This window comes from Leucopleurus acutus (genome assembly GCF_964270905.1).
Source record: "Leucopleurus acutus genome assembly, chromosome: 3".
Classification (NCBI taxonomy): domain Eukaryota; kingdom Metazoa; phylum Chordata; class Mammalia; order Artiodactyla; family Delphinidae; genus Leucopleurus; species Leucopleurus acutus.
Window position 1 is genome coordinate 74,722,564 of NC_139145.1, and position 144,179 is coordinate 74,866,742.

At 41.3% G+C, this 144,179-nt stretch overlaps 1 protein-coding gene across 1 annotated transcript; it reads right to left on the bottom strand.

Moving 5' to 3' along the window:
- Positions 1-12,462: 12,462 nt before the first annotated feature.
- PRDM6 (PR/SET domain 6) lies at positions 12,463-111,384 on the bottom strand (the record flags this gene model as incomplete). The annotated part of the gene is made up of 7 exons (XM_082835658.1): positions 12,463-12,577; positions 19,237-19,413; positions 27,900-28,242; positions 39,497-39,621; positions 43,144-43,271; positions 101,503-101,810; positions 110,775-111,384. The coding sequence occupies 7 exons, from the start codon at positions 111,382-111,384 to the stop codon at positions 12,463-12,465; spliced, it is 1,806 nt and encodes a 601-aa protein (XP_082691784.1).
- Positions 111,385-144,179: the final 32,795 nt, after the last annotated feature.

Below are 144,179 nucleotides of genomic sequence, written 5' to 3' on the forward strand. Positions count from 1 at the left end.
AATTTTACCTAAAATCGGTGGGCTGTGTCTATGAACTGCTCACAATGTGCTCTACAGTTTGAGAGCACGCTGATTCTACAATCAGCCCTAAGATATCATGATTTTAAGTTAAAATTGTACTTTCTTATAAGACCAAACTGGAATACAAATGTCTAACTGCTAAGGGCTTTTTGATACTTGATTATTTTTATTATTTGTTGGAAAGACATCAGTGATTTTGGACACTTTTTAAAACCATAAACAAATACTACAACAGAACTGGAAGAAATACTTTCCACAGCCATATACAACCACAGTGGATTAGGAAACCATTTGCCTTTAACTCTCAGGTTGAAATTTCAAATTTCCAGCTTTGAAACAGTGCATGTTCTTCAGGGTAGACTCTGACACACAGCTGAAAGTAATTTTCAGTGATAAAATTCTCCTTAATTCCTGGGCTTGTGGCTAACCTGAATGTTGATGACTCTGAATGAACCATCAAATACCTGCTGCCATTGCCAATGATGTAATTGGGAATTAAGTGTTTCTAAATTAAAAGAAATAAAGAAAAAGAAAAACTGCCAAGCCATGGAAACAGACCTATGGCTCAAGCTGTCCTTCATGGAACCAGACCAGATTACCTTTCAGGAAGACAAACTGGGGAAAGATAACAGACACTATCATTCTTACTGTTTACATGGAAAAAAATATGATTTATTTTTAAATGTTTTATTATTTAAAAATTTATGACAACTCTTTATACCTAAAATTGGTAGACTACATATATGCTCTTTGCCATTATATGTTCTGTAGACGATAGAAGTTTGAAAAACAAACAATGGTCAGCAAATTATAAAAAAGAGCTTGCCAACCCTGAGAATCAGCAGAATAGATTCTGTATAGATCCAGGCACTTGGAGTTAGATTCAAGAATACTTATCATTAGATAATGTTGTCATTCTGCATTGCAAAAGTGACACGGTAAGTCTCACTGACCAATGAGGAAAAGCGCAAATGAAATTACCTTAATGGAGAAAATTTCCCAGAAGTGAATTTGATTGCCACTCACTAGTTGCAAGATGTTGGGTTATGAACTACAACGGTGCATTAGTTTCCTATAGCTTCTATAACAAATTACCACAAACTTGGAGGTTTAAAACAACAGAAGTTTGTTCTCTCGCAAATCTGGAGTCTCTAGCGGTCTGAAATCACGCTGTCAGCAGGGCCATGTTCCCTCCAACGGCTCTAGGGGAAAGTCGTTTCCTCTTTCCATTTCTGGTGGCTCCAGGCATTCCTTGACTTGTGGCTGTAGCACTCCAATCTCTGTCTCCATCTCCACATGGCCTTCTCCTCTGTGTGTCTTCTCTTCTTTTGTCTCTTATAAAGATGCATCACTGGATTTAGGACCCACCTGGATAATCCAGGATCATCTCAAGATCCTTAGCTTAATTATATCTGCAATGACCGTTTCGCAAAATAAGACATATCTACCCAGATATGCAAAATATTCTTGCATATCTGGGTGGATATGTCTACCCAGAAAGATATGTTCTGGGTAGACATATCTTTGTGTGTGTGTGGTGGGGGGGTACCATTCAACCTGCTACAAATAGGAAAGAGGACGGTAAAACTCAGAAGAGAATACAAATGGAAGCTTGAAAGTCTTGTTAAGGATGTTAAAGATAAAATGGATTGTTCTCTCTTATAAAATGTGTGTGTATGTGTGTTTGCATACTAGTTACCTGAAAGCAAGGAAAATTGACAGAAACGCCCTGTAAGGTCACTCCCCATTTTATTATATGGTGAGTTTGGGACTAAAAGTTCCATTTTACCTGCCCTGATAGGTACTAAAGAATTGATTTTGGTTGTGACTGGGATTCTAAATAATTAGTATTTCCTCACAATTGTATGCATGTCATGCATAATTTCTGTACACTCAGATTTGCTTTCAATTTGGGGATCAGAAAGGGGAATAATCTGGGATAACAGGTGGGAAAAATCTCTGCCTGGCTGTGAGTTCCCCTTTTAATGAATAAGAAAATGACCTCTCTGACTTGTTGATCTGGCCTGGCTTCCTTTCTGGGTCTCTGTGGGCCTCATACTGCATCATAAACAGGGAGAGAAGTTCTTGGTCTCAGAAGCAGGCACCCAGGCCTCTTGTCTCTCTTACTAGAAGAGGGAGCCAATCCACCTTGCTTGTTCTTCCTCATTACTTAGAATCTTCATGTAGAGAATGAAGAAATGCACATCTCTTGGTTAACTACTATATCTACTATTACCTATTATGTCCATTCAAACTTTTGAAGCTCTAACTGACAACTGAAGGGCGCCATTCGAAATGCAAGACCTTAGAGTCAGGGTTCCTTTTTTTTTTTTTTTTAACATCTTTATTGGAGTACAATTGCTTTACAATGGTGTGTTAGTTTCTGCTGTATAACAAAGTAAATCAGCTATACGTATACATATATCCTCATATCCCCTCCCTCTTGCATCTCCCTCCCACCCTCCCTATCCTACCCCTCTAGGTGTTCGCAAAGCACCGAGCTGATCTCCCCGTGCTATGTGGCTGCTTCCCACTAGCTATCTATTTTACATTTGGTAGTGTATATATGTCAATGCTACTCTCTCACTTCGTCCAGCTTATCCTTCCCCCTCCCTGTGTCAAGTCCATTCTCTGTGTCTGTGTCTTTATTCCTGTCCTGCCTCTAGGTTCTTCAGAACCATGTTTTTTTTTTCTTAGATTCCATATATATGTGTTAGCATACGGTATTTGTTTTTCTCTTTCTGACCTACTTCACTCTGTATGACAGGCTCTAGGTCCATCCACCTCACTAGGAATAACTCAATTTCATTTCTTTTTATGGCTGAGTAATATTCCATTGTATATATGTGCCACATCTTCTTTATCCATTCATCTGTCGATGGACACTTAGGTTGCTTCCATGTCCTGGCTATTGTAAATAGAGCTGCAATGAACATTGTGGTACATGACTCTTGAATCAGGGGTTCTTAAGTTGAGATCCAGGATCGCTCCCTGAAGTTCAATGTAAAGTTGGGTGTGTTTGTAAATTTTTCTGTGGAGCAGTCACATTCTCAAAGAAGTCCATCACCCCCAAAAGGTAAGAATATCCACAGGCTGACTCAATGCTATGAACCATCAGTTGGTTATTGACCTTTGGCAAGTTCTTTAGTTTCCATGTGCAAACTTATTATCCACATGGGGATGACAGCAATGATACAATTTCAATAAAACAAAAAAACTTTGATTCAAATATAATACAGATGTCCTAGGGAAGGGCACACTGGGTGGCCTTCAACATAGGTGGCAAATTCTTCCAAAAGAGCCCACATGGACAGTTCATTGTGGTAGCTATTTAGTAGGGAATACAAACACTTGTCTCTGTTCATTTCAACTCACATCTCAGAAGGCAACTCTGTGGACTTGCCTGAACTCTGCCTGCAGGGAGAACTGACTATTCTCTCAAATCTGTCCCCACTGCTTCTTGTACAGTCTCCTACAACCTCTATATTTTACTTGATTACATGTCTTTCTCTCTCTTCCAAATTTCATCACCCACCATGTCCTAGTGATTTTGGTATTAAGAAAAATGGAATCTTAGCACATAAATTTAAAAAAATATTTGTTAAGTGCATGTATGAATGAATGGATGAATGACAAACATGAGTTGTCTAAGGACTAGAAGTCTCATTGAACCTGCTTAGAAGTGTACCAACCAGGAGGCTGAAAACCACAAACACCCTTCTGGCTGGCCCTGCCTTCCCTCCACCAAGCATGGAGCCTGACCAGAGAAACAAGCTATGTAGGAAAACAGTCTCATGTGTATTCCCAGAGCACCCTTTCCTTAAAGAATCTCCAGAATGAAACGCAGGTGCCTGGTGGCTGCTGAGTACTACTCTTTTGAAAGTAGATCCTCACTTCTGATGTAATCTTTTACTTGAGAAATTTTTGCATGTTGTTCCTGGACAATGGGATATCCATTTGGTATGACAGAAGAAGCAACCTGAAAACTCCTTGTTTCCAGGTTGGGGTTCGCTGCTGAGCGTGGCCACTCAGGAGAGTCAACAACCTTGTCAGGCAGCTGCCTGTTGGCAGGATCGTTTTCACATTTATTATACTGGAATCATCCTGGTGCTTATGGAAAGGACAAGCAACTGAAAAATGGAGTGTAGACTGCCAAACAGAAACAGTGCATCTTCCAGTTGCTTAGACTAAAATACCTTGGAGTCATCCTCGACTCCTCCCTTTATCTAACAGCCTGCATCCGACCCATTAGCAAATCCTGACAATCTTCAAACTATGCCCAGAAGTTAACCACTTCGGGCCACCTTGACCACTTCCACCCTAGCAGAAGACATTATCATCTCCATCTGTATTGAGATACCCTCCTAACCATCTCCCATCTTCAGCCCACATTCTCCTACAGTCTATTCTCAACAAATCAGCCAGAATGATCCTTTTCAATCAGCCCATGCCCCATCTCTGCCCCATCAGAGCCAGTTTTTCCCCACCTCACTCAGAGGAAACAGCCAAGTTCTCACAATGGCCACCCAGGCTCTAAATGGTCCACCCCACTTTACCTCTCCAACCTCACCTCCTACAATCTCTGGCTCTTTCCATCCACTCCAGCCTCAGTGTCCTTGCTAATCCTTGAAGCTCATATATTTCTTTCTCAGATACAAGTGGAATTTTATTTCCTAACAGAATAAGAGAAAAACAGCTGACTTTAGCTTTCTGACTGAGAGCCCCACGGCCTTGGACATTGAGAAGAGTCACAGATCCAGGTTACTCACAGAGCAAGTAAACTTCTTGAAGTTTTATGAAGGCCAGAGATCAAATATCAAATCCATCCTGCCACAGAATTGTGGCTGGGCCTCTGTGTATGAGTTTCGTTGAGAGGGGACCCAACTTGGTTTAGCAAATGGGCATGAGAGCACAGGAGTGAGGAAAAGAGCAATCTTGAATATATCTAATAAACCACAGCCATGAATTTTAACAACGTTTCTGCTAGCAAGTTCTACAAGCTTTCTCATTCCATTTTCTAGCTAATACTTTCCCCCAAAGAGTTTGTTGACTGCCTACTAGGTCCCTAAGCTGCATGCTAGAATTGAACAGTTTGCACTTGGGAAAAGGACCAATGTGGGACTAGAAAGAAACCAAGGGCAGATCAAGTCATCATAGGGATGTTTTATTAATCAAATATATTTACACTTCTTGGCCAATTATCTCTAAATGTGTGCCTGTTTTTCATTTAAACACAATCGAATCCTGGTAGATCCTATCATAAGAGTACAGCTGCATGCATCATCGCATTGGTTCTTTGTGGTTTTTTTTAAGATGTGAGTTTAATAAGTTAAAAAAACATAAGCCAAAAAAAAAAAAAAACATAAGCCAGTTGTTTACCATTCTAACTGCAGAATACTTGTTCTTGTCACATCAGTAGTCTTTACAGCAAGGGATCCTCACTACCCACGGTGAGCTTCCCCTCAACCTCTTGACTGACTTATTTAAACTTTCCAAACCTCAAAAATCAAGAACAGAAACTGAGCCCTAACTCTAGCCATTTTCTTTGCGGGGAAGTTGAAGAGAGACATATTTCTATTTCAATGGGGAACATTTACAGTAAATTTTAAATTAGCATATGAGGGAAATTTATACAGTGCCTTGATAGCATCTAAATATCACATTTCTATTAGCATATTACAAAGCTGGATGCCCTCCCCTTGATATAACAAAATAAATTAAGGGGACATCAGGTTTCCAAACTAATTTTGCTGATCTAGGCCAAAGTTTTCCTCGATATCTGAGTCACCAACTTGGCATTTGCATTCGTACCAGGGGAAACCTCTTTCACAGAGTACTTAGAACTTCCCAGGAGAGAAATTTTGCCTGTTTTTTGCTATTTTATTCTCTCCAAGTTGGGAGAAGATTGAGTATGTGTACTAAATTGTTCAGAGAAAGTGAGTCTACCAGGGTTGATTTTTAGCATTAGACAACGCTTGAATGGGGATCAACAGGGACAGTAAGCTGGTGGACACTTGGTCTAAAATGGCCGCTCTCCCCAACATGCGGTGATCACCTATCATCTGTGGTGATAGGAGCTTTTAAAAACATGAATGAGTCATGCTATATAAAAATATCTCCAAGTTGTTGAAGTCTATATCAAGATTGTTTTCAGTCAGGAGTGATGTGCCAAGCTTTGGGGAGAAAAGCAGCAACAGGGATGTTTTGCAAGGCAGGAAACAGGAAATACCAACTGGAGCCCACCGTGTTTGACTGACGGGGAAAACACGTTCATCGTTTTGACAACCATTGCGCCTGTTAGAATCCATATTTGGAAAAAAGTAACACAGATTGTAATTTCAAGACCATGGTAAAGAACTGCCCTGTAATTAAGTCAGTTCCTGAAGAAGTTTTGTAAACTTTCTTCTTGAATACCTTTCACAAATAGTCTCATCTAGATTGTTTCTAAGAACTTGAACTGGTTCCTTGAGTACCCCATGCACAGAACTACATTATCTGTGCCTTTGACAAATCAAACCTGTAATGACTCCAGTCTTTCTACCTCAGTGCTTTAAATCAACAGCCTAACCACAGAAGCTCATATTCTTAATGGACACAACTGCATAATTACTCCATTGATGCCTGAAAAGTAACTCACTTAGCATTCAGTCAGAACAAAGAAAGAAAACTAGATTTCACTTAGCCCCATTCAGGATGTGTTTTCACTTGTCAATAGCGTTCAAGCCTAGTTCTTTTTTGGCCAGTGTCCAACGTAACCTGCCTTCCTGCCTGTTGCCATTTGTCCTAATGTGTATCACACACTTGAGAGGATTTTTTTTTCTTTTACTGTGGAATTTTAGTTGCATGTTTAGAAAAATAAAACAATACCTGCCAGCAGTGGGATATTTGAAATTCTGCTGTCCAGAAGCACAGATTTAGAGATACAAAATCAGCAACTATAATAACGCATATTTTGAGAATATTTTAGTATTGTTTCCACAAATTCATTTGATCAATAAACTATACTTGTGTTTGTTTATTTTAAAAAGCTCATATGCTTAAAAAGAGTTTGAATAAAGAGATATTTTCCCTTTTAAAAAATTACTGTCGTGTGGTTTTGGAGGGTGAAAATGTAAAGCTGCTAAGATAAGATTAAGTATATAGGAGAAAAGGATAATGATAGTATCTATGTTACAAGGATTAAATTAGATAATCCATGTTGAGCAGTTAGAACAGTGCCTGACAGTGATGGCACAATATAAATTGCTATCATTATTATTATTCCCGACATCTGAGGGAATAAGCTCAGATTTTATTTTTCCATTAAAATATACTCAGCAGATTCTTTTGTAATCCTAAGTACAATGGTAGCATCTCAGTATACAGGGCAGACAATTCAATGGTTTTATGCCTTTGCCCTGTTTTATGGCATATTTTTGTGTTTTTTATCATTTTTCATATTGATTTGATGAAACATCTGACATACATTACTTAAAAGAATAAATCAAATAAATATTTTAAATGTTAAACACAACTGTGGATTACAGGCTAAACATCTGTGGCAAGGCTTCCATAGATAAAGCAATATTCTTTTCAGTTTGGCTCTCTTTGGCCAGTTGTATGTGACAGGTGATTGTTGGGTTTGTAGAATTTAATCTTGAGAAGGCTTGAAATATGTGGCTTTTCCTGGGACTCTGTTGTTATTTTGTGGTAGTTCAGATAAGTGCTAGTGATGGGGAAAGCCTCAAACTCTTGGGTGGATAAGGACCTAAACATCTTGTCACTTCCAAACCTCTTCACCTTGAAAGGAACTTGACAAATGAGTGACATTTCTGAAACCTCCTGTTATCACTTTAAGAAGCATATCTCTTAGTATCTTTCAGGATTTGGTGTCAGGAATTGGTAAAGGCTATGGGGAATAAAATTAAATTCACGTCAAGGAAGGAAAATTGAAACCAACTTTTTTGAAAATGTGTTTATTTAGTTTATTTGTTGTTCCTGGCCTGGTTTCTGTAGACATATGTAGCCTTAATATGAGGATGATGGATTTGCTTCTCAACACAGGCTCCTGGGCCTGCTCGGAGGACCCATGACCCCATGCTGCTCTGGAAATGCCCTGCTTTGTGAGATGTGCCACGTTTCCCATTTTAAACGACTCAACAGCCACTTGCATTTGATTTTTAAAATTGGTGCAAAACAAATAACAGTAATGATGCTACTTCTACTATGAAAAGCAACGAAACATCAGTTTCTTAAATGCACAACTCAGAGCCAATTATTAGCAATTAGTTCTGCAATGATGTGCCAGGCACCTGGGGCCTTGGAGGCGGTGCCACTGAAGAGGAAGATCCTCCAGCTTGAGCGCATAAAGAGCTTGACAGTGAGGTTCAAAAACAAACTTAACCAAACAACTGCTACCTTTCAACCAGCAGTGAATATCTACCCTGATGGTGCTCTCTGAAACCTCTCAGAGCACCACAGCCCACACACTGGGGACGAGGGCTGCATTGCCAAGGCTTGACACTCACAAGGCCACTCAGACCCACACAGGGTCTGCAGAGCTCCTGCCCTGAGTAACTCCGGCCCTGTCCCCATTTGTTACCTTATCACTGGAATAGGGTCATAAAAATCTTAAGACCCAGACCCCAATCCTGGTATCTTGAGATTGTTGCTAAGAACCAACAGTGGGGCTGATCAGCCACAGACGTCCAAGTTGTGTATCTTAATTTGTTTTGAAATTTGCTACCTTCTGGTCCCCAGCTGAGTTTACATCTCTCTGATTCTCCCAGTTGTAGCAATCTCTGTAACTTCACTGAGACAATGGTCTAAAGGCCTAAAAGGCCCATGCTATTAGCCAGAAGCTTAGGAGGAGAATATTATTTTCTCGCCAATTAAGTAAAACTCCTTACGGTGAACACCTAAAATGGGGTCTTTATACAAAATAAGAGTTCAATAAATACTTGATGAATAAATGAAACAATGAACCAATCAACTGACAAAAAAAATTTGATGAGTTGGTAAATGTTAGTAAATCTTTGTTTATCTCGACTAGAATGAACTTTTCCCAAAGTACGATCCAATAAATTGTAAGCCCTGTGAGGACACTAGTGTACCATAAACCTTCTCTATTATACACAGTTTTCCCCCATAAGGCTATACTTGAATGGACGTTCAATAAATATTTACTAATTGAATCAAATTATATAAATTACACAAGATTGAGTTTTATAGTTTTAACTATCCACACAACTCTATAAAAGCATATCTCTTCCAAAAAAAAATCATTTTTAAAGACAAAGACAACCAAAACGCAAAGCTTATCTTAAAATAATTTACGCACATTTCCTGGGAAAAATATTCAGCTTTACCTAAAGTTACTGAGATTTTTCTAGAGATGTGATGTCTGCACACCCACCTGGAATCACCCCCATTAGCTTAGGCTCTTAGCTAGACAAACTGGCATGTGTTAGGATGCATGTCTTATTGTGGGGGAAAAAAAAAAAATTCAGTCCCCATTGATAGAAAGGGGCAAAAAACGATTGCTCCGAAAGCCAAACACGGATTCAGCTCTTACAGTCTCCCTTTCTCATCTTAGATATCCTCCCCTCTCCTCAGTGACTCAGAGTTTTTCTTTTTTTCTTTTTATACCATGATTAATTAGGAAGTTGCTAATAAAGATATCTGACAGATCTTGATGACTGCAGTGTTTACCACCCATTTGCAGTGTCCCTAGGAAATATCTGTCAATTTTAAATAGAAAAGGCTAAAGCAATTGTTGGGAGGTTTTAAGGAGAACTGTCCCCCACCCCCAGCTTCAATTAAGAGCATTTGGGACCCAAGCGATGGCGGTACCCGCTTCAGGGCTCCAAGTCAATTGGCAGGTATAGGCCTATCTTACCCGTAGACTGATGGCCAAGGCCAGTCTGCTAGAAGTCAGCAATGGCTCAGCAATGTGAAAATTTTGAATGTCCCCAATTTTCTATTTGTTCAGTAGCAAATATTTTCAGACCAAATTTGGTAGAAAGACATGCTAAAAGTTGCCCTTACTAATAAAGGAGAAAAAGAGACTTAAATGAGCAGAAGGCTAGAAGAACCTTTCAGTATACAGGTTACCGCCATATTAAGTGGGACTTAGGGATCAGCTGGCAAAGCCACTAGAGTGGTAGAGACCATTGTTATGGAGACTCTGCCCAGGCGGGGTGTCAAGGTTGGAGTGAAGGCTTCTCATACTCGCATGGGAGCTCATGAGCACAGGGTGGGATGCACTGTGTAAAACTGTGAAATGAGGCAAAAGGCAGAACTGGGTTTTCTCACTGAAAACAGTATTAGAAACATACAGATGAGTCCCTTATCATTTTGAAAAAAGTACAACCAAATGTTTCAACTTGAATAAATGGAGCAGTTTGCTCATCTGTATAGCCGGTCGGTCACTTTCTTGCAGATTTTGGGTTAATATGGCTACATAGTCTCTCCACCCTTCCCAATGGCTCACACTTTTGTCAAACGTCTCTATCACTTAGGGCAAGAAACCATAAAAGCACAACACATTCCAATCTACCGAAGAAAATATTTTCCATCAGAAACAGTTACAGAGCAGCACAGATTGCTTACTACTTCCATGACAAGGAGACAGCAAGAAATGGGGGAAAATCGGAACGACTTCAGATTGGGCAACGGAGGTCAGAATTAGCCAAATTCCTCGGTGAGACATTATTTTGAGACATATATCAATAAGTTACAAACACAATTAGTGAGGCCCTGTTTCACTCCATTTTAAATGTGGCAGATGGGTGCTGAGGGATGAGGGAGTGAAATGGAAAGAAGAGGAAGATTTCTGAGGACAAAATACGTGATGGCAGATTAAACCAAACCACAGCTATCCTTGCCTTTCAGTGGCCAGTTCTGTTATGTGTCTCACATTTTTGCTAAGAGAAGACAATGGCAAGGCTAAAAAGACAAGGAGTTCCTTAACGGGCTGTGTCCTGCTATCAGGTGACCAAGAGATCTACAAACAAGAGATGGCTGCTGGTAAGTACTCTAAACTGTTCAGATTTACACCGGCCATCAAGGTAGACTCGGTCTTCGTGATGCTGCTGGGAGTTAATGGCTAATATGCAAGAGCCGTCAGTTCTTCCTGATGTGGGATTATTGTGTGGAATGCGACACAATTTGATTGAGCACCATTGCTAAATTGCCCAAAGGGTAGCTGAAGTGACACCCATTTTCCTGGCACTCAATCAAAGATCAGTGAAACTGTGTACATACTCCTTTCTCTTTCAGTGGATCAGTGTTGAAAGAAGAATATTATCAAGGGCCGGAGGGGATGAGAAGGGAACTCCTCTTGAAAAAATTAGCTGTTCAGGGCGGTCTTTTCTAACCACAACCCTCTCCGTGGCTCCTCCTCTCAAGGTTTCCTTGTCTGGGCTATTTTCACCTATTTTTTGCAGAAATGCCCCACACTCAGGAGGGCCTCCCAGGCTTCCCCTGGAGGTACGAGGAAGGAAGGTGAAAGTGCCTAGAATGGTCTTGACAGTGGGGCTTGGCACTGTTTTTGCTCACATATTCAATACTTTCAGAGACACAACAAAAAATTACTGGAAGCCTAATACCTTATATTCAGCCTCATACTGAAGAACTTTATTTTCGTGGTTTTTTTTAAGCTAAAATGTTATTGAAAACAAAATTTTCTCACTAGCCGCTTCAGAACAATATACTGTATTATGAAGCTCCGTACATTTTAAATGTTTTTGAAATCTTGACAGGACACTGTTAAGTCCCCATTTCTTTTTCCCCTTGAATTTTGAATTTTAAACCATCTTCTTCCACTTCCAGGTTCTTCTGCATCAAGACCGGGCTGCTGGATGGAAGGAGCCGTGAGAAAAGTGCACGAGAAATCATAAGTGTGGAAAACACAGAAATGGAGCACCCGTGGGGCTGAAGATGGCCTGGACTCAGCGAAGGCTCTGGCTCCCGAATCTGTGGTCCCTGCTGGGCAGCCTGAGGCAGGCCAGGCCAAACTGAAACAGCAGGAAGAGGGCTGTACAATGGGTCCCCTTGAATCATGCTACTAAAAAAGGTGCAACGAGAAACGAGTCCCTGTGCATTCTTAGTCACAACTGTGGGCAGAAGAACCCATCCGATTCCTCCCTTTGGTATTAAATAACAGTTTAAAAAAGCTTTTTAGAAACAAAGCAAATACACGGTGGGACTGGAAATGTGAGCCATCCCAGGTTAGTCGTCCACTGAAATGAGTCTCATCCCTAGTCATAAATAAATAATCTCTCTCCTGGTCTGACTTCCACGCCAGGATCAATATCTCTTAACATCTTACTTATTTTATTACTGCTTGTGGTTTTCCGGGACTGATTGAAAGTTGCTCAGAGGAAATCTTTGGTTTTGCTTAAGTGTCCGTGACATTTAATCATGACTTTCCTTGAAGTTTAATTCCAACCAGTCAATCAGTTAATCCACTTCGATTGATTCTGGGCTCTCGGTTATTGGCTTGCACTCATTGGGCATCCGCTGGTGTCGGCTCAGCTGGGTGGCCTGCGTGAAGCTCCTCTCACACCTCTCGCACCTGGTGGAGGCAAGAGAGAAAATTGAGACCAGGGAGCAGGGCCTGCAGGTTGATGGACTTCCTCTCATCCTGCCTAATCAGAACAGACACTCCAAAGTGGCTTCAGATTTCACTGGCTCAAGAGGTTTAATTGGTGGCTCCTTCCAAGGCCTGGATGCCTGTGATGGGACAAAGCCCGGCTGATGCAGAACAGAGGGATCTGTCAATAGGCAGAGGGAAGGTGATTTCTCCAGAGAGCCCTGTCCTGCTGCAGCTCTGATCACTGTCAGTTCAAATAGATAAAGAACAAAAAGAGATTTTTAGGAGTGAGCCATCAAAGCAGCAGCTTGTCTGCAGTTTTCTGCTCCATAACCCCAAAGAGAAATTGATGACAAATAGAATTTCACCTGCTGCTAATTTAAAGTTGGGACTTCTACTCCCCTCAGCACAGCAGCCAGAGAGCCATCATCTTTGAATTCGGAAACTGGAAGAAGCAGTGCATTAGTTTTCAGTGACTGTGGTGGGTGGGTGTGGGTGACCACTTTGGGGCAAAAGCTAGAGTATCACAGCCCCACCGAAGTTAGGGTTAAAAAATGTTTGCATTGGGATAGGGGACTCAGAAAAACCCGAAATCAGCCAATGTTTGTGTGCTTCAAATTCACCTCTACAAGGCACAGCAGGAAGAATGTACACGTGGGCCGTAATTAAGGGTTGGTGTGTCTGATAAGGAGAACACTGGCATCGCACTTCAGGAATAGCTCCTCCTCTCCTTAACTTAAAAAAAATGCTAACCTAGAGACCCTGGGCCTAAGCCATCTTCCCTGCAACACACACTGACTAGCTTGATGGCTACACAACCTTCAAAACACACACACGCACACTGCTGCAGCAAGCTGGGCACGGACAGTGGCTTCCCTGTCACTATTCCACTTGTCTGGGCTGCCTGGAGCACTGGCCGAGCACCCATTGGGGCACAGCAGCCCCCTCAGCACTCCCCCTAATGTCCTCTCCTGAAACCTTAAAAGGAAAAGATACTCAGGAGAGCTGCAGACAGTTGTTCTTCTTTTAAATAATGCAACCTTCGGTCTCAGGTCCCTGCACTAGTAGGGCTGTGGTAAAGCCATCAGAAGAAAATCCACACACGCCCAATCACTTGCCACGTGCCCCGCTACCCGGTAGGCAGCCCTGTCTTTTTCCTTTTGAGTAAATTATACAAAGTGCCTTGCCAGGGAAATAATTACCTATAAAAATAAAACACATCTATCCCTACTAGGGAGTCTTGCATATGTTTTATCGTTGGGAGGCTGGAGCTTGACTATCACGCTTGGATTTTTCAGGGCTCCTGCACCAGCTGAATGTGTCAGCATGAGGAAGTTGTGTTTCTTCAATTGTCTTTCGGGGGATATTTTTAGCAGCCTGTTCCACTGTTAAAAACTGCACTGTGATCTTGACAAATGTATAATGTCAGCTTTAATGTATCAGACCTATCAGCTCAATGAAAATAACTCAGAAGTATTGATCAGCTAATGATTTTTGGTGTATTCATTAACATCCATGGGCAGCTCATCCCCTCTCCAGAGCTCCTGAAGTGCTGATGACATGCTAGTGAATTGCTGATTGTTTATTAGAAAACTGATTAGTTACTAAATTAGTGTGTCAAAATATACTACCTTTCACTGCTTGACAAACTTTCAAATTATTCTATTCCTTTTTTAAAATTGTGAAGCTCTAGAATCAATTTCAAGGAGAGAATAGTTTCAAAAATTATAAGTTATGACTAGTTACCTAGGTCATGTTTTTGCACCTTTGATCTTGTGTATCAGAATATAAAGAATTCAGAAGTGGGAGGTGTAGTGCTTCACATAAGGCAAATGTGTATGGCTATATGTAATATTAAACACCCAGATTGGGCAGAGACAGTAAGAGGGGAGTTAACATTTTTCTCCTGTGTTTGCCTAACTGCCTCACAGATATTTACACTCATGGAACCATTTGTTGTCATAGTCAGGAAGTTTACTAAGTCTATAGGGCTCTCCTGAGATCATCACTGAAAAATCATCTCTAGGGCCATCTGCTCACCAAGTGTGAGTAAAAACACATGCAGATGTGTAGAAAATTACCTTAACTTAGATCCTTTTCCTAGGAATTTCCCCTTCTTGAGGAAAGTGGGCTACTAGAAATAATACCTACGTGTGTTGGTAATGATAAGAATGTAATTTGTATAATTAAGGATATAAAGAGAACTTGATGTAAAAATATTTTTAAATAAGGGGAGAGCCTCAGTTTTATGTTCATCATCTTTAATTTCAGAACAAAAATCCCTTCACAAATTATTTTCATGGCTTAATGGAACACATCAGAAGGACAGACTCAATGCAAATGCTTAGGTTCTGGCGGGTCAGAGTTGGACTTCAGCTGTGTTGGCACGGAATTAACCCTGAACTACAATCCCAGCCAAGTGACTGGTCGCGGGCACCTCCAAGCCTGGATTTCATGCGGTTTAGCAGAATAAGAAAGAGAGAAAGATGCGGGTAATGATCCAGGAGACTAAAACGGCTCTGGCACACAGGGTCTTCCTCTCAGTGCTGACGTCACAGCCTTTAAGGAAACATTGCAGGAACAGTGAAGTGGAAAGCCATCCAAATATTTCAGCAAAGAGAAATTCCCCAACTTTCTGCCAGTGTGGGCATCTTAATGAGGCTTGAGTTCCTTTTAGATTTGAGATCATCCTTTACTTAATGTGATAGTCGACTGGCTTATAGGTACAGAGGGAGCTTAACAATCGTCATCTGAAACTGACAGATGTGCAAAACGATGTCAAGTTCTGTTCACAGAAAACCTACAGGAAGCTTTCTTTCTGGTCCTCTATGGCCTGTCACCAAATATTTCCTGAATGAAACCAAATTGCTTCGTACGTATGATGTGCTTAATGCATTTTACTGATGTGTGTTTTTGGTTTGCTTTGATTTTGCCTAGATCTTGCTAAAATATCAGATGCTCTTTGGAATATTCTTTGATTATGTTTATACTGAGCCAAACTGTCTTCACTTAAGGCACAAACTTAGTGGTATTTCCCCTGCTTCTAATGAAGACGAAGAAAAGAAACTCTCCTATGGAAAGTCCTGGTCTTCCCAGGCGCAAAGGCCAGGCATCAAGCAGCTCACATGGATCCTGGGCAGAGCAGCCTCTCTGAGATGTTGAGAGATTATGTTTAGTAACAGAGAAGGAGAAAGGGTTCTCACTGTAAAGAGTAAGTTTGAGACTGACAACCTCCTTCCTTCCCTCCTTCCTTCTTTTCTCTTTTCGATAAAGTGCTTGGCCATTGCTGTGAGATGAAATGATGTCTTGATTTTGTTCCTTGTTCTCCACGACTTCCAGCCTCACAGTACAAACGGAAAGTACAAACTTCAATATGATCCTTTGATATGTGCTTTTCCTATGATCTCCTTCACCTTATAAATTCTGCATCCACAGCCTAGGTTAGCTGCTGACAAGCCCATGATCTACCTAGAGCATGGGGGATGGAGTCTTTCAGTGGCATTTCAGCCAATCAGATTGTGAGACAAAGCCTGGAGTGAAACTCTCATCTCTTACTGCCAAATCTTCTCCAGGCTTCTTGTATGGCAATAATCTTGATCTGCCCTGAAAAATCACTTTTCAGCAGAAGATTTTAGAAGCTAGAAAAGGCTTTCCCCTGTTGTGGCCTGGCCCCTAACAATCTTGCAAAGGCCTCCCAGGCCCTGGGTGGGTAGGACAATTTGGGGACTGAGCCATTTGGGGCATGGGTTGTGTATCTTTACAAGATTCTTTTCTTTCTTTGCAACATTGTTTCAGCCAATACCCATTAGTTGAAGTAGTAAAATTAACCATTGTGGCAAAATCCATTTTATTGACTAATCTGCAATAAACTTATTTTGAATGTTTGTTTTATAGGCTTGTAAAAGGATATCCTCATAATATTTACAAATGTCCATGGGATGGATATCCATGAGCTATGGTTGGAAGATTCCCAAAATTCCCTTGGGGTAGTTCAATCCTGAATGATCTGGTTGTATACACTGAAGGATTTAGCTTTCCATTTCCTAGAAGACGTTTAAATCTTGCACTTATAAAATACACGTACACTCAGTTCTCCCCTGGCAATATGTTTAACATTTGATAAATTTAAAAAAACAAACTCTACAGCATATGGCTATCCTAATATGAGAAGAAGCAAGAGGAACTAAAACAGGCACAGTGAATCTAATCCAACCAAGTCTGGTGTTTCCTTTTTTGTTTTTCCAGATGAAATCAGGTTATGGTCCCCAAAAATACTTTGAGAAAGGAAAAACGTACAAGTACTAAAGCCCTTCAAATATTAATCTGATGAATTAAAATTAAGTTAAAATGGCACCTCTATTGGAAACAGGACAAAAACAGGATGTTAAAGAAAAAAAAACTGACTGGAGTCAACGAGGTTATACTTAAGTAACACCTTAACATTAATAGAAATCTATTTCCCATGCTGACCCTGAAACCTCTTCAATTAATTACTAAAATCTATTTACACAGCAACAAGATAAAAATCAATCTGATTCCTGGCACTGTATCCATCTGGCTACCCTCTCTAATGTAAGGGGCCAGGAGGATTGTCAGTCCTCCCGCGTCTCTGCTTTTGAAGAGCTCTCTTGCTCAAAGGCACAGGGAATGTGCCATTGTCATCTTCTACATCTAGAACAGTGGTGAAACCAGAATCTGTGAACCCCCGAGGGCCTAGGGGAAATGACAAAGCCCACTGTGCAGACACAGACACCTGCCACAGGGAACTCCAGGACTGTGCTAACCTACCCGGCCCTTAAGGGTATATTTTAAAAAAGGGCCCCTTAGGGCTATGGCAGCCCCAGAGGGCACAGCTTGGCTGGCGTAGTACAGGCTGGATTTTTAGACCCCATCCAGTGCCCTCAGCCAGATGCCTTTATGCAGTAAATAAGCCCCACCTGTGTACACAGACAAAAATTAAAACTTTTCACTATTAATTAATATCATAAATTAAACCTCAATGGAAAACAGTTAAGAATAATGAATAAAGGTAACTAATTCATGGGGAGGTGGGTAAAGATGACAGCCTTTTATGAGCCTCTCCCTCTCCTGGCAGACACCGAGGCAGGCAGGACCCAGACCAGCAGGACTCTGCCCCCCCAAGCTGAGCCCGGTCTCAGGCCGAGCACCATGGCAACTGCATGCTACGCCAGCAGGTCCAGAGGGAAAAGCATGGGTAATGAGACTCTGGGAAGACTCCTTGGCTGAGACCAAGAAAGGGGATTCACCTCCTACTGCCTGAATCATTTCCTTTCTCGCTTGATCTTGTCCTACAGAAGGTAAATAGGCTGTTCATCCATGCCCTTTTCATGTTCCTCCTTCATCAAGGAAAGTCATTATGGCAAATGAGGAAAGAGAGATATAAGAGAGTTGAACAAAAAAGAGTCTATCACACAGACAGTAAAATCTGCTCTGAGATGACCAACCACTCACCCAAGCTGGCTCACCCTCCCAAGCCTTTCCATGTCCCACATGGGCTACCAGAAAGCCTCCTTTCCTTTGTATGTCTGGAAAACTCCTACTCATCATTCAAAACACATCTTAAACATCATCTTCTCCAGATAACACTGATTACTCCACTTTCGTGCTACCCCGAAACACTGTATATACATGCCTTATTGTTTTTCACTTTTGCACCCTTCACCCTAGGTGCTAATACTTGCTTATTAATTGGGCTTCCCCATAAACTATGAGGTCTTCAAAGACTAGGGGGCTGAGTTTCATTCACCTTTATATCTCTTGTGCCTAGCAGGGTGCCTAGTACAAAAGAAGGTGTTCAATAAATATCTGCTGAATGAATGAACACATATATACATGAATGAATGAATGAGTGAGCAAGTGAATGAAGAGACCATCTTGCAGGATTCAGATGTCCACCGTTTTCATGACTGTGCTATATCTAGAAACATAGTCTCTCGCTCAGGTGCCCTTACCTTGCCAAAGCCCTTGGAATTCCGTTCTCTTTCCACATTCCCTGAATCCTCAAGGACTCAGACATGCCCTGTGTTTGGTTTGGTTTTTCTTTTTTGCATTAACATGATAAGTCTGAGATCCAAAGGGCACGCTGAAAAGCTACCAATTGGCTGCTATAATAGATTCAAACCCCCTTAACAAATATAAAAGAGGAGGAAATCGTTCATCAGAATCCTAAAGGGTTCAGATTTCCCAAGAGACGATTCATTCAGCTGTCCTCGATTGTGGCCACCTCGCTGATGGTCAGGGGACTTGCTTGCTGATGGCCAGAGATGGTATTCTGCATGCCTCCTAGCTCAAATTCTAGAAGCACAGACCCTCAGAAACCAGAAAGAATCTTAAAGTTACTTACTCCTACTTCCTGATTTTACTGGTGAGAAAACAGACCACGAAGAACGTCTCACGTCCAAGGTTGCACAGCTCAACCCAGGAGCAGTGTATAAATTTCCTGACTTCATTTCCCCAGTATCGACCACTAAACAAGCGGGGCCTTTTGCAGCCTGGACGCTGACTTTCTAAAACAGCATCCTCCACCAGTTGGCTGAGCCAGGCAGTGCTGGGCCACCTTGTCTGCCGGCTCTCAGGAAAGGCTCAGAGAAAGAAGGGATACGGTGCGAGCCGCTACTTACTTGAAGGGCTTTTCTCCAGTGTGGGTTCGGATGTGGTTGTTGAGCGTGGTGGCCCCAGCAAAGGCACGACCACAGTAGCCACATTTGAAAGGCCGGTCACTGGAGTGAGTGACCACGTGGTTCCTCAGTTCTGAAGGCTGGGAAAAGGACTGGGAGCAGTGGCCGCACTGGTATGGTCTGAAACAAATGAAGACACTGCCTGGTCATTACGTTCTATGTCAGTCAGCAGACGTTAGCATCACGAGGCAAGGGCCAAAACGTTCTGGGGACGTTCTCTCAGTTTCTGTAACAAAGCATAGCACTGGGGCTGCTAGGTTCTCATGGCTATACTTGTTGCCACACGAACAAAATTAACAGAGCTGATGAGAGCCGTTCATTCCCCAAAGAATATGCCTTTCCAGTATTAGCCATACCATTTCAAGAACTCCTATTTCTTGTTTTGAGCCCCACCCCCAGGCAAATATTGGAGCGTTGAGAGTACAGACTTGATGAAGCACAACAGTACAAGAGAAGATATGTAATTGTCTCTCGTAATTCTGGGGCACTTTAACTTTTCAAAGTGCTTTAACATCAATGATCTAGTTTAATCTTTACAATAATCCTCTCAGGGAAAGCGGATGTTATGATCTCTGTCAGTTCAGAAAAGTGAGGATAAACTGTCCTCAAAGGAAATAAGCTCTTGATGCCAAGGTCACTCTAGGGTGACTCTGGACCTTATTCTAAGTCACAGGTAAAGATGCAGGCAAGTCAGCAAGCTGCATGTGTGTTTTAATAGATACTAGACTGTCCTGGGGTCTGTCTATAGCACATCCCCAACTTGGGGTTGTGTGATAGTGCACAGGCCAACACAGGCGTGCACCCAGATTTGTTTCTTTGTAAAAGAAATCCTGACTTCTACTTACTCTCTCCCCGCCCCGACCTAAACTCATATTTATCCACTGGGTCTTTTTTCGTGAACTTCGGCTCCCCAGTTTAATCTGGTAGCAAGCAATGATTTATAGCAGCACAGAAATGACAGGATGTCACTATGCTTGCAGGAGGACTGGGATGCAAAAGCAAATGGAAGGAAGTTGTGACAAATACCTGATAATTAGCAAGATTATCAGAGCGCATTCTTTTCAGCTCATGAGAAAGAAATCAATTTTTGGTTTTCATAAAATAAATTAAAATTCTGTCTTCTCTACAGAAGTTCTTCTGCTTACTTAAGCAGAATCTGGTGAGTGATATAAAACCTGGGGAGTTTTCCCTATTCGAGGCTATTTCATATCATTCCTTGACAGGGCTCTAATTTGTTTATCAAAATTTTTCTTGAGAAAATTAATAATCTGTCATGAGCGATATTAACAGAGCTCAGGAAGCCTTGGTTTGTGGCTCAGAAATTTCTGGCTGCGTTTAGAAAGCCAATGGCAAAAGCAGACTTAATTGCTCTACCTTTAGCAAATGCATAAGCTCCAATGACCAGGAACCAAAATGAAGGGCTAGGAAACAATGGTGACCGAGCATGTACAACAATTCAATTACATGCAAAATAAAGTGTACCCTCTCATTTGTCAAGTGAAGTGCTTAATTGTGGCTACTTGCCTCACTGAACACAAATACGATTATTTTACCAGGCTTCAGCGCACTGAGCACTGATTGTAGAATTTTTTAGCTTGATTAATAGTCTGGGATTGGTCAATAACTCAATACTATACAATTTTAATTACTTACATTTAGAAATCTATCTAACTGCTCTCAAACAAGTTTCAAAGAAATATATATAAGAGTCCTTGGTAAGGAGTTTCTCAAACTTGAAAAATTGCACATGCATTTTATTACAATCATGAAATAAAGCTTTGAAGCCATTAAAATCATATGTAGATGAAAATATCCTTTTGTCAAAATTATTCTTTGTAGTAACCATTAACCTTAAAGGAGTCCTCAAGAAATCATTCTCTCAGGGGTGAATTTTTTAAATGTATTGAAGATTATAAACAAAATAATATACGAATATATGCTATATCCACTGACAATTGATTTTTCTAATAGTGAAGGACCATTAACATTTATTAGCCTCTGGTTATCTATTTTTAATAGCTATCACAATAAACAATTAGCCACTAAATAAAACCAATTAATCTTTTTTTTCTGACTCTGCTGTCAAAAGTTGGGGTGATTTATTTCCTATAGTCAGAAGTCATTCCATCCTTTTTATGCTAATAGTCAAGGTGGCAAAGATTTACACACAGAAGAGATGACCACAGAGAGGCTTATGCTGAATTCTTATATCAAGGTAACACCAATGAAAGGCAAATCAGATTATAAAACATCACCTTGGCCAGTACCAGCCTGAGCGGTATTTGCTAGGTATCCCGTGACAGCTTTTAAAACTTTGCAGAATTCAGCTGACTGAATGGAACAACCTCGAATGGGCGAGATGGGAGAAGTGAGTCCTGCTTTAGCCTCTGGCCCCAATTAGCTGTGGGACTTGACAAGTCGCCCAACATCCCTGACTCTCCATCTCCTCATCTCTCTGGTAAGCAGGATGGACTGAACTAGATGCCCTCTCACATCCCATCATGTTCTGCTCCTGCTTTCAGATAATCAACAAGCACGTGCCACCTAAGGATCTGTCCAAGACATGGCCTCACAGTAGACAGCATCGACGATGTGACCTCCATCCTCCATCGTGTGTACCAGCCAGTGCCCTGCAGGGAGAGCTCTCCACGGTTTTGTGTGTCTAGTCATTCTAACTAGAATACAGACCATTTAAACTTACTTGGTAAACAGTTGAGAATTCAGAGCAAGAAGAAAATCTAGTACCAAAATACAAGACCCAACTTTAGTTGATCTCAAAAAACAAAGTGATATCCCTTTAATCCTGGTACCTTAAAGAGTTAAGATTTTGGAGCATATGGTCATATTCACCATCACAGAAACTGATTCCATGTAGAATTTAGAACTAAAATGTGTACTCTATTTGCCACTGTGTTAACAGATTCTCTCTCTCAGCCTAGAAATATATGCAAAGTTAGGCCTCAGAAAATACAGACAAGATACTTCTTTCCCTAGATTTTCAATATTTCCTAAAAATGAATAAAAGGAAATGCTCAAAAAGTAATTTTAACATTAATTGTATCCTAGAGTTCACCTAAGGGCATAGGAATACATTCAAGACAGAATGAAATCTTCAAACCCAAGAGCAGGGCTTACTTAGAAAACATCATCATCACCATAGAATCTCAGACATCACAACTTCTTTTGGGACAACTGACCACAGGATTTAAGACTCTGTATGGATGTTTTTAGTAGCACACCCTGACTCCTCACCTCTCAGGTTACAGCTAAAGGGCTTTGGGGGCACAGAATCAGTTGCCATTACTCAGCTTTTTATTGTGATGACTAACATTCTCATTAACTTTTCAAGGTCTGGTCAAAGGGTCAATACTGTGGTGGGGGAGTGGCAGGTACAAACTACTGGGTGTGAGATAGGCTCCAGGATGCATTGTACAACATGGGGAATAGAGCCAATATTTTGTAATAACTGTAAATGGAGTGTAACCTTTAAAAATTGGATATTATAAAAAAAGACTCATAGAATAAAGGGTGGGGTTTGAAAAGTTCTACAAATACTAAAGGGATAAAAAAGTGAAAAAATAAAAGAAAATATCATCATCAACCAAAAAAAATTAAAAAGTAAGCCTTAATTTATTAAACTTTTGGATACAATCAATTTCAAATCCCAAGTTCTGCTCCCTTTGATGTGTCATACCAGAGGCAGCCCAGGAGGACTGGCATAGTCAAGTGCTGTGTTCAGCTTCACTCTTTGTAGGATCTCATGTCATTCAGCAGCTAAATGCGACTCTCCTTTCTAAAGCACCTTGATTCTTTCCAAGTCATCATACACATACAGCATTTTATTATTCTCAAAACAAATGCAATGAGCATTCTTCACAAAGAGATAACATTTCATAACCAGTAAAAGCTTTTGGCGGTGTTTTTTTGTTTTTTTTTTTAACACTACTTGAGATATCTAGCAGTGCTGTCAATGACGGAAGTGTTCTATAACTACACTATCCAATATGGGAACCCCTAGCCACAAGCAGCTACTGAGCACTGGAAATGCGGCTAGGGTGACTGAGAAACTGAAGTATTATTTTACTTAACTTTGATTAATTTAAATTTAAATAGCCTCGTGTGGCTTGTTCCAACACAGAAATATCAAGCTTCACGAAAAACTAGAATGTGCTCTGTCCTCAACAATGAAATATCTAAAAAACAGACAAAGCCTGGGTCGATTTAGTTAGCGTATATCAATGCCAGTAGATTTTTAAGCAAAAAGAAAGCAGCAAGACAATTTTGTATGTCCCCTGGCATTCTCTGTAACTGGTGGCTCCTCTGCTAAAGATGACTCCAGTAAAATGTGCAATTCATTTACTTTGAGTCTGTAATTGGTTTGTTGTACACATAGGAAAAGGATGAAACATTTAACAAAATTAAGTGTGGTTTGGTTTAATATATTATTAATCCTTCTTTGATTTTTCTTTCATGGCATGAAAGCCTCCAGGACAAAAGTTGTTCAGTTGGGCCCACAGTTGAGCAAGTTGGGCCTTTCTCCCCGTCAGTCAAGCCCAAGTGCACATCTCCCGAGACTTCATACGGGGCGTTACTTAGGTCCACTGCTAGCTGTGTGGAGTGAGAAAAGAACTAAGCTCTATGTAAGGAGAAAAAGATTTCAGGAAAGTGGCTCAAGTATGCAGCCGAAACACTGGGAGAACATGGAAAGAAGGTAACCTTCACACTTGGGGGAGGGGGAAACAATGGAACACGAGAACACTGACACATTCCAAAGAAACTATTATGGTGATGGATTATCTCCAGGCTCCTCCCACCAAACGGCTCCTTCTAGAGTTATCTTCCCCTCTGGTACCACCACACCCAATTATAAACAAGGATACTCAAAACATAAATGTGAATGGCTGACAGTATGCCCAGGAGGCTAAAGGCAAACTTTCCCCAGGTAGCACAATCAGAAAGGAAAGGAAAAGGATGCAAAATAAAGATAAGCACTAAAAAGACATTCTGCAGAAAATAAAAAGAACATATTCATCAGAAAATAATCCACTATGATTGAAGGCATTGCTTACCCCTTTCTCGACTGCCCCTGCCCCCAAATGGGACTGTTGAGAGTTTCTGTAGCAGAAAAACAGAAGAGAAAAGGGATTTCTAATTCCTGTTTCAGGCACAAGTCAGTCAAGCTGCCCTGGCCCAGGTAATAAGCTTATGCCAAACCTCAAATGTTTATGAGGTCCCTAAGTCCCTAGTCCTTAGTCTAGATCTAGGTTAATCTAGATTCCGACAGCTTCTTCCCTTTGAATTCACTCAGGAAAGAAAAAGTCAGTAGCTTGAGAAAAAAGAAGAAGAGACTTTTGGTTTTGTATGTTTAATATTAACAGAATAAAATCAAGAAATAACGATTCTGTGCCTCCTGGGCTCTCATACGGGTGTATTTTTATCTTTAATGCTAATTCCTACTTTGAAAGGTCAAATGGAATTTTTTTCTGCGTTCAATGTAAATAACACGGTAGTGAAAAATGGTAATGCCGACAACCCAGGGTATCCTCGGATCTCCTTCCTTTATATCAAGGCATAGACTTACTGATGGTCCCTCACATGAAAAAGCTCACAAATAAAGACACACACAGTCTCTTTCATGAAGGTTCAAATGTCTTGGGTTTCATGGCCAAATATTCAGTGTGCTGAGTGAAAAATCTTTTGGACCTAAGATTCGGGGGCCTGTTTCAAATTTGGACGTGTTTGAAACTCTAACCTGTTTACTTTCTGACTTTGTCTTCTGTGTCTCCCTTTCTTGCCTCTAGTTCTAGCAAGATTTTCCTAGCAAAATAAAACGTTTGAGTTTTTCAAATAGAAGGGAAATGGTTTCTGACTGGCAGGTTCTAAGCTTTTTCACTGTATATGGCTGAATGGGCACAAACCGCCAAAGACTAAAAGCCACCGAATATATGGAGTCAATCGCTAAAGAAAATATGTATATTCAGCAGTTGTAAGTCTCCACATGGATAATAAGAGGAATGACTCCAAATTTCACAACCGTGCACAAATTGATGTTCCATTTTAGTTCTGCATGTTTCTCCTCTTTAGCAATTCACCTGTGTGGTCAAGAATTAGGGAAAGTATCTTGTACTTCAAAACTTGCCGGTACCAGGAGAGCATGCTAGGTTCTAGAACACCATACAGAACCTATATGCTAAAAGCAAATTGCGTAACTCAATGAAATTATGTATCTCAGTGAAACTAGTGGGTCAAAGAGACTGGGCATCTCTATTTCCCTTATCTCCAGTAATCAACTCAGATGTGATGGAGTAATTCAAGCATCTCCCCATTACTAGTAAGAAACATTGTACTTTCTTACTCTGCCTATAAAGGGACTAATTCTTTGAACTCATAATTCTTAGTTTTAACTTATTCATGAATGACGGTGAATCATACCGCCTCTCAAGTCTTCACCAACAAAGCACAGGGAAGAGAGAAGTAGGAATCCACTGCTTTAATAATTTGATTCCACCCTGGTGATCTACCTGAATATCAAGCACATTACTTCACCTCATCTGGGAACCTGGCCAAACGACACCTGGGCATCTGCATCAAATAAGCCCACCAGGGTCTCGCACTGGATGGGAGTCTCAAGCCACTTGGATTTTTGCCAGTAACTCTAGATTAGCTTGGAATCAGCGATGACCTAACAGTCCCTCGTGGAAGTCTATTTTGTACATGTAAGTTTTCTAATTTGTAGGGTACTTTTCTGACAAGATTACATAGATGCTTTATAAATTCTGACATTATTATTTGACAGAACAGACATCATAGGGACTTAAAGCATAATCCACATACGGTTTTCGAAGTGTAACTGGGGTCAGACAAAACAGTCTGTTTTGCTAACTTTCTGTTTACCAAGACATATTTTCATTGTTTTATATGACATTCAGCATGAAACTGTATCATACCCAAAGCTAAGCTTTCAGTTCCTGTATCCAGAAACTTTCAACTATCATTTCATCTTACCTTGTATGTTCAGTTACTATGACCACAATGAACCTGTGCAAATAACAGATCCATACACCTAAACTCATTCAATTCAAAAAGCAAGTTTATAACAAGATTTTAATGCATTTCTATATTAAAAAAATAAAATGCTTTGCAAACTCTGAATAGATGTATCTTGAGGCTATCTGTATACTTGCAAGGAAGGCAGACTTTAAAAAAAAAAAAACCCTGTTGGAGTAAGGAAAACATTTTCAAAACTTTTGTGTCCCCTCTAAAGCCAGTAGTACTAAGATATGCAGAAGTCCGTGGATATTTTCACCAGGGGACTCTCCTATCGAAGGTAAAAGATTATAAAGACACAACCGCCTTAACAGCTGTAATACAAATGCTTCAACATCAATCGGTCACAGCAATGCTTGATGCCAAGCAAGTAGTTTCTAGAATGGCACAAATAAAAATATATACACATGTAAATGTGCACATGTACCCTAAAATGGATCATTATTATTTCTGAAAAGATTCACCCCCTCTCCACCACACTTCTATCCTCCCTGCCTGCTTGGGTTCGAGTACACTGTCATATCCTGCAGAGCTGGGAGGGGAGAGTTGGATGTATATCATAAGGCAAGGAGAGCTGAGTGGCTTAAGGTTAATCAGTGGCCAAATTAAGAAAATAATTCTGGAGTCCTGCTTTCAAGTCTCCTATCCTACTTCCAAAATTTACGTTCTGCTTTTATATTCAAAATATTCTTAGATATTTGGTGTTTAATCAAATTTTCATAGGATGTGAAGGGGAGATAAAACACTGTCCTTTCTTATTGAATTAATTTGATTTTTGTCTTTTGCACTCCCAGCTATCAAGACTGTCGAATAAACCAGTTTTGACTCATAAATAATAGTTCCATTATATCTACTGTGCCACTCGTCAGAGTACCTGAAATTTTAATTCACTTGTTCAGCTAAATTTCATCCTCAGTTCATGGCCATAAAATTCTTTATTGACAAACTTTCAAAGCAACTTTGACTCTGAGGTATCTAGTCAACATTTTTCTTCTGTGTGGATATTAGTTTATTGAATAAGTGGCATCTGTTTTCCTCCACATCACTAGCAGAGTAGGTATTTCCTTTTGACAGCTTTGCAGGATTTATGGGTTTGCATGCTCTGAAGAAAAATAGTACTAAGCAAAAAATTCCAATTCATTACCTCTTAGTACTTAATTAAGTTCATACTCACGGCACACTGGAGGTGAACCCTGAGACGACTGAACAGCAGCAGAGCAGCCAGCTATATTATCTTTGGAAGACAGAGAGGATTCTAATTATCCTGACCTCATTTTTCCATCTATGATATTCATCAATGTGCCTTCTATTTTGCCTCCCGTTAGACCTGGGCAGAGCTGTTTGGAAAGCGACAGCAGATTCCTTTCTGCAGCCACTGTTCATGCAGCCCTTCTACACAATAAAGCCAAAGAGGGGCCCAACATTACTCTATGACCTTCCAGAATGCAGACCTCTGATCACAGAGTTCTCCCCGAGGTGTGACTGGAGGAGGCGACAGGAAGGCAAGCAGTGAGTCTCAGAAGCAAACACAGCTGGCGAGCAATGAGAGGTGGGGTTACCTGTCGGGGTTCTGCGTGCACACGTGCATCTGTAACAGGATCCTCTGTGTGAAAGTCTTAAAGCACTGCCCGCACTTCCAAAGATGCCAGTCACTGAACTCCGAGTGGAGCTGGCTGGTGGAGGTTGGGCTTGCAAGGACTCGCTGGTTTTTCACGTTGATTTGATTAAATCCTGATTCCATGGGCCCAGACTTATCCAGGAGGGAGAAGTTCCTGCCGCACGGAGTCTGTGGGAAGACGACGGAGCGCTGCTGGGCGGCGGTGGAGAGTTTGCTGCTCTTGTTGAAGGGCTGCAGGGGGTCCTGTCTGCACATGGCTTCCATGACCGTCGAGGGGACATTTACTGGGAGAATAGCAAGGGGTTGAGAAGATCAGTTTTATTAGCCCTTCAAATAAGCATGATAACACACACTTCTAAAAAATTCCTATAAGTCAACAGTTTAAAAATTGGTTTTTCTGGACTCAGAATGGACATAGAGCAGACAATTTGATTTAAGGGGACAAGCACAATTACCACAAATGAACTCATTCAATGTCTATATTTATTAAGCACCTATTTTCTGCTTGAGATTTTTCATACATGGTCTTTGCCCTCACAGAGCTCACTTATGACTTGAGATAAAAAGACTCCATAACGAGGCTCCACAATGCAGCCTAGATTTGGGGGTTCTCAGATAGGAGGTACAGCAAGAGACAGGGAGAGAAAGGTGGGGCTCCCCAGAGAGGGTGGCCTTGAGCAGAGAAGGTAGATTCAAGCCTTCAGGATTTCAGGCCTTCCATCCAACCCTGCCAGCACAAAACAGGTTTTCAAGAAAAACTGGCTGAAGAGATGAAGGCAACCCTATGAAAGACGCCTGGAGACAGAAGTCTGGCACGCTGGTGGGATGGCACGGGAATTGAGCTGACCGATCACAGCGTGGGCTTTCGGGGGGCAGATCTCAGAGGGCCTTTAATGTCCAAATAAATAAACAGAAGACTTCAGGCCTAAGAAATAGACACTGACTGTTTCTGACCAGAGGAACAGCAAGAAAAGAGTCAGTGTTCAGGAAGGGCCTGAGTGAGGCACGATGCACAGACAGGGTGCGGTGTGTAAGGTAAGAGTGGGAGGTGACAGAGTATGCAATCTTGGAGCTCGGTGCTTGACCCTCGGGGTTTGGAATCAGAAAGATCTATGGAGTTACGCAATCTCCCTGTGCCTCTCTTTCATCATCTGTAAAATGAGGACAATGGAAGTAATCATCCTAACAGTAATAGCATTATGGCTTAGAGGTCGAGACGGCCTAAACTTAAACTCCACTATTCACAGTTGTCCCTTCGTATCCAATGGGGGTTGGTTCCAGAGCCCTCGCAGATACCAAAATCTGTAGATGCTCGAGTCCCGTATATAAAATGGCACGGTATTTGCATATAATCTACTCATATCCTGCCGGATACTTTAAATCACCTCTGGATTAGTTATAATATCTAATACCAGGTAAATGCTATGTAAATAGTTGCCAGCATGCAACAAATTCAAGTTTTGCTTTGTGGCACTTTCTGGAAATTTTTTCCCAAATATTTTCCATCTGTGGTTGGTTGAATCTGCGGATGCAGACCCTTGGATATAGAAGGCTGACTGTAATACCTCTGTGACTGTGGGAAAACATAGAACATCTGAATCCACAGTTTAGTCCTTGGTAAAATGTAAAGTGGTTACTGGAAGGACTGGGTGCGATAATGCATAGACAGCAGCCAGTAAATGCTATCGTTGCCACTCGGTAGATGTTGAGCTCTAGGAGCCCTGGCTTCCTTATCTTTAAACCCCCTTTTATGCAGTTTAAATGAGATACTGAAAGTGCTCATCACAGGGCCTACCATCAACAACAGCCACCATTCTTATTCTAGAAGAAGAGACTGGAATGAAGGGAGATGGATTCAAGCATGGGTGGTGGCAGTGGGAGTGGGGAAAGAATTAAAAGAAACATTTTTGAGGAGGGAACCCTAATATACATGAAATTTTTCTTTCTTTTTTTTTTTAAGTTGCCATTGTGTTAATAATATATATCATGTATTCACTGGTCAACCCACAGGTTCAGAGGTAATTAGAACCTAATATGCTTAAAAACTGTTATTTTTTTAAGTAACCACTCTGTCAATAAAATGTATTTCTTGGTATTTCAGAGATCATAGAGATTAAAGGTTACAGGGTGGTCAAGAGAGGGAAATTAGAGACCAAAAAGTTTAAAAAGGATGACTGGCAAAAAGGTTAGTGATGGGAAGTAAACTATGGCTGTTGGTCACTAGTTCAAGGCCACGTGGAGGAAATACATGAACTGGGAGCTCTCATTCTTTCCTGACATGGACCATCTCTGAGAGTCCTACGAAGCACGAAGACTCAGGCGTCCTCAACTACAAAAAGAGAGTGATAGGGGACCGTGACCGCCAGGAGGCTCCACGCCTGAGTGGACAGGTAGACACCACGTGTGGAGGTTAATGGGCTGCCACAAGGACTCTTCAACTCTGAGTGTTCTACACAATCACATGTATTTGATGAATCCAACAAAAGGAATAGCTCATCCTACAGGGTTCTGTTGGCCTGGCCCATCCTGTCTTAGGAAGGAGAAATAAAACAAGAGACTCACAGACCAGGGGAGAGCCTAGGTTGTCTAGTTGGCAGTTCTTTTCCCTGAATGCATATTAGACTCACAGGGGAGATTTTTTTTTTAAATACCAGAATCTCTTGGTAGGGCCTAGGCATCTGCATTTTTTGAAATTCCCCAAGTACTTCTAATATACAATCAGAGATGAGAACCACTGATCTAATCCTACCCTCTCTTATTACCAAAAAAAGAAAGAAGGAAAAGAAAATGCTAAAGACCAAGCAGGTCTAATAATTTGCCCATGGTCATACATTCGGTCAGGGATACAGCTAAGCTGGAAGCTTTAGCTTTCTGATTTCCAAGGCACTTTTTTCTGACCACACTCCCATTCTGTGTCTGCTCAATAGCTGTGTTGCAAAAATAAAAAGGGCATTTTACAGCTAGTACAGAGTTCTGTGTGTGTGTATATATATACCCATGCATAAACATATGTTACATATGCACCTATATACACATGTACAGACATATTTATGTATATATTTCACATATAAAATTTATGTATAATTTCAACTTCTGGGGCAAAGTGTATAACCAATATGAAATGTGTGCACACATTTCAGACTCTCAAAAAATCTTTGATTGTACACAGACTGTGACTTTTGAAATACATATTGAAAGAAAAGGAGAAATGTTTTATGTTTTGGCTCTTTCTTAATTAAAAAAAAAAAAAAAACAGCAGCATTGTCAGAGATTAGGGTAAAATTCATCTTATTTAGCCTGTTTATAACTAATCCGGAAGAGACAAAGCACAGGGAAACCCGCAAGTCTTCAGGCAACACTAAGCTCTTGCGGGTTGGGAAGGCCAGACTAGCAGGAAGGAAGGCGGGGTGGGGAGACTGTGGAATGAAGATGTCATCAACATGCAAGAGAGCAGGAAAGCCAGCCAGAAGCTCACTGCTGGAAAGAGGAATATGATGCCTCTGGGGGAAATCATACAAATAATACTCTAAGTATAGATTATAAATGCTGACTTCTCACTTAAGCTCCTGGAAAGTAACCCAATAAATTCATTTTCAAAAATTGTTAAGGTCACACCACCTTTCTATTAAACAAAAGAACGTATGGGTCAATGGATTTTTCTAAGTTTAATAATCAATGTCAAAATAGTAATAAAGAAAAGTGTATACCAGTTTGTATAATGATGTGGGATAAACGGGATCTGAGTTAATGATAATGATAGCATTTAGGTAATAAGAGTTGGGATGGTTATTCTCTGTCTTCTTTCCTCCTGTGGAACACTTCAAAACAAACATACTATGTTTTCAAGATATAGCAGCGACACCTGCACTCTATATTCTGCTTTTGGCATGATCTTTTCTTGTACTTGTGAATAAATTCAATCCTGCTGAATGAAATGAGCATATAATTTAGAGAGAGAAAAAAAAAGTAAGGCTAGGAATGGATAAGTTTCATGAAAGCAACCATATTTGCTCTTGAAGCTGTCCTGCAGAGCGCCTGCATACTTCCACAGGACCCTAGAGGTCTAGATACAAAGCACAATTTTTTAAGCAGGACTTAAAAGGACACAGAGGATCATTCTTCCTAATACCAGTCTGACTGGCCCAACAAACAAAAGTATTAACAAAACACAGGGAATTATAAGAGGACAAGAAATGAATCGGAAAACACTATGTTATCCCAAGCCATGACAGTCCAGACCACTGCAAAAGGCCCAGAAACGACTAAGGCAATTCCCCAAAAGGATGAAGGGGTTTCTACATGAAGACATAATGAGCAAGTAAAATCTCTTCAGTCTATAAGACAAAGGTTAAGGGAAAGAGGGCAAACTTTCAAAGCCCTAAAGGATTTAGTCAGGAAAGAACATAAACTCATCAAATCCTGCAAAATTAAACCCCTGAGAGAATGCAATGCAGGATCTATACAACAAAGTCCTACTTTACACCCTCATCCATTCATTGAGTCCACAAATGCGTACAGAGCATCAGTGACAAGCCTGACATTGCTGGCACTGAGGATACAGGGGAACAAGAGAGCCACAGCCCCGGCTTTCAGGCCACGTAAACTGTAGTGACAGAGACAGATATTATACAAATGTCCTTACGGGTAAATATTTACTCAGTTTCATCAAATCTAAACTTCCATTAACTGCAAGCCACACCGTTAATTGTAAGTCACTGATCATTATAACATACTTAGCAGGTTCAGAAAGATTAAAATGTGAAAAATATATGAATTTTAGAATTGACGATATACAGTTGCTACAAGTGTAATAAGTGGTATGACAGAGAAGAAAGGAGGCCAAGAAAATGTCTAACAGGGATGGCTAAACTTCGGGTGGGAATGATGGCTTCCCTGAGGCAGTGACCTTGAACGTGAGTCCTGAAGGGTACACAGCATCAGACAGGTGCAAAGGGAGGAAAAAGGGGATGAGAGGAGATGACACGTTGGCAGCTGTGTCACTAAGTCTGAATGGCATGCTGAGGTGAGGAGCTCAGGGCATGGAAGGAATGGAAAGCAGACTCATGTGGCCAGAGAACGAGGCAGAGATGGGCTGTAGCTGAGGCTGGAGAAGAAGGCAGCACAATTCCCAATGCCCGTGGCGGCAGGGCACATAGCAGAAATCAGTGCTGGGAAGCAGGTTAATACAACAGAGGACGGTGGGGTCTTCAGCAAACTAAATAGGGCATGGCCAGCGTAAAGATGTTTGAATTCAATTTTTTGCAAAACACTATGTGAGCCATACAAAACATTTCTGGAAACTATATGTAGCCCATGGGCTATCATACTAAAGAACTAGGGATTGATTATAAGAGTAATGGCTAGCCAAAGAAGGGTTTTAAGCTAGGGTATAAGGTTATTAGATTTATGCTTTAAATGCATCATCACTCTGTATCATTAAATGAAAAAGCGAGGTACAGAACAAACAATATATAGTATGCTGCCATTTGCATACAAGGGGAGGGGTAGAGTGAGAGCGCCAGAGAAAGAGAGGGAGAATATGCTCAAATGAGAGAATGGGCAAAAAAATACATCTGGAAGGACACCTAAGAGTGTTTCAACTGATTGCCTTTTGGAAGAATTAATATGCCCATATTACTTTCTGTATTTTGATCTATGGAACCGAACTACCTATTAACAAAACAAGTGAGGGCTTCCCTGGTGGTGCAGTGGTTGAGAGTCCGCCTGCTGATGCAGGGGACACGGGTTCGTGCCCCGGTCCGGGAGGATCCCACATGCCGCGGAGCGGCTGGGCCCGTGAGCCATGGCCGCTGAGCCTGCGCGTCCGGAGCCTGTGCTCCGGAACGGGAGAGGCCACAACAGTGAGAGGCCCGCGTACCGCAAAAACAAAAACAAAAACAAAAAAACAAAACAAGTGAATAAGCTGAAACAATAAAATCAACAAATCAGTGAATTTTCACTTTGGCTGCTGTGATACTAAAAGGGAAAATGTGACAAGCAGGTGGCTACCGCAGGGGTCCAGGCCAAAGCTGATGGTGAGGCTGATCGGGAGGTGGCAGCAGAAATGAAAAGAAACTCATTTAAGAATACACAATCAACAGGGATTTATGAATGATTGGATAGAAGGGGTGAGAAAGAACAAGCGGTCAAGGTTTCTAGAAAGAACAATTGGATGAATGGGAGTGAGAGGTACTGAACTGGGGGAGAGGCAGCTTGCAGGACAGAGTAGGATGGTTTCACTTTACCATGTTTAGTTTGAGACACCTCTGAGACAGGCAAGTGCAGGTGGGAATTCGACAGGTAGACAAGATCCTGGGGCTCCAGTGAGAGGTCTGGGTTGGCAGTATAAATCTGGGAGCACCTTTCAGCCCTCTACACCCCCAGATATGGGGGAATGAGGGCCTCAATCCTAAAGCATGGCTGGGATCAAGGAGCCCAAGCGGTCAAATCGCTCATGACAACGGGTTTCCTTGTGTCTTTTGCCACTTCCTTCTGTGAAGGTGTTTTCAGTGGCTGTTGCTTTCTGTTAGAGTCCTGTGCAGATACCAAGACATCCCTCTGGGGTGACTTCTCCTCTGTTTGTTCTAGGACCCTACAGGTTCCTTCAGTTCTGAGCCAAGTTTTATATTACTTCTTGGCCCAGGGTTTCCACAACTGGCAGGTAAGGCAAAATCCAACCCTGTATCCTCCCATAGCTGGGGCTGGTTTTTTGGAGCATGACATACTGTTTTTTTCACCAATGGCCTATTGGCTTGAGGGTAGCACTTTTCTAGTCCCGTTAAGGGACAAAACAGTGACTTCTGGTTCTTGGATTTATGTGAGGATCCAGTCCCAGCTGCTCACTGTGCACAAGGAGCCTAGAACCGGGCCCCTCCCAACTGCAGTAAGACTGAGCCTAACACCCACCTAGCCCAGGCTCGCTGCTACGGCCATCTCACATGGCACCTGCGTTAGGTTTGCTGTTGTAGTTATTGCTATGTGCCTTCTCCTACACGGAGTTCCTTGAGGACGGGGTCTGAGGTTTTGTACCCCATCACAATGCTTCCCACAGGGTCTTGCACACAGATGTTCTCATTGGACTGAACTATACTGTAATCGCCTCAATGTTCATAGGTAGAAGGCTTGAGCGGGGCCTTTCTATCCGGGGCCTAGTTCCTTATTGTTGGTGGGATGGTGGGGTCAGTGCGAAGTGCAGAGGTGCCAATTTTTATTTTCTGCTCATTAAAATCAAAGGAAAAAGGCAGGCCTCTTGCGGGCAGAGTTTACTCCAGTGCAGCGAACCTCTGCGCTGCCATCAAGTGTCACATTCTGCTACCTCAGCTTCACATGCCAAGACAGAAAAAGCAGCAGGAAGACGTGTTTAACATTTACTCCCAGGTTTCTTTTTTCAATTTCCTCTGAAATGAATATGAATACACTATGGTCTTTACACTCTGCAGGAGCTAATCCCCCACTGGAAGCTTTGGGGAACCTCATTCCTTCTTGCGGATACAATCTGTCGACACAGGCGTTCCTTCAGGCTCTTCTGAAAGGCCCATAGTGGACAGAGCTGCGCTCTCTTTGGAGCTCTATTACACTTATAACTATGGGTTGTTTTTTTTTTTTTTAAGAAAATAACATAGGAATTGCTTCCAGAACCCAAGTGCCTGTGTGAAACGCTGCCTTCTCTTTGAGGCAAGGCTGCTTTCAATGGCTCCTCCAGGCAGTGAGCGTGTCCCACTGCCAGAGGGGCCAGTGACTGAAGCCTGAACCCGCCCACATGCTCAATAGGAAATGTGTACTTTCGCCGTTGAAAGAACCATGAGAAGAAAATGATATTTTTATAAATGAAAGCGCTTAATAAGTATTATTCACTAAGTAAAATCATATTTTACTTGAATGTCTTGGACCATGTATCAATTTCATTAACCAAGAAAAAAATCTAGCTGAACTATGTACCCCTTCTAGTAATGGCAACAAAATTCTCAATATGTATCCAGTGAGCATGTATTAATTGTTTACTGTGTGCATAGCACTATAAGGAGGCTCTGTGGAAGCCTTTTGTCAAATAAGTCTTTGATCTCAAGAAGCTTCTTTTTAGGGTACCTCATTTATTTTGTGGCTAACTCGGTAGGATAAAAATTGTCTTCAAACTGCTAATCCCATTGAGATGATTTCAATTACTCAGGGCTGCAGAAGGCTATCTGTTAAATTATCTGTCCATGCCCTTTCACACATCTGTGCTTTTAAATCACACAGAGTATTTTCTCAGTACAGAATAAGGATCCCTCATTATAAAGCATCCCTAGGTCTCTCCGTGAATCATATGGAATGACAATCCATCTTCGAGTTAGAGTCAAAGTCATATATCTCCCCCCACGCCATCTGATGAAGCTTTCTGCTGGTTTCCTGGGTGGCCAATCGCATGACAGATATATGACTTTGAGACAAGAACTGAAATAAAATTCCTGTAATACCCTTAGGGGGGAGGGAGATGGTCACTGCTGAGCATTTTAGTCAATGACTTAATTCCCTTTAAACTTCCCTCCACCCTTGCTTAGAGCTCTGAACTCAACCTAAAAGAGCTGCATAGTTTACCTACTGAATCCACAATACTTCCAGGTGCGTTAGCTTTGTGAATTTTCTTCCAAGGATTTCAGGTGCTAAATGATACATAACATGTGCCCCGGGAGAGTTTATTCAATCCTCTAATCAGCAACCTCAAGAATGCTTCACGCAGGTTGGACAATGGGAGAAAGAAGGCCTCAGAAGCAAAGCACTTGGTGTTGCCAGAAAGTACATTTTTGATGGCACTATCACACTGAAACTGGAGACCAGCTGGTACGCTCTTAGACACCATCGTCAGGTGGCTGTGAATGGCACATACAACCCCCAATCCTCCAGCTCAGCCCCTAAATCCCTCTCGTCCATGTAACAGCATCACGAGGTGGAAGCAATGTCGTAGATGTGAGACTTCCACCCCAGAGATCCACGTCAAGGGGAAGAAACACATTCCCTGAGCAGTCATTCCACAGTTCCCATGTCTGACTCATAACTCAGTAAATGGCCATTCCATCCATCCAGCTCCTCAGACCAAAGCCCTGGAGTTATCTTTGACTCCTTTCTCTCACTCAGCATCCAATGTGTCAGCAAATGCTGTTGACTTTACTTTCAAAATATATCAAGAATCCAACCACTTCTCACCACCTCCACCACTTTTACACTGGTCCAAACCACCATTACCTCCCCTCACTGGATTCCAGCAACAGCCTCTAACTGGGTCCTGCTCCATCCTCACCCTCACTGTCAGGTCCCCACTCAGTAGCCAGAGTAATCCTGTTACAACTTCAGTCAGATCATATCACTCTTCTGCTCAAAACTCTGCAATACCCCCTTTGTCCAAGGCACACAGAGTAAAAGCCAGGGTCCTGACAGTGACCTCCTGGGCCCTACAAGATCCCTTCCCCCAAATCTAAGGTAACCCCTCCCCACTTCAACCAATACACTCCAACTGACACACCTATGTCAAGCTTTGTGGTGCTCTTCTGACAGGCCAGTAGCATTTCCATCTTGGGTCTTTACACGTGGAGTCCAGCTGCCTGCAACACTCTGCTCCCAAAGAACACATGGCTTGTTCCTTCATCTCCTTAAGTCTTTGCCCAAAGGCCACCTTCCTAGTAGGGCCCACCCCGATCATCTCTAAAATTGCAACTCCCAACTCCTGGCACTCCTCACCCCTTCTCTGCTTTGTTAACTCTATGACACTTATCATTACCTGACAAACTATTTATTTACTCATATACAGGTTGATAATCTGTCTCCCTCTACTAGACTCTATGCTCTAGGAGGGCAGGAATTCTTGTCTGTTTTGTTCACTGCTATGTTTGTAGCACCCAGCAATGATGCTGGTCCTTAGTAAGTATTCAACAAATATCAATGAATGAATGAATGAATGAATGAATGAATGAATTTATTTTTGGACTGTGTGCCATGTACTTTACAACTCTAGACTTTGATATGGTTACTCCCAGACGTCCCTTGACACACATACCACAATATTTTCAGAGTCTGGAGCAGGCTGTACTAAAGGAGGAAACAGAAGGCCTTATAAGATTTCTGGAATCTTTTTGGATCAGATTCCATCCTTTAGAAGGCGAAGTTACAGCAAGGTTCTAATGTATAGACAGGCCCATGTCAGCAGATCAGGGGAGTTGATCCTGGTGCTTTTCCGTGTGGGATCTACATCTAGTTTTAGGGGAGCTGGGCATGGAGCCATTGTGGGAAGACAAAGCACACTGGCCGCCACGGCCATTTCTGCCCGTAATACCAACCACACACTCATGTCCAACACTGAGATTTTCTCCTATGAAACAGACACTCCCTCAAACAGGAGTAGGACTGCAGAAGAGAAACTTTCCAATGGAAACTTGGGAAGTAAGAAGAATGTACTTACATGTCCAGAGATTCATTTTTTGATTTGAGATTGGTTTGGGGTTAGGGTAAAGTGGAAAAGGAAAGTTGAGAGTAATATGCTTTTTTGAGGATTCTATTTTTCACAAAGAAAATAAAGATAACATGGAAAAGAAATACCTGATCAGCATTTCAATCAGTAGTATTATAAACATTTTTTTGGAGTTTATATGTGTGTGAGAGAAAGTAAGTAGAGAAGGAAAAATTAAAATAACACATTTTTTTTCCAAAATGAAGTTTCTTAAATACATCTGTTCTCTCTGCGTCTTTTTCTACTGTATAATCCCAAATTATCAGTTCACAGATTAGTCAATTTGATGACAAGAAAAAACAGTGTCATTAAAACCAGTGTTTCTCACTGAAGCACATCAGAATCACTTAATTCTGTTCCAAATACTGGAAATCACTTCATACCATTTTCCCAAAGAATTGATAAAAACAAATATATAAAGTTTAGGTGAAAATTGCTGCAAAAGTTTGCATCTGCCTAGACATTAGATTATTTTTTAAACATAATGATTGCCATGGTAAGAAAGATAGAAGAAAATTACATGGTTCACTTTAGACTAAGTTGCTTAGAGAGAGACAAATTCCTCAACCATACATTTCTCATTTCAATGACTACTTAAGAGGAAGCAAAACCAATCGACTGGAGGGGTGTTACTCCTGATTAAACAACAGTGTTTTCTCATTATTTCATTTTTGCAAATAATGCGACTCCAGCAAGACTGTGCATCCCTTCAGAGGAGAAGTTGTATCTTATGCTGCTCTTGTAAACAGACACATAGTAGGTGCTCAGTAAATACCAACTGCCTTAACATTTCTGCTGGCAATGATTTAAAACCAGGACAAAGGACAAAGGTTTTAAAATCATAAGCAGGCGAAGAAAAATTGGCCTGTACAAGTCAAGACTCCCTGTGAAAAAGCAAAGGACATACAAGGAAAAGAAAATGATGGAACAGACGTGCACATTTGTGTTACACAGCAGAGTGAACCGCATTTCAGGAGTTTCAAACAACACTCTTAAAAAAAGTTAGCTTTGAAATAGGTATTTGGAAATGTGAATTCAGAGCTAAAATAAATTCTTACAGTTTTCATCCTGGGCAATGCATTGTAAAGGGATCCCAAAGAAAGACGTATAGCTGTCATTGTACCACACCAGAAGCTCGGTACCCCTGGGAATATCTATACAGGCTCGGTAGAATATATTCGACCTATTCAAAACAAAAGAAAACCCAGCTTAGTAATCGGTAGGACTCATGTGCCCCATCCACACTTTTATTGCCCCGAAAAAGTTCTGCCCAGCTTTCCACCTAAACAGTTTCTGTTTGTAATAAAATCTGCACCCACCTTATCGTTCCCAACAACCAATTAGAGCCTGTAACCTGGTATGATAAATAGCTCACAGTTTATTTCCACAGTGTCCCTCCACAGAACCTCTTGGCTGAAGAGACAAGATATTTGGCCCGGGAGACAGCAGAAAGGAAGAGTTCATTAAAAAAATTCCATCTCATACTAATGAGAAGATTCTCTCTATTGGCAAATTGCAGACTCTGGTGCCTCAACCTCACATATAAATTAATACTATTGATTTCTTATTTGAAGGGAAAGTGTTGCGTATATTCTTACAACTTGGCATTGGGAGTTCTCTAATTTGTAATAAAATTAAGCAGCTTTGTGATATAAGGACTGAAAGAAATAAAAGTCTTCCCCATTGCCTTTTTTCTAAAGTTTGATACAGGAGAAGAGAAAAACCCTCTTATATGAAATGGATGGAAATTCAGTAAATACAAGAGGAGCACTTTACTCTGGCTGCAAGATTATACTCTGAAATGATGGAGTGAAGGTACCAAGGAATAACCACTTTTTTATAACAGCTGTGGCACTGTAAAGAAAAATCTACAGATTAAAAGAAAGAGGAGCCTGCGACGGGTTTTCTCAATGAAGAATTGCTACAAATATTAGCCTCAAGTTCAAGATAAAAGTGTTTAGGGTTGGTGGACCTTAAGTTTAGCCTTTCTGTAAGGAATTGGCCGTAGCAGGGCAATTTGTTCCTTGTATAACACTGCAGACATAATGCGAAGCCTTCACCACATTTTTCATGGCAGTGAGATATGCACTTGTCAACATATTTTGTCACCACAAAGTGGCTCTTGGCAATAGGATCATAAAGATCAATAAAAAAAAGTGCAGATTCTCAATATTTTACTTGCAGCTGCAAAAATTTCATTTATCTTGTTATTTTCCTTACTTGCTGCCATTCTGTCTCACGAGGGCACTGCTAGCTAAGCAGAGTGTTTTCTCCCAACATTCTATGAATATCTGACAAAAACTCCAGCCAGCTGTCCGGACCTCACTCCCCTTCCTCCCTCCGCACCTCCAAGAGCTGTGCATTTTATTAATTCTTTCCACTGCTACATAAAAAAATCAAAATTGGAGCCGGGCTATAAATCACTGGCATCTCCTAACTTGAGAAAAATTGAGTCGACTTTGTACTTCACCCTTGTAACATTTCATCTCTCGGTTTGGCTTCCCTTAATATAAACACAGCGCCCGGCAAATGAATGTGCTAAAACCAAATGACACACTTTGCCGCTGAAAGAGCAGAACTGTTTTCGAGCAATGGGTGGTCTTTTGAGGCACAGAGTAGGCCGAAAGGGGGAAAAAAATGTGTAAGCGTACACCGTTCTTTACAAGCGGGCAGAGCTTCCAAAACTCGCAGAAATCTCTGCATGTTGAAGCACATCAAAGGGATTTTTCCCTTTTCAGATAATATTTCCTTTGCTGACATGTATTTAGTATTGTGGTTGGATGACTCATAAAGATAGCTTCATGGCGTCCCAACGCAGCTGAAGCAGAACACACGCCAACAAACATTATTGTCAGCCTCAAAATAAAAACAAAACGTTCAGCTAAGGGTCAATCAATCAAGGGTTCTTTGAAGAAAATTCCATTTAGATATTACAAATCATAACAGAATGAATCTAAACCAGCTGACTTTTTGTGAAGAGGACATTCATGTACAATAAAAATTAGGCTAGCTCTTCGGGGTCCAACTTTTCTATTTTCTTACTCTTGGACGTGGTCACTGGTGACGGATGCCAGTTTTTAAATTGTGTTTTTGTAGTTCATTTTATAAAGATCTGAAGTAATCGAAAACAGATCGGCAGAGAGAACTTGATGTGTAAGTGCCATCAGGAAAGGGAGCAATAAAACCCACTTAACATCGACAGAAAGGTAATGACTTGCTCATACCCACCTTCCTCGTAGGGGTTTCTTATTTTCCCAAAGTCAGAATTTGCCTCAAGAGCTCCCTGGGTGCCCATGACAGAACCAGCCAATCTATCTCTTGCCAAATGGAGAAGCACAACCTTTACTAATTTTCTAGCTCCGAGTTTTATAAAAACTTCATGACAGAGATGCAGCTGCAGGGAAGGTGGGTGAAGCCCATATACAGACTGTAACCAGATCCCGTCGTACACAAGTTCGTTTAAACCCTTATGTAATGAAAGATAACTGCCTAGGAAACCAAGGCAGTGAGTCACATGCTGCCCAAATATGTTCCTTTTGAATTTGGAGGCCTTTGGAGAGCAAGCCAGATTTGTGCAGCCTTTAACCTATAAGGGGAATAAAGCTTTTTTTTTTTTAAGTCTTCATTTAAAAAAAAAAAAATGAGAATGAAAATAAATCGTCATAGGCAGGACTCCAAGTTGCCGAGCAAGGGCTCTTCTGCTTTGATGTGTCTGTGGTGCCTGGTAAAGCTAAACAGTTGCTTCTGATCCGAAAGGGAACACGGTTGTTTATAACTGAGGTCATATATTTACAGGGCACATGTTTTCGAGGGATTCTGAGAAAAGAAGGCTTAGTGGCAGGGCTTTTTTCCTATGGGATCTGTCTTTGCCTTTTTGTCTCCACTCCAGCTTTTCACATTAAATGGAAATGCCTGACCAACAGGTGCACTGGGCAGGTGTGGCTTAGGCTCTGGGAATCCACCCTGCTTCTATGCCCCTACCCCACCCCAGGCCTCCCTATGCGACTCTGGACAATGGGGGTGGCTCACCTCATCTTTGTTACCCTTTGGGCTTTGCCCAAACATCTCAGGAGACCAGGGCCTTCTCTATGCTCCGTAACTACCTCATCCCCTGAAACGTACTCTGAATTGTCGCAGGACCAAAGCCAAACGCTTTGGCACCTTTCAAGGGATCAGAAGAGGTTGCTCTGACTCAGCCAAGGCTGCCGAGCATAACGGTTTTAGAAAAGCAGCTTTGGGAGTGTTGAGAGTTCTTGATTTCCCATGCCTTTGTACAAATCAAACTGTTCTCCCTAGGAGACAGCCAGACCGCAGGGGACTGAAGGCAAGCGACCTGGGGCTGAATCTCTAAACTCCTGTTTACGTGTGGACACGTCTGCTGCGGGGGAAATCACTCCGAGTCAGTGAGTTCGCTGGGCTCACTCAGGCCATTATGAAAGTTCAGGTGATGATGTGGAAGTAACTTTATCACAGGCAGTGAGTGAAAAAAGGCCTTCTCCTAGCATCTTTCTTCCCGAATTCTCAAGAAATTACTGTTAGAAGAACTAAGGAGATATCACAAACCTAGCAAAAAAAACTCCTGCCAGTCCTTGCAGAGTTCTTCAGGACTCTGCAGGATTTTTTCAAAACTAGCAGCAAGCCTGAATTTATATATGCAAGGCAAAGGGCTTCGGCTTTGTAAGCGGTAAATCAAGGTATACTTTACCTGTACTGAACTACTGTTAGATTCTGTTCTCCGCAGTGCCTTGCACATCGGATATACCTCATCCAGCTCGACTTACTAGGTTCCCCACCATCAATAAAGTGCTGTAGTGTCCCATCTTGGTCATATATCTAGAGAAGAGGTCAGAAGGTCAAGTAGTTAGAACGAATCATCAGCAATCATTTTCCCTGCTTCCCTTGGTGTCTTTATGTGTCGGCTGCAGCAATTTATTGCCCGTAGGTTTGCTAGTGCTTATGAATGCTTGTGGAAACTCAACTGGAATAACAGAAGAAAAACATTTTCTGGTGATGCAAGTTAATCACGTTTTTCTTATCGAGCCAATCTTCCCTTTATTAATACATTTGTGGCATCTCAAGGATGTGAGTGACCATGTTTCCCAAAGAATATTTAACCTCTTTTGACAGGCTACTCTTAAGTAATGAGCTGCTGGGTAAACAAAGCAAGCTGAGAGGCGAGGCCACGCTGACATGGCTGGAACATCCACACGAGAGGCCCTCCTCTCAAACACATAACTGCTCGAAGGCATTCGGGAGGCAGGGACCATCTGCTTAACAAGCTGGGTGACACCTAGCAGAGGTTGGAGCATTATGGAGCTGTATCACACTGATAAAGCAGACTCTGATTCAGATGAAATAAACGGACTCTCACCTCGCAGAAGATGTAGGACTTCAGCTGTCAGGACCTGAAACTATTAGGAGAGGACTCATGAAAAAAGAGAGACCCTCACAAAGGGAAAGAAAAAATAATAATAACTGTTTCCTATGGATTTTTAATGTCTTAACTAAGGTTGGTCTAATAATTATTGCCTTAGGCCACCTCAAGCAGATTTTCTTTCAAGCACATTCAAGGAAATGAAATCTGCTTCAAACCAGGCAATAAGCGTGGGACAAAAAGTCTTCTGCGAAACAACTGGCCAGCCTAGGACATGCGGAGTCAGTGCTGACAGCAGAGACAATCGGCTCTCACTTCCAGAAACCAGGTCAGCCCTGGGTACCTTGAAGGCTGTGGTATCTAGAGGAGTGGGAGATCCGGGGTTATATATGTACAGCAATTCTCAAAGGTCATCCTCAGCCCTAGGGGCAGCCAGGAAGCAAGGGGTACAGTTCTCAGAAGGACCATGGCAAAACTGGACCTTTTCAAGTAAAATCAGCAGTAAGATTCTGTTCCCCAGAGCATCCTGAGAAAATATTTTTTACCTTTGCTAATCAGCCTTTCCACTTTTCCTTTCCAAATAGACACAGAGATAAGTCTCACAGAGAGCCTCACTGGTTACATTTCGGCCCTAAAATTAGTAGGGTCATTCATATTAATTTAGCTCAGTATTTCTATTCTGGAGGCCAAAGGGCTTAGTGATGACAGTTCTTTTTATCATCACCAGTCATTTTAAAATAGCTGATTTTTTTCTTTTTTTGGCTTTTCTTGAACTCATTTGTCTTCACCCCCAATCTTTCCACTAACCCCCAGAAACAGAAGAGAGACACCAATCTAACCAATACAATTGTTGGAGAAGTTATAACTGGGTAGCAGGCCAGAGTGATTACAGCTGATAATCAATGTAGCCTGAGAAGAATGAAGAGATTCCTGGATTATATTATATTTAAGATTAATGATTTTAAATTCCTAGCTCGGGGATGATGGCAGAGAACGGAAACATTTCATGCAGTGGATACATCTGCTCTTCGAGCAACCTAATGACAGATTTCATATTTAGGTTAGGTTATTACACTGTACTTATTTTGTTGTTGTTGTCTTTGTTTTCGTTTTAGGAAACTGGTTCAAAGGCTCAAAGTCTCAACCCTGAGTCTGCTGTTGACAACCCGTGCAACACTGAACACAGCCATCAGTTCTCTGAATGCCACTGTTTATCTATAACGGAGCCCAAAATGTTGATGATCCAGCCCCCTGCCCTGTCCTTCCCCCATGAACAAACCACCCATGACAGCTGCTAGTGAAAATAACGACACATTTGGAGAAGCGCAGTTCTCCTTTGTGCTTGTAGCTAATGTCCTCAACAGCAAGTAAAACTCTCTAACGTTTATATGTAGTTGTGGGTGTTGCCTTGAGCGTGAGCTCATTTGAACACCAGACACTAGCCAGTCAGTCTTGAAAATGAGTATAAAAAAGTGTTTCCTTCCTTATCCATTCATGTATATGTATAGCTGATTCACTTTGTTATGAAGCAGAAACTGACACACCATTGTAAACAATTATACTCCAATAAAGATGTTAAAAAAAAAAAGTGTTTCCTCCCACACTGTTTCAACAATAGTCTCCTTAAACTAAGTATATTGTGATTACAGGAATCCTACAATTTTTGCCTACCTGGTGAAACTCCTCTCGCCTTGAGGAAAGTAGATGGCTATTTGTCAGGCTTTCCCCAAATATCACACAATGAGCGCACAGCACGAGGTTGAGCCTCCCTGGCTTCAGCCTGATACCGACATCATACGATTTCACATGAAACTGATGAAAATCCCATGTACCTAGTTGGATCGCACAAGTGTGCATCCAGTCAGAGTTGAGGAAGCTCATTCAACCTTGACACTGTTCTTTCCCTCAACCCCCCAGAGCCCAGCTATCACCAGATCCAGCTGAATCTGCCTCCTAAACATCTCTCCTTCTCCACCATCACCATCCTGCCCAAACCAGTTTCCTCTCTTGCCTGAAGGAAGACAAAAGTCCCTTAACTGATCTTCCTGCACCTTCTTCAGGCCCTTCCAACCTAGTCTCTAAAGTACAGCCAGAGTGATCTTTCAAAACAGGAATCTGATGATATGCTTTTCAACCCCCCCCAAAATAAAAACTTCATAAATGTCATAAAATGTCCAGTCATAACAACATATATTCACAGCATGTGAAATTTCGTCATGGGGGCCCATCACACTAATACGGGCAGCACCTCCAACCTACGTTATTTAGGGAGGTGGGTGGAAAACACGTGCCTTTGCAGTTGGCTCAAGACCATCCTGGAGCACTTTCTGGCTTCTGCTGTTAGGAGTTAACATTTAAACTGTGTTTCTTGAAAGTGAAACAATGGGCCAGAAGGCAGTGATGCCTATTTCTGTTCATTTTCCTAATGGAAGTAGAATAAAATTGGGAAAACCAAGATACCCACATGTGCACGCCAAAGAGGAACTAAAGACGACTTCTCAGAAAAGCTCTGGGTCCTAATTTGAGTATTATTATTACTCTCCATCATTAGCTCAAGTTTGCTTCCATCTAAGAGCTTAGTTAAAAAAAATTTTTTTTAAAGAGGGCAATAAAATTCTGCGTGTATCTGAACTATACAAGGACACTGTCCCTGTATCCAGAAGGGCTGACATTATTCCTTCTAGGAGAGAAGGAACCACGAGTGGGGAAATGTTTCAGCAGATTTCGGTCTAGAGCAGCTGCAACAATTTCAAGGTCGGGAAGTTGTTCTTGGAAGCCACATTAACATCTACATTTGTGTGACGCTAAAATGTAATTTTAAGCTAGATACCTAATAGGTCTAAAAAATTTAAGGAATCTAAGGAGATGTATTAATGCCAAGACCAAGAGTTATTTTGTTTTCATTACCTTTCAAAAGATTTAAAATAAGCAGAAAAATATCAAAAATCATGCATAAAGTGTTTAGACAATCTCCTCAGGACTGATGAAAATGTCAAAAAGGTCAGAAATTGTATTCATTCAAATGGTGAGAATGAAGGTAAGAGTTAAATTTAGATTAGGAAAAAAATTCCTTGAAAGAACCCTTGAATCAAGCATAGTTTTTCTGGAAACTGTGCACTTTATTCTGAAAGAATATGAACCACCAAAGTTTTAATATTTGCTCTGCTTTTTCTAAAGAAGCTGAACAAATGACCCTCTGGAGGTAGGGGAAACACATGTAAAGAAACACACAGGACACTTGGTAGGAAAAGGGTTAAATTTTGTAATGGAAACCCCTCAAAGCTGTAGAAAGTATATTCATTTTACAAAGCTAGTCCTAGCATTGCTGAAAGGGAATATAAAATGGCACAGTCACACTGGAGAACATTTTGGCAACATTTTGGCAACATTTTGGCAACAAAGTAAAGTTGACAATGCATATTTCCTGTGACTCAGCAATTTCACTTCTAGGAAATTATTCCAGTGAAACTCTGATACATGTGCCTAAGGAGATGAGTTCAAGGCCGTTCACTGTAGCACAGCTTATAACAGTAAATAATTATAAATAAGAGAAATATCCATCATCAGAAGAATAAATTCATTGTGGTTTATTTATTCAACAAAAAAGTACAAAACACTTAAAATGAATGAACTAGATCTGTTTGCATTAAGATCTAGTTGATATAAACATCAAAAACATAATGTTGATTGAGAAAATCAGGTTGCAGATTAAAGTATATGATATCATTTGTCAACATTTCAAAATATACAAAATAACACCCAATAGTATCTTTTATGAGTGTATATTGTAATATACATATAGCAATATGCCTATCTATATGTATCTATACATATAGTACAATTCTGAACAGACACACAGGAAGGATTCACGATAACTTCATCAGAGTCATGGCTTTGGAAAGAAGGGGATGGAAGGAAAACAAAGGGAACTCACATGTATCTGAAATGCTTCATTTATCTTAAAAAAAAAAAAAGATTCTGAAGCAAATATGGCAAAGTGTTAACACTCACTTTTTTGGTGGCTTGTATATGGCATTTATATATTATACTTTGGACTTTTCTGATTTTTTTTTTAAAATCAAAGAGAGAAAAATAAATGAAAAGAAAGCCTAGCCATTTCTTTCTCTGTACTTCAATTTTTGCATGTGTTGTTAAAATAGAGAAGCCTACTATCTTACCCAAGGTTAAAAACTGTATCTGTGTTATCTTCCTGGGAAACTCTTGGTAATATGTATCACTACATTATCAGCCACTGATTTCCTTCCTGATTGTTTTGTTGCTATTTTAAAACCACTGGTTTTGGTCTGTACTTTTTCTTTTATCCTGTATCAGTGGGAGTAGAAAGATAAGTAAGGGGGAGAGCTCATTCTTACCTTTTTAAGGAACTTTTTATAGTTTTCAACCCAATATTTACTGAAATACCACACATGTGGTTGAGATAATGATCACACAAATTGTCGCTCATTATAAACCACGCATAGATTAACTGAAAACCACCATGTGAAAGGTATTTCATGCAATCCTGAAGATCAGGAAACTGCATTCTCTCCTACGATCTTATTTTCCTAGAACAAGAATCTATTTTACATGAGAACAACATGAGTAAAAACTGCACCAGTGTTGTGTCCTAAAAACACTGGTCGTGAGTGGCTTGTCCACAACTTTGTCATTTATGAATGCTGCCAATTAACATTAACAATAATAATAATCATAGAAACAATGTAAGCCAGTGACTGACTTGGGCCCATTTTAACATAATAGCAAGAAAACCATCTTCTGAATGATAAGAATTTGTGTATATTGGTGGCTCTGAGCAATCTGTTTCTCTAAAGCAAGATTTGCAAACTGGTGGCCCTCCGGCTGAATTCACGTAATTGACCAATTTTGTTTTCTCTCCGGTATTTTAAAATTTTGGAAATTTTATCTAATTTCTAATTTTTCTTGAGAAAAAAAATCAGAAGATGGGTCCCCAATCTCTGGCACTAATCCACGGAAACATCCAAGGCCCCTTCGATGTGGCCTCTTTAGATTAGCCATGGGCTTTTCTCATTCCCCATACTCCCTACTACTCCCTATCCTTAAGTGTTCCTTACTTCACTCATTTACTTAGCTGCTTGGCCTCATAAAGCATTTAAGTTGGAATTCCAGCTGTAAAGGAATTATTGCTACCCCGTGAAAATCAGTCTGCTACCGCTGGGGGCACTTTCAAGAAAACCTGTTTGAACTGATAGCCTGGAAACACTGCAAACATTGATCACTTGGGTGCTGCACAGAAGCCATCACCTGACCAAGATCCAAGCATCTGTGCTGTAGTTTTCCAGGGAGTGGGAGTGCAGAGAAGAGAGTTCATTTCTTTTATTTTTACCAGAAGAGGGTTTCAATAATCTTTTTAAGCAAGGGGTCCGTTTTAATTCAAAGAAGTCATAAATGTAATTACACTATAAAAACAGATAAAAGTTGCTGTGGTCTACTATAATAACAGATAAAAAGCAAGTCCACCAGGAAGCATCCCACCAGCTCAGCGAACCTCACCTTTGCTGTCTGCCGCAGTCACTGGGACATCACCAAGGGCCCACAGTGAAGCAGGGACCCTGTTTGAAAAATCACAGGCAGAGCACTTCCTCCACTAGATAGGCTTCAGTCAACAACTCTGCTAGACAGCTGAGTACCTTGGCTAAGTTTAGAGGCCAGGGAAATGAGATTTGGAAGAAATCTCAGAGATGGCCTGTTCTAACCTGATCAGTTTGCAGTCAGCCCTTGGTTCTCGCGCAAGTTCCGCATCCGCGTATTCAGCCAATCGCGGAGGGCGCACAGACACGAGGGCAGAGGGCCGAATGCACCATGCTGGCTTATACAGGGCAGCGGTCCCCAACCTTTCTGGCACCGGGACCAGTTTCCTAGAAGACAATTTTTCCACGGACCGGGGTAGGGGGTGGGAATGGTTTCGGGATGATTCAAGAGCATTACGTTTATTGTGCACTTTATTTCTATTATCATTACACTGTAATATCTAATGAAGTAATTATACAACTCACCATAACTACTCAGTCACATGCAGAATCAGTGGGAGCCCTGAGCTTGTTTTCACTGATAAAGTTTTGATATGAGTCTGCAAGCAATTGATTTATAATGGTCTCTGTGCAGTCAAACCTCTCTGCTAATGATAATCTATATTTGCAGCCGCTCCCCAGCGCCCAGCCTCAGCTCCACCTCAGATCATCAGGCATTAGATTCTCATGAGGAGCACACAACCTAGATTCCTCACATATGCGCAGTTCACAGTAGGGTTTGCGCTCCTGTGAGAATCTAATGCCAACACTGATCTGACAGGAGGCGGAGCTCACGCGGTAATGCGAGCGATGGGGAGCAGCTGTAAATACAGATGAAGCTTCGCTCGCTCACCCGCCACTCGCCTCCTGCTGTGCGGCCCGGTTCCTAACAGGCCACAGACCAGTGCCGGTCCGTGGCCCAGGGGTTGGGGACCCCTGATATAGGGGACTTGAGCATCCACAGAATGGGGTATCCATGGTGGGTCCTGGAACTGATCCCCTACAGATACCAAGGGACGACTATATACATAAGGAAAAGGGGTCTCCAAAAGTTAGTGACTTAGACAAACTAAGACTCTAGTCAATGGCAGAATGAGGCCTCCTCACACCTCATTTAATCCTACAGATATTCTAAAGAGAGCCACAGACCTTAAACAAAAGGAACTTGAATTATAACTTAAACATTAATCTGCTCCTCCCAGAACTGGGATCTCTGAATTTTGGCATGGAAAAAAGGAAAAAGAAAATGTCCAAAGGTTTTATTTGAAAGTATTAGCCAATTTTCAGAGAGTAGGGAGACATCTCAGGCTCCCTCTCCTACGATTCCACACCGTGGCATGTCCCCGTGCCTAGGCCCAAGCAGCAGCATTTGGTCATGTGCTGAAACACCAGTCTCCTTCAGTTTTCCCCCACATTTGAGGTGAGGGTGCATATTTTACATCCAAACATCTAACACAAGGCCTAACACGTTGGCAAAATTCAAAACATGCTGAAGTGAACTGAATTGAATTCTCACAATAATTCTATAGCTTCTTAAAGATCTCAGATTTTATTCAAAGCTTGAGAAGAAATCGCCACTAAATGCAATTAAAACTTCATTCTAAGCACTAACAACCAGGGCTTTTTAAAGAAAATATTACATCCTTTTTGAACCTAACTTCTTTCAATTCTATGAAATGCGAAGGTGGTTTTCATATGATGATTAAAATGTAATAAACAATTACCATAGAAAAGGGTCAAGAAGAGTTCTTGGGGAGTTTTCCAGTTTAAACCTAAGAGCCCAGCACTGTTTTAAGTCCCTTCACAGCACATGGAAGATCCAGGGAAGAACAGATACAAAGAGGGTTTCTCAGATCTCCTCCACCTATTCTCTACACACTACCTTTAGACGACCCCATCTTTCTGTAAAATTCAGAAAACAAGGGCTTCAGTAATCAAGTGTATTAGTAATTTGAGAAACTGAATTGAAAACTATACTGTTTGGCAAGATGGATAAAAATGTTTTACTGTGAGATTCCTTTGTATCAGAAGATAGAGGTGCAATATTTTGTTATACAACTATTTACACAAAAGAATAATTCTTGACTGTTTAGACTGAAAAGTTTAAAAAACACAATACCTTTGTTGCTCAATAAAAGATTTTACTTTTAATAGTATGGTTGGGGCTTCCCTGGTGGCGCAGTGGTTGGGAGTCCGCCTGCCGATGCAGGGGCGCGGGTTCGTGCCCCGATCCGGGAGGATCCCACATGCCGCGGAGCGGCTGGGCCCGTGAGCCATGACCGCTGGGCCTGCGCGTCCAGAGCCTGTGCTCCGCAACAGGAGAGGCCGCAGCAGTGAGAGGCCCGCGTACCACAAAAAAAAAAAAAAAAAAAAATAGTATGGTTGTTAGAGGAGACTTTCTAAAGTATTACCAATGAAAACATGCAATAGGAGCCACCCCAGTCAGGAGGAACTGGAGAGGGTAGAGGGCAGAGGTTAAGAGCACGTGCGTGGGTGTCAGCTCCAATGTGTGTGAGTTACAATCATAGCTTCACCTCGGATAGCCAAGTGACTTTGGGCAGTTACTTAACCTCTTGAGGAAGCTGAGACCTTCTTGGAAAAAAAGGGTGCTAATGACAGTCCCAGTCAAAGGGCTGATATGAAAATCAAATGAGCTAGTATATGTAAAGGACTTAAATCAGCGCTGGGCACATGGTAAGAGTCCAGAAAGCATTAGCTATCCTTAGGCCATCACTATAATTAGATGGGAAATGTCAGCCTGGACTTCATCTACTAACCTGCTCATGGACACTGACCACAAGATAATACATGTGGCATTTGCAAACTCATTATTGCTAAGATTACAAGACCGGAACATTACAAGCTCATTGAGGGCAGGAATGCATTTTAAATATTTTAAGATTTTAACCATCGGTACCTTACACAAAGCTTTGTACATAACAGGAAATCAACTTTTGTTCAAAGAGAGAGAAGGAAAAATTGGGAATAACATAAAGGGGGTGTAGGAATAAACCAGTCGTTCTCGTTTATGTTTTGCCCCCCCAATGAGTCTATCCAAAAATAAAACAAAATATAAAAAATGCTGGATGAATGTGAATACTATCTAGAAAACAGTAAGGAAGCATTTCGTCAGTTCTACATTTTCCATTTCTTAAAGTTAACACAGTGTTACAAACATGTAATCCAAAAGACACAGACACCCACCACACCTTTAAGAGCATTCCTGGAGTATCTCTGTAACTAACAGGTTGTTACAAGCATTTTAATTAATTGTGGCTTCAGCCCTCTTACTGAATATTCCCTACCATGCAGCTGCTTGACCTCTGAAGACACTGACATTTCTGGCCAGAGGAGGCTCCAACTCACAGTGCCTCATGTCTACATGAGCACTGAGCATGGCCAAGGTAGGTGAGCTGTCTGTGCAGTCAAATGTACCTGGAGGAGGAGCAGGGGACATTTGTGGATGGCAGCCTTGAGCATCAGATCAACAGGGAGCACTGTCAGCCATGGCTTCCGGGCACTGCTTCCCAATCTAGAGAGGAAGACAGCAAGAACCACACCACTGTGGTCTCCTAAAAGCTCTACTTGTAAACTTTCAACTCAAGCTAAGTCAAACCTTGAGAAGAGAGACCACAAAACAATACTTTAGAAATGAGTTAAGCAGGAATTCCCTGGCGGTCCAGTGGTTAGGACTCTGTGTTTTCACTGCTGAGGGTACGGGTCTGATCCCTGGTCAGGGAACTAAGATCCTGCAAGCTGTGTGGCTCCACCAAAAAAAAAAAAAAAAAAAAAATGAGTGAAGCATCTGCCTCCACCTTAACACAAAGAAAGAACAGCAGCTAATAACCAGGTCATACACATTTGAGAGGGATTTTAGTTTATAAAATACTTTCCCAAGCCTAATTGATCCTTACAACTGACCTAGAAGGTAGGCTGGAACACTTATTCCATTTTACAGATCAGAAACTTTGGGCTGAGAAGGGTGAAATGACTTGCCCACAGTCATAGAGTGGGTCTGTGAGTGTGACAAGGATGAAACCCTCCTGAATCATGGGCCCCATGTGACTGTTGTTTTTATCACATCCCATTTGTCTTATCAGGGAGAACTAGCCGAGCTTTTTCATTAAAAGCACCTGAAACTCTTCAAAGGAAGGAATGAGGGCCATGAAAATGTCCATAATGGTTAATAATGTCATTATCAAATTCCTATTTTCAGAGCAAACGTCAATTTAGTGAGAATTACTTAACCTGTCAGTCAAATTTACACAAAGCAACCATGCAATGGACAAAGCCACCACTCCCCCACTCTGTAAAACCCACTCTCCTTCCACTGGCCATGTGTCATAATGACCAGGACCACCAAAAAAATGGCCAAAGCATAAGTCTGTGGACGAAGATGCATATTCTAAAATGAAAGTTTCTTCATGAAAGCAAATACTTGTTACTGTGGCCAGATTTATTTGTGTTCAGTTTTTCCACTTTTTTCTCAAATATATAATACTATACATGTTTTTTCATTTCAAAAATTTCTCCATTAGAATTAACTTATTTTGTTGTTATTTTTCATAAGAAAACTCTTCCCTCTCATTTTGGTTTGGAGTATTTTGGAATATCTGGAATGCCAAGGTTTTGAGTTGAGGTTTCAAAGGTCAAGAAGTGAGTAATGGTTATATACACCGTTGCCGTATTTTCAGTAATGCTGATATAAAGCTATATACTGTACTTTGTCAATTCACATTCATCAAGTTCCAGAAATATTAGAAAATCATTAGAGGTTTATGTTGACTTTGCAGATAATACTAACACATAAGTCAAGACTGAAATATGGTAATCAGAAAAACAGTTGAAAAGTGTCAATAAACTGTAAAACACCGGTGGGGGTATCCGTGAAGCCTGCCTCAGAGAGCCAGGCGTGGGAAGAGATGAGATGGGTGTTTTGGTCACACTGTGGGGTAGCAGCTGTTAGGCTGCAGGCTGGCAGAGGAGAGTGGGTGACTGAGGATTCCAGCATGGAGATCAGGAGCTCCCGAGAGCCTCTGAGCGTTTGGTGAATCCCTTTATCTCCGAGGATGGCAGTGGTCACCCATAAAGCCTGCCATCCATCAATCCAGATTCTTCTTCAGACATCCTCTGTCTGTTGATCAGAGGGAAGACTTTGGGGATCAGGCTTGCATTATCAGGACTTTGTCTGTGATCCAAACAAGCCACTGAACCTTTAACTTTTCACTTGGCAGAAGCATATATGCTGGAAAAGTCCTGACAGTTCATTCATTTTGCTCCATCCTGGAGCCCGCTGATGTCTGACTGGGGAGACCCACCCTCTTTGATGTTGTCCTCTTTTGAGAGTGCCCTGCTGTGAAAAAAGTTTTATCCATCCAAATTAAAGAGAAATATTTCTGCATCCAGCTGTTAGCTGTGACACGTTTGCCATTTTTCAGGGCACTGGCTTGGTGCCATCCGCAGGCTCGGCTGCAAACCTTTCTTTTCCCCTCTCCTCTGTCACAGCAGTAATACCCACAGTGCACAACTGTCTCCAGTATCCATACAACACCTACACTGAAAAGGAAAATACTGCTAATCCTATATTGCTAAGAACAGCCTTGGAAATATTTTCATGCAGTAATTTATCTTTTATTTCTTTCCTTTTTTTCTTTTTTTTTTGTATCAGCACTAATGTTTTTCACAAACTGTAAAATCTTTGATGTAAGCCACCCATTTAAAGACTGCTTTTACTCTTTTTTTAAAAAATCCAGTTTTAATTAAAGTAACCAGCAAGAAGTCCTGACCAAATGAAATGAATTTGAATCCTGTGAAAACTTGTTTCATATGTACTGGGTCCACACTTAAAAATGGACATTTGCTCAGTGGAGAGAGCTCTGGGTAAATGAAGAAAAACTCTCATGAAAGTTTGAATAAACATTCAGATCTAAGTAATCAAGAAAGCCTGTATCTTCTCATATTTGTTAAATGCCACTGGGGCTTATATAGACTGCTGCCATGAACTGTATGTATTATAAGCAAAGGGCAGCTCACAGTATTACCACGTTTTTCCGTATCTACTGAGATGAACGAGCGAAACACCACAGCTTCCAGCTACCCTCCCATTCTGGCCCTTCTTGATCTTCTCTCTCATTTTCACTTTTGCTGAGGTGGAAAGGGATCCGTGGAACCAGATCTCAGCACTGAGCATCAGAGAATCCTGCCTTATGACTAATCTCAGACTCTGACTAGTGAACACGCACAGCTACTCTCCATCCTTTCTCACATAAGTGAGAGGTGGGTTTTGAAAAAAATAAACAACAACGTGCTCCTTGTGAGAAAGCATCAATTTTGGAAAATTAAACCACAGGGAAATTTGAATGAACATACTCCTACAGTTGGAAAAACAAAGCCCTAGTTTTCTACCAAATAGGAAAGGGGACCATTATTTTGTTAAAATAATCCTAGAAATATTACCAGTGTGAACTGCTGGGATTTGCACATTATCTATGATAGTGTACCAAATAGTTCTACACTTGAAAGCCACAAAAGAACACAGTAAAGTGAGTGCATTGTGGTAAGCACTTGAATTCTCCATATGGTTCATGCACTGTATCTTATGGGGTATTATTTAACCCTTACTGTAGTGGAAATTACTGGTTTATAAATTCCACAGGGTATGATACTATACAGACCTTTAGATCTTGATAAAAATGATAAGTGATTTTATACTTCAGCATGGTAGCTATGATTTCCAAGAAGCAGCCTGGACCAAAGCCTAGGTGCAAACTGCTATGTTAGTGATAATATTAAAAAACTTACAAGGTACTAAGTGGGGAATGTTTGCAAAGAGAATGTCCCTAAAAAATCAGAGCGAGGCTACTTCCATATATGTGTAGACACACACACACCATGCCCTAGAGGTCACCCTTCTTTTTTTAGTAAGAACTTTCTGAAGACACAGAACGTTTGTTCCAATGAAATCATGGTTTCCTATGGTTTTACTTCTTTTCAAAGTAGTCTACAGCTTTATTTCTTCACTGCAATGTGTCACTCTCTAAATTATTATGTTTTCTCAAGTCTACGACATTCTTTTCCTAACCACACCAATAAAGTGTGATTGTCAGACACGCTTTATTAAGGGGAAGGTGACCATCTGTCAAGCGTAGAAAACCTATTTTCAGATCTTAAATAATCTAGGAGACATTCCTTACGTCAAGTTGTGCCCTCAATTCCCAATTTACACCATCATGCCCTGGATCACAGGAGAATGGAAGGAACAAAATAAATCCTAGATTCAGGGTGCTCAAGAAAGTGAGAGTGTGGAGGCTAAAGCAGGCCTAAACCAGGTGGTCTCAAGGGAGAGCCCCCTGAGCTTGCTGTCCTCCCAAGATAACTGCTTACAGGCAAAACCGAGTGAAATTCTAAGTTTGTCCTGGAGCAAGAAACATGGGCGAGGGATGAAATTTGCCTTCTCAGAACCATTCTTCTTGAAGGAAGGTTTGCACAGTTGTGCAGAGGACTGAATGAACACAGTGGTTTGCCATAGATCTCCTCCCCATCAAGATCCAGGAGATGAGGCAGCAAGGACAGAAGGTCATGGCAGTAATGGTGAGCCTTGAATGGAGACTTCTGACTTCCCAGACAGCATTCTTTCAACAAACATTTAGAAAGCAGCTACTACGTGCCAGCCACCGTGCTTAGTGCAGGGCATTAAAAACTTAAGACCCGGTCCCTACCCTCAAGCAATTAACAGTTCAATAGGAGAGATACACACTTAAACAAATCAGAAGACATTTATTCTGGCATGACGATCTGTAGATTTTCCCATCCAATCTTTGAACATTTGTCTAGAATGGGGTTCCTAGGTGTAGGAAGGGTAATCCATTACAATTCTGTAAAAAGGACATCGGGACTTAAAGAGTTAAAGCTAGCTATTTAAACAAATTGTAGACTGTGAAGGCAGCATTAAACAAACATTTAATTAAAATCTGCCAGACTATAACCTCAATGAGGGCAAAGATAAAATGTCTTGTTTGCTATAGTTTCCCTAACGGTTAACAGAGAGCTCAGCATACTGTAGTGCTTGGTGTTCAATAAATGTCTGTTGGTTAGTTGGTTTAGTGGGTGGATGGGTGGATGAGTGGATGGGTGGATGGGTGGATGGGTGGATGGGTGGATGGGTGGATGGGTGGATGGGAGGGTGGATGAGTGGATGGGTGGATGGGTGGATGGGAGGGTGGATGGGTGGATGAGTGGATGAGTGGATGGGTGGATGGGTGGATGGGTGGATGGGTGGATGGGAGGGTGGATGGGTGGATTGGTGAGTGGGTGGGTGGGTGGATGGGTGGATGGGAGGGTTGATGGGTGGGTGGGTGGATGGGTGGGTGGGAGGGTGGATAGGTGGATGAGAGGATGGATGGGTGGATGGGTGGGTGGGAGGGTGGAAGGGTGGGTGGATGGGTGGATGGGTGGATGGGTGGATGGGAGGGTGGGTGGATGGGGGGGTGGATCGGAGGGTGGATGGGTGGATGGGAGGGTGGGTGGGTGGATGAGAGGATGGATGGGTGGATGGGTGGGTGGGAGGGTGGGAGGGTGGAAGGGTGGGTGGATGGGTGGGTGGATGGGGGGGTGGATCAGAGGGTAGATGGGTGGATGGGAGGGTGGATGGGTGGATGGGAGGGTGGATGGGAGGGTGGATGGGAGGGTGGATGGGTGGGTGGGTGGGTGGGTGGATGGGTGGGTGGGTGGATGGGTAGGTGGGTGGATGGATGGGTGGATGGGAGGGTGGATGGGAGGGTGGATGGGTGGGTGGGTGGGAGGATGGGTGGGTGGGTGGGTGGGTGGGTGGATGGGTGGTTGGGTGGATGGGTGGGTGGGTGGATGGGTGGGTGGGTGGATGAGAAGGTGGATGGGTGGATGAGAAGGTGGATGGGTGGATGAGAAGGTGGATGGGTGGATGAGAAGGTGGATGAGAGGGTGGATGAGAGGGTGGATGAGAGGGTGGATGAGAGGGTGGATGAGAGGGTGGATGAGAGGGTGGATGAGAGGGTGGATGAGAAGGTGGATGAGAGGGTGGATGAGAAGGTGGATGAGAGGGTGGATGAGAGGATGGATGGGTGGATGGGTGGATGGGTGGGTGGGAGGGTGGATGGGTGGGTGGGAGGGTGGAAGGGTGGGTGGATGGGTGGATGAGAAGGTGGATGGGTAGATGAGAAGGTGGATGGGTGGATGAGAAGGTGGATGGGTGGATGAGAGGATGGATGGGTGGATGGGTGGATGGGTGGGTGGGAGGGTGGAAGCGTGGGTGGATGGGAGGGTGGATGGGAGGGTGGATGGGATGGGGGGGTGGATGGGAGGGGGGTGGATGGGTGGGTGGATGGGAGGGTGGATGGGTGGGTGGGTGGGTGGGTGGGCGAATGGAAGGGTGGATGGGAGGGTGGGTGGGTGGGTGGATGGGAGGGTGGGTGGGAGGGTGGGTGGGTGGGTGGATGGGAGGGTGGGTGGGAGGGTGGGTGGGTGGATGGGAGGGTGGATGGGAAGGTGGGTGGGTGGATGGGAGGGTGGATGGGTAGGTGGGTGGATTGATGGGTGGGTGGATGGGTGGCTGGGTACATAGATGAATGAATAGAGAGTCAGAAGGATACAGGTGATAGGATAAGGTGCCTTCTAGGTACCCAAGCATTAAAGGCTGGACCATGTCTCTCTGCCCTTTGGGCAGGCCAACACATCTAAGGCAGAAATGAATATCCTACTGGGAAAATTTTAAGGAATGCAACATTGCCGAAAAAGTGTACTTTTCCTTACTAATTAAAATTAACAGTACTTTTATTATTTTTCCCCTAGTTCTTTGTTTCTTTTTTAAGTTTCAGTTTTACTGAAGTATAACTGACAAATAAAATTGTAAGACATTTAAAGTGTACATGGTGGTAATTTGATATACACTGTAAAAGGATTTCCTCCCCTTCTAGTTACTTAACACATCCATCATTTCACAGACTTATCTTTTTTTTCTTTTTGGTAAGAACATTTAAGTTCCTTTAAAAATGTTCAGTTGTCTCTGCAGAGCAGAGGTCACTGCAAAGCAGCTGGATGGAGACTTCAGTCAATGGCAAGGCCAGAGCCTGGCACATACCTGCCTCTCTGCAGTTGTCCCCTCTCGTGCCGCTCACCCCCCCCCCCCGACAAATCTGCCCCCTGCTGTGGGTCACTGTTACTACCCCTAGTCTTCTCTTTAGGTGGCTCATTTTCTACCTTCCATCATCCTTCCAGCCCTCTCTTCTGGGCCCAGTGCTTGCCCTCATCAGGCTTCCAGTAACTGAGACTTACATCCAGTTTTGAGTGTAGGTCAACATGCTGCTCGTGGAAAGAATATTTACATTTAGAGCTTTATCTTCAAGTGAGGCTTGAAAGGGGGTCTGCCTTTTGAAAGGAATTTGAAGTACCATAATAGGGGCTGAAGTCATCCTGGGGAGGACAAATGACCATCCCTGGGACCCTTCTATTGCACAGATAGATGGTCCATTTTGGTCCTCAGTAGAGATGCAGGGTCAGGCCGCTGACTGTGCTGCTACAGCTCCAGGTCAAGGGCACAGGTAGCTTCGGAAGTGTGGGGGGCCTGGAGGAGAAGGTCAGGGACTCTGGGCAACCCCAGCTCCTCCTGCAGAAGCGTTTTCTGCAGATCCGCTCCAGGGTGTGCCGGCAGTGCCACTCAGCCTCACTTACATAAAGAGCCTCAAATTTAGACCTTTGAAGTCATTTCCAAATGAGGTTATACATACAATCAGGAGACAGACTGACAGGATTAAAAGAAGGCAGCCTTTGCAAACTCTGAACCTGGGTCCTTTGACCAGACCACACTGCCTGAAGTAAACCATAAATTAACATTTTTATAAATCCTGTAATTAACTTATGAATAGCACAATTGTATGTTTCTGGTATTAAAAGCATTAAGCTGTTAAAGATAAACATTTAAAGTATACCACTGCTTTTGTAACCCTGTTTCGGCATTTTTTCATTTTTCCATATATCAAGGACCTCAAAAAATGGAAGTTGCCCAGGTCTCTAAACAGCCCTGGTTAGGGCTTGTTAATAAAGCTCCTTTTACACAGTCAGGCCAGAGGGCTGGCCAGTGTGTAGCCAACATGATATTTTCCCACAAAGAGACAGTCCTGTGTTCCTGGATCCGCAGTCAAGTCCTCAAGGCATGATTCCCCAGAAATCCAACCAAGAAAAGTAGTAAACCTGAACGTCTGAGGCACAAGGTTTGCAAATCTCTGGCTAGCGGAGGTGTGACTAATGTCAACACCCAAAGAAAACCAACACCTAGTTATCACATTGTTAGAACATGCATGCTTCCTAACTTTTAGACAAGACTTAGGATTCCTTTCTTTCCACAGGAAGCACCTGTGGGATGAAAGTAAAGAATGGAAAGAAATCTCTCACACCGGGGTCCATAGTGAGGTTTCAGGTAAGACTACAAATACCTTGAATCTCAAGAAAATGACATACGTGCATATGGGTAATCTTCTGGGAAGAAGTTCTGTAGAGTTAGTGGATTCTCAAAGGGGGTGTGTCTACACACACACACACACACGAAACTACTGCCAGGTTCTACACATTCAGACAAGAGAAAGTACTGAATGAAGAAATGGAAATGAAACTATCTGTGGATGAGTTAGAATCCTTGAAGTGTTTTACGTACTTTTGGTGAGGTTCTCTTTAAGGACTGATAAGCTTCTTTGGGCCTCTGAACTGTCTGATCTCATTCTCATTTCCTCTTCTCTGAAGCTAGGGACCGTGAGCTTTCCGTGATCCCTTTACTGGCTCATTTTGTATTTGATTACAATTGTGTTTTGTTGTACTGGTTTTGCCTAAAACTCTGACCACATTTTCATGACCATTAGAAAAGTAAACTGGAATAGTAAACCTTTGGTTGGTTTATTTCATAAGACATATTTTTAGCTTAGAGATCATGTGAGTGGGCCAGATTACACTGGATGGCTCAGTGTTTCAGCTCGGTGGACATTAAGCATTCTGGATTTAGTGAGTCAATGGTTATTAATACTCCAAAGCATTCCCTTTCAGCTTTGATCAAACCCTTCGATGCCACCATTTTTTCCTACTAAAAAGAAGGTATATAGTCACACTAAATCAGCCCACCCAATAGAACCGCTTGCTTTGTAAATTGTAAAGTTTTTCTAAATTAAGGCATTATTTACCTTCTTCGGCCTTATGCCTTTACATTTCCTAATTAATTCATTGGTAGATGAGCTACAAAATAGGAATCCTGGGTTCTAATTCTGACTTGGCCAGTAGTAACTTTGTGATGTAGATAAGTCACTTAACCTGACTTTTCAAGTCCTCCAAAGTGAAGTATGGATGTTAAATTAGATGACTTTTGGGATCCTCCAGCTCAACTTCCATGATCCTATGAATTGATGACTGTGTAAATATGTCTTAAATATAAGTACTTGGTTGCTGGAACTCGGAAGGATAAAAGCTATAACAACCATTTTGAGTACATATAAAAATATTTTGATGTCCAGTAAGGTGGGGGGGGGGTAGAATAACAACCTTAAGTCACATACTTTTTCATTATATCTGTGCCAATTTAATTATAATTCATACCTTCCAAGCTATAGAGTATACCTAAGTCAAAAATAAACTCTTCAACAGTTATATATTTTTAAATTCCATGTAATTGAAAGTGAATTCAATTATGCAAATATGTAATGGATACATTCAGATTTCAGTGAAAAGTAGACACAGTCATGGAATAGAATCAGACAGCCTGAGTCTGAATCATAGATTCAGCAATTAGGAGCTGTGTCATCTTGGGCAAAACACTTATCTCATTTGTAAGATGAGGAAGATGTTAGTGTAACTTCCAAAGGGTTTTGTTAGGCTGAAATGAGATGATCCATATAAGTGCCTGACACATAGTAACTGCTCAATAAATAGCACCAATTATCATTGCTTTTTACTGGTGGGTTTGAGTTTTCCTTTCCAAAACAAATTTCCCTTTACTTCAATATTTCTGAAAAACTAAGTACAGAAGAAAATGACAGAATTTTCATCCCTTGGGTGTTGTGTGTTCAATGGAATTGGGCAGAATAGGAATCAAATCTCAGCTGTGTGACTTTGAGTTGTGGGTGACTTTGAGCAAATTGCTTAATATTTCCAAGTTCATTTTTTCATGTGTAAAAAGAGAATAATAGGCTGTGCTAGGATTGAGAAAAATAAGGCACACAACAAAGGCTGAGAATAGTGGCAGACACACAGCTACAAAAAAGAATTACTAGAAAAATTAAAAATTTTTCTGTAGTTCAGTGGCCCCATTATCTTAAATACTAAGAGAGCCAAATAATAACAAATTCTGAAAAAAACTCTATACAATTATTTTTAATTAAAAACATAAATGCCACGGTACTCAATGTTTAAAATATTAACTGAGGCACATTCCAACTTGAAAATAAATTTCCACGTCATTTCAGTTTTATCTCATTTCATTGTAACACATCGTATTTCTTTTTAGGTTAAAATAAGTTTAGAGGGGGAAAATAAATACTACTTCTATGTCCTCAAAAGAATCAGAATTTGATATATTTATTTTACAGAACAATTCTGAGCTTGGGATATAATTACTCAAAACTGGGTTATAAAACCAAGGAAGTATAATCACAAGAAGCTTCACAGAATTTATATTTTTCTGTGGTGAACTAAATGGGAAGGAAATCCAGAAAAGAGGGGATATATTTGTATGTATAGCTGATTCACTTTGTTGTATGGTAGAAACTAACACAACATTGTAAAACAACTATACTCCAATAAAAATTAATTTTTAAAAAAACTGTATTTTTCTCTATCCTCAATAGAAATATTTAGTTTCTATAATCACCCTTGCAACAACTACCATAATTAACCCTAAAAAATAACTGACTTCATTTAAAAGAATTTTTTACCTTAGAACCTGAGGTTCAATTTGAATGGGAGGACATGACTGATGAAATATAGGTCAATAAAAATAGTTAAAAACAATAATACCTATAATTTATTTAAGAATTAACAACTTACCTTCTCTTCATCAGTAAACCATTTACAAATCAGCAGCAAGAGTAAATATGTATAACCATTTCACGCACCAGAGGGAAGACTGAATACAAAGATTCTCTCATTCATAACACCCATTTCTCAGACCTCTGCTTTCATTAGAAAGCAAAATAATATAGTCTTACCAAGATATGTTAAATTATACAGTCTTACCAAGTCATTATTTAATTGACTTTTTTCCTATAACTGTCTTTACATTTCTTTTGTCATAAATTAAATACATGTCAAATTCTAAATGGCATAATTAAAATCCAACAAATATACATTTTCCTGTAAGTTGAATAATTTTGTCCTGCTAAGAAGCTGCATAAATCTTGACTAGTTTGTACATTTTTGCTTTCAAGGATGTAATGTGACCACTGGAGCTGTTACATCATATAAAAATTTCAAAGATGGTATTAATATAAGAACTATATCACATAACCCTAAAAATTTAATATAGCTGCCATGGCAATAACCAGATCATTTTTCCAAACAAATACATATTTCATCATGTCATTTTGAACTTTTCCTGACCTTTTTTTTTTTAAAGAAAGAAATCTACAATTGAGACCAAATGTTTTGTGAAAGAAAATACAGGCAAGCTGATTTGGCCAAGCACAGATAATTTCAGATTAAAGATGTTCTTATATCTTACAACTCAGCATGGTAACTCATAAGCATGGTAATTATGATATAATTATGATCTGAAATTATGATGTCACTTAGGAAATCTATGACCTTGCAGTTGTGCTTACAGTATTTTTTGAATGGTTTGATACAAACTGTGACTATCAAATACACAGCTCTTTTTTTTTTTAAATATCAAATGCCGGGCTTACTACGGTTTGAAATAAATTATACAATTATGTCAACATCTTTTAACAAACAAATTACAAAAACATTTGCATCAAATAGAGGCCATTCCTGCAGCCTCCTTTTTGCCACCCATCTGTCCCTGTTCCTGATCATCCTCCCCCATCACTCAGCCCAACCTTCGTACTCCTCTCTCCCCTATTTAGTTCAACTCAATGAGCAAGAAGTTCTGCCCTCTTTCAATTCAACTCTACCTCTGTAATAAACCCGAAGTCCCCAAATTCCCACATTTTAAGCATTGGTTGGATCAGTCAATGGAATCAAAATAGTAGGTGCAGTGACTTTATAGAAATAAGGCATCAGGGTCCAGCACAGTCTGCACACACCAAGGGAAGACCGTGACCTCAAGGATGGGCTCAGCATACACCAGTACGGAAATGACTCTCCAAAGATCCCTTCAAGAACGGCAAAGACCCTGTGGCCCACACTGTCCTGTATCCTCCTCTCTCTCAAGCACACTATCCCAAACTACATACAAAAGAAATTACCCAAAAAATGGGTGCTAATTTTAACACAACAGCAAGACCTAACTTTCACTAAATATTATCTGTAAATGACCAGCTGTGCTTCTGAATCATCCACATGAGGAGATTAGTTCACAAACCACCTAAAAAAGAACTGGCTTTCAGAATCTACCAAGATTCCAAGTTATACTTTAAAGCTTATTTGAGCCAGGCTAGCTCCCTAGTTGGAGGGATAATAAGCAACTTCTCCTTTTTCTTATTTGTCGAAGAACAGCCAATTTAATATTAGAATTTCATTCATTTAAAAAATGACCTAGTGCACTTTCCTGGAGGGAGAGAGAGAGAAATGGTGCTTAACAAGGGTGGGTGAAACAACATGGATGGAGCTAGAGATTGTCATACCGAGTAAAGTAAGTCAGACAGAGGAAGAAATATCGTATGATATGGCTTATATGCAGAATCTTAAAAAAAATTATATAAATGAACTTATTTATAAAACATGAACAGACTCACAGACTTAGAGAACAAACTTATGGTTACCAGGGGGAGAGGGATAGTTAGGGAGTTTGGGATTGACGTAGACACACTGCTATATTTAAAATAGATAACCAACAAGGACCTACTGTATAGCACAGGGAACTCTGCTCAATATTGTAACAACCTAAATGGGAAAAGAATTTGAAAAAGAAGAGATACATATATATGTATAACATCACCTGAACTATCACAACATTGTTAATCAACTGTACTCCAATATCAAATAAAAAGTTAAAAAAAAAAACAAAAAACAAGGGTGGGTGAGAGCCCTGTCACTCCTCTCGATGAACCCGGCTGACATTTCCAAGGCCTTCCCTCCATGTCTTCAAAAACAATCAACAAACAGCACAAATAACTGAAACAAAACCAAGTATTTGTTACCTAATATGCTCAAATCTTGAACATTCTAATTATGTCTGCTTTGCTTTAAAAAAATGTGATATATAAATATCCAAATTTATACGAGATAAAGGGGTGATTTTGTTTGACAAAAAGCTTTACTAGTTTTCCTTAGAATATTCAACTTCTGCAGAACCCTAAGGGATAACCCAAATAAAACAAATTCAAAGTATTTATAACATTTCAAAAATATAGCTACTGTTTGAAAGAGGGTTTACCTGTGTGTGCACATACAGCTACAGAGAAGGGATGATATGGGTGCTTCACAATCTTTGTGGAACGTGAATGGGTAAATATGCATCTGCGTGTGATAAGACAACCCACTATCAGAACCATTCCTGACATGTGGGTTTTCATATCTGCCTTTTCTCTCTAAAGTGCATCTCACACTTCCCTCAGCTCGGTGCCAGTGCCAACAACTACTGCTTCCCTTTGTACTTAGGATTCTAGAACAGGATGTCATATGGTTAACCAATATCCATTTATCCGTTTTTTAAGTTACTAGAACAGGAAAAACTCCTCGGGCCAAAGAAGTCTCTTTGGGCATATAATCATGAATTAAAAAAAGATCTTAAATCATAGAAAACCGTGCGGGCTGTCACATAGTTCTGGCCTCTGTCAGTATCTGAAGGGACAGGGGTGAACCTGGAATAGCAGGATTTCCCATACCTCAGGGTTGGCATGAATGATTTTTGCTTTATCTTTACACTATCTATACCATTACCTACTTGATGTCTTTTTTTAAATGACTTTAATTCAATTTGTTCACATAACATAGCCTTGACGTAATCAACACTATTTATAAAATTGTGGGTTTGCTGTATACTACTAATGCTACTACTTTAATACTACTAACCCTGTAGTAAGTTTAATACTACTTTAATACCACTAATATGGTAGTATTGAAAACATTTTTCTGTATACTACCTAAAATTATTTTAACTACAACAACATACACACTTTGGCAAACACTGACTTAAGAAATAAGAACACTGCATTGGCTTCCAAGGCCAGCTCTGCCCTAGTTATATGTGGCACGCAGGGAGTAATTACAGGCTCTGTGGATCTCCCGGTTTGCTCGGCCATAAGTAATGTCAGGGTAACCTCAAGTCTCTTCTAAATTCTAAAATGTGATGATCTCAGGACTCCTAGAATGATCTGCACCGTCATCACACACAGAAAGCCAGAGCAGAACCAGATCCAGACCTCGGGTTTCTTGACTCCCAATTTAGTGCTCCTTCATCCTCATCCTACCTTGCACACAAATTTGCAAGTGGCTTGGAAATAAGCATATTGGGAAATGACAGCAAACATCTACCTAGTGCTTACCTTGTCTCAGGGATGGTGCCATGGATGCACCATATATTATCTCACTTAACCCTCACAACCATTCTTTAGCCTATTTCACAGATAGGAAACTGGAGCATGAAGAGAAGGAACTTGCACAAGATTATAGGGTTAGGTAGGAGGTGATGTAGCTGGGAACTGGAGCCCCAGAAGCCTGCCTGCAGTGTGGACTTTTAGGTTCCCATGCACACTGTACTGACAGAACTCTGAGGACGTGAGGAGAGCAGCAGGAGAGGCAGAGAGAGAACCAAAAAGTAATATGGAAAGCGAATGACAGCTGGAAAATGAAAAGGAAACTGAAATGAAATACACTGCAACATATATTCTTTAGATTAAATTTAGCTTAAATGCCATCAGTAACATTAAACCTTTTAATAGCACTACAATCAACTGAAAAATAAAAAACCCAAATAATCCATACCCAGCATCTCCCTGCCCCGCCCCCACAAAAGGATTCATATTAAAAAGAAAAATTGTGGCCTAAAATGTACTTGCAGTCTCTTAGATTTAGTGGCTAATTAAATAATTTGCAATTAGGTTATTTTTTTTCTTTTTACATGTTCATTCTTTCTACAAAAGAGCAGAAAATAATAACGATTGGAAACACTTCGGTCTCTTAGGTATTTAGTTTGTGAAACAGTCTACTGTATTGGGCAAATAACGTCATATATCTCACTGCCATTCTTGGCCAACACGAACCCTATAAACACATTAAAACAATTAGAGCAGAAATAAAATAGAAGTGGTGTGATTCGTCTTAGGCCTACATAGTTCACATTACACCATGCAACATGCCACAGAATACATTCAGAGTTGCAGTCATATGATCACAGCCCTAAAACTTAAATGGAACAATTTCTGAAAGGAGATAAAAGGTCTGACTTCAGGGCTTCCCTGGTGGCGCAGTGGTTGAGAGTCCGCCTGCCGATGCAGGGGACACGGGTTCGTGCCCCGGTCCGGGAGGATCCCGCATGCCGCGGAGTGGCTGGGCCCGTGAGGCATGGCCACTGAGCCTGCGTGTCCGGAGCCTGTGCTCTGCAACGGGAGAGGCCACAACAGTGAGAGGCCCGTGTACCACAAAAAAAAAAAAAAAAAAAAAAGGTCTGACTTCATAGTATGATGAGGCTTAAAATATAGCCTTATAATTTAACTCTTCCCCTAAAGTTCCCATAAGAAACCTGGTCGCTCTCAACCCATGAATGTCAGCAGAACAGCGAGACTTGGCCTAACAAGAAAGTTTCATTTTTATTGTAAGATCTTAGACCATCTGCAAATATAATTTTAATACGTTCCTTCACTTGGTGAGAGTGAAAAAGTAATAAAAAATTGAAAAAAATATCCCAGGGCAATGTGACAGCTAACAAAACAAACTAATGAAATTCTTAAATAATTATGTTGTACTCTGCTGTCCAAATAGATTGGTCTGGTTATTTTAATATTTGTGTAACATGGATAAATATGTGTGTGTGTGTGTGTTTGTTGGGGGGTGATGGTGCATGAACAGATTCTAAGGAATTCAGAAATTCACCCAAAATCCAGCAGTTTGAGATGACTTAATGAGTTTGATAATAGGCTACAGAAACTTTAATTCTTAAATCATTTGTCTTATTTCAAAGCAGTCAGGGGTGATTAATCAGCTTTAATAATAGTTTAGTGGCTTACATATAGTTCCTGGGGCTCTGGGCTAGGAAGATGAGGGTGATTTGGGATAATGTTGCATTACCAACATCTTATCTATAGCGACCCTTCAAGGACACACCCTCAAGTTTTATTAAATCCACAGTCTTTAATACGAAGCTGAAATACAGCCTTCAGACATGAACACAGAGTGGAGTCACATCAGTGGAGAAACTCCTGCATTCACTCTTGGAGCCAGGGATGGCTTTCTGGTTTGTTGTGTATTGTTTGCGGGAATGGCCTTACCTTTTTCAGTGTGGTGAGTTTCACAATCCTACACTGCCTTAAAGATGTTCCACGAACACTTTTATCTGAACTGCTGACTTCTAACCCTCCCTCCGTTAGGATGAGTAAAACGTTTTCAATGCTTATAGTTTCATCCAAGTTTATCTGACATCACGGTGCATTTGTGTAGAACTTAACTGTTCTCAAAACACTCTCATGTATTTTACCTCACTATAGTTTCTAGCCTGTGTAAACCATCCAATAATTGCTAATTCTGGGATGACCATGATCTTTTAAATCAAGACAGCCATGGAGATTGATTTTCAGCAAAAGTTTCTAATTACTTAAGGAGAACAGGGATCCATGAGCTTTTCTTAAAGAATATTTTGCCTCTTTTTATGCATTTATTTGGTACGATCTGGGTGTCCTCATATCCTGCAGAGGCTGAATGTGTCAACCATTGCAGGTTAAATGTTCCTGCACTGCAATGTGATCAGTTGCTTAAAACACTGACATCTTCTCTAATGTTCTATTACACATCTCTGCATGCTGAGCAGTAACTAGAGATGAACCAGTCTACTGAAATGTACTCAAAGAACTAATTCCTGCAAGCTAAACCACATAGACTGTTTAGCAGAAATCTTAACTGAAAATGACTGGTGGAGATGTGAGGTTAATAATTTTTATATGGCTGTTTACAGTTATTCTGTCTTAATTTCATTTAATGACTCCATTTTATGACAAACACATGAACAAGTTCAGGTCCTTCCAAAAATAAATTAAAATATGCCCGTAAATTAGCTTTCTGTGTGCTACAATAATTTAAAATACATACAAATTAAAAAGCTTTCTAAATAGATGGAGGGGATCGAACATCTAAATCTATTTCCTTATACCGATTCATAATTTGTTAACAGACTGTACCAACCCTCTTCATTAAAGTAAGCTTAATCTATTACTTTGAAATTAACACGTACAATTTTTACTACATTTCTTCTAGATGCTCATTTGAAGTACCAAAATAAGATCTCTTTAAAAACTTACTGATTTTGAATGCATCCGCATTCTTTTTGGTGTTACATTTTAGTTTCCAATAATTAAAGCCATTACAACTGTTAAGAAAAAGAAAACAAGGAACCCAAATGCAGTGGTAAAATCACGCTAGGAAAATATTATGTAAACCTCACATTTATTTTTCAGATACATTCTGAGTTTTTTACAAGGGGAAAAGAACTACAACTTGGCTGACAATTAGAGAAAGCTCTTTGTAAAAAGACAAAGTGACTCTGAGTTGCTGGAACTATTTATACAGAAGTAACCCAAAAGTTTATAAAGTGATCCTTAACTGGTTTGATTAAAAGAGGGTAATTAATAAATGACAAGACAGAATGAAAAGTTCGGTGTGGCATTTGATAAACCACCCAAGAAGTTAAATCAATGCTTTTCTGTTTAATTTCACTATTTGTTTTTCCATTTGAGCTGCCAATTTTTTAACATGCTACAGAAGGAAGAGAAACTTTCCCTTTTATTTTTTTGATTGATAAACATCACAGATTTTTGTTTCAAATCAATTGAACTTCTTCAGGATGATCCTTATATTTGCTGTCACACTTCTGGTGAAGCCATTATTCCATCAAAACTCTTTAAATAGCCCCCCTTTCTTAGCTACTTTGACAAGAACACCATAACAGTTCACATCACCCTTGACCTTCAGGGTGTATATCATCTTGTCAACATATAAACAAACATACTATTGGTTGTGTTTTAATAGATTCTGTAAATATCAAGATTCAATTTATCAAAAGGTTCACCCTATGTGACAGTGCTGAAGTTCTGGCTTGTATCTGCAATGCTAATTATGACTTTTAATGAAAAAAGATATTTTGGTTGTGTTTTGTTCTTCTGTCTTTTTTTTTTTCTTTTTAAGAAGGTATAATAAGCTACCAGAACTTTTTTTTCTTTTTTTTTTTTTTGTCCTTTTCTATGATAGAAGCTTTGACTCTGATTCCACTTCAAAAGGAGAAAACTACCAGTACTATCACAGGTGGTTATTTCTCTCAGTTATAGGAGGAACATACATGTTTGAACAGGAAGAATTTATATGAGATTCCTACTCTCTCCTTAGTTTGGCAAAATGCATAACCTGTGATAATAAGAATACTTTGCTTCAAATGGAAAAGGAGATTATAACAAAGGTAATTAACACTATTTCTGCAATCAAGACATTCTTTTCTTTTTACTTCCATATTTATAGCCATCTCACACTAGGTGTCGCTGACTTTGTATCTTCTTTCCAAAACTTAAAATGTGTTATCAATATCAACGTGTCCTTTCTCCTTACAAGGCCCTTCACTAGGAGATACTGTACGTTTCCAGGGCTTGGAGAACTGGATGGACAATATGTCCTGTTCGTCAGAAAATAGCCTTCTAGATAATATTTGCCAAAGATAATATGTAAGAGTTTATCAAAGTTCAACTGTAAAGATATAATATCTACATACTGGAAAAATAGAATAAAATTAACAAAACCTAACACATCTGAGAGAGTAAATGTTTAATAAATAATTAAAACCTCTAAAATAATGACAATAAGAGAAAGGCAGTGCTCTGGAAGAGATATCAACCTGTATAATACATATGTGTGTACAACCAAAATTCTACCATGTTAGAAATCATCTTGGAAGCTATCTTGTGTAGGCACATTTCTCTGGGCCTGGGCCAACCACTCAGCCCAAAACACCGATGCATTTAGAAACATTCAAAGCTTCCTGAAATGTCAACACACTTTAAGAGTGCTCCACCAGAGATATGGGGATGTTATACCTGCCCTTGTGGAAAACTAAACAAGGAAACCCATTAGAAAGTACTTACAGAACATCCAGGATTTGGAAACTTCTCTTTGATAAGTTAGGAAGAGGAAACAAAAAACCCCGCATAACTCGTTGTTACTTGGACAGAGGAATATGTTTATCCCGCTTATGTGAAGGTTGAGCCAGCAATAATTCTAATTTTGAAAGGCCTGAGGTGTTTCTCCACATTTACGTATCCTATGTGTTAATGGATGGGCTTCTCAGTGCTGAAAAGACCACAATGTAGGAATTTAGCTTGAGTAATAGACAAAGGAAGTCTGGATCCCTCTACATGAACATTTCTAAGCATAACAGCAAGAAAGCTAATGTACAGTCATGATAACTATACTTAGTAACACCATACTGAACAGTAGAAATATGCTAAAATATAGATTTCAAGTGCATGATCACATACCAAAAAGCAGTAACTATGCAAGGAGATGATTTGTCAATTAGCTTGACTATGTAATCATTTCACTATATATATATATATATATATATATATCAAAATCCTCAAGCTGTCACCTTACATATACACGATTTTTATTTAAAGATATGCAAATAGTTTTTTTAAAAAGAAATATAGGTGTTTTTATAAAAAGAGCACATACTTTGGAATGAGACATGCCCGGGTTAGAAATAATAATGATAGTTAATATTTACAGGCTGCTTGCTCTGTCCCAGGCACTAAAAGCTTTATATGTTAACTCATTCACTCCTCAAGATGCATTACAGAAAAGATACTATTATTATGCCCAGTTTGCCTTTGATGCACCTGAGGCACAGAAAGGCTAAGCAACCTACCCAAGGACACACTCCTATTAGAGGACTAAGTTGAGACACAAACCTAGATCATTCTAGATGCAAAACATCTCGGCACAGAGTAAGTACTCAAAATGATAACTCTTATCATCATTGTTCATCCACCAAATATTTATCAAAACTGAAAATATACAGTTGACCCTTGAACAACATCGGTTTGAATTGAGCAAGTCTCCATTATACACAAGCTTGTTCGATAGTAAATACTATAGTATCACAGATCTGAGGTTGGTTGAAATCTCTGTGCAGAGCCGCGATGGGGAGGAACCACAGATACAGAGGAGCGAATGGAAGTTATATGTGGATTTTCAACTGGGCAGAGGGTTGGCACCCCTAACACCCCGCGATGTTCAAGAGTCAGCTGGACACTTGAGTCAGACATGACCTTTGACTTCAAGTTGTTTTTATTCAGTCTACTGAGAAATACAGATATTAAACTTTATGACTACAATGCACCATGATGGTATGATAGATATAGCTTCCCAAGACCTCAGTTCTTGATGTATAAAATGGGCATAATTAAACCACCCTCAGAGGGATGATTCAAGATTAAGATGGATAACGTGTGCAAAGTGCACAGAACAATGCCTGGCACATGGTAAATGCTGTTAATATTAATAACGATAACTTTTAACATAATGAACAGAATGTAGTAGCCTGGAATACTGTGTGCTGTCAAGAATACAAGTGGAATTGCAGCTGTATTAACTTCTCAGACCATCTCTTGAGAGAATTCATAACTGCTTATTGACTATCATTTGGCTCAAATGCAATTTTTAATCTCTTAATACTGGAAACACTTTAATGGAACACATGGACTTTATCATGTAAAAAAAAAATCCCTAAATAAATGAGAGTATTTAAATAAAGTCATTACAAAAGAGATCCTCTGTGCCTGATTCTAATCCAAAGATATACGTGCATTGTTGCATGTATTAAGAAATGAGTTATTCCCCATGGTTGAAGATTTCCTGATTCTTCAAGATGTGTTTCAGGGCTAACCTCTGTGGAGGAAAGATAAAGAGAGAAGGGATGAGAAGGATGAGAAGGGAAGGAGGGAAGGGAAGAAAGGAAGGAGGGAGGGAGAAAGGGAGGGAGGAAGGAAAGAGGGAAGGAGTGAGGGAAGGAGGGAGGGAGGGAGGGAGGGAGGGAGGGAGGGAGGAAGAAAGGGTGCCAGCCCTTTCAGACGCTATTTTTATTAACAGGAATTGCTTAGGTCTGACATAGTAGATTTGCTGATTCTCTCTGGCTTAGATGTTAAATGGAGCAGAACTTCATACTCTAGATTTTTTTTGAAAATGCAGTGAAGGGAAGGAAACATTTACTGAGAACTGACTATGTAACAAGCAGCATGCTTCATTTACATAACTTAGTTGTATTTAATTCTTATCAAAGTTAGATAAGACTGGTATTCCTCATTTGACAAATGAGAAACCTGAGGCTAAGAAAAGTTAAAAGTGACTTGTCCCAAATCACATGAAGTGGAGTCAGGGTTTGAACAACCTGCATGATTACCAAGGCCTTATTCGTTACATCACCCCACATAGCTCCTTTCACATAAAGGCTCATTCTTCATACAGCACTGGAAGGAAGGAAGATGCTTGGGAAGATCACACAACAACCTTTACTTAATGTCCTAAACTGGTGTTGTGCTTGTTTACAATGCAAAGTGTTTTTCAGACACTTTGAATTAGTATATTCAGGGTAGAACTAAAGCTTAATGAACACCTCAGGAGTCTCTTACTATGCTTAGATTTTGGAGATGTTGTTTGTTAATAATAATCCATATACTAAGTCCTGAATTCCATATAATCTTAAATGACTTCAAAATACTAAAATATTATCAAGAAATCCCTTAGAATATCATTCCTCTAAAAGTTCTGTTTTAGGATCAAAATCCTTTGCTTTATTTTCATCCACAGATCTTTCCAAGGCATGGATTTAAAAGTTAACAAACCTTGAAAAGGGTTAAGACTCATTACTAACAGTGTTTTCATTTTTTTCAACCCCAAATATGTAGTCACTTCTCCATTTACTTCTCTCAACGGTGCTGCATAAAGAGACCACATATTTTACCTTCAAACTTACAATTCTAAGGATTAGAAATAAGAACCTTTTCCCAACCTCTTGATTTTTTTTCCTTTCCACCTCAACTGTCAGATTTTCCCAGTGCTTCTGATTAATAGGAGTAAAAGGAAGTAAGTGTTGGGAGTGGGGTGCAGTCTTTGTCTAAGTTTTGGGAGTCTGGCTTTTCAGTTAAACTTACTGCTCAGTCGTTTGTACCAAAACAACAAAAACAATAAACATTTATCAACTTTCCTTACACCAACAGAAGAAACCACTTTGTATCACATTATAAGACAAAAAATCTTATTAATAATTATGATTATGTTAAAAAAAAATCTTTGGAGACTAGGATCAGGTGAGTATCTGGAAGATTTCTTTTGTGTAAAACCTTTGGATATTCCTGTCATTGGCAAGGAATATTCTCCTTAAAATTAATCTTATTTCCTACATTCTAAGAAAATGTAGGAATATATATGACCTGTTGTCTAGGAAATAAATCTTGCTTAAACAAACAAAACTTGGTTAACACAGAATCTAAGAAATTGGTAATGTCTTAAAAAGAACTGGACCGGTTCTGAGACTGTTTCAGAACCCGGGTATGGTGGTGGCTGGTATGACACCATTTCCATAACTAATTAGCTAAGCCCAGAGAAAATGCTCTTCCCAAACAGAACTAGTTCACTGGTCACTGCCAGGGGTCTCAGATCTACAGAGATCCACTACAGAGAAGCTACATTCGAAACTTCACTACGAAAATCATCATCAATTATAGTCAACAATCCCTGCTGGACCTAGAGTCTGTCATACAGAGTGAAGTAAGTCAGAAAGAGAAAACAATACCGTATGCTAACACATATATATGGAATCTAAAAAAAAAAAAAGGTTCTGAAGAACCTAGGGGCAGGACAGGAATAAAGACGCAGAGGTAGAGAATGGACTTGAGGACACAGGGAGGGGGAAGGGTAAGCTGGGACGAAGTGAGAGAGTAACACTGACATATATACACTACCAAACGTAAAATAGATAGCTAGTGGGAAGCAGCCGCATAGCACAGGGAGATCAGCTCGGTGCTTTGTGACCACCTAGAGGGGTGGGATAGGGAGGGTGGGAGGGAGACGCAAGAGGGAGGAGGTATGGGGATATATGTATGTGTATAGCTGATTCACTTTGTTATACAGTAGAAACTAACACACAATTGTACAGCAACTACATTCCAATAAAGATGTTAAAAAAAACAAAACAAACAATCCCTTCTTTCAGACTTCAAAGCAGTTACCTAAGGACAAAGGAGGTGTTCTTTGACATTTCATTCCAAGCATGAGATATAGTGATTGTCACAAATGTGACATAACTCATGGACTCCTGCTCCCTTCTCTTTGCCTTTATTGATACGACCCAATACCCTCTCAGATTAATGAGGGATTGGGCCTAGTTAGGCATGAACAAGAGTGAGAAGCTGAAATGAATTGGGGAGAATTCCTGGCAGGTTGGTTCCTCATTCCCAGAACTTATCTGCTGTGCCAACTTAGTCCCTATTTACTAACTGTTAAAAAGTAATTACAACCTTAAAGTAACATCTGTCCAGCCATAAATGAACGACTATATCTCTATTCCTCCCTCCATTCACATAAGCACAACAGAATGAACATAGAGAGTGAAGGACAGGACCCTATATGGGCTTGACAAGGACTTGGAAATGAGAGCGTGTACACTGTTCTCCATGATCTCTGAGAAAGGACATTCTATGGTTTCTCTCCAAAAGCCTGCATGTTAGGGCTCAGTGTCCTTCAGACCACGAAACTCTTCAATGAGAACACTTTGGGAAACGGCCTCTTTTTCAGACATCTGAAACCAAAAATATTTTTTTTTTCTACCTTTCAAGTCTCTCCCACTAGAAGTCACCAAAAAAACACCAAAGAAATGCAGGAGGAAGTGTTCCCTTTTGAGTATCAGGTAGCTTCTTTCCTAAGCCTAATTACAATGTCCCCCACCCAAGAGTATTCATCTAGCTTACATTTTGCTGTAAACTTATCAAGCACACAGAAGGAGTAAGATTGGAGGAGGGACCATGTCAAGTCGGCTTTGAATTTCTGGCAAATGGCTCACTGCATATTTCATTTCAAAGGCCCAATTATGTCTGCATAAATAAACTGTGCTACGCAGCTTGATGCATGGCCATTTGTCATATTAAAACAATAGCAGCCAAAGTAAATCCCCATTAACATTGTTTAATTTTAATGCTTTGGGGTGTCTGCTACTCAAATGATTTTTAAAAAATGGAGTTATTTATGATACCGCAATTTAAATGAGGCAAAAATAAAACCAAATAGACTGTGAGTCACCAGACTTAAAATGGACTACAAGCCTAGCTGGGTTAGCAGCGCGAAAGGCACCCACAGCTGAAGAGTCCGTGTGTGTGTGTGTGTGTGTGTGTGTGTGTGTGTGTGTGTGTGTGTGTGTGTGTGTGTGTGTGTGTGTGTGTGTGTGTTTGTGTGCGCGTGTGTGTTTATGTGCACTGAGCAGGGTACTGGGAGAGTTTTCAGGAAAATGCAACACAAGGTTTCAAAAAAAAAATGTTTTATAAGTTGCCCACACTACGTCTCCAGGGAAATATCTGTAATGATGAGTTTCTAGCATCAAATCTTTGGGGTACACAATATGTGACTAGAGAGAAAGCAGTTTTTTCACAGATCTGGATGCAAAAGCATGAATGGCTTTTCCCTTTATTTTATTTTTTTAGAAAACTGTAAGTAGAGTATCTTTATTTTATATGAAGAGAAAAAATACAGAGGTAGAAGACATCCTTTCAGAGGCCATAGATCAGTCTTCTAAAGTAAAGCATGATGCAAAGGCTAATAAATTAATAAATGACAGAGTTGTCTAACTTTCCAGACTTCCCTGGCCGTAACCATAAATATTCCGGATGTGGCAATGTCTTAGTTTTCACTGCTGTCAAACTTGTCCACTTTGCTCCTGGGTGGAGTCATTTTATTCCCTGATCCCTGTCCCACCTAAATCAAGGCAGTGTGATTGCCAAAAACAGCAGAGTTTCTGAATTAGACACTGTATCTGTGAAAGACCAGAATCATTCCACTGAATGCCAGCTCTATGTTAGGCTATTGTCTTAAAAAGCAGATTTGGATAAATACATTTACCAATGAAGTAACAATATTTTTGCCTTAGCCCTTGAGAACCAAACTTCCTGTAAATACTTCCATAAAAATACTTTGAGGTCTTTTAAAACAAAGCACCGTATGAAGTGTGTATAAACAGCACAAAAGGAAGCTAAAATTTGGCAACATTCATTGTACCAATGTGAGTAGCCACACTGGACAATTTAAGATAAAATCATTTCCATTGGAGTCTAAGTTATCCTGCTAGCCATCTAGACTGAAATAATTATTCAGAAAATCACCAGACTGACTCTTCCTGTTGTGCTGCATAAAAAGTCACAAATGCAAAGTATTTTGGTGTGGTTGCTCAGGACACTTGCTGCACACAACAGAGATGCACAACCGACTTGCCTTCAACACAAAAGTAACAGCAGCTCAGCCTGTCTGGTCAGGCTCCAAGGTTGGCCCACCCTGGGCCAAGCTGAAACTTACAAGGGATCCTGTCTTCCCTGACTTTGCTCATTCCACTCTGATGAGCTTTGTTTAAGGACTGTCATCTACTCCAAACCATGGTTTTCAACAGTTTTTAAAAAATATTCAAAGACCCCAGGTCTCCCTTTCTCCATCCAAACCTTAGCTGTCTTTCCATGGTATTCCTTTTTCAGTCACCCTGTAATGACAGCCCCTAGAGCTCCCATCTGACACAAGAGACTGGACTGAAGGGGAGCCAGAAAAGCTAGATAATAAATCAGGTACACTAAGGGTCTATGTCACCCAGGTCTAAAGTTTCAAACTGTATCAGAGTGGTATCAGAGTTTGCATGGGAGGAGAGAGAGAACATATGCCTATTATGGCATCAGTATAAATGTTGAAAAGAATGAAGGGCAATAAAAATGGAAACTATACAACCAATTGTAAAATATTTTGTCTGCAAATTTGGTCTCTGACGTTACTAAAGATAATTGACAAAGTTCATTTATTTTGGATTCATTTTGCTTATCCACAAAATGCAGCTACCTCTAGAACTAGGACATTTCATTATCTATGTCACAATGCAATATTTAAAATGATCAAACTACACAAAAAAACTCAATAGCAGCTACATGATTCTACCATCCTTTATCCCTGTAATGAGAGCTGAGGGCTTTGATCTGACCACAGGTGGAATCCCTGACCTCCAAAGTGTGTTTCCTAATACTCCAAGAGTCAAAAGGATCAAATACTGAATCATCAGGTACCACGTGCTTCAGAAAGCATAACTGAATGTAAGTGAGGTCCTATATTAAAAACCACTAATATGAAAGAGGGAATGACAAATAACTGGTTTATAATAGAAAAAGAGCACAATGTAGATATGGGGTCAGGGAAATAGTTTCTCATCCACTCAGAAGAATGTAAACTGATACAACCCTTCCGAAGGCAAATTAGGCAAGATTAAAAGCCTTTAAAGTGTAAAAACATTTTAGCTTAGAAATATAAAAAGTTAAACCAGGAAAACAATCAAACATACGTAAAAAAAATCTATACTGATTCTATTAGAGTATTATCCATACCAGGGAAAAAAATTAACAAGACAAATACCCAACATTAGACCATACCCATATGCTGGGATACTAGGCAGCCATTAAATTTATAGTAAAGAATGTTTAGTCGCTGAAAAAAACATTTACAATATATCATGTTAGAAAGTTACCAAAATGTTCATAATAGAACTTAAAACTTTGTTTTTTTAAAAAGTTGACTGCCATAGGAAAAGACTACAATGAAATAGTGAAAATACTGTCAGTGATTACCTCTAAACAGAGAGTATAGATAATTTTTATTTTCTTCTTATTTCCCTACATATCCTCATTTAAAAAATTTTTTACAAAGATAGATAACTACATATATGATACAAATAGACTGAGAAATTTTAGTACTGATTTCTTAACAGGAAACAGTAAAAGCACCTATCAGGAGGAACAATCATCAAGAGAAAAAGAAGTTATTGTGAAAAGAAACCATAAATCACCTCAATCATCACCCATACAAGAAGTAATTCTCATTTGGGGAAAACCCAATAAATAAAGGGTTCACATTTATAAAATAAATAAAGCAGGGAATTAGGGGGTGATTATTTTAGTATTTCAAAAAGTTTACTCCTCTACTAAAAAATTCACTCCAAAGGTGTCTTAAGTATGCTCCTTGATACAGAGATTCTCTGTTTCTCCATCAGAATCACTGCTAGAGCTTCTACAAAACGCAGACCGTCAGACTACCTCCCTGATGATCCTGATTCAGTAGGTTAGAGGGGAAGACTCAAGAACTTTCATAAAAGAAAAAAAAAAAAAGCTCCACAACTATTCAATAGTTATAGATTAAAAGAGACGTAAGAGAAATTTCAACAAAGTGCAATGTGACGATCTTGTTTTGATCATTATTCAAACAAACCAACTGTAAAAACGATACTTGGGAGGAAATGAGGGAATATGGAAATTAGATAATATTAAGAAATTATTGTTAATACAGCTGAGTGTGATAATGGTATTATGGTTATGTGGGTTTTTAAAATCTGTATCTTTTAGAGAAAGTATCTGTAGGTAAGATGCTATGGTGCCTGGGATTTACTTTAAAATATTCGAACAATAACAAAAAGTACAAAACAAAATAAAACAAAGCAAAAAAAATGGCAGGATAGAATAGAAGGAAGAGAATGGAAAGAAAAATTATTCAAAACAGATGCTGGGTACAGGAGGACTTGTACTAGTTCTCCCTTCCTTTGGGTAGATTTTAAATTTCTATAGAAAGTTAGGGAAAAAGCTTCCCAGTGGCTTGGGAACCACTGCCCTAGTGATTTAAAAATATTCAGTTTGCAAAACTGAACCTAAAGCAATTTTTCAGAACTCTCTCTTGTATAAAGTTAGGAATTTTACATTTTTGTAATTATCATTTTCAAAATATCAGTAAGTTACTGTTTATAAACATCAACTCAAAGATCTTAAGACAGCCCTATTCAGGCCAAAGGTAAAGAAAATGGGGCCCCATATTTAATAAGAACCTACTATTTGTCATATATTACCTTATTCATTATTATCAATAACCCTGTAAGAGAGAAATAATTCCCAATATACAGAGGTCAAAAGCATGGTAAGTAGCATGTCTAAATATGTTCATAAAAATAATGAAAACCTGTAAACAACACAGATGCTAAATATCTAACAATAAGAAAACAGTTAAGCTAATCCTGACTCATCCATTTGCTGGACAATATATTAAATAAAGTGATTACAAGAATATTAATTATACTCCAACATGCTTAGGCAATAATTTTAAGTAAAATTTTTTTCAACATAATACACACATATATATCTTTCTTTAAAAATACATTTAAAATTTAGAGTTTGTAAAATAAAATAAAATTTAGAGTTTGTTGCCAGGTGGTGGGCTATGAGAATTTAATTTTTTTTCTGTTTTTTTTAAATTTTTGACAATAAACATCAATTACTTGTTTTATAAGCAAAAAAAAAAAAAAAAAAAAAACAATAAAGAAACACAGTATTTCACAGCTACAGTCAGCTACACCCCACAGACAGATTTCAGCCTGCGCAACTCTGCATGTGTCGCTCTGTTGCCTCCAGATGATGGTAGCATCGTACCCATTCTGCAAGCAAATAAACAACAGAACACCTGGAGGGGGAGTAAATCAGGTAACCATGTCAAGACAACACTATTTGGATATAACATGTTCTAGCACCAAAACAATACCTAGAATTTTTTTTTTTTTTTTGCACAGGCTCCGGACGCGCAGGCCCAGAGGCCATGGCTCACAGGCCCAGCTGCTCCGCGGCATGTGGGATCCTCCCAGACCGGGGCACGAACCCACGTCCCCTGCATCGACAGGCGGACTCTCAACCACTGCACCACCAGGGAAGCCTACCTAGAATATTTTTAAGCTATGCACATTTGTTGCTATTTTCCATTTTCATATCCCTAATATATTTATCAGTCTCTAAATGCAGACTCTCTAAGAGCCATCTTAAATCTTTTCGGAACAAGGTAAAATGAGAATAAATAAACACCTTGAAAAAATGAAAGATGTTAAAAACTAAGCAATAACTCTTTACAAAATAGCTAATGTATACTGGGCACTGTAGAAGACATGATGAAGGAAAATCCTGTAAAAATAGTTTTTAACTTAAAATGTTCAGATTAAAGAAATTTAAAAATATAAATTAAAATATAATTTTTCAACCTTGTTTAAAGCTCTGGAATAAAACTGACCTGACTTAACTTGGTAGTATAAGCAGAGACATATTTTAATTTAAAATGTCTTTATTTAGCTTGCCCCCTTGAAGTCCTTTCTGTTGCTTAATTTCCAAACAAGAGATATTACTGCTAGTCTTAAATGGATGAATCATCTGAGAAGGGTCTCTCTGACATCGCTGACAATGTAGTTCTAAAAACAGAAAATTATAGATTATCAGAGAAGGAAGTTTAGAAGTATCAGCTTCGGGTCTGAAGCATGTCTTGTGAGGCCACCCAAAAAGACAGCTTTCCTTGTAGTCCCCCACCCGAAACTCTAATCTCCAGCCCACAAACAGATGCATTCCTCTAATTCCAAGAGGGGGCAGGGCTAGGCATCACGGGCAGAAGCTGCTGGTCACTGTAGCAGGAGTGGAGAGGAACAGTTATAGCCAAGCTATAACAGTTTCTGCCTGGTCATCGAAGAAACATGTGCTCTTGCGTTATCCTAATGGAAGATTATGTGTTTTCTGTTGACTAATTCCGGACGCTTTTCCTCGAGTGCTGTTTTCAGTTGGTCTAACTGAGAACAGTACTTGTTGGAATTAATCATTCAGCTTTCCAGAAGGAGCTCATTAATAGAGGACTCCCTTCCAATTGCACCATATACACAACATCACCTTCTCTGGATGAAGACCAGCCTTTGGTGTGGTTGGTGGTGGTTCATTTCACTTGCCCCACAATCTCTTCCGTTCCACATTATTGTACAGTATCCGCTTTTCATCACCCGTAACAATTTGTTTTAAAAACAGAACATTTTCATTACGTTTAAGTAGAGAATCACATGCAGAAATATGATCAAGAAGGTTTCTTTTCCGCTTAACTTGTGTAGAACCCAAACATCAGAGTGATGAACATAACCAATCTGGTGCCAATGATTTTCAACTCTTGATTTGGATATTTGGAGTACATCGGCTATCTCCCAGGTGGTATAATGCTGATTGTTCTCAATTAACGTCCCAATTTGGTCGCTATCAACTTCAACTGGTCCACCCAACCGTGGAGCATTGCCCAACGAGAAGTCTCCGGCACAAAACTTCGCAAACCACTTCTGACACGTTCAATCAGTCACAACACTTTCTCCATATACTGCACAAATCGTTTTTTTGCGTTTCAGTTGCATTTTTACCTTTCTTGAAATAGTAAAGCATAATATGCCGAAAATGCTGCTTTTTTCCTTCCATGTTAAATATTAAAATGGCTACACAAAAATTCACCGATTTTGATAGTTTTTTTTTTTTTTACTTCCACGCTGATATGACAGCTGTCACAACACAACCTAACAAAATTGTTTCAAATGAAGTTAAAGACAACTAAGCGCTACTAGAGCCATCTTACGGAAGAAAACGAACATTTTTGGGCAGCCCCAGTATACAGACTGACCGGTTGAGCGGCTCTCCTCGGTCACAGTGTGAACTCTTCCAGATCTGGGACTGCCTCTGTTAACACTTTACACATCTCCACAGCTTCTGCTCCAGTTTTCAGCGTGCTAGTCATCATGCATGCAAAGCAAATGCTACTTGGATTTTACATTCATTCCTATGTGACACTCTCCACAGTTGCTTCGAGTGATGCTCTCTGCTCTGGTAACTTCAGCAAGATTTAAATAGGACTTCCATCGTTAGACATCTTATGCCAGTGGGGTGAATCTGAGCAAAACCCATCGGTGACTCTAGCCAAACAGGAGAGGTGATAAGACACCAAAATGAAACCCATCTTATTTCCTACTGGTTACCTAGTCCTTTAGAATGTGTTCCTAAAACAGGCATTTTAAACTTTCCAGACACAAACTTGCTGCGATCCAAAGTTAAGAGCGTGAAAATTTCCATCATGCCAGGCTACTAAACAGTTTTCAGAAGTCACTACCGTTCCTCTTCCTTGGCCAGGAAAAAAAAGCCAAAAACCCAAGGTACCTCAAATGACCCACTGCCTTCTAGGGCAGTCCAATCTTGGCTGTGACCACTTAGCCATAAGCCCCCTAGCAGAGACTGCTGGGTGTGTTCACTGCCCTCTCCCAGTACCCACACCCCTCATTAGGAGCCCTAAGACTGTTAAAAGTTGCATAACTCTAGAATTACTCTGGACCTGGGTCCAAAATTAAATGAACTGTTGGGATATCAGGCATCCTTGGAAGCCCCATGGGGAAAGTCATCAGAAAGCCCAGAGCTTTCAGGGCTCCAGAGCTCCCTGGCAGGGTGGCGGGAACCAGTTTGTGCATAAAAGCAGGAGGTAACACAAGAGTCTCACAACAGAACTTGGTAGCCGGAAAGTCGGTTTATTTGAGGTACAGAACTTGAGGTACAGGAATTTGTCAGCTACAGAAAAGTGAAGTAAATTAGGGAGAACAAGGAAATTACTGGCTGGGAGACAGAGTTATTATGAAAAGCTGATTTCACTGTCCAAAAATGTTAGCCTGCATTTATTCTCAAAATTATCCAAATATTTCAGCAATTACCTATTTATATGGCTGTTTTCTGAATATATCCTTACTGTTTCTCTCCAGTATTTTATACAGTGTGAAAGCGATTTGCTTTTGAAACCATTTCCCCACTTTCGTCACAACCTATAAGGCCTAATCTATCCACCCCTCTAGATCCCAGAAGGTACGGACTTGGAAAAGGGTTTCAACTGGCCTGAAACGAAATGTCCTGAAATAGAAAAAACAAAATTTCATTTTGCTACACAGTTAAGTTTGATTTGCATATTTATCCCCTCCAAGAGCCACTGTGGACAGTGATCCAAGTGTGCTTTTAAAAGATATTTCTGGAGGGGATATGGGGATATATGTATGCATATAGCTGATTCACTTTGTTATACAGCAGAAACTAACACAACATTGTAAAGCAATTATACTCCAATAAAGATGTTAAAAAAATTAAATTAAATTAAAAAATAAAAGATATTTCTGTTTTCTTGTAGAACTCCAGGTCTGGAATACAAGATGTGCAAAGACGTAAAACAATTTTCTCAGTTGGAAACCAGTTCAGTACTACCTCGGCAATGCAGAGTTTGCAAACCAACTTCTCCTGTTTTGTACATTTTCAAAAACAAAGCTCACAATAATGAGTGCGTGAGTCATTCACGTGGAGGTGACTTATAATTCAAATTGAATTAACGGTAAATGCAGGCGATTTGAAAAAAATGAAGCCCTTATGTTCAGTGTTGTCACTACATTTGTTAGGGATTTCATCACTGTATGGAGGCGTTTCGTTCCAGGCTAACATTTGGACAGATGGAAAGCTCCCCTGGAGCAGTCGGGTCAAAAGAGCCAGCTCCACCCGCCAGGCCTTCCAAAGAGCAGAGCAGGCAGCCCCCAGGACCCAGCTTCCCCATCTCACTCGTACCAGGCAGCACAGAGCACTCCCTGCATTTGAGAGGCTGCAGCAGCAACAAAATCAGTGAGCCGGTTGTGAAATCTTGAATAAATTAGAAAGTGCAGGACAAGTGTCTCCTGTTGTTCTTAATGTTATTTTTGTTAGTATAAACAGAGTTTTTCTGTGTGTGTTTTTTCCTGCAGGTATTTTGGCAAGCATGATCCAATACACTCAGAATATCAAATGATTAGTAACACTTTCAAAGTAAGGAGAGAGGGTGGAAGGAAGGAAGGGAGGAAAGGAGGGAGGGAAGGAGGGAGGGAGTGAGGGAGGGCCAACACAAGTACTCAACAATTGGATTCAACCATATTAAGAGTATATAGCCAATCAACATCACTGGCTATATACTCAAAGAATTTTCAAAATGGGGAAAATGCTTATTGATTTTATGATAAAAGGCAAACAGCACGCTTTCGTCTGTATAGTAAATGAAAAAACTAACTGCAATAAGAATGACACCAAATTAATTACAGCTCATTTTTCTTTTCTTTTAAAAATATTTTTCTGCATTTTCCAAATTCCCTTTCATAAATATGTTTAGCACTTATAATCGTAAAAAAAGAATAAAATAAAGACCTCGCAAAAAGCATGATGAAAAATGCAAGAGAACATGGGGATGACTCACTACGAATAGAGGACATACATGAGATTTTCCACAGAACATGTAGGTGAGTCAGATTAAGCATCCTCTCCTTGGGGAAGGACCCTGGTATAGACCGCATCTAGGACATATAATGGCTTCATGGTTCACAGATGTCAACACATTTCAGAGCGGCAGCATCATTCCAAGTCGCTGTATTGCTGCCTCACTGCCGTTCAACCACAGAGGCAAAAGTAAGGACAGTTCCCATTACTGGCGCAGGAGAGAAATGAGGTGAGGCATCCACAGCTATACCTAACTACATGGTCCTTCATCCACATTCAACCTGCAGATCCAATTCACAGAGGTTTCTAGAACTAGAGACATCGTAGCTCTCCTCTAGTCAAAGCTCTGCCTACCCACACTGCCCAGCTGACCTCAAGTAGTCCTATGGATTTAAATAACAGCCAAATGCTCACAACTCCTATTTATTTCTCCAGTCACATCCTGTCCTCTGAGTTCCTCCTACCAGCATCCACCCTTGTCCCGCCACAGACTTGTTCTCCACACAGCACCCCAGAGTGATCCTTTTAAAACAGAGGTTGGGACTTCCCTGGTGGCGCAGTGGTTAAGAATCCACCTGCCAATACCAGGGTTCGAGCCCTGGTCTGGGAAGATCCCACATGCCACGGAGCAGCTGAGGCCATGCACTGCAACTACTGAGCCTGTGCTCTAGAACCATGAGCCACAACTATTGAGCCCACATGCTGCAACTACTGAAGCCCACACACCTAGAGCCCACACTCTGCAACAAGAGAAGCCGCCACAATGAGAAGCCTGCACACCACAACAGAGTAGCCCCCGCTCACCGTAACTAGAGAAAGCCTGCACACAGCAATGAAGACCCAACGCAGCCAAAAATAAATAAATTTATTTTTAAAAAACAACAACAACATAAGTTGGCCTGTGCTACTCCTCTCTCAAGATCTACTTCACTCAGGATAAAATGCAGTCTTTCCCATGGTCTCATTTACCTGATCCCAGATACCTCCGACCTTCTCTCCCACAAAGCTCCTCTGAACTCACTGGGCTACAGCACACTGGCCTCCCTGACAGTTCATTCCTTTTTTCATCAGGTCTCTCCTCAACTGTCACCTTAATAGGACTGCACATTTCACACATAAAAATACAGGACACTCAGTCAAAGCTGAATCACTGACAAACAATAAGCAATTTTTTAGTCAAAGTATGTCCCCAAAATGAGCTTACCAAACCGAGGCTGCAAGCAATATCAGGCGAAAGAGTAAAACTTTAACAACTGTCAAGAACAGGGTTGAAGGAAAGAGAATGTGGAAAGGGTGCTGGAGACCTGGGGTTAACCCCCAATGAATTCTTGGAAGATATGACTCTAAAAAAGTAAAAAATATATAGGTTGACCAGAATAAGAAGCAAAAACCTTCTAGGTGAAGTAATAGCTTAGGCAGAAAGCACAGCAGTGGAAATTAGCAAGATATTGACAAAGAACAGGAAGCAGTTCACTTAGAATGAAGGAGCAGAGGGAGAAAACTGGGCTTCTAAGGACCAGGAGGGGATGGCTGAGCTTCCCCTAGGAGCATCTTTCCTCCCAATCCCTGACTCTCTGGGTATTAACTACCTATGTCCCGAGGTCAAATTTCTCCTCCTTCCCCGATCTCAGCAGGAACCTCAGGAACCTCTCCCCTCTGTGTACCTCAAAAAGCACTTTCCGGACACTGTTTTCAACTGGAATTACTTGCAATCCTACTACTCTACAGTACTTGAGGGCAGAGTTGGTCTTGCCCATCTCTGTGACATGCACAACACCCCATGCACAGTCGTTTCTCCATAAATGTGCTTCCCTGAATGCTGGGGAGTTTACATTTTCTGGGATGATAAATGTGGAGCCCATGATCCTGGAACACAAGGTGGACTAATCTCAAGGGCCTGAGCTATGGGGTCTCTTGTGAAGCTGGCTGGGCTGTGTCTGAGAAACCAAAGCAGTGCCCACCAAGGAGGGAGTGTTCCCAGTCAGGTCCAGAGACCAGGTTGGATGCACAGAGAAGTCTGTGGCAGAGACTGGAGCCCTGTAATATGATGGGAGTTCAGGTCTGAGAGTGCAAAGGGCAGGCAGCACAGCAACAGATGGGTTCAGAGCAAAAGCTCTGCAGCTCACACAACTCAGTGGAAATCCTACCTTTACTACCTACAACCTTGGGCAAGTTACTTAACTTCTCTCTGCCTTCATCCGAAAACTTGCTTCATCTGAAAAATACTGTGGTAGTCTTTACCTTATTGGGTTATTCTGTGGGTGAATTAAGATAACTCCTATAAAGCTCTCAGCAGAATGCCTGGCACAAAGTCTCAGCTTAAATGTATTAGTTGTTAATACTGCTGTCAGATCAACAGCATTTCCAGTGTCAGATTATTACCTCCTTACTTTTTACAGAAGTAGGCTCTGAAAGTGGATCTTAGCACCAATTGAGGCTTGTGTCTAAGATGTCCCACTGCAATTTTTAATACCTTGTTTATAAAAGTGTCACAGATAAGATTTCTTTAGACATCTTTAGTAATGTCAAATGTGTTCTCAAATTTCAAGAATAAAAAGAAATCTTTTATTTTTTATTAGCAATAGAGGATACTTGCCTTTCAGTAATGGATACTTCTGGACAGAAGCAAGGATGCAATTTAGGATTCATATTTGGACTTTATTTTTTTTACAAAATAATTTATATGCACTATTAACTTTTACTTGAGTGATCCTCAAATTTACTTTTTTTCAAATTTGTTCATATAACAACTCCAACTCTAAAAAAAAAAAAAGATCAACAGTGTTTATTAAGTGCTTTTTGTGTGCTACTCTGTTAGTTGCCAGAAATACAAATATTTTAAAAAGCCATTACAGTAACTCCAAAAATGCTAGGCTCATAGGCCAAAAAGCAGAATGAGAGAACGGTAAGTTAAGGATAAGTGGATTCCTATTTGAGGAGGTGTGAGGTGGTCGCTGTTAGTGAACTCAATTTGAAACAATGTCAGGATACCTAAATGGAGATGTCCCACAGACAAGCGAGGATAGAGGATCTCAGACCCAGTGTGGGAAACGGAGTCTGAGAGCCACCTCTCACAGGGAGCAACTGAAACAGTAAGAGCAGGTACAGTACGCTGTGATCAGAATACAGGCTGCATGCTCCCTCAACGGGCAGAAATGGGAACCCGAAGAGGAAGACAGAAAACAATCAGAACATCTGCAGATAAAGTTAGCATATGGAAAATTTACAGACTGCAAATCACAAATATCATGCAAGGAGTATATGGCCTCTCTACGATATAGGGCTGTACAGAAGGAGCTGGCAGGAGACATGGAAAGGACAGTGCCGTCAGATGTAGTGCTGGTAAGAGCCGAGGGAGTGAAGGTTTCTGCTTGCAGTCACACAGCTCACACCCAGTGAGGGCTGGAACTCAGGCCCTGTGAACGCCACCAAATGCCTTCCAGAGGGCCACCTCCTCCTGAAGCACACCTTGATTGCTAAGGGGCTAATTACACACTGCAGCTGACACGCAGTGGAAAGCTTTCTGCCTTTTTGGCTGCTTCCTTATACCTGGCCAGAAGGACTTCAGAAAGACAGAAAATATGAAAGTCAGGCAAGTCCATTTTGCTGTTAGTAGTTCTTTAATATTTGTATCTATTTTTACCTGTCTATTTACCTATCTTGGGGTGTGGGTTGTAAAGGAGGAGACTGGAAATGCCGAGAGATTAGCAAGGTGTAGCAGGAATGAAAGCAAGGGGTGAGACTGGAATTAACATAGGAACAGACGAGACCAGATATAGAAGGGAAACCGAAGAGATGCCAGGTTTGCTCAAGAGCAGCCAAGACAAGGGAAGAAGCACGAAGGGAAGTTGACAACCTCAGGAGTAAGGCCGACAAAGGGGGAGCTTAGCATTTCGTTCCCCAAACTGTAGTTCCAGCACCACGTGGGACATTGGTTCAGAAAATTGATTCCTGGGTCCCAATGCAGGACCACTGAATCAGAATCTTTTGGGGGCAGGTCCCCAGACTGAATTTTGCTGGGCTCCCTGCACCTGGAGATTCTTGTCTCCAGGATGTGAGAGTTTACGAATCACTGAGCTGGAAGAAAAATCACTGAAAATACAGTTATTATTCTTTTCTTATTGTGGTAAAATACACATAAAAGTTACCATATAGTTTAGTAGTGTTCAGAATATCCACCATATTGTACAATCTCCAGAACTTTTTCATCTTGCAAAACTGAAACTTATACCCATTACAGACTATTTGTTTAATGGCTTTGCTAAAGCTTTGCTAACTATCCTAGCTCTGGAGCTGATACGTAGCCCATGGAGCACAGATACAACTGTAGGCATCCAGGTTTATGAGGCAGGGTCTAAGCTGGATTGGTTGTCAAATATTTTGACTGTCACCCCGATTAGATTATCATCAAAGTAAAAGCTCCAGATAACATAAGAGATATGGTTAATATTCAATAAATATATATTAGAAAAATATTAATTTCAGTTTAATTTTTGTTCTCTATGACAAGTTTTGGTATTTATGTTTATCTTTTCATTTAAAATTTTCTGTCACTTGGAATCAACACTGACACAGATTCATAAGTTGTATAATGTACTCTTATGTAGGTATTCACTGGTACACACATAGCTGCACACACATTTTTATGGACAGTGGCAAAGTGCCACTATGTTGATTTGTTGTCATTAATATTTATTGACAAGTCACGATATGCTGGGCATTGAGATGTTTTTCTATTCAGAATTCAATATCCAGGGTCAAACCTACCGAATGAATTGCTCCTGATTCAAGGCCATGGTCAAAAGACCTTCAGGTTTAGGGCTGCCTGGTGATTTTACTAAGTGCTTCCCCTTGCATGTTCATATTGCAAGTCAGTTCTCTGTTGTGAGGATTATGAGTGACCATTTCACTTACTGAAATCATGTACCTCTAGGAAATGTTCTTTATGTGTCTAATATTTGTAGTTACCCCGTTGCCCTCCATTAGAAATGTTCTTTTAAAAATTAAAGCCAGCAATGATTTTTTGTACATCCATGTTGTATGGTATCCCCTTAATACATAATGCTTTCTTACTTGTAAGCAGTGCTAAATAAATTTGCATTTAAATATTAAGCCTGATTTTATAGTAAGTAATTAAATCCAAACTGTGTATCATGGGCTACCATGTACAGTCTTTTGTTTCCACAGACAAATAATGAGATTCTTTATTACTATATGTAAGTCCACTACAGACTTAAAAATTATTAAAACCCCAATTGAAAAAGGGAAAATCTCTTTTGTTAAACAAGCATCATAAATATTGTCACTCAAATTTGTGTAATAGTACAATATGGCTCTCTTTTACATATGGAGAAATGAGAGGTACAAAGAAATTAAGTAGTTTCCCTCAAGTCTCACACACAGCTACATAAATCAAGGAGTCTTCTTACTTAGAAAAGCATTTCAAAGAGATTTGATTCTTTTTTGTTAATACCTTGATGTATAAAAAGAAACACAAAAATTTTTTCCTTCCTCCCTGAGGACTATTAAAATCTCCCTATAGATCTCAGAAAGGCTCTGGTCTTATTAAAGATGTGCTATAAAACATGAAAATATCAGTAGAAATGCTTCTATAGTATCAGTAGGGTCTGCAGACTGTTAATGAAATTTCCCACCAGGGAAGATACAGAGAGCGGAGGATGGGACTAGACACAAAATCAAAATCTATTCATGGGTGAGCCAAATTTAAACATCTGCAGGAGATCCTATGAAAACAGTGTCATTAGTTGCTGCTTTTAAAATGTGTTTTGCAGTATCAAGGAGATAGCACAAGTATCTTCCAGCAAAACTGTGATTCAATGTATATACAATGCAAATACAAACTGATGTATATTATATTAAATAGTCATCTCTCAAAAGACCATTATAAATATTGTCAATAATAGTTACCACTGGTTTATACTTTCATACAGTTTAAATTTCTTATGATAAGAATTATTTTTAATAGAAAAGTTCATTTCTACCATTTTAAAGTTTAGCAATTAGATTTTCTACTTTGTAGATTATCCAGGTCAAATTTTAAATTGCAATTAATTGCAATAAATTGAAATTAAGTGTTTTCCTCAGTAGACCAATATTTTTCAGGACTCTCTCTCCCAGGAACTATTTGTGCATTTTGTATATCAAAAATAGATTTTAATATTAGTGTGGGACAAACACAACAGGTTCTAAAAACATTATATTCTAACCTAGAATTTATTTACGGGTTATCTACCATTTTGGAGTTTGCAAGGCTATCTAGGAATTTAGTACTGTTGCTTTTGCGATAAACATTAATATTCCCACGTGTGCTAACAACACTTGAGGCCCTGGTGCTGTACAAGATACTGAAAACATGACTTGATTACATTTAATTTCAATTATAAAAAGCACTGAAGAACTTTCTACTGAATTAGATTACACCGAATGTTTCTACAGACACTTCATCATTTGAGGCAGGCTTAATTTAAAATGATCACAGAGAGTGAAAAACACTGTTCATTTTAATAAAATGGGCTTAATCCCATATCATTATTTCACAATTGCATGCTGTAGGTGCTGGTTTATTAAATAAACTTACAAGGGGACTGGCAAAAACACCTATAAAACTGAGTGCTTCGTTCAGAGTTCCCCCGAGACAGATCTAGTCACACGGCTTTTTAAGTCTTAACAGAAACCAGAATACTGTGTAAAAAAAAATTTAAATAAAAATGAAGAGATCGTATCAAGACACTGAATTGAAACACTGCCTTTTTTACTCAATTTTTAAGCAGTGAATTTTACAACTAATTAAAAATGAAAATGAACTTCTGACTTACAGTATTAAGTAACAGCAGCCAGATAAGTGCAAAGTGCCCTCAAGCCACAGGACTTCCCAAAACATACATCTTCAATTTAAAACAAAGAACTACCTTGAGATCAAATTATTATATATTCAAATCAGGACAAACTGAACATTTTTTGCCTTCCCAACAGTGTTAAACAATTTTCTAAAGTGTTATTGTTTTACAAGCCCCAGTTTGTGTTAGATTTCCAAAAGGGGAAAATTATGATTAAAAACAAAATGATGATTGAAAACAAATGTCTAAACTTAGTTATTCTGTACTAAGCATAAACTGCAAGGCCAGCTTTCATTGGATAGAGCTCTGCAGACACATCTGGCATACCCATCTCTGATATTTCAGAAATAAAGACAACTTTGTGGTTTGTGGTTAATGATTAAACACCAAGTGAACTTGTGTGCATTCTTATATAGGAAAATCTGCAGCATTTTGAGCATTTCACACTTGTAACAATGTCTTTATTAGGCTTTCCAGAATTAATTGATCTAAAATCCAGTGACTCTCTGATGTATCTATTGGGTAATTAGAACTCTAAGGACCAACAAATAAAACACATTATTGACTTTTAGATCTTCAATCAAACAAATATTTACAGATGTAATTTGCAAAACTTATTTCCTTTTAAGTTGGAAACATCTCAAAATCTGTGCTACTGATCTGAAGTATATCGGGATCATCAATACCCTCCCCACAAAGTATGATTAAAATATAAAAACAATGCTCCAACCTTTTTTTTTCCTTAATATTTTTATTGGAGTATAATTGCTTTACCATTGTGTTAGTTTCTGCTTTATAATAAAGTGAATCAGTTATACATACACATATATCCCCATATCTCTTCCCTCTCGCGTCTCCCTCCCTCCCACTCTCCTTATCCCACCCTTCTAGGTGGTCACAAAGCAGTGAGCTGATCTCCCTGTGCTATGCAGCTGCTTCCCACTAGCTATCTATTTTACATTTGGTAGTGTATATATGTCCATATATACACTACCATTCTCTCACTTTGTCCCCGCCTCCCCCTCCCCCTCCCCATGTCCTCAAGTCCATTCTCTAGTAGGTCTGCGTCTTTATTCCCGTCTTGCCCCTAGGTTCTTCATGATCTTTTTTTTTTTTTTTTAAGATTCCATATATATGTTAGCATACAGTATTTGTTTTTCTCTTTCTGACTTACTTCACTCTGTATGACAGACTCTAGGTCCATCCACCTCACTACAAATAACTCAATTTCGTTTCTTTTTATGGCTGAGTAATATTCCATTGTATATATGTGCCACATCTTCTTTATCCATTCATCTGTCAATGGACACGTAGGTTGCTTCCATGTCCTGGCTATTGTAAATAGAATGCTACAACCTTTAAGAGCAACCCACACCTACCCTCACAGTCTAGGTTAATCTCCTCTGAAGACAAATGAAACTTCATAATTATAAGCTTATTTGAAATCAGTCTGCCTGACCTTGAGACCAAGAACAGAAGGGGGGTGAGGCATACTGACCTGGTTTAGTGACCAGTAGCTACAGATATCAGAATGTGCTTGTTGTCAATGATCGTTGCTGAAATCTGTCTATACCACACTGGAACAATCAATTTTGTAAATGACTGCAATAATCAAGGAAATTGCCTAATTTATAAATCCTTGCATACAGCATTTTAATGGATTCCTCCATTTTAATGCTGATGCCTTCAGAGTTAAATGAATTGTTGTCCAGGCTGTCATTACACAAAATGATAAAAACATTTGTCTGGTGGGAAAACCTTCAGACCCTCAACCCATAATCAGTCATTAGTGACTTCCATGAAAGTTTCACCCTGCTGAGCCCCAGGAAGAGCAAAAGAACAGGCTTATCTGTCTCTCTGCCTTGGTAGAAAGCCCTGTTACAGTTTTGCAACTTAAACAAATTACCTTTCACTGAACTGTAACGCACTGGATGTGTCTCCCAGCTCGGACAGCCCCATATTTTAATAGTTTTTTTTCTCTCTCTCTCCTGTCTAATGCTAGGGGCATTTTTTACCACCCAACTCAGAATCAGCAGGCTCTGCCGCTCTGAACTCCCAGATCGTGAAGCATATCGACACGATGATGCTGGATGCACCGCAGCAAATGGGTGACATCCCAACCCTTACAGGTAAATCTACAGACTCCACCTGGAAACCCAGACTGCACACTTTGCTCTTTCCCTAAGCCCACCACACAGAGATTGCTCTTCTCAGTTAAACCTTGGCCAATTGATTCCAGCCAATAGTGTGCTGTCAGTACTTTACTTACTGCTCAATCTCACTAACCTGACATTTATGGTGCACTGATTGGCCTCTGTCAGTGGTGCTGGTTGTAAATTCACTTTGAAAAGCTTTGTGTTAACAGCCTTCAACCAGGCTCCAAGAAGAGTACGAACAGGCAGCCTGACAATTGCTCGACCTCCTGCCCTTATTACAGTGAGTAAATCAGGGTTTGAGCCATTAGGCTGGAGCCTGGGGCCTACACAAAAAGGATTGACATGACAAAAGGTCAACCTCTGTCACACATGTGTAACAATTTGGATAATGGAATTCTGTAACTTATCTGAGCGAGGTGGCAAATGCTTACAAGGAAAAGTATACGCTGTTCTGGCTGCTCTGGCTTTTATGCTAAGTAGTTATACCGGAGTCTGTATTTCTTGTGTAAATACACAAGGAATGTCTGAACTCATGAAATTGTGGAGTATATATGATTCTAAAAAAGAAAAAGAAAAAAGGAGAGCAAGACAGTTTCATAGTGGTCCCATGCACAGCACTTTTTAGAAAAGCCAAACACCAGTGCATCACATCCACCCTCTGAGAAAAGAGGATTTTGATACTGTGGACATGATCCCTCAGCTGAGTAATAGGCAGTTTTCCGTATTCAACCAAAAACGTTTAAAACTCATAATATTATACGACAACTACACGTGGTTTCTGGGTAACACAGTAGATTTCCTTGAATAATTAAAACTGCCTTAATTGACAGTGAAATTAAAAGGCTCCCCTGCAGGGTTCTCTGACCCAGTGTTACCAAAATCACATTTTCATCAGATCACGTGCTGCCACGCAGTGATTGGGGACAGCAGATTTCATCTGTCCAGTAACCTCTGCAATTCTGATTTTAATTTCCATACCCTATTTTTAAGGCAGTGTGGAAAAAGGAAAAAAATTATACAATGTAAGAAAATAGGCAGTTATGGACCAGGAAATACTTGTGAATTACTTTCTTCACATGGACAAAATGCTATCAAAAGAAGCAATCTGTAAACAATAGATAAACTGCACTGACCAATGAGAAAAATAGTCCTGCAGATACAGAACACATCATTCTTTATAAAGTATCTGCAACTAAAACACTGTAGTGTCACATGCATATTTGGATTAAACTTCACTAACATGAGAATTTCCAAACGGCTGTTATAATTTTTTTTAAAGCAGAGTCATTTTTGGACTTAGAAAACCAAGGGTGGCATTTGGTACATAAACCAAGAGGACCAGGACTTTAAATGGACCTTTTCAAAGCCAACTTTAAGTACTAAGTTTTGATTTTTAACACAATTCTGGAAACCATTTCAAGAGGCGGCAGATGGTTTTACAGTTTATGTAAAACTACAAAATGCTCACACTTGATCAAATGGGCACCACTATAAAAGATATCTTCAAATCAAATGAGGCAAAGCCAAAGAGATGCACCAGCTGTTACTCTGCATAATTAAAAACATAATAGTAACTTGACTATGGTTTATTTTGAAGGAGACATTACTTGGATTTCATGGAGTTGATATATTCAAAACTAAAATGATAAGCACTCTGCTATATTAAATGATAAATTGCTAAGAAACACAATTTTTACTTCAATATAGCTGTGACAGCCACATAATTCTGTACCCTGGTGTTTTGGTGAATAAGGCCAAAATGAGCCCACGTCTATAAAGCAAAATATGGAGTATACAGTTACAGCACTATCACTGGAACAATTTTTAAGTGATTTTAATTGAATTTAAAAATGATTTTTATTGAATTTAAAATTATTATTTTCAAGTGATTTTTTTCAACATCTAAATATATACAAATGGGTACAGTACTATAGATGGATTTGGGTCACTTATGGAAACATACATAATACACTTAAAATATGAAATCAATTCATTTCCTTCTAGTACCAATTACCTGTGATGGCTTTGAAATATAAACATTTAGCAGCATGTAATGTCTTTTTAAAATTGGTTTTCATTAATGTCTTTTGACCTAAGCTAAATAGTAATGATGAAAAATAGACCATTTGCTTCAAAGTAAAACTCTTATTAAATCTAAAATATTATGGCACAAAATCAAACCACAAAAAGGACCACATTATGTTACACCCCTTGATTTTCTGAAGAAAATAATGAAGCTTTCTACGTAGTGCAACTGAAAATGAGACACTCAAATTTTACTCAGGCAAAGAGAAATTCTGTAAAATTAGTACCTTGACTGTAATCCTAACAAGTTACTGCATTATTTCAATTAACAGAAAAACTTTTCTAGGGTGAAAATAAGTGCAATTTATTTTGTCAATGTTGGTAAAATTTCTTGTCAAATCAGACTTTGAGTTGAAAGGCTTGAGTAATTCTAGGCTATCTTAAACTGTAACTTAATTTTAAATTTCCATATTTTTTTCCAGTAGAATTTAAAGTATACACCATGTACATTCCTCAGGTCCAGTCGTATTAAATTCTGATGTTAAGCAGAAAGGGGAAACCATGTACGACTAGATTAATTTATCTCAAGGGAAAAGGGGCACATTAATAATTGAGATAATGTTTTCATAAATGTTGGAATCAAATGTGCCTTTTCACTTCTTTATTAGAAAACACATTAGGACAAAATTATCTCACTCTCATCAATAAGACCTAATTGCTGAGAAAGACTATGCTTTCTTTGCAAAACATTCAGAAAGATCTTTCCCGTCATGGCCAAATAGCTAGAAATATATCATGCATCCAAGTCTTGCTGGAATACAGGTATATAAGCAAGGCAAGTGATTGTTTAATCCATCCCATAATATTTCTGTTTTAAAGTATCTGAACTTATTATTTTTTTGTAAAACACATTAAAATTCTGATTCTAAAAGAAATTGGCCCAAAAAAGGACTAATAATTTGGCTTTTAGCTTGTTAACCTCCTTAAACTACAAATACCCAAAAGAGTCAAAACATAATGAAGGTAGTGGCATGATATTAAACTTTCTTTAAATTGTATTTTTATGAACCAGGGTTATACATAAAGAAAATATTAACTAAAAGATGATAGCACACTTACAAACCAATCAAACAAGCTCTCCGTAAATGATGTATGTTAAATATTTAAAAAGTCATTTTTCTACAAAAAACAAAAAGAGCTTTTAATGCTTCAACAAAAGGAGTAACTAAAGTGAATCTGATTGTTTCTGTAATAAGCCTTCATGTGTATAATAAAGTACAACCTTACTAAAAACAATGAACTGTAAACTGAAACAAAAATCCATCATCTACTCGGAAACAGTGACTAGCAATCCATTTATTGTACTGAAATAAAGATAAGTAACCTTGGTAAGATCCATCAGGACCTGAGTATTGAACTCTAAATATAAAGACATTTCTTCACCTGCAAGTGACTTGAAAAAACATGTGAGAAAGAGAAACGATTCCAGTTGACTTTTAAAATGAAATAGTAATGATCGATTGCTTTTAATTTTTTCAAGATCTGCTTTATGTCGATCTGATAGTCTGGAAGATACCTTTAAAAGTATGTTTTCAAAATGGATAATTATTACATGAGTCATTAAACAATTATTGCCAAAAGTTTCCTATAGACCTACAGTGTATTCCAATTACTGATTCTTTCTAATATAAAAAATATAATAATCAGAATTTTTTCACAATAAAATTTAGATTTGAAAGGAAAGACTAAAATCTGAGGAACAATCCCACATTTAGAATTTTCTGTTATAAATATAACAATTCAAATGGTCACATTTTATAAAAATAATAAATTATAATGCTTAAAAATTAAAAATAAACTTACACTTCATATCTTAAAAATAATTATACTAGTAAAACTCTGAAACCTATAAGTATTTTATCTTACACATGGACATTGGCACTAAGTTACCTGACCCTGGTCGGTCACATTTATATGATCTCCCAGGAGTCTGATACATATTACATGGCTTCAGTTTTAATATCCCTTCAATTCCCCTAAATGCATGTTATTGTAACTATTCTTACAGATGATAAAAATAAACAGATTATGTCCTTTTTCGAAGTAGATCATTCAAGCATAAACTCAGCAAGTCTTTTTTTGTAACACAGAACCAAGTCTATGTACCACCCCCCCAACACACTCAACTCACATACCCTAAACAACAGGTAAAACTCACTTTATATCCACCGAAGTATCATCAACAACAACAAACTAATTAAATTCCCCAGTCTCTTTGCTACAACAGAATTTTAACTTCATCAAGTACCAGTAAAGGTGCAGAAAAAAGGCTCCATAGTTTTCAGTATTGCTATATATCATCATATTCTATCTATATACTGGTCTCCTGCCAACATCCCAATCATTCAAAGCCTTTTAGGAAAACAAAAACCAACAATCACAATAAGCTATGGGATTTTTTTCGTATTTGTGGCTTTGTCCCCTGGCACTCTAAAAATAGACAGGCACTAAACCCAAGGCATCAGAGGGCAATGTAATAGTGCTCAGTTTTAACATTTTCAGATAGAACAAATCTGTACCACTAAGCAATTGCTTTACGATTTCCTCAGAAAAGTACTGGCAGATCTTTAACTGTACGGTATAGAGTTCCTAATAATACCACTGGAACAAGAAAAGTGACTGGAATTGTTTTATAAACTTGAAACCACAGTGGAGGTAACAACTAATTAGTCAAAAACAAAAACCAACTAGAAAATATTTCAAAACCAGATGCTTTATTTCCCACATGTCAGTTTTTCCTATCCAAAAGCTCTAAAGTCTAACTTGACTCAATGTATTGACCATTTTCTCCTGCCCCATTTCCCTATGTAAAATTTGTTAAAAAAAAAAAAAAAAAGGAACTATTTGGCAACATAAATATGCCTCATTTTTCCTCATTCAAGAATTCTATTCTGAAAGATTAAAAATGTATAATTGTTTTCCAGTAATAATTTCACAATAGTTTAGGCGTGAAATGGAACCTGGGAGCCTGGGCACAGTGCAGTGCACCAGTGGATAACTGTAGGGTACACAGTCCAGTGGCTACCATGTGGTCATCTTGGGCTGCTTGGCTATGAGCTCATAGATTTAGTTCCTCCCCTTTAATCAAAGGCAGCTCTGCAGACACAGGCCTTAGTACCCACTGCCAACAGTCATACAAGCGTTCTGGAGACCAAGTTATAGTGCTGGCCAGAGTGGGTGCTCAGCAAAATCTGAGTGGATTATTGAATCGCATGAGTTAGTGACTATAAGGCAACTTGCAGTGAAAAATGATCATCTTGCAGGCTACTGAGCCAAGAGTGGGGGGCAAGCTATTGCAGAAATGAGCCATTAATGGAGCCTTAAGGTCCATGCCAACTTGGCCCCTGGCATTTAAAAAAGTTTGTCTTCTGGCAAATCCCGCTCCATTATATTGCCTGGCCTCAGCCAGATGTACATACTGCTTAAGAGTAAGACTTCTGGCACTTTATTTTCATAAATAACTCTCCATGGTGGGAGTATCTAAAATTGTTGTGGGGGAAACCTACATTAAGGGTCTGTCTCTTCCGGAATGGACCTCAATAATCAACCATGAAGATTTGAGGCAAATCTTAGATTAATAGTTTTCAGATACGTTGTTGACTTTTAAGTAATAGCATCAGGTAAGACTGTACCATTGAAGTACTATCAATTGGGTTATACCAAACTGCCCAGAGTTTTCCTACAGTACCTTGTTGAAGACTGAATAACTGTACTTTGTCAGAGAAGTAGAATTTGTGGTATCTGATTCACAGTATGATTTTGCTTTACTTTGGGCACTTTGAAAGTTGTGAAACATGCTACAGTCTCTCACATTCAGCGTTTACTAAATTGTTTTTATCTGAGAAAATGAACCTGACTCTCCTTCCTCCTGTTTATGCTTATGTTCCTTCTTGCCCAGTGGGCAAAAACAAAAACAACATGTTGGAAGAGCTTAAAATAGGACACAAAATTCACCTAGCTCACATCCCAATGCCCAGCCTCCTCTCCTCAGGTTCTATCTTCTCAGGTGTTTCTCTTTTTCTCAAGATCAAGGGAGACAACAGTCAAATCTATCACAGCTAGAATGGAAGCTTGTTATGGTGATTCCATCTTCAGAAACCTGTAAGCCCTGTCTTCCTGGCTGGGTTGCTGTAGTGCTGGGCCTGGCTCTGCACCTCTTCACTGCAGGTGCTGCAAATACCAGGCGTCTGCGTGACCAGAGAAATCGAGCCTCCACTACCCTCTGGGGAACAAGGGAGGCTCTTTGGCGGCCAAAGCTCCAGCTGAGTGGCAAGGTTCTCGGTGGCGGCCGACTTACCTCCCAGAGATGCTGCGTGTTCCTCACGGCGCCGGCCTGAACCTTCTCCGGCGGCAGGAGCACGCCCTGGAAGGGCCCAATCCAGGTGCCCTGCTGGATCCTCTGCGCCGCGCAGATGCCGTAGGCCAGGCCGGGCACGGTGCTGGTGCACAGACACACCTCCCGTGGCAAGTCCCGAAGCCACTCGGGCAGCTCCGGAGGGGGCGCGGCGGCCGCGGCGCTGCTGGTACCCACGAGCCGGCGCAGCGAGTGCAGCGGCCCGTGCATGGGGCACTCGCCGTTGCGGTTGTCTGCGCACATGTCGCAACCTGCCGGAGACACGCGAGAGGGAGGGAGGAAAGGGAGAGGGTTAACCCCGGGTAAACCCCGTGCCAACAGCATCCCCGCCCGGGTGAGCCACCTGCGAGGGAAGTGACGCCAGAGGGCGCCGAGGCCACTGGGAGCAGGGGGAGAGGTGACCCGACGCGCTCCCTTGGAATTCGTCGCACCCAAATCCATCCGGCACAGGGTCGAGGCCCCGGGCGCCTCCAAAAGCCTCCCGAGTTGGGCGCGGACGGCGTTGTCGTCTCCAAGGAACCGATGGCTCTCGGCTTTTCTCCCCGGCCTCTGCCCCTTTCTCTCCCTCTTCCCTTCTGCCTCTAGCTCCCTCTGACCCTCTCCCCTGTTCCCTCGGGTTCTCTCTCTCAGTGGTGTTTCAAAGTGTATTTATCGTTGTACCAAGAGAAAAGGCGGTCTCTCGACCAATCTGATATCTCGGAGAGATTCTACCTTGGTCGCCAGGGTATGTCTGGTTTTCCTTTCTTTACAGTTATAGAAGAGACTTTCAAAATCACCACAGCAGATGGGCGACCGGTCCGGCGCTGCACGCCATCCCCACTCCTCGACCCACGCTCCCCTCCCGCGAGAACGTCCACGTAAGTGGGCGGAGCCGGCCTTGGCCCCGCGGAGCCCCAGTTCTAGACCCCGGCCACAGAGGGCGCACTGGCGCTAGGGTCTCTCGAGCGCCCCGGAAGCGCCCGCTCCGGGCACTCCGGCCAGGTGGGGACGGGTAGGGAAAGGGGGTGCTGTTCTGTCGGGTTTGGGGTGCCCTGTGCTTGCGTGCAAGCTCTTCCCGGAAGCACGCCCCCCAAAAAACCAACAGCAAATTTAACGATCAAGATAATGGGTCTTTAATGATGAGGATAAAGGTTCAATGGAGAGGGCCCCAAATCCTGCCCAGACGGTTGAGCCCGAGGCTAAATGCAATTATTCTGCGTTATAAATTAAGTGAGAGCTGTAGTAAAGCCTACTCTCTCCTATGTTCCTCAGAGCAGCCGGCGCGCGAGGGATCCCCCACCCTCTGGGGCGGCCGGCCGTGGACCCCCAGTGTCCCTCGACTCAAACTGGGCAGGAACAGGTCAAGCAGCCGCGGGAAGCAGGCCTGCGGCGACCATGCTGTCGGATCGCAGCGCCCTCCGGGTTATTAATGGGCCTGGCGGAGCCGCCGTGTCTGCGCCCTGGCCTGGCGGACCGGCCTCTGGGAGGCGGCCTCGGCGCCCGCCGGCGAAACCGGCCTCCCTGGTCCAGCTTCCCTGGGGAGCCACGGCGCCCCTGCGCAACAGAGCCCTGTGGCACTGGGCCTGATATCGGGCGAGCCCCGACTGGCGGAGATGGCAAGAGCTGGGCACCAGCGGATGCGCCAGCGCTAGGCGGCGGGTCCCCCTCTGGGCTCCTGCGCCCAGCCTTGGTCACAGCTAGTCCTGGTGGATCGCCCTGGGTGTGCCCTATCCGTGCTTGAACAATTGAAATGCCCAAAGAACTTGTGAAAAGTGAGTCACTGAGGAACCTTCGAGGAACACCTAATCGCAACCCACCATGATGTGCGATACCATTTTGCCATTCGCTTCACCGCGAACTGAAGGTTGACTAGGTGAGTATCCTATTTCAGTGAAGAAGGGCTCCAGCCCACGGCGCCTTCCCCTCCGGCAGCTACTCCTCCACTTCCCCCAAAAGAGCCCAGGGAATGAGGGGACCTTTGACCTCAGCTTCTTGAGGGTGTCCCCAGGCCTCTCAAGTGAAAAGTAGCAACCTGTTTCTGCAGGTAGTGAAGTGGCCATGCCTCCTGGACCTCCATCACACAAAGGACCCCTCTTGCAGCAAGACAAACTAATGTCAAAACTGTGCCAGGCTCTGCTTTTGACCCTAGGGCTAGATGGAAGGAGGCAGTCTCACCGTAAGTCAACTCCTCCAGAATGCAGACACTTCACACACCCTCTCAAGCTTCTGATTGTGAAAACAAAAACCCTAAGATAAAGGGGGGATAGAAGGAAAGACAATAAAAACTCACAATTACCAAGTGCCTACTATGTGCCAGACACCTACCTTCAACCAAACAACCACCATATTATCTAAATATCACAATTTCCATTTTGTAGATGAGGCAACTGAGGCTTCATGAGCAATGTAACTTGACCAAGGATCAGAAACTAGAAAGTGGCTGAGAAGGATTCACAATCAGGTCTGCCTGACTCCAAAGCCTCCAAACCTAGAGATCTAAGATTAATGAAAACTAGGAGAATTTTATATCCAAACTCATAACTCAGTCAATATAACTGAAATATTTCACTGAAGTCACTATTTAGGGGCTGCAAAACTGTTGTAGCATGATTGAACTAAAGAGATTTCTCTCTTTTTCCCACACTCTTGGGTTTGGGGAGGTTAACGTAAGAGGATGATTTGAAAAGTAAGTAGATGATGTCCATAATTTTGAATTTCAGTGCCTAACTTCAGAAATGAGCTTTCAGCACCTTAGCAAAAATAGCTTAAAACAAATGACAATAAGCAAAGGCAATATGCCCATAAAAATAAAAATAAATCACCCCAGGGAGTTAACAGACTTTCCCTTTCTGGTTGGCTCAGTGAAACAAAGGGTGAGAAGAAAGAGCATTTGGTATTTCCTCCCTAACAGTCCATACCAGAGATTCTGTCAACTTACAAGATCTCCACAACCTGTAACGTCACACCCACTACATCAGCAATAAAATGAGGAAAGGTGCCAACTCCAGCCACCACCCACACAGACAACAAGCACACTCCTGTTATTTGTTATGCACGATAGAGTATGGCTAGTCCTTTCTCTAAGAAGTCCTCTAAAGTACTTCTTCAACTTATTAAATTTCATTTGTCTCCATGAAGTATTGAAATATTTAATAGCAGCATTCTGCAGCGTGACAAGCTGAGGCTCTCCCAATATGTAGAAGAACACCTGCAGGGTAGGCAAGGCCAACCCACCATCATTAGTCCATCCAGTATAGGTTTTCTTCATTTATAAACCATTTCATGCTCTTTCAAAATACTCTACCTGAAAGGCTACGTCAAAATACATGTTATATCCTAACGTTACTGTTTCTTAATACACAAAACTTCTGCCACTGAAAACATGTGGCTTCTGACTTATGTCTCGGAGTCCCAAAGGAGCCTGAGGACGACTAAAACAAGTAACTGATTAGCTGGGGTTGACAAATGTGGCCCAAGTGGACAAACATTCTAGCAGAGTGTTTTCTAGACAGCAAGCCACTAACACCTACATGAAAAGATTTGAGGAAAAAAGTGGGCTAGATGCCTAAACTACACGTAAAAAATACGTATGTTTTATATACATGATACAGCATTCCAGGCCAAACAATACATAGTACATCTATTTGTATTCATAAAGAAGAGGCAAGTAAATGTTCCTATTTTCTCTTAAAATCAGGGTAAGTTTTTTCCACAACTTCATAATTATTATTCATAAAATGTTGTCTATATCTGTGAGAGATATTATATTCCCCAAGCAAGATACTTTGAAATGCCATTTTAGCATTAGGGAATGTAAGAGATCATGGTCTCTTCTCTCTCTTGAATAGATCTGTTAATACTCTTGTTTATGGGTCTCTGAGTAAGAGAAGGAGGTATCATTAAGTTATAGACTAGTTCACCCACTGGCTTCAGAAGGCCAGGCCAAGTGGAGTGAAGACCAGACTCTCACTCTTCCCTCCTTATCCTTCTGTATTGTTCGAATGTTTTTACAAGGGCACGTGCGACTTGTGTAATTGAAAATGGATCTATTTTAAGGTAAAGGGGGCAAAGCAAGCCAGAGTTCTCTGGCATCTCATTTCTCGTTCCAGGAAAGGCTAAATATAAAACGTCTCAGGGCTCTTTCGCCTTCTGGAGAGGTGGGCAGGAGCGCGTGGGCGCAGGCGGAGCGGGGACCCTCGGGACGCGCCTGCCGCGCTGGGCCTTCGCTCCCCAAAGCCTCTCCGCCGCTTTCGCCTGCCCTCACGTATCCTCCGGGAAGGCAACCGAGGAGCAGCTGAAAAGCCTGTCTCCCCGCCTGGGCGGCGGTAACCGCCCGGCTATAAATTCTCTGCGACCGCCGCCGAGGTCGCGGCCCTCTGTCCCACAGGCCGAGCCGGGTGGGGGCCGGCGCCCATCGATCGCCGCCCGCTGACGGCGACGCGGCCCCGGGAGTGCCGCCTGCTGGCAGCTCCGCGTGCTTCGTGGCGGGGGCACTGGGCCTTGGGGTCGCCGAGGGCGCTGGCCGACGGGGCCGAGGGCAGGCGGAGCGCTGTGACTGGGAGTCTCTCGCACTAGAGTTCCACGTCCCCCTCCAGCCCGCACTCCCTGCTTAGCCCTCCCCGCGCCAAGCCACTGGCTGGCTGGGATGGCGGTGGACCGTGCACGGGGTGGGCGCCAGGCCCCCCAGCACTTAAGCTGTATGTTGAAGGCCTTGCCCATTTCCTGCCAGCGGGAAGGGGTCTTCTAGGCTCCCAGGAGCGGGTCTAGGAGCAGGTCTAGAGGCGAGGCAGGCCCGCTAGGGGGACCGATTGTGTTCTTGCCCCCGCGGGGCGGCCCAGCTCCCAGGAACCTTCTGGGAGCCTCTCTCTAGAAGAGTTTAAGGCTTCCCTACGCGCTGGGCTTTCCCTGCTCGGCCTGGCTGCCGGCTTGGCCCTGGGACCAAGAGGGAGAGACAAAAGGGGGAGAGAAAGAGGGAGGGAGGAAATGTGGGTTTTATTTGTCTCCTGATGACTGTATTAATAAATTAAATGGCAGCGCCAGTGTGTGAGGGTGAGAGAATATTGCGCCGAGATAAACCTCGCCGGCCCCTGCCCCTGCGAGGCCGCCATATACATTGCGGAGATGATGAATAGAAGGCGCGAGAGGAGATCGAAGCGGGTCTGGGCTGGCTCCACTCTCTCCTACAAAACTATAGGGCAATTAATTGTGGCTTGTCCCCTCATCCTTCATCTTCTGGTGGCACATATCGATGGAGATTACTGCTGATGAACCGTTTTATCACCTTAAATAAACAGTCACCACCTCTTCTAACCTCAATCTAATATATGGCTCTATGTTCAGTTTCAGGGCGCTAGATAACGAATGATGTAAAATAGCTAAATTATGTGTGTTACGGGATGGGGCTGGGCGTGCGCACAAAAAGAGAGCAAAGAAAAAGAAAAAGAGAACAACACAAGAGCCCACACAGTGACGCCGAGCCTCCCTCCCCCCGGAGACCAGGTCTGAAATCTAAGTCGCTTGCTGGCCATTGACAGCGGGGAGTAGCGCAGCGAGTGTGCCTTGGCGTCAGGAGAATCCCACTGGTGGGTTACTGGGCTCGGGAGCTTCCCAAACAGGACCTGCGTTTTCCAACTGGGTGGGAAGAGATTTGGGAGGGTCAGTAAACACTCGCCCTCCTTTTCTCTCTTTCCCTGACCTCTCAACCAAACAAACCCCAGATTTCCTTCTCTCCCCAGTATCTCTCCTCAAACCCTTGGAAAGGATGGCACTACCAACAGGGGGGCCTCGGGCCCAACTCCAACACCTGCGCACAAGCCGGTGCTGTTCCCTGCGCAGCAGGGCTCCCCGAAATACGGAGGAGATAGAGACCTCCAGCTGGGGAAGTTGCGGACTGCCCCGACTCAATTCTCCGCAGAGAGACCCCAGGCGGGATTAGTCCCCTGCTCTCTCCCAGATACGAGGGAGGAATGTCTTAACCAAAAAAAAAACAAAAAAACAAAAAACGGGGTGAGGGATGAAAAGCTAACTGGCTCGGCCGGCTGTCTCCGAACAAACACAAACGTCCGGCGCTCCCCTTGGCCGCTGCTCAATACCTTCCAAGCGTACTGACAGGGTCTCAAACAACGCACCAGCTCCCGGAACCCGAGAAGAGGCCACCGCAACGGAGCCTGACGGAATCAATGGCTTCAGGCAAACCGGCAGCAAATGAGGGCAGTAATACAGGAGGAAGAAAGGTCCCCATCCTCCATTTGCATTACACAAGCTCCACCTGACTTTAGAGATGAAAAAAGAGGCAACTAAGCAAGCATTGAGAGCCTCAGTGGAAAGTGTACTTCAATCATAGAATAACTTCATACACGGAGTTAGTTAGATATATACTGGAAGAGCTCACCCGGGCCAGCTTGTATAGTTTCTGCTGGTTTTAAATCTTTTTATGTGTGACAGAGAGCTACAACACCCTTCACTACGGCATTTGCCATAGGTGGCAATAAAGTTTCAAGGTGAAGGTGATACTGAGTCACAGGTGTTACTGGGTTGCTGATCCCAGGCAAAAAGTTACTCTTCTAAAAGGAGAAGTACGGAGGCCCCTTTCTTTGCCTTGTAAGAAAAAGAGAATATGACTCAATACGTTTTTAAATACAAAGTAATAAAACGAAGCAATGCTGAGTGGTCACTTCACAGAATTCTTTTAGAGGGAAAGGGCAATAGACTAAAAGGAAAACTAGGATGATCTGTGCCTGATAAATTAATAGGTGCTTCCCTTCTGCCCGCCTCTCACCCCACCCCCGACCCACATACAACCTGGGAATGGGGAGAAGCTGTTATTCACCATCTTTGAAGTGATATATCAACTTTCCCTGCCAAGGGAAAAAAGAGTTTCGCACTGCTTGCATTTCTGAGTTGTTCTGATCCCCTAGTTAGATTAAACTCAATCGCTTCTCACTTCATCTTTGTAAAACACATCTCATGGTTTCAAATGAATGCCTACTCTTGCCCAGAGAAGTTCCTGGAAGCATGGCAGACCTAGTCTCCCAGCATTACATGGAGAGCTACCTCAGCTTTCTATTTTCTTTCTCAGTTGCCCTTTAATTAGACAGCAATGTGAAGCGTAACTCTAATGAGACAATCTGACTTCCTTTCTCTCCTGTCCTTGCCCCTGCACTTTGCACACTGAAGCAGTCCAGTCGACTCAAAAGAGATAGCAGAAGATTAACACAATAGGAATAATTTGAATAAATCATAATTCATTTCCTCCAGCCACGAAAAAGGGTAGCTAGACAATAAACTGGTTCAATAGGCACATATTAATTAGGAATCTGTCCCAATTCTTTCTCTGATTAGTCTAGGTTTTTCTCTGGTGAAAATGTATTGAACCTCAAGATTGCACTGTAAACAGCACATGGAGCTCAGCGCACAGCCGGGGCTTTGGGGTGCACTGCTGGTGTCTTTTCCAGCACTAATTTAATTCAGAAGAAAGACTGCAAGTTTGATGAAGCACTCTCAGTCCACAGTGACTACATTTCACTTAGGGGTAAGAAATACCTTTTATGAAAGCATTTCTTATCTTTTATTTTACATTTTTAAAGAACTGCTTTGAAAAAAACAATCAAGAAATTCAGTAGGAGATATGTATTTTTTGAAATCCATTAAGACAACATAGTTTTATAAAATTTTCTGGAACTCTGAAATATAGGAATTTTCTTAACTGCAGGGCAAATCTGAGTTGAAACCCTCATTTTAAACCAAATACTTTACCCTCAGACTCTAGAAAGGAAAAAAGTAAATACAACTACTCTTTTTATTAATAATAATTATCTCCATTAGAACGATTATCTCCAACCATTATGAAAAGATTAATACACCTCAATCCCTAGGGTCATGCTCAGTGTTTTTAATCAAAGTAATACATTTGGGAGTCCTTTAAATAACTACAACCTGTAGTTATTTTGCTTTTACAACGAATTAAGAAGCTCACGGATTAGTAGACATTCTGCAAGAAGGAACTTGTTCAAAACAGAATGATCATATACATTTACAATTAACTTTCCTCATACAGAAGCTAGATGAAGGAATGAGACGAAGAAAGAAGCTGAGCGCTGTTTCAAATCCCGTATTGCTTTCAACCTAACTCTTGACCTGCTTTAATGTTCTCTCCTGGGGTCTCTGGAAGTATACTTAGCATTTATCTCAACACATTAAGTGTAAACATAGTATAACTTCTGAAATTACCAAAAAGAATTGGATATGAAAAATAAATGACTCATCCTTGATCTTCATTTAGAGTTTTGGTTCAAAACCTGAAAATGGAACTACACTTGGGATCAAGAGTTTGAAATTGTGAATACAGGAACGGAAGCTAGAAGAAAATTGATGTTAGTTTAGGCATTTTGTCGTTTATTTCGGGAAAAGAAGAGCAAGCTTCTTATACTAAATTACTGTTACCCTCATTTAAAAAAATACGTTAAGCCGACAAGTGTGGCTACGGACTGGAAACGTTTGCAGGGTCCAGGGTGCACGGAGAATGCGGGATCCGCAGGGAACGACCCTGCCCTGAAGTCGGAAATGTTTTCTCACTAAGCAACTGGCATTCTTTTTCTCTTCCTTCTTCTCTAAAATAAATAGTAAACCTAAGAATAATGCCTGCCTGCAGGGAGAGACTGACCCAGTGTCATCCAAAACTCCTACTCCAGCGAGGCCGGGCCAGCAAGCAGCTCCCGGCCGGTCCCCCGACAACCCCGCGGTCCGAAAATGGGCTGACGAAGTTAACCCCAGAGGTAAGATAACGAGAAGGAGAAATTAGCTCTGGAATCCACGCTCCCCAGGACCGCTGACAGTCCCTGCCCTGTCCCCTCTAAGGCCAGGCCAGGCCGGTCCCCGGACACTCCCATCGCGCGCCGCTAGTACCCGCCCCGCGCGAGGCGCAGTACGCCGCGGGAGGGCTGTGATCTGTACTCTCCGGTCCGCGAGCAACTCGGGTCTTAAAGATTCGGAGCTGGGAAGCAGGGAATGGGAGGAGGGGGGAAAGGTAACTCAGAGGTGTCACCCGGCCGTCCCAACCGTTCTCCTTCCTTCTCTAACCCATAAAACTTTGGTTACAGTGGTCTGAGAGGTGCGGGCCCGCGGCCTGGAAAGCCCACAAGCCGGTGTCCCCCTCATTCGACCTGCCTCCCGGACCGGCGCCCGCGCTCGACGGAGCCAGCGCCCCGAAAGAGAGCGCGCGGGCTGCTGCTACGTACGGTTGTTGGGGTCGCTGGTGTGCTGGTTGAGCGGGATGATCTCCATGCGCTGCTGGCCGTACAGGTAATAGTCCAGCTCCTCTGCGCTGCAGCGGAAGCGCGGGGCGCCCCGGACATCCCCGCCGCCGCCGCCGCTGCCGCCGCCGCCTCCGCCTCCGCACTTGGAGGGCCCCGGGCCCGAGACGGCGCCGAGGCACAGGTCCTTGGAGGGCAGCGGCTCCGCGGCGACGGCGGCGGCAGCCAGAGGCGCGAACACTGGCAGCTGCGCCACGGGCAGGGCCGAGAGACCGGCCAGCGCGGCGGCGGCGGCGGCGGCAGCCGCCGCCGCGGCGCAGGAAGAGGCAGAGGAGGCCGAGGTGGAGGAGGAAGCCGGGGTGGAGGAGGCGGAGGAGAGCGAGGCGGGCCGCGGGCGCAGGCTGTCCGGCTGGGGCTCAGTGCGCTCCGGGGGGGGCGGCGGCTGGAGAGGCTGCGGTGCGCCCAGGGGACCCGCGGCACCGCCGCCCTTGAGCGGGCCGCCGCCGCTGTGCGGGAAGAGTTGCTGCCAGTGCTGCAGATAAGCTGGGTCCACTTTGAGGAATGCCGAGCCGCCGGGGTCTCCGGGCTTCAGCATGTCCGACGCTTCAAGCTGGGGGCAGAGGGCAAAGAGGAGGGTGCGCGTGAGCCGGACTCAGGGCCTGGTGCGAGAGGGGCGGGGAAGACCGCCGCCAAGACACTGGAGCGAGAGTTTTGAGTCCTTGGCTCCGCCGGCGGCAACCCAGTTCGGAGGCTCCCTCCTCCCAATTCGGCTGGGGCGCAAAGTTTACTCTGAAGCCGCAGCGCCGCGCGGGGGGAGCTGTGTGCACCCTGCCTTGCCTCCCAGCCCGAGGCGCCCAGCGCCCACCCGGCACTGTTGAAGCCCGGAGAGAGGGCGCTTCCCAGCAGAACTCGGCGGCAGCACGCAGCCCCCACCCTCTGCCCCCGCCCGGAGCCGACCCGAACTGGAGTGGCGCAGCGCCTGAGCCGCGCTGGCCTCCGGCGCCAGGAGGCGGGACAGTCTCGCCCCCCGCCCCCAGCGCAGGACCTCCAGCCTCCTATTCCCCGGGTCCAAGACCCTCAGCCCTAGACAAGCCACGCTTACCTGAAAACTCGGAGCCGCCGGCGGGCGCGTGCGTGCGTGTGTCTTGGTGAGCGTGCGGGAGAGTGTGCGCCCCGGCTACGCTACATGCCCCTGGGCAGCGCAGGAGCAGAGCCCTAGAGATCCGCCCGCCCGGGACCCTCCGGGGCCGCAAGCCAGGAGTGTAGAGGCCTGCGGAGGGCGTGAGAACAGTTACGCTGAACGCGGGAGTGCGGGCGGACGCGGGCGCCGGAGCCGCGGCGGGCTGCTGCGCTCGGCCGCTGCCGCGTCCCGGTTCCTCCGCTCCACGATCTGGCAGCCTCCCCGCTGGACACGTGGGTTTTACGACAGCACAAAATACAAGTGTGTGTGTGTGTGTGTGTGTGTGTGTGTGTGTGACAGAGGGGGGAGAGGGAGAGAAAAAGAGAGAGAGGGGGGGAGAGAGAGAGACAGAGAAAGAGAGAGAGGGAGAGGGAGGAAGGGAGGGGGAGAGAGAGAGAGAGAGAGAGAGCGCGATGGGGGTGGGGGTGGGGGTGGGGGGGAGGCGGGAGGCAGGCCAGAAGAACGGAGGGGAGGGGAGAGGGGAGAAGGAAGTTCTAACTCGGCTGTATCCACACACAGCTCGTGCGCCTCTCCTGCCCAAAAACCTCCTCCTCCCTCCCACCCCCCACTTTTTTTTTTTGGCGTGACGTCTCCCGTTCGCCTGTTGTCTCTTTCTGCCCATGATATGTCTTTTCTAGGTGCCGGCTCACCGCCCTGGTCCTGAAAGCAGTGGAAACGCGGAAACCGGAACGCATCTCGGCACGCGCTCGGCTGTCCGCATCCGGGCGGGCGCGCGCGGCCAGGCGAGAGGACCGAGTCCCCGCAGCGGGTTTGCGCTTTTCCCGGGCTCCGTTTTTTTCAGGAGTACTGCTGGGTGCCAGAGTCGACTAGCCCTCCACGCAATCTCTCACATAAATCTTGGCGGAGGTGGGGGTGAAGGGGGAGTCGGGGGCGGGGCGGGGCGCGCGCTGGAATGAAACCCTCAGTCGGCGGCGGAGGAGGCAGGCTTTGCGAGCTGGGAGGCGTGAGACCGAGGGTCTCTAAAGGGCGCTGGTCCTGGCGGGACTCAGGCCTGGCCGCGGGGCTGGAAGGCGGCTGCAATGGAGTCTCACACCGCCCAGCGCTGAGCCAACCCACTCTCGAGTTGTCTTCCTGGGGGGCTGGCTCCTTCTCCCTTTTGACATACAAGGCAAGTATCCAGAGCTACGTCTGGTGGTACAACTGCTCCCGGACACAGACGAGGCTTATTTGCCTTTGGCTGCCCGGGGCTGCCCCGAAGGGTCATGTATAGGTCCCTCTCCCCAAAACCTGGTGTCCGAGGTGTAGGGTGCGAGCGCAGCCCCACACCCACCTTACCTACTCCTGGCGCCTTGGACCGTGGCAGCCCTTCCAGGCGTGGTCTCACATCAAGGAATTAGACACCCGCCCCGAGTTCTTCAAGGCGTTCACAGAAGTCGGTGGGCGGAGGGCACCGACCCGCTGTGTGAAATTGACCGGCTCGGGCGCGCTTTCCCAACGCCGGAGTTCTGTCCACACCTCAAAGAGAAGAAATAACATTTGTCTTTCCCCAAACAAACCAATTCATTTAGCACCTACCACTCCGAACAATTAATAGCCATTCTTTCCTGATTTCTGCTTGTTTCTTTTTGTCTTCCCACCGCTCATTTCGTCTGAGCCTGGGAAACGCGCTGTTTAGACTTTGTCCGGGTCTCACTCAGGATGCTTCGCGGTGCTGGTTGGAACAGAGCTGGACCGAAAATATTTTGACTGGCGTCGCTGTGACAAGGTCATCAGTCATCCCTGGATAGATTGATAGTACCCAAGTTTAAGGCAAACACCGCGAGGGAAAACCCACGGTGCTTTGGACCCCGAGGCTAACTACGCAGTCTCCTCGGGCTTTGAACAACTCCATGGGAGGACAGGGTGAAGTTCTAGGCCCCTTTCAATTAAGCTGCTCGCAGAGCTGCCGAAGAGTAGCTGTCGGGCCACAGAAGAGGCATACTCTCTTTCTCACACTCTTTCTCTGTTCTCCCGGAAAGACAGCACCGAGGCTCGGAGACCGGACACTGCGGCAGCGGCCCCACTGCCTTCTTGTTTTTGCGCAAACCTGCTACTTGCAAGTGCTCGGTCCCCAGAACTGGCCGTCCCGAAGAACTCCTCCCTGAACTGACCCCCAAACACACTTGAAAATCTCGGAATTTTGAGATGCTAGCTGCAGCAACTGCTCCCGAGGCCTCTTGCCGCCCACACTCTGGGAAGCCCGGGAGTTCCCTTCCTAACAAAACTAGCTGACCGTTTGTGAGAGCTTTCGACAGGCCAGGTGCGGGTACAAGCTTCAAGTCCGCCCAGCAACCGTGCGGAGAAAGCATTATCATTAACCCCCATATTACAGATGGGGACACTGAGGCTCAGAAAGTTAGGTATGTTGCATGAGGTCACGCCATTAATGAGTGATGGAGGCAGATTCAAACCCGGGTCAGTGAGGCACGAAGTGCATTTTCCTGCCCACCCTAGTCCGGAAGAACTGACGCCAGAGGGGTACAGAGACACATGGCAGGGATTTGGCTCGCTTTGCCAAGGGGAGAAGCAGAACTGTATTGGAGCTCACCTCTCCCTCTATGCCTGTGTGCGGTCTCCCTGACCCGCCAGGTTCGAGGACCACCGTCCGCCCCCAGCGGCCCCAGGGTACGCGGGTCTGGAGGAGACGGGACCCCAGGGCCCAAAGGCCTTAGGGGACTCGCATGCAGGAGGTGGGTTAACGTTAGAGGGGGCGCTCAGAGGGCCCGGGAGTCCAGGAGCGCACGAAAAGCTCTCAAGGGCAGTGTCGCGTGGGTCCGAGCATCCCCAGAGCCTACCTGCAGGCTCACAAGGCGGGGCGGGGCCTTTGCTCCGACCGCGATCTGCAGGAGGCCGGCGGGGCTAGGTTGGGGCAGAGGTCCGCGCAGTCCACCCCGGGGCGCACCACCGCTGCCTAGGCGGGACAGCCGGCGCCCCAGGCCGCTTTCCGCTCACCCAGCTGATCCCGGACGGCTTGGTCACAACCACACTGCCATGACTCGGAAATTTTCAGAAAGTGAGCCCGCCGACCTGCGCCCCCTCAAATCCGTGCCCCTCCTCTTCATTATTTAGAAGACCAATGAAACAAATCACTTCGACCACTTAGGAAGCGATCCAATCTTTCTAAAAATCCATCGCTCCCAAATCGATGGGTGAATATTTGCTGGGAATTTGTTCCAGAGGAATAAATAAGGAGCGAGAGTGTATTAAATGCAAACGGGGGGACACGGCGGTGTTTTTCTTCATTGATTAATGACCTCTAAAATAAAACATGTGGGAAGAGGAGCCAGGATCGATAAATTAACTACCCAAATTCATCATTTTCTCGAGCAATTTTTTTTTCCAGAAAATTATCCTTAGGAAGCACTGTACCCTTAGCTCGGAGGGGAAGTGGTGGGTGGGAGTGGGGGGCAGGGCAGAGAGGGAGAGGCCAGAAGGGGCAGGAAAGAAAGAAGAGGCTTCTGTCTGGGAGAATCTCTATCTGATTTCGTTTGACATACATTTTTAAAGTTTGCCTTTCATATTAATTATTTTTTCCTGATGGAGGAGGGGAACAAATGGTCGGTTGCCTTTGACAGGACTCCAATAAAGAATTCAGCAGCTCTCCTCTCTGCCCTCGGCGCTCCCTCTTCTAGGTTTAAGGTCATGGGTGGCTGAGTTAATAATTCATTAATATAGACGTTTATTCAGAAGCGTTCTCTGAGATCCACTCTCCTGATCTCCTCCCAGAGATTTATTTTCCTGGGAAATGGATGGGATGGGACGGGGTGGGGGGGACTGCAGGTGAAAGAAGGGGAGGAGAAAAAGGAAAATGAAAAGGTGGTTGGACACAGGAAGAATCTTTGTTTAGCCAGATTAGTGGACAGATCCCTCTAGCCTGCCATTAAAAACATGGCTGAAAACGTGGCAGCCAAAGAGCACAGGGCTCTGCCTCCGGTACTCCTTTCCCTATTTCCGCATCTGTTCATTCACGCTTGTTCTGACAGCTCCACCCCTCCATTCTTTAGGATCGGGGAGAGCCACCTGAGAACTTTGGAATGCAGGCAAAAGGGGGAAATCCCTGAAAAAAGATTACCCGACTCCCCATCCCTATGACGTTCCCAACGGAGGAGCTTTGCCACTTGCCCAGACCTGGGATCTCAAGGAGGCTGCCCTCCTAAAGGGACAAGAAGCTTCTGGTGGCCACTCTATCTCTTCAGAAAGGGGCTGTAGGGGCTTTAAAGCAGAACCAAACCAAACCAGAAATGTCCAGATCCCCATGAAGCTTACACTGTGGGGCATAGAGACAGAGAGTAAACAATAAACAAGTAATTGTCAGATGGTAGGTAGTAAGTGCTATGGAGAGCAAAGATGAGAGCAGCAGGTGGAGTGTGTTACTATTTTAAATATAGTGGTGAGAGAAGGCTTCTCTCATAAGGTGAAATTTGGGTAGAGACTTAAAGCAAAAGAATGCCAGTTTTGTGCCTGGAGTGGAGACAGTCCCTGCCCTAACCTGTGGCTCAGGGGCGAACACAGTGAAAGGGGCTTCCCCTGAAGAACCCCCAAGGCACTGGGGAAGGCTCCTGCATCCTCAGCCTCCGGCCACCCTTGGCTCCCGGTGGTACCTGTTCCCACGTGGTTCCCACAAGATGCTGTGAGCTACTCAATACCCTTTCAAATACATCTGTTCACTGTTTACATCAGCTGAAGTCACCTGTGCTGCTGGTGACTTAAACTTTACACAGTGATCTGTTCCAAACTGTCTGAGCCTCAGTTTCTTCCATGGCCAAACAAAAGGATGGGACTAATGTAGCTTTCTACTCTAAGCTCTTTCTCAAGCAACTACCAAATTCTGCCCTCCCTCTCCACCACCCATTTTCTACCCCACCTCCCAGACGCCATGAGTCTAAGGCGAGTGGTATGTAAAATGTATTTGAGAAACTGAAAACAAGAAAACCCACACCATTTACTTGAATCACTGCCATCTTCCCATTGATCCTTTTGCATCTTCACTCGTTTGTCCTTACTCAGTTTTAGAAAACAGGGCCAGCTACTTTCGGAAAGCAAGAGCGTGAGAAATAAGAAACAGGCGGGGAAGCCACTTTAGAGCTTAGCCGGGAGAAGTCAGCCCTTCCTCTGATGATGCTTCATGAGCCTCGCTGTTCTTCTGAGGCCTTGGCTGTTTTGTACGTGTAGTCTCCTCAGCTTTCCTCCTGTCACAACAGTACTGGAAAGGCAAGCTCCTCACTTTGCCAAGTCGAAGATGGCCTCTGGGGCCAAGAGACCAAGCTCAGCCTATTTCTGACCACAGTCTCTCAAGCTCCACCAAGATCACCGCAGACAGCACCTGTTCATTGCACTTGAAATGCAGCCCAACCCTCCAGCTCCTCTCACCCTGGTCACCGGACAGCTGTCACTCAAACAATGCTTCTCAGCCACCCCAGGCCTGATTTGGATTTGACCTACTGACCTCGAGGTGAAAGGCTCAACAGTCCATTACAATTCCCCCGGGGCCAGTTCATTCTCCCAGAAAAGCCTCTAAATATATCCTTTCTTTTTGCAGGGAAATCAGCTATTATTATTTACAAAGGCCTCGTGCATTTAAAACATACTGGGGCAGTTCAATCCCATAAAGATTTAATGAATAGCCATTGAGTGTAAAACAACTGCTCTTTTTTCTTTAAGTCTTAATAAGTAAAGGAAAAGAGTAATAATTAGACAAGGGGAACTGGCCCTTCAGAAACTCATATGTTCCCTTCGTTATCTCCATCACATCCACCCTTCCCCCCAAAATTCACTCTTCCATTTTTCCAAGAATCTGTAAGAATAGACAAGCCCAATCGAAGTTACCTACCTACAAATTAACAGCTATACAGCTATAACAGCTATATCTAACCAGCGCTTACCGTGTGCAGGTGACTCTTGGTAGGGATCTTTGGGACAATCTCCTTTGAAACTCTTCTAGCAAATGCGACCTGGTTCTAACACAGTCTTCCTTTGGTCACCAGTTTGTCGCCTAACTTAGTTGAAGCCTGTAGGCCTTAAGTTATAATCAGGATGAGGCAAGCATATTGCAGTGCATCTGTTTGAAATTAGGAACATATGCTATAGTTGATTCACATCCTGAGGGTTGGTGGGTCCTAGTGCATGTTGAGTTCCCCTGAGAGCTCCATAGTCTCTAAGAGCCAGGATGGCCTACAGGTAGCCTCATAAGTGAGGGAGCCCTGAGGCCTTCCCCGCAAGGCAGCCTGAGGAAACAAGACCCATACTCCCACAGAGGCTGGGAACCCTGGAAGCCCATCTGTCCCTCCAGCCTACACTCTACTGCCTGGATTGGTGCCTGCCCTTTCCCTCCTCTGAGTTAGTGTGTCAGAGGATGACACAAAGTCTTGTTTTTATTGTATTATTTCTGGTGAGTCTATGTTCTCTGTGTAAGAGCCTCTCAGTTAAAACAACAAGAACAAGAACAACAACCACCTATTCTCAGTTTCCTTTTTGGAACCGGAAAACTTGTCTTTAAATCAAAATAAATAAAGACACTATGGAGGTTACTGCGGGGAAACCCAAAAGAATGTAAATTGCAGTGCCCCTGTCCTCAATGATCTTATACTGGGGAAATCTTTCAGAGACTCAGCTTCCCCTCTCTAGTTCCTAGGACCTGGGGCCAGTGAGTGGCATAATATTTCAGAAGAGGAAGCCATCACTTTAGGTGAGGAGATGATCAAGCAGAGCTTCACAGACGAGATGGGCCATAAAATTTTTCTGCATTCAGGCAGGTAGAGAGGAACTGAGAAAAGGCATTCTAGTACAGGGGAGCTGCCTGAGCAAATAAACTGTCTGTACAGATAAACTGGGAGGCCAGGTGACTTTTTCCTCCATTCATGAGAATAATGATTGGCTGGCTGGCTGCCCCGTCTCCAAGGGCCAGAACTCCATTTCCTTGGGGGATCCTGCAGTCATATTCCATAGATTCAGAAAGAAGTTTTTATGAGAAGTGTCCTGACCCAATATGCTCAAGTTCAAGTCTGAAATCAATTCACAATTAAGATAACAAAAACAGTTGAGGGGTCCAAGATAAAGCCATCAACACAGCAGAAATTTCACTCGACCATGATTTGGTAAGCTTAACAATGCCATTTCCTGACTCTGGAAGATACAAGCTATGATTCTCTGAACTGCTCTTTTTAAACTGTAAAGAACTGTGCAAAAATACATATATAATATACATTTATCATATATATATCATATCACATACATCATATATATATATTTATCATATATATATAAGAGAGTGATCTAGATCCTTCTGAAGTAAAAACTGTATAGGAAAGTGTTTTAGAATAAGCAGATATGTTTTCCAATGATCCTTACTATGGTTAATCCCTCTTTAAAAGAAAAAAAAGGAACTACAGAAAAACGGCAAGATTCTTGAGTCTCAAAGAAAAAACAATCATTTTTTTTTCATTGACAAGACTGCTGGATTCTTAAATAGAACTTTTTAAAAAAGGCTATACATTCTTAGTTCATTTTTATAATACAGCAACTGACAAATGACACTGAAACCTTGATCGGAAAATTAACGTTCTAAAAATTCAGTAATTAACACTTCGGCTTTTTAAAATACTGTTAAGTTTGACCATGTTTCAGACATTTCCTTCTTGTCTGTCTACATTGGTAAGCATTTTTCATTGAAACGTATGTTTAGGCGGACAAGTATTGTATTTGGCAGCAACCTAATAGTTTAACTATAGATTAAAATTTAATAGTACTTAATAGTTTAAGTACCATTAATACTTAATACTTTAAGTATAGAGTTCAAAATCAAATGTTTGCTCTGTATGCAAATGTTTTCAAACAGCAGCATTTCTCACAATTGTTTCCTCAAAATAAATGTTTGTCTTGGAGCCAGCCAAACATTCCAGAAAACTTCTTCCATACATCCATCACTACTATTCTGCCACCTTCAAGATTTTCTATTGGTCACATTCCCTTACAGATTTCCATGGGTTGCTTTACAAGGCTACCACCCAAAATGCTTTGTAAGAAAAGATCAAGCATTTTCAAAATGATTTGTTCTTGGTAAAAATGGATCAGAAGCACGTGCACATTTAGCAATGTTTCATTTCATTTGCGTAGATGCCATTTTATTTGTGATTTGATTATTGGTACCATCTGTCTTCTCATTTCCAGATACAGAGTTGTGAAAGTGGGCAACACAGGCCCCTCCACTCCCTTCTCCCTGATAAAAAGGAGAGCGGATCAAGTTGGTGTGAGTCTCTGAGTGACTGTATATGTGAGTACGAAGAAAGAGAACCACTGTGATTTGTCCCGAGTCTGAGAGGGACGTTAAGAAGAATCACGGCTGACGTGTCTGACTATATTACTGAGGACTCTTTCAACTTCAGGTGACAGAAATTAAATTAACTGATAACAGCTTTATAAAGGAACAATTCGATGACTTATGAAAAACCAGGTTACGGGATTTCAGCTATAAATGGATTCAGAGGTTCAAACAGCCGCATGAAGTCTCAGTCTTTCTCTTCATTTCTTGGTCTGCCTTCCTCTGTTCTAACTTGAATCTCAGGCAGCCATGTGGTTACCCCCAGAAGCTCCAAACTTACCTTATTCTTCCAAACAGCAATCCAAGGGAAAAGATCACATATTTCCCAATTGTTTCCACAAAAATTCTGGGGTTGAGTCTTAACAGGCTAATTTGAGTCGCCCAACTACCCCTGAACTAATCATTGTAATCAAAGAAGTGCAGTATATTGACTGCCCAGGCCTGGACATTGGCCCTGACCAAACCACATAGACTGAAGTTAGGCAGGAATAGCTTTCTGAAGGAAAACCAGGGTGCTACTCCTAGAAAAGGGGGAGTGAATGCTGACAAGTCAATAGCAGATGTCCTCTCCACTAGGAAGGTTCTGCCTGCTAATACTTTCAGGTCCCTTTTGGTAAGGAGTATTACCATTGACAAGCCCTAGGCTGCTCATAGCAAATCTCTATTCATTCATTGGACAATGGGCAGCAGTCCTTAGCCTTCCCTACCAAAGCCACCATGATTGTCTCCTAGGAGCAGAGCCTTAACTGACAATTATGGCTCCAAGAGCAAGTCATTCTGTAACACACAACAGTTGCCTGACTCAGCTCCCATTCGCAACTCTCTTCTCCCTACTCACTTTCTAGGATTGATTTAGAAGTAGCCAGTGAAATACAAGTAGAAGTCCTTGCGTGAAACTTCTAAGAAATCTTTTAAGAAGATATAGCCTCAGCTGCCATGCCCTTTAGATTTGTGACTTTTGTCTTTTGCCTCTTCCTATTTCTTCCATCCTGGAACACAAACACAATGAGTGGAGGTAAAAATTATCTTACAATGCTCAAGAAGAAAGTTACAGGCTAAAGACAGAAGAGCCAGAATATAGAAGGAGCCCTTGTGGAATCACTGAGCTACAATCCTAGCCTGGGACTATCTATTCCTAAACTTCTCTTTGAGCAAGACGAAAAACACTTTACACGCAGCCAATTGCAAAAATCAATACACAAACCTCCGAATCATCCATGTAATTCATGACGTGGTTTACCAAAAGGTTTTATTAATTAGGACACCACCTGGTGGCTCCCTATTTTTATTAATTATTCTTGCTAACTAGGTGCTAAGCTCATAGTTTCTATGCTTTAGAAAGATGTATCCTGTCAACACAGGCAGTAGAGTTAGACAGACAGTATAGTTAGTGGATATAACACTAAATCAGAGCATTTAAATTCAAACCTAGTTCCATACTTAAATTAGCAGCTGTATGACCTTAGATAAGTTACTTAACATTTGTATGCACCCCACAGACCTCACCTGTAAATCCCTAGTGTTATCCTGAGCATTCAATGTGCTAGTCCTTGAAAAAATAGTTAGAACATAGCACTCTCTATATGTTATATCTTATAACGCACATTGTCTTTTTAAAATTTTTTTAAGATTTATGTCCACTACATTTTGGTATCATGGAGGTAACTCCAGCTAACACGTATGGCTTGGCAATGGACACACAGCATGTAGACAGAGATGGTTAATTGTTCAGTTCCTTGTCTTCTTGTCTTCCCACTTCCATAGTTTGGAGATGGTTGGCTCCAAGGACAGCTGGCAGTTCCAAAATCATGCCACCAGTTTGCTTATTCAACTCCTGCTAAAAACCAAGGCTAATTATATTTTTACCTCTAAATGTTTTTGAATCACAGCCCTATCTATAGAGACTGTGTGTCAGGACAGTCAGTGCCATCTTCACCGTATACCACATCCTTTCTCCTGCAACTTGATTCCAGTCACTTTCAAGATATTTATTCTGATGTTTGGGCTAATCTCTTAAATGCACATTTATTTGCTTTGGCTGAATATATCCTCTCTTTGACTGTAAGAAAAAGCTGGATATGAAATCAATAATTATGATTGAGAACATACATATTTCACACAAAAAGAAATGCCTCAGGAGAAATATATGCCATTTAGAGTCCATAAGAAGTAGGCTAAGTAGCTGGTCACTTTCTTGATCATTAGGACACTCATCTTGGAGTTAACTGGTTAACTTACCACCTCAGACCCACAACCCAAGTACATGCCGTTTGCCAGGAAAAGGACTGGGTTTCAGGATAAAGATAAATACTTTCAGCTAAAATTTATTGAGCATAGACTGTGTGCCCATTCGTGGACTAAGTGTTTTTCATGTATTATTTCATGTAATGTTCACTTTGATATGAGTCACTTTTTTTTAAATAGATCTTTAATGGAGTATAATTGCTTCATGATACTGTGTTAGTTTCTGTTGTACAACAAAGTGAATCAGCCATATGCATACACATGTCCCCATATCCCCTCCCTCTTGAGCCTCCCTCCCATCCTCCCATCCCACCCCTCTAGGTCATCACAAAGCACCAAGCTGATCTCCCTGTGGTATGTGGCTGCTTCCCACTAGCTATTTTACATTCTGTAGTGTATATATGTCGATGCTACTCTCACTTCTACCCAGCTTCCCCCTCCCCCTCCGTGTTCTCAAGTCCATTCTCTATGTCTACATCTTTATTCCTGCCCTGCAACTAGATTCATCAGTACCATTTTTTTTCTTAGATTCCATATATATGTGTTAGAATACAGTATTTGTTTTTCTCTTTCTGACTTACTTCACTCTGTATGACAGACTCTAGGTCCATCCACCTCACTGCAAATAACTCAATTTCGTTTCTTTTTATGGCTGAGTAATATTCCATTGTATATATGTGCCACATCTTCTTTATCCATTCATCTGTCGATGGACATTTAGGTTGGTACCATGTCCTGGCTATTGTAAATAGTGCTGCAGTGAACATTGTGGTACATGTCTCTTTTTGAATTCTGGTTTTCTCAGGGTATATGCCCAGTAGTGGGATTGCTGGGTCATATGGTAGTTCTATTTTTAGTCTTTTAAGGGACCTCCATACTGTTTTCCATAGTGGTTGTATCAATTTACGTTCCCACCAACAGTGCAGGAGGATTCCCTTTTCACCACACCCTGTTCAGCATTTATTGTTGCTAGATTTCTTGATAATAGCCATTCTGACCGGTGTGAATCAATACCTCATTGTAGTTTTGATTTGCATTTGTCTAATAATTAGTGACGTCTTGGTGAAATGTCTATTTAGGTCTTCCACCCATTTTTAAATTGGATTATTTGTTTTTTTGATGTTAAGCTCCATGAGCTGTTTGTATATTTTGGAGATTAATCCTTTGTCTGTTGTTTCATTTGCAAATATTTTCTCCCATTCTGAGGGTCGTCTTTTTGTCTTGTTTATGTTTCCTTTGCTGTGCAAAAGCTTTTTCTTTTTCTTTTCCTTTTTTTTTTTTTTGGCGGTACACGGGCCTCTCACTGTTGTGGCCTCTCCCGTTGCAGAGCACAGGCTCCGGACACGCAGGCTCAGCAGCCATGGCTCACGGGCCTAGCCGCTCCGCAGCATGTGGGATCTTCCCGGACCGGGGCACGAACCCGTGTCCCCTGCATCGGCAGGCGGACTCTCAACCACAGTGCCACCAGGGAAGCCCACATTTAGGTATTTTTGAATTTATTTTTGCGTGTGGTGTTAGGGAGTGTTCTAATTTCATTCTTTTACATGTAGCTGTCCAGTTTTCCCAGCACCACTTATTGAAGAGGCTGTCCTTTCTCCATTGTATGTTCTTGCCTCCCTTGTCGTAAATTAGGTGACCATATGTGGGTGGGTTTATCTCTGGGCATTCTATCCTGTACCATTGATCTACATTTCTGTTTTCCTGCCAGTACCATACTGTCTTGATTACTGTAGCTTTGTGGTATAGTTTGAAGTCAGGAAGCCTGACTCCTCCAACTCTTTTTCTTTCTCAAGATTACTTTGGCTATTCGGGGTATTTTATGTTTCCATACAAATTGTAAAATGTTTTGTTCTAATTCTGTGAAGAATGCCATTGGTAGTTTGATAGGGATTGCATTGAATCTGTAGATTGCTTTGGATAGTATAGTCATTTTCACAATATTGATTCTTCCAATCCAGGAACATGGTATATTTCTCCATCTGTTTATGTCATCTTTGATTTCTTTCATCAGTGTTTTATACTTTTCTGAGTACAAGTGTTTCGCCTCATTAGGCAGGTTTATTCCTAGGTATTTTATTCATTTTGTTGCAGTGGTAAATGGGAGTGCTTGCTTAATTTCTCTTTCTGATATTTCATTGTTGGTGTACAGGAATGCCAGAGATTTCTGTGCATTAATTTTGTATCTTGCAACCTTACCAAATTCACTGATTAGACCTAGCAGTTTTCTGGTGGCATCTTTAGGATTTTCTATGTGTAGTATCATGTCATCTGCAAACAGTGACAGTTTTACTTCTTTTCCAATTTGTATTCCTTTTATTTCTTTTTCTTCTCTGATTGCTGTGGCTAGGACTTCCAAAACTATGTTGAAAAAGAGTGGCGAGAGTGGACATCCTTGCCTTGTTCCTGATCTTAGTGGAAATGCTTTCAGTTTTTCACCATTGAGTATGATGTTTGTTGTGGATTTGTCATATATGGCCTTTATTATGTTGAGGTAGTTTCCCTCTATGCCCATTTTCTGGAGAGTTTTTTTCATAAATGGGTGTTGAATTTTGTCAAAAGCTATTTCTGCATCTACTGAGACGATTGTATTGTTTTTATTCCTTAATTTGTTAATGTGGTGTATCAGATTGATTGATTTGCCAATATTGAAGAATCCTTGCATCCCTGGGATAAATCCCACTTGATCATGGTGTATGATCCTTTTAGTGTGTTGTTGGAGTCTGTTTGCTAGTATTTTGTTCAGGATTTTTGCATCTATATTCATCCGTGATATTTGTCTATAATTTTCTTTTTTTGTGATTCTTTTCTGGTTTTGGTATCAGGGTGATGGTGGCTTCATAGAATGAATTTGGGAGTGTTTCTCCAATTTTTTGGAAGAGTTTGAGAAGGATCAGTGTTAGCTCTTCTCTAAATGTTTGATAGAATTAACCTGTGAAGCCTTCTGGTCTTGGACTTCTGTTTGTTGGAAGATTTTTAATTATGGTTCCAACTTCATTACTTGTGATAAGTCTGTTTATATTTTCTAATTCTTCCTGGTTCAGTCTTGGAAAATTGTACCTTTCCAAGAATTTGTCCATTTCTTCATGGCTGTCCATTTTATTGGCATATAGTTGTTTTTAGTAGTTTCTTATAATACTTAGTATTTCTGCGGTGTCAGTTGTGATCTCTCCTTTTTCATTTCTAATTTTATTAATTTGCATCCTCTCCCTTTTTTTCTTAATGAGTCTAGCTAAGGGTTTAGCAATTTTGTTTATCTTCTCAAAGAACCAGCTTTTAGTTTTATTGATATTTGCAGTTGTTATCTTCATTTCTATTTCATTTATTTCTGCTCTGCTTTTTATGATTTCTTTCCTTCTACTGACTTTGGGTTTTCTTTGTTCTTCTTTCTCTAGTTGTTTTAAGTGTAGGGTTAGATTGTTTATTTGAGATTTTTCTTGTTTCTTGAGGTGAGATTGAATTGCTATAAACTTCCCTCTTGGAACTGCTTTTGCTGCATCCCATAGATTTTGGGTTGTCATGTTTTTGTTGTCATTTGTTTCATATGTATTTTTTAATTTCTTCTTTGATTTCTTCAGTGATCTCTTTGTTATTTAGTAGCACACTATTTAGTCTCCATGTATTTGTGTTTTTTACAGTTTTTTTCCTGTAATTGACTTCCAATCTCAGAGCATTGTGGTCAGAAAAGATGCTTTATACAATTTCAATTTTCTTAAATTTTCCAAGACTTGCTTTGTGACCCAAGATGTGATCTGTCCTGGAGAATGTTCCATGTGCACTTGAGAAGAAAGTGTATTCTGCCACTTTTGGGTGGAATATTCTATAAATATCAATTAAATCTATCTGGTCTATTGTGTCATTTAAAGCTTGTGTTTCCTTATTTATTTTCTGTTAGGATGATCTGTCCATTGATGTAAGTGGTGTGTTAAAGCCCCCTACTATTATTGTGTTACTGTCGATTTCTCCTTTCATGGTTGTTAGCAGTTGCCTTATGTATTGAGGTGCTCCTATGTTGGGTGCATAAACATTTACAATTGTTATATATTCTTCTTGGATTGATCCTTTGATCATTATGTAGTGTCCTTCTTTGTCTCTTGTAATAGTCTTTAAAGTCTACTTTATTGGATACGACTATTGCTATTCCAGCTTTCTTTTGATTTCCATTTGCATGGAATATCTTTTTCCATCCCTTCACCTTCATTCTGTATATGTCCCTAAGTCTGAAATGGGTTTCTTGTAGACAGCATATATATGTGTCTTGTTTTTGTACCCATTCAGCCAGTCTGTGTCTTTTGGTTGGGGCATTTAATCCACTTACATTCAAGGTTATTATCGATATGTATGTTCCTATTACATTTTCTTAATTGTTTTGGGTTTGTTTTTGTGGGTCTTTTTCTTCTCTTGTGTGTCACAGCTAGGAAACTTTCTTTAGCATTTGTTGTAAAGCTGGTTCAGTGGTGCTGAATTCTCTTAGCTTTTGCTTGTCTGAAAAGCTTTTGATTTCTCTGTCAAACCTGAATGAGATCCTTGCTGGGTAGAGTAATCTTGGCCATAGGTTTTAAGTATATCCTGCCAGTCCCTTCTGGCCTGCAGTGTTTCTGCTGAAAAATCGGCTGATAACATTATGGGGATTCCTTTGTATGTTATTTGTTGTTTTTCCCTTGCTGCTTTTAATATTTTTTCTTTGAATTTAATTTTTGTTAGTTTGATTAATATGTGTCTGGTGTGTTTTTCCTAGGGTTTATCCTGTTTGGACTCTGTGTACTTCCTGGACTTCGGTGACTATTTCCTTTCCCATGTTAGGGAAGTTTTCGACTACAATCTCTTCAAATATTTTCTCACACCCTTTCTTTTTCTCTTCTTCTGGGACCTTTATACTTCGAATTTTGGTGCATTTAGTGTTATCCCAGAAGTCTCTGAGATTGTCTTCAATTCTTTTCATTCTTTTTTCTTTATTTTGCTCCTCAGCAATTATTTCCACCATTTTGTCTTCTAGCTCACTTGTTCGTTCTTCTGCCTCAGTTATTCTGTTATTGATTCCTTCTAGTGTATTTTTCATTTCAGTTATTGTGTTGTTCATGTCTGTTTATTTGTTTGTTCTTTAGTTCTTCTAGATCTTTGTTAAACATTTCTTGTACTTTCTCAATCCATGCCTCCATTCTGTTTCCAAGATTCTGGATCATCTTTACTATCATTACTCTGAATTCTTTTTCAGGTAGATTGCCTATTTCCTCTTCATTTATTTGGTCTGTAGGTTTTTACCTTGCTCCTTCATCTGTGACATATTTTTTCCCTTTTTTTTTTTTTTTTTGATGAGTTGGATTGTGTTCTTGTCTTACTGGTTGTCTGACCTCAGGCTTCCAACACTGGAGTTTGTAGGCTGTTGGGTAGAGCTGGGTCTTGGTGCTGAGGTGAGGAACTCCATGAGACCTCACTCCGATGAACATTCCCTGGAGTCTGAGGTTCTCTGTTAGTCCAGTCGTTCCACCATGGAGCTCCCATAGCAGGAGCTTCAGCCCAACCCCCATTGGTTCACTTGGGGGTTCCTCTCGTCTCCTTGGGTGTCAGGGGCCCCCACCAGCGGCCGGCAGGTGCCCTAGTTGTGGGGAAACGCTAACTCAGTGTCTTCCCTCACTGACCTCTTGACTCGGCCCTGATATGAGTTATTTTTTTAAGGGAAACGTTTAGTGTTTTTTTTTTTATAGTTTTACTACTTAAGAGTGCATCTCTAAATAATATACTTCATTTCACCTGTTTTTGAACTTGATAAATAGAATTATAATGAATGCTTTCTTTAGAATTTTACTCCTTTGGTCAAAATTATATTTGTAAGTTTTATCCACATTGTTGTATGACACAGCACATCCATTTTTAACGTTGCATATTGTAAGAATATACCTTACTTTATCCATTTTACTGCTGATGAACATTTGAATTGTCTTCATTATTTGGTTATTATGTCCCTATGAACATTCTTGAACCTGTATGCTTTTACATGTATGCATGAGGTTCTGTATGGTATAGACCCATAAGTGAATTTGCTGGGTCATAGGGTTTGTATATTTTAAACTTTACTAGAAAGTACCAAACTGTTTTCCAAAATAGTTACATTAATTTGTACTCCCACAATCAAAGGTAGAGAGTTCTTGGCATACCACACTTTATGAACACTTGGAGTTGTTAGTTTTTAAAATGTTTGTCTACCTGGTGGCAATGTTTGACATTTTGATATGAGTTTGCATTTCCCTGATTACTAATGAGTTGAACACCACTGTATATGGTCATTGGCTATTTAGAGTTTCTCTTTTGTGTGGTGTCTATCAATGGCTTCTGCACTATTTTATCTTGGGTTATATTTTTTAAATCTTAATCTGCAGAGGGGTTTTCTTTTTTTCATCTCATATAGTCTATTTATGAGTTGTCTGTCAATTATATGCATTGCAGATATCTTCTCCTCTTCTGTGACTTATATATTCACTCTCTTTATGGGGTCTTAATTTTAAAATAAAATCTTAATTTTGTGTGAGCAATGTTCAATGTTTAAGAAATCTTCCCCTATCCCGAGGTCATGAAGGTATTCTATTTTTTTCTAAAAATTATATTTCACTTCCATTTCCAGTCAAAATGGGATAACAGGGAATGGATTTACCCTCCTGTCCAAAAGAACAGAGAAACTGAACAAAATATATAAAACAATCACTGTCAAAATATTAACATCAGGCCATGAAGGACAGTGATTCCCAAGAGGTCAAAAGCAAATGAGATGAACTCTTTGATTGCTTCAGTCTACTGCCGTGAGGCAGCTTCCAGGGCACAGCACAAGGAGGAGGAAACCACATGGAGACCAGCAGACACCCTGAATTGAGAATATAGAGCCAAGATTCTGGGGAGTCCAAGGCAGCTAAAGTTTGCAGAACAGGGGACTCAAGAGAGAGCTAAATAGAGAAAGAACTCCAGAGAAAGAACTCCCTAGAGTTTTCAGCACAGTGCTGCTCAGTATATGCGTGTGAATCACCCCCATTTCTCCTCCCCCGAGGAAATCAATGATTCTAGTTTCTTACATACCCTTTCAGAGATATTCCACGCATATATATCCCCCCCTTTCCTCAAGTGTTATATGATATGCACTGTTATGCACCTTAGTTTTTTTTAACTTAAAATATAGCTTAGAGATGTTCCATATCTGTAAATAAAGAGCTTTCTCAATTTTTTAAACAGCTTTATTATCTAATCATTAATTTAAGCAGTTCTTTATTGTTGGCTACTTAAAATGTTTCAACTCTTATGTCATTATACATAATGGTGCAATTTCATACATATATCCTTTTGCAAATTCTAGTGAATATTCAGTGATATGCTGGGGCAGGCTCATCTGGGCTTGCAAGAGCCAATTATTAAAATTTCAGGAATTTGAAAAGCTGATTGACTTCAGGAGAATAGCTTGAAATTGACCATGGTGGAAGTATTCACACCATTAAAACTGGCAAAGTCTACAAGTAAAAGGACCCCATTTCCTTTTGGCTGGGGCGGGGATGGGGGCAGAGAGTTGGTCAGCTTCCACTGAATTCATTTCGAACAGTGGAACTGCTGTATCAAAGGGTATGTGCATTTGCAATCTTGATATATATAGCCAAATTGCCCTTCAAACATTTTTACTAGCAACGTATTCCTAGAATCTCATCAACAGTGTTATCAAAATTATTGATTTTTGCCAATTTGATGGGTGTAATTGGTTTCTCAATGAGGTTGTAATATATCACTTATTATTGAAAATTAACATATTTTTGTATCCTTTTGAGTTTTAATTTTTTTAATAAAAAATCTATTCATATCCTTTGCCTATTTTCCACTTCAGATTGTGGGTTTTTGGGTTTTTTTTTTACAAAGCCTCCTATTATTTTAAGGAGATTAGCCCTATTCTGGGATAGAATAGGTAATCTAATGATAATAGCTAGGTAATCTAATAGCTAATCTAATGAGTTGTTCCTATCTTTTCTCCAGAATATTATGTGTTATTTAAATTTGTTATGGTAGTTTTTGTAATGCAGATTAATCTAAATGATTTACATAACTAAATTAATCAACATTTTCTCTTATGGCTTTTTTTTAATAACTGCTTTATTGAAAAATAATTTACAAATCATGAAATTCATCTTTTTACAGTGAACAATTCAACAGTCCATAGTATATTCACAGAGTTGTGCAACAACCATCACTATCTAATTCCAGAACACCTTCATCACCCCAAAAGAAACCCATTCTTTTTGGTATGGATTTCTTGTTGTGGTTTTGGTTTGCATTTCCCAGACAGCTTATGATGTTAAGAAACTTTTTATGAGTTTATGGGTCACTTGTATATCTTCTTTGGAGATATGGCTTTTTAAGTCCTTTGCCCATTTTCAATTTAGGTTATTTATGTTTTTACTGTTGCATTCTAAGAATTCTTTGTGTATTCTGGATACAAGTCGCTATCAGATACATAGTGTACAAATATTTTCTCTCATGCTGTGGGTTGGCTTTTCAATCTCTTGATGGTGACCTTTGAAGCACAAAAGTTGGTAACTTTGATGAAGTCCAATTTATCAATTTATTCTTTTGTCACTGGGCTTTTGGTGTCCTTTTGCGATCAAGGTCACAAAGATTTACTCTCATTTTTTTCTTCTAAGAGTTTTCTAGTTAGCTCTTACATTTAAGTCTCTGATCTATTTTGAATTATTCTGTATTTGATGTGAGGTAGGGGGGTCCAACTTAATTCTTTTGTATGTAGAAATCCAGTTTCTGAGCACTATATGTTGAAAAGACTATTCTTTCACCATTGAATGGTCTTGGCATCCTTGTGGAAAATCAACTGACCATAAATGTTTATTTCTGTACTCTCAGTTTTATTCCACTGAATTATATACCTATCCTTATGCTTGTATTACACTGTCTTAATTACTGCAGCTGTGTTTTAAGTTTTGAAGTAAGGAAGTGTGAGTCTTCAAACTTTGCTATTCTTTTTCAAGGTTTTTATTTTCTTTGCTATTCTGGGCCTCTTGAATTTCCATATGTTTTAAGATCAGCTTGTCAAATCCTGCAAAAAAGCCACCTGAAATTTTGATAAGGACTGCAACGAATCTGTAGATCAATTTAGGGAATATTGTAATTTAACAATATTAAGTCATCCGATGTAGGAACATGAGATCTTTTGCCATTTGTGTTTAATTTTTTTCAACATCTTATAGTTTTCAGTTACAAGTCTTGCACTTCTTTTGTTAAATTTATTTCTAAGTATTTTATTCTTTTTGGTGTAATTACAAGTGGAGTTGTTTTCTTAATTTCACTTTTGCATTATTCATCACTGTGTTGATTTTTTATGTTGATCTGGTATCCTGCCACCTTGCTGAGCTTAGTTAATTCTAATAGTTTTTTTTTTTATTATTAGCTCTAATAGTTATTATGATTCCTTAGGATTTTTTTTTTTTTTTTGCAGTACACAGGCCTCCCACTGTTGTGGCCTCTCCCATTGTGGAGCACAGGCTCCGGACGTGCAGGCTCAGTGGCCATGGCTCACGGGCCCAGCCGCTCCACGGCATGTGGGATCTTCCCGGACTGGGGCACGAACCCGTGTCCCCTGCATCGGCAGGCAGACTCTCAACCACTGCACCACCAGGGAAGCCCTCCTTAGGATTTTTTATACTAGATCATGTCATCTGCTAATAGAGACAGTTTTACTTCTTACCTTCCAGTCTGGATGCCTTATATTTCTTTCTCTTGTCTAGCTGACTTGGCTAGAACCTCCAGTACAATATTGAATAGAAGCGGTGAGAGTGAACATCCTTGACTTTTTTCTGATTTTAGGGGGAAAGCAATCAGTCTTTCACTAGGTTAGCTGTGAATTTTTCATAGATGACCTTTATCAGTTAGATTAAGTTCCTTTCTTTTCCAAGTTTCTCAGGTTTTGTTTGATTGTTTGTTTACCATGAAAAGGTATTGGATTTTGTCAATTCTTTTTCTGGTTCATTGAGATGAACATGCAATTTTGTTCTTTCTTCTATTAATACAGTGTGTTACATTGATTGATTTTAGATGTTAAACCAATCTTAAACAGTGTGATAAATCCAGATTTGTCATGGTGATAATCCTTTTCACATATGGCTGAATTTTGTTTGCTAGTATTTTGTTGAGGATTTTTACATCTATATTCTAAAGGGATATTCATTTGTAGTTTTCTTTTCTTGTAATGTCTGTCAAATTTTGATATCAGTGAAGAAGTATTCCTCCTATTTTTGGAAGAGTCTGTAATGGATTAATATTATTTCTTCTTTGAATGTTTGACAGAATTCATCAGTAAAGCTATCTGGGCCTGGGATTATTTGTGGGAAGTTTTAAAATTACCAATTCAACCTTTTCACTTGTTATAGGTCTATTGAGATTTTCTGTTGCTTCTCAAGTCAGTTTTGGTAGTTTGTGTCTTTCTAGGAATTGTCCAGTTTCATCTAGTTAATGCAATTTTTTGGCATATAGTTGTATACAGTATTCTCTTCTAATCCTTTTTATTCCTATGAGATCTGTAGTGGTGCTCTTATGGTTTTTGCATTGTAAAAGCCTTCCTTACTCTGAGAGTACTAAAAATTCTCCCATTTTTTCTTTTAGTATTTTTATGTTTTCATTTCCCACATTTAAATATTTAGTACATCTAGAATTTATTTTGGTACAAATTATATGGTGGGGATATAACTTTATTTTTCTTCACATAGCTATGTAGTCATCCTAACACCATTTACCAAATAATCAAATGTGGGCTTTATCATATCCTGAATCCTTGATTTATTTTTGTCCATTGCTAGGCTTTACATTCTGTTCCACATTCATGTCTGACTTGTCATATCATGTTGTCTTAGCTATCATAGCTTTATAACAAATTTTCACATCTGGCAAGGCTCATTATTCTTCCTTTGAAAAATTATCCTAGCTATATTTGCTTATATATACATAGTTTCCCTACATGAACTATAAAGTTAGCTTTTGAAATTTTACTAAGTTCCAGTTAAACCTTAAATTAAGATACTTGAATTGACACCTTTATGATATTGAAACAACCTATCCAAGAACATGGTATGCCTTTCTATTTCTTCATGTCTTTTTCTGTGTCCTTAAGTGTTTTAAAGTTTTCTTTAGGTGCATCTTGCATAAATTTTGTTTGGTTTATCTTGAAGAGTTTTAGCTTTCTTCTTACTATTGCAAATGGGGTTTTTGTTAAATTATATCTTCTATCTAGATGGTTTTTACATATGAATATGACTAAATTTTATATTTCATTTTATAACAAGTTGATAGACTGAATTCTCTTATTATTTGCAGTAGTTTTTCTATTGCTTCTCTTATTGTTTTCCAGGTGTAGAATCACAGTATCTACAAATAATTATTTTACCTCCTGATTTTCAATGTTTCACATTTGTAATTTCTTTCTCATATGTAGTTACATTGTTTAATATCACCAGAATATTGTTAAATAATGATGCTAACATTTTATATGGAGAGGTAGTAGAAGTGTAATGGTTAAGAACATGAACTCTGAAGTCTGGATGACAAGGTTGGAATCCAATCTATATAACTTGTTAAATGTATAAACACAATGGGCATCCACTTTTTTCATTTCAAAAATTGGGTTGACAATAACCTATCTGATAAGGTTGTTTTGAGGATTATATGAACAATATATATAAAGTGCTTACAACAGTGCCTGGTATATAGTAAGCGCTATATAAGTGTTTATTATTGCATTATTATATCTGTATATAGTAAGTATGTTCTTGTTTAAAATTGTCTGTGGGAATTTGGATATGTAACTGGTGCTAAATGTTAAAGAGAAACATAATTGGTTAAATACGTGAATTATTGGGACATTAATCAAAAAACAAATAAAAGTGATTGTCTTCAACTTCATGTAAAATTACTGGAGTTATAAATAAAATCCTCCCTCTTTGCCCTGAGCCACATCCTTAGCCCTTCCTACAGTTTAGTCATATGAGCCAGTACATACTCCTTTCTAAATGAGCCACTGCACACAAGGCTTTCTCTCACTGGTAAACCCTGTTTGATTCAAGTTTACCCATGTAAACGTATACCAGAAAGTTCTTCAGCGTATCACACAAGGTTAGGAAAATTAGACATTAACCCTCCTTATTCTTTTTTCCTGTCCCCTTCCCATTGCCTATCAAGGAGGTCATCTTTATCAAGGTTCACCTCCACCCTGCACTCCCAGGCACACCAACTGACTATTGGGTAATAGTGAAATCCTAAACTATTTTAAGTTTGTTGCAACAGCATCACATTTATATTCAAGAGTGCCAATGGCTCTCAGACCTGTACTGAATAAAGTCCAAATGTGCTGTTTCTTTCATTCAAATTCTTTCATCAGTCTGGCCCTGATCTAATTTGACATTCACCTCCTATAACTCCAGACATGGCCCCTTTTCTCTGGCCAGAGTGGTCTCTCCACTCGCCCCCATAAGCACCACTGTCATTTATGACTTTCTGCCTTAGCTTATTCTGTGTTTTCTGCTTTGAGTTTCCTTCTCCTTATTCCACACCTGCCAAATGCCCTTATTTTAGGCTCCTGCTCAAGTCCTACTTTATCCAGGTAGCCTCCACTGCTCATACTCACCTTCCCAGGAACTCCCCCAGCTCTTACTGTCTGGGTCGTATTTTTGGTACTGATACTCTGAACTGCAATGTACTGTACTAAACTCTAAAATATGTGCTAGATTCGTCTCTCAAATAAGACAATAACTTTCTGGAGAATAGGGATATACTGCTCAGTACCTGATATGCTGCAAGGCACAAAGAGGCTCTCATCAAATACGGTTAAATCGGGACCCCCTGGGGGTCCAGTGGTAAAGAATCTGCCTTCCAATGAGGGGACACGGGTTCGATCCCTGGTTGGGGAACTAAGATCCCACATGCTGCGGGGCAACTATGCCCGTGTGCTACAACAAAAGAACCCACAACAAAGATCCGGCATGTCGCAACTAAGACCTGACAAGGCGAAAAATAAATAAATAAAATTTAAAAATATTAAAACAATTTTTTTAAAATACTGTTGAATCATTGTCAAATGAGTGCCTTAGTGAGTGAATGAACGAATGAACAAGGGTACACATAAATACATGTACAAGTGAATGAAGGAATTATCCCCAAGGCCCCACCATGTGGAGGCTTGTCAGAGACAAAACCAGAAAGGTCAAAGCCAGCAAGTGACTCATGATGTTCAAAGCCCATGGCAGGGGTAGAAGATGGGGCTGGAACACCTGGAGAGAGAGTTTGAGTCCAGCTCATTTCCCTGTGTCAGGAGAGTGCTGTCTGGTGCCCTAGGCATACAGAGCTCACTCTCTATTATAATGCCAGGCAAGAGTAAGTACAAACTGAATTATTTCCCCATTAGTATCTGTTTATACTCCTATATCCTTCCTGAAGAAGAGGGTCTTTGTCTGAGATTCCCACATGGCCCTCACACAGCCCTCTGGACTCGATGAACTATACCTTCGTAAACAGTTCTTCCAATGAAGGAAGGAAAATTAAGGGATTCCTTCCTTCAAATAGAATGACCGATAAAATGATCACATCTTCCCTCTGGTCTAATAATTCCCATTAAGACCTCATAAGCACAGCAAGAAGTGTGCGGTCCATTTTCTTTTTAATAGGGAATGCCAGCACACGTCTGTGGACTGGCAGAATGCACTCATATCTCACACCAGAGTGACGCCACGACATTCTAAACGAAGTCGGTTGAGTGTAATAATGGTGTGGAGAAATCTAAGTATAAAACATTATGTGATCTAATCAACCCAGAGGAAAGAAGCAGAAACTTAACCAGTCCTAGCAAAGACCCAAATAATCTGAAAGAACAAATGAATTTTGAACTCTGTGGCTTTCATGAATTCCACATGAAATATAGAGTTTGGAATTAACATAAGCTCCATCAGCTCCTGGAACAATGGGATAAATTTTCATTTATTAAACACACCAAATTCACAGATTTCTGAGTCAAAACTGAGCAAATACACACACTCAGGAGAGAAACCCTGGACAGTTGAATGTTATGGTACTGGGGTGGAGTGAGGAATATGGTAGGCCAGGGTAGATGGAGGTCTAATGAGGAAAGAAAAAAGTGGGGACAAAGAACAGAGAACTCCTCTCACTTCTCTGAAAGAACAGCATGCCAGGATGGGGAAATTAAGTTAGGGGCCTTCTGGGAAACTTCATTGTATCTGCCATTTCAATCGCTTCCCCTTAAGAAGTAGATGTAACATAGAGGTGTTATCATCTGAAACCAGTACACTGGCCACTGCTAATTTGACCAGGAATGAAAGACTGACGCCATCACAGCTATTTATACATGACTAAGGTAGCCTCATCACAGTCTCTGCCCAGAGGCACATTCTGCGTTAGAGGGGGATTGACTGACCAATCAGATCATTTCTCTTGGGTAGTGAGAATTTCAAATAGAATCTTGGGTCTCCAAGAGCAGGTTCTTTGGAAGAAGAGAGAAAGAAGCTAAGTCCTTCCACAGCAGCAAAGTAGAGAAGTGAGGAATAGAAAGATGCCAGCCGTTGAAGGCACAATGTGATCCCTTCTCTAAACTTGGGCTGTTTCTTGAAGGACAGCACAGTTTTAGTGGGGCTGGGCTCTTTACGGCATTCTGAGTGAGTTTCCTTCTTTTACACCTGAAGTACCAACACACATATTCAGACTTATTCCCTGCCTGGGGTCTTTCGGGTGCACAGAGGCTGTTCGAGCATTTCTTGCGCTTATTTTGCCTTCAGATGAAAAGATGCAGCCCCACCACCTAAAGAGTGTGTCCTGTACTTATGTTGGGCATCTAAGTTCCTTGGACAAAAGAGTAAGAGTGTCTGATCCCATGTAGCAGTGGCTGGCACATAGTAGGACTTCAACAGATGTTTGTTCAATGAACAAATGTTCGATAAATAAACTTCCCTATAATCCCTCTCTCTTTCTCTCTATTAGGGTCAGGAAAATGTAACTCAGTCCTGCTGTCTTGCTAGATGTTGAGCTGTGAAAGGTAAGTCTGCAAGCAGGGCAGACAGATGTGTCTCAGAGAAGCTGCTGAGTTCCACCCCGGACAGGTCAGTTGTCTGAGGTTTCTAAATGTCCTGCACAGATCCAGACACAGAGATCTGGGGTCAGGTTTGGGGGGAAGGCCAGGTTGGGCTGGACAAGCTTCCTCCTTTTCCTCTCTTCCTTCTCTCCACTTCCCTCTTACCCTTGACCCCTCTCCTTCTTCTTCTAACATTCTTGCTCTTGAGCTAAGAAAAGGAAACTTGATCTCATCAAAGACAAAGTCACATCTACTCTCCTTTCCATCAGATACCTTACAACTCTTCTTTTTAAATTCTGGAAATAAGACTTTCCTTGGGAAATCCTAAATGCCTGCTGAAGTCTTTGAAAGACCTCATCCCCTTCTCCTCTCCTCCTTGTCACCTGTCCTCTGGCCACACCGGCCTCTTCACTGTTATTCAAACAGGCATGCCCCCAAATCAGGGCCTTTGCACTTGCTCTTTCCCCTGCCTGGAATGCTTTTTTCCCTAGATAGCCTCATGGTACAACACTTCTTCCCTTTCAGGCCTTTATGAAAATGTCACCTTCGCAGTGAGGCCTGCCTTGATTTCTTCCTTCCTTGCTCCATTTTTCTCCATGGGGTGTATCTTTATTTTGGAATAGAGTGTGTTTAATGTATTTATCTTGCTTAGTGTCTGTCTCCCATAATTGAATGTAAGCTTCTTGAGGGCCAGAATCTCTACCTGTTTTGTTTCCTATTCTTACTCAGCGCCAAGAACAGTTCCTGCTCTCAAGAAACACTTGTTGAATTTTGAATGGATGTGCAACGTTGTGAGGTGCAGGCGTCCCAGAGCTTCATCTCCCATTATGCCCTGTCATGTCCCCAGTGAGCAACTCTGAACTCAGGCACCACTCAGCCCACCACCAGGTGGGAACAGTAGGGTGCCACTGGGTAATCACAGGATGGCTACACAGTGTCGAGGGCCACATGGAGGACCTCGAGTGACCCAGTGCAAGTGACTGCATCTGTACCACTGAAATGAGATCAAAACTGAGTGGAGAGTTTGTCCACTTAGGTTAAGTGATCAGCTACGTTCCAAAGGCTTAGCAATATCATTCCATACAGATTTTGTAAACTGTGGCAGAAAGGTAAGTGGTAGCAATGACAGAAGACATCATCATTTGGTGTTTGAATCCTCATAAAGTCTCACAGGATCAAGGAGAGAAGCTAGACAGATGAAAGACCAAAAGTGAACCCCACCACTTCAATGTCACCATCTTGCTTACCATGAGGAAAATGAAAGGAAGGAAGTTAGATAACTTATTTGATTTTCTATGGACTGAAATACTTCATCTTCACCTCTCTGTCTGGATTGAAATGCACTATACATTATATAATGTTCAGGATATCCCTTTATCACCAAAATTAATGGTGGGCAAAAGGAGAGAGATTTAAGGAAAAAAAATAATTGTTAGTATTCTCTAGACAACTAGCTGAGTTAGGAGACAGTTTTCTAGGAACAATTACCCACCAAAACTAGGATTTGAAATGGTTGAAGTGTGCCTGCCTGAAAAGTCCAAAGTTGTGAGTATTGAAAGCTTCGATTGAGGCAAGCTGGTTTTAATGATCCATATTTTGTCCTAGAATTGGTTCACAAATTACCCATAATTTCTCTTCATGGAGCACATCTGTACTCTTCATGGAGCGTGAACTTCATTAGACTATTTTCTTTCTATAAAAACCAGGGCGATTTTACAAGACAGCAGGGCAGTGTGCCTGTCCTGCATGGAATCTGAGCAGTAATCTCATCTGGCGTGTGTCAAGGCAGCTCCTCTACACATTTATGAGGTGCTGTACATCTGAATATGTACCTGGATTCTAGAAGATTCAGATTATGATTAACTGGCAGCTCACATGCTCTTTGTTATAAGGTCCACAGAGCAGCAATAGCTATTAGATGGAGGGATGAATCACAGGCTAACATATTAGCAGAGGTACCAGCAGAGGCTACAAGACAGTAACAGGAACGAATGTGTAATTCCATGTGGCAGCCAGAGAGAAGAGGGAAACGCTCTAAAGTAGATTAGTACATCCAAGTAGCAAAGGTGGTAAAATTTGTCTCTCTGTCACATGTAGACGTCCTTCCTTCAACAAACATGTGGTTGAATACCATCTCTGCACCAGGCACGCTGTAAAATCCAGGGGATGCCAAGATGAATAGGGGCAAGATGTACACAGTCCTAGTGACAATGTGTATGTTGCACAAAGGTATTGAGGCAAGTCAGGAAAACTAAGTGATGTATAAGGCATTTGGCCCATGACATAGTGATAGCTAGATGTGACAAGAATATACCACATTTAAGAAAATGTGAAAATCTTTTTAAATGAAGGAATATGTTTAAGACAAGACTCCACAGTTCAGGATCTGACACAAACAAGTTGAAGGCAAAATATAGGAAGAATAATTTTTCAAATTCCTTAACTCTAAAAATCAAATCACTCAAGTAATATCCATTCAACTCAACCAATCTGTTTAAAGATTGATTTTTTAAAAAATAAGGTGGAGAAAAATTCTTCGTTCTAAAGACCTCCTCTGATAGCGGTGATGGCAAGAAGTGTCTCTGGATAGTTCTAAGGCTCCCAAATTTCCATCAGAACTTCCCACCCTTTAACCCCTATTCATTGAAAAGGAAATGGACTTTTCTCCAATCTCATAAAAAGAGCTGTGCAAACATGGCTTTAAGACAAGGCCCCTAGCCCTGCCCCCCACCCCATCTTTTACCACCAGACTGTGGCACTCAAGACTCTTCCCATATGGATATTCCAGTGGTGTTTAACTCTTGACCATGCCTTGGCAAGAGCACAGAAGTGGTGATTCTGTGAGAAGTCAAAGGGAGAGTTGTGCTGGGTTGAATAGTGTCCCACGAAATTCATGTCCATCCTTGAAAGCTCACAGTGTGATCTTATTTGTAAAGAAGGTCTTTGCAGATGTAAGTATTTAAGTTAAGATAAGGTCATATTGGATTAGAGTGGGTCCTAAAGCCAATGACTGGTGTCCCTATAAGAAGGCCATGTGGAGACAATGACACACAGAAAGACGGCCATGGGAAGATGGAACCAGAGACTGGAGTTATGCTGCCAAAAGTCAAGAAACACCAGGAGCCACCAGAAGCTGGAAGAAGCAGGAAGGATTCTCCCCTAGAGCCTTTGAAGGGAGCATGACCCTGCTGAAACCTTGATTTCAGATTTCTGGGCCCTGAACCATGAAAGAATACATTTCTATTGTTTTAAGCCATCCAGTTTGTGGTACTTTGTCAGAGCAACCTGAGGAAACTAATACAGGGGTCATGAAAAGGACCATGGTTAAAAGCAATAGGTATCAGTTGAAAGAATGAATGAGAGGGCATGGAGAAAAGGGAACCTTCCTACACTGTTGGGGGGAATGTAAATTGGTGCAGCCACTATGGAAAACAGTATGGAGGTACCTTACAAAACTAAAAATAGAGCTACCATACAATCCTGCAATCCCATTCCTGGGCATATATCCAGAGAAAACTCTAATTCGAAAAGATACATGCACCCCACAGAAAGAGAAAAACAAATACCGTATGCTAACACATATATATGGAATCTTAAAAAAAAAAAAAAAAGGTTCTGAAGAACCTAGGGTCAGGACAGGAATAAAGACACAGATGTAGAGAATGGACTTGGCGACATGGGGAGGGGGAAGGGTAAGCTGGGACAAAGTGAGAGAGTGGCATGGACATATATACACTACCAAATGTAAAATAGATAGCTAGTGGGAAGCAGCCACATAGCACAGGAAGATCAGCTCAGTGTTTTGTGACCACCTAGAGGGGTGGGATAGGGAGGGTGGGAGGGAGAAGCAAGAGGGAGGGGATATAGGGATGTATGTATACATATAGCTGATTCACTTTGTTATACAGCAGAACTAACACACCATTGTAAAGCAATTATACTCCAATAAAGATGTTAAAAAAAAAAGAAAAGATACATGCACCCCAATATCCTTTGCAGCACTATTTACAATAGCCAAGACATGGAAGTAACTTAAATATCCATTGGCAGATGAATGGATAAAGAAGATGTGGTACATATATAAAATGCAATATTACTCAGCCATGAAAAAGAATGAAATAATGCCATTTGCAGCAACATGGATGGACCTAGAGATTATCACACTAAGTGAATAAGTCAGACAGATGAAAACAAATACCATTTGATATCATTTATATGTGGAATCTAAAAAAAAGATACAAATGAACTTAGTTATAAAACAGAAATAGACTCACAGACATTGAAAACAAACTTATGGTGACCGAAGTGATCAAAGGGGAAAGTGGGGGGGGGGGATAAATTAGGAATTTGGCATTAACAAGATTAACAAGATACACACTACTATATATAAAATAGATAAATATAAAATAGATAAATAACAAGGTCCTACTATATAGCACAGGGAACTCTATTCAATATGTTGTAGTGACCTATAATGGAAAAGAGACGGAAAAAGAATACATATGTATATATATAGTGAATCGCTTTGCTGTACACCTGAAACATTGTAAATCAACTGTACTTCAATAAAAAAATGTTTTAAAAAGAATGAATGAATGACAGTGGGATGACTGTGTCCCATCTCCCCTGCTGCAGGGAAGCCCCTGAAGTACACCCAGGCACTTAAGATGAAGGACCATTCCAAGTGGCTCCCGCCCGCACCAGAGGTTGTGAGTTAGGGGATGGGAAGGAGTTCCCTGGGCCCTCCATGCCTGTTTTGGGGGTGGAACAAGTTCTCTGGGGCCTCAGAAAAGAGGTCCAAGTCTAAAGTCTTTGAACCCACTCACAAAAACCACAGTGTGAAGCACACAGACCTGGGTTTGAATTCCTACACAACGGGTGAAATTACTGCGGCACTTTGGGCAAGCGCCTACAGTCTTTGAGTACTAGTTTCTCTTGTCTGAAAAACAGGCCTAAGAAAACACTGAACTCTTACTATCCAAATATTTCCCATAAAACTTGCAAAATTCACTCTCCAAGTTGCAAAACTGCTTTAAGTAGAATGACTATATATCTCACTTTGCCCCAGATAGTTCCCGTTTCAGCTATTAACCCAACATAGTTATTAACAGTTCTTTTACTCACAAAAACTTGACCCTGAATTATATAATCACCCAAGTTTTGAGGAATTCTCATGGAGAAAAAGTAAAGTTGCACACCTGAGCCACAGTCCTATCTCAGCCATTCGCCTAGAGGGTTGCATTTTGTGATATTTGCATTCATTTTGTATCTTTAACATATATGTGTATTGCTTATTTTCATTACAGTTCATTTCAGTGTAGAATGAAAATAGAGTCGGTATGGAATATTGGACAGTATTGTGTATCAAACACAAAACATCCACTGATGTGTTTAATAATTAGACGATTGGTGTTCTTTAGGCTTTATATGAGGCAGAAATCCTTGACGGATTGTTATCTAGATGTTTAAGATGTTCTGTGGTATCTGGAGCAAACTAATTGCATTTTTGGGTAAGCCTGGAATTATTTTTTTAGATTTAAGAAAATAAAACGTAGTCTCACTCATTCCAAAATTCCTCTATCTGGCACATTTTCAGGAGCAAATTAAATTGATAATGAGGCATACTTACCTCATTGGGTTGTGAGAACGGACCTTACGTAGAGAGTTGGAATTTCAGCTACCAAGCTCAGGGCAAGAATAATCACTTCCTTTATTTATATTTTAAGTGCTCATTTAGGCTGGGTGACAGAAATTTAATGTCACTTGGAGGGAGCTTCCAGCCTTCCCTAGGACTACGACAGGAAGTTCTGGGGTGCTCCTGTCACGCCAGGGCACTGGGTTGGGAGCCCACTGGGCCCTCGGTGCCCAGCCCACACAGTCAGCTGGGGCTTTTCTTGCACCTGCGTGTGGCTCCTTAACCTCTACTTCCGGTGTCCTGCTGTTGCTGGGCCCACTTGGGGTACAGGAGATGCAGGGCATGGCCTTCCGTCATCCCTGCCTCCATCCCCACTGTTAGTTCCCAAGTGCTGCTGCAACAAGTGACCGCAAACTCTGGCTTAAAACAATGAGAAAGTATTACCTTACAGTTCTGGAGGTCAGAAGTCCAAAATGGGTCTGATGAGCAAAATCAAGGTGTCAGCAGGGTTGGTTCTTCCTAGAAGCTCTAGGGGAGAATCCGTCTTCTCGCTTTTGCCAACCTCTGAAGGCCATGGGCACTCCTCGACTTGCAGCCTTTACCTCCATCTTCCAAGCCGGCAGTGCAAGATCATCACAACATCTTCACTGATTCTGCTCACCTGCCTCCCTCTCGTAAGAATCTTGTGATTACATTGCACCCACCAGGATAATTTTCCCCATCTCAAGATCCTTAACTTAATCTTACCTGCAAAGTCCCTTTTTGCTACGTAAGATAACATAGTCACAGGTACTGGATTTAGAATGTGGACATTTGTGGGGGGGAGCGTTATTCAGCCTAGCACATCCAACACGATTGTTCCCTCCTTGGGGCCTCCCAGGCTCTCCTGGAAAGCAGGGGATGGGCCCCTCTGCTCT